The sequence below is a fragment of the Rhinatrema bivittatum genome, chromosome 2 (genome assembly GCF_901001135.1).
Source record: "Rhinatrema bivittatum chromosome 2, aRhiBiv1.1, whole genome shotgun sequence".
NCBI classification, from domain to species: Eukaryota; Metazoa; Chordata; class Amphibia; order Gymnophiona; family Rhinatrematidae; genus Rhinatrema; species Rhinatrema bivittatum.
Window position 1 is genome coordinate 495,249,864 of NC_042616.1, and position 144,179 is coordinate 495,394,042.

The window sequence follows — 144,179 nt, forward strand, 5'->3', positions numbered from 1 at the left end:
TCATTTGAGTCTTGAAGACATCAGGTGGGTTAATGAAGTTCAGAGAGCTTGTTAGCAAAACAGCTGCTAGAACAATACTCGTTTCATAGCCGATCTCAGGCTAGATACAAAGTTTTAACCAAGGACAAGTTTCACAGTTCTTGTCCAAGGTTCTCCTCTCATTTGGGAGATGATGACAACTCTGATATGGAAAAACAATCAGTTTCTTCTCTGTATGAATCACAGTCTCATATAAAATTGCCAAAATCATCAAGTGGCTGCAGACTCCATGTTTGTGTTGCTTAGTAGAGATGTGAATTGGAACCGGAACCAGTTCCGATTCACATCGTTAATTTTTTTTCGTGCGGCCCGATTGCGGTTTTGTTTATCGGCTGATCCCGAGCCGATAAACAAAAAAACCACCCCGACCCTTTAAAACTGATCCCTTAGCTTCCCCCACCCTCCCAAACACCCCCAAAACCTTTTACAAGTACCTGGTGGTCCAGTGGAAGTCCCTGGAGTGATCTCCCGCTCTCGGGCCGTCAGCTGCCACTAATAAAAATGGCGCCATTGGCCCTTTGCCCTTACCATGTGACGGGGTATCCGTGCCATTGGCCGGCCCCTGTCACTTGGTAGGAGCACTGGATGGCCTGCGCTTCTGCATATGATGCATCATGCCAAAATTTGTTAGATGTCCCATTTGCTTGCCTCTGCTAATAGCCCTGACACAGTAATTACACTGAGCAAAATGCGGGTCCTCCGTCACTTTAAAATGGCTCCAGATCACAGATTTCTTTCGTGAGTTAAAGTTGTGGGTGCACCCTGAGAAGCAATGCCAGGGGCATCAGTCACACTCTGTGCCTGCGCTGACTGCTCTTCCTCCTCCTCATCATCAGTTTCATCTCTCCCCTGCAGCACTGAAGTGGAGGCTAAGACAGAACTAACTAATTCTCCTAAATCTTCTTCAGCTATTACTTCTTCCATTTCTGATGATGAGAATCCCACACAAGATGATTCTTCATCGGAATCAGAAGCAAACAGTGTCTGTGCTACATTGTCAGTGCTAAGTAGAGTCTGCTGTCGCACTGCTGCTTTTGAGTCTCACCCTTTTGACTTATATGACTCCACCTCCCCTTCCTCACCTCAAAACAACAGGGTCAGAAACATGTATTGGTGGTGCATCATCTTTAAATTTCAGTTTTTTTCGGATGTAACTGCCTGCCTCTCCAGAGATTTTAGATTGGAACAGCTCCCTTTTTAACTTTAATGTGGGACTGGCACTGCCTTTTGAAGTGCCTACTCTGCCAGTCCCAATCACTCATCTACCTTTCCCTGACATCATGGATTTAATGTCATTGCCTACTAGGGATTTCAATTAAAATAATTAATTCTTTATTGGTGAATGAACACCTCCGTGGAAAACTATACACACATACACATAGACACATAGTGCAGTGCCTTGATGTACCCTACAACTGAGACTGCTGTATGTGGCCACAAAAAAAATGAAACTCCAGAAAAAAGACTGGAAGCCTGAGCAAGCACAATTCCTAGGATGCTTGCTTCTTGTTTGAAAATACCAACTCCCAGACAGCCAATATCAAGCTATGGATTTAAAAACTAGATTCACACATAAAGGATATTCGCGTTCCGTTATCAACAAAGCTTTCAAACGAGCATTATATGCTAATAGAGATCTATTACTTCAATATAAACAACCTTTGAAGACTCCAAGATGTGACATGTGTTTTAAAATTTTCTGCCCATTCTCATAATGTGGTTCAAATAATAAAATCCCACTGGCATTGTTTTAACACTACACCAAGTTTTTGATGCCTTGCCTAAATTTTGCGTTTTCTCGAGCCCAGAACATCAAAGACATGGTAGTTAAAATCTGCCTTTGATTGCTTCTCCACCCGTTTCCAAAGGGAGGAGGCCACCAAGCGTGTGGGAAATGTGATTTTGTAGTCAAACGCTTACGGGCCAACAATGGACATCTCCCACTTCAAAAACCCATCATAAAATTAACAGCTACGACCTCGTGTGAGTCTGAAGGAGTGATATATGTTCTACAATGTCCTTGTGACCTGGTATATGTGGGCCGAACAAAAAGAAAAATAAGAACGAGGCTCATAGAACATCGCATCTGCATTAAGAATTCTAAGATCACAGCTCCTGTGGTACAACATTGCATGACAGCCAAACATGATTTTATAGATCTTAAATGGTCTATCATTGAGCAACTTCATTTGGGCACAAGAGGGGGTGATATACAACAGCGCTTCAATCAACGGGAACAGTATTGGATCTTCACTCTGCAGACAATAGACCCAGGAGGATTGAATGAGAAAATTAATTGGTACACTTTAACCTGAAATTGGTGTTATAAAGGATAGCAGTGTAGTATTTTGTGGGTTTTTACGGTTGGTTTCAAGATGAGTCTGATTATAGAGAAAAATGAAAACAGATTATTTGATAGAGGTTTTGTACTTTGTCCTAACAATAAAATAAAAAACAAAATAATTTGAACGACTCTGATAGGAGACTTGAACTTGGAATATTGCAATACGCATAGGACGTCCCTTTAGAGGTAGGTTACCAGTGTCAACAGTTGGGATTTTTGACAGATCCGAGATGTGGTTCTTTATGGAGAAGTGTAAAGTTTAATTAAAGGACCAGATAAGGTATTTTGTCATTAAATGTGATTTGAACTACCGGATGGTAGATTTAACATTGAAGATCGCAACACGGAGCAGACGACCTGTTAGAGGACTTTCCATTTACCCGTAAGATTGATTGACATCTGAGTGACGTCATCTCCGCAGGAAATGTGTATATATACCCTGACAGTTCGCCATTTTAAATTAAGCGGGTTCGAAGACGGACCGCCAATGAAGATTTGAGATTTAACAACGCTAGTTTTTGCCGTTTCGGGAATAAGTTCCAGCAACCGTAAAGGATTATCAAGAATCGACCCCTGAAGCAGGACCCTGGGTGGTCCGAAACGTGATCACGTCGGGACTTCATCGTTGTTTCTCGGCTTGAAGATAAGTACTGCAATTTTTTGCTAATGATTGTTTTTTGAGACGAAAGCTTGTGTGACTTTGTTTGCATCTATGAGCACATTTTTCCCGTGGCAATAGAATTTTTGAAGAGTTTTTGAAAATTTTTTTGATATTAATAATAAAGTAAAGTGACCTCTCCTATGCTGGGTCTGATTGCTATACAGATCCCTTTGGTAGCGGTCCTACAAACTAAAACATTGACCTTAAGAATGTGTCCTTGATTTTTGGCATGTAAAAATTGAAAAAAATAGATCCAAAAACCACTCTTTATTGTTGTGTATGCGTACTCCCGGTTTTTGGAAGCTGGGCTTATTGTTTGTGCTGCTTTACAAATGTCAGTGATTGGCACTGAATGAAAATGTGCTACTGAGGTTGACATTGCTCTTACTGAATGTGCTTTTACTCGCCCTTGGAGAGGAAGGCCTGCTTTTTCATAGCAAAACTGTATGCAATCTGCTAACCAATTGGATAGAGTATGCTTTCCCACTGCTTTACCTGGTTTATTTGGATCATAAGATACAAAAAGCTGATTGGATTTTCTGAGGGATGTAGTGCGATTCAAATAAAAAGACAATGCACGTTTACAGTCCAAAGTGTGTAAAGCTCTTTCCCCTTGGTGAGAGTGAGGCCTTGGAAAGAATGTGGGTAGAACTATTGTTTGATTTAAGTGGAATTCCATAACTACCTTAGGAAGGAATTTAGGGTGAGTTCGGAGTACCACCCTGTCATGTAGGAACTTTGTATAAGGTTCATACGTGACAAGTGCTTGTAACTCACTAACTCTTCTAGCTGATGTAATGGCTATGAGGAAAATAGTTTTCCATGTGAGAAATTTAAGATCACAGGAATCTATGGGTTCAAAGGGAGAACGCATCAATGCTGTTAAAACCAAATTCAGGTCCCATTGTGTGACTGGGGGCCGAATTGGTGGTTTAAGGTGAGTTAGACCTCTCATGAATCTACTGACGAGAGGTTGTGCAGATATAGGTGCATCTCCTATCTTGCTATGATAAGCTGAGATTGCGCTCAAATGTACTCTGATTGATGATGTCTGAAGACCAGATTCTGAAAGATGGTACAAGTAGTCTAGAAGAGAAGTTGTGTGGCAAGTGAAGGGATCAATATCGTTTTGCTTGCACCAGAGAGTAAACCGTTTCCATTTGAAAGAATAATTCTTTCGCGTGGAAGGTTTGCATGAAGAAATATTAGTGGAAAGGTTAAGTGGTTGTAGGATTAAGCTTTCAACATCCATGCTGTCAGGGATAGGGATTGAAGGTTGGGATGTCGCAACCGACCCTGATCCTGAGTGATGAGAGTGGGATCTACTCCCAGACGTATAGGATCCCTGACTGAAAGGTCTAGTAGTGTGGGAAACCATACTTGTCGAGGCCAATACGGGGCTATGAGTATCATGGACCCCTTGTCCTGTTGTAGCTTCACCAACGTCTTGGTGATAAACGGTATTGGAGGATATGCATATAGTAGGCCTGAGTTCCAAGGGCGAGCAAAAGCGTCCTTGGCTGGTTGGTTCTTCTGTTTGTGTAGAGAACAGAAGTTGTCCACTTTGTGGTTCAGATGCGACGCAAAGAGGTCTGTTGTTGGTTGTCCCCAACGTTGAAATATCTTGGTCGCTACTGCGGGATTCAGGGACCACTCGTGTGGTTGGAACTGGCGACTGAGTCTGTCTGCTAGGACATTTTGAATCCCTGCTAGATAAGTGGCCTGTAGGAACATTGAGTGGTTCAAGGCCCAGTCCCAAATTTGCGCAGCTTCTTGACAAAGGAGATACGAACCCGTACCTCCCTGTTTGTTGATGTACCACATGGCTACTGTATTGTCTGTCTGGATTTTGCGAAAGGCAGTCCTTGAACGCATGCAGCGCATAACTTATAGCTCGAAGTTCCAGAAAATTGATTTGATATGTGGCTTCGAGTTCTGTCCAAGTTCCTTGAGTTTGAAGAGAGTTTATGTGAGCTCCCCACCCCAAGGTGGATGCATCTGTAGTTAATGTTATCTGAGGGACTGGTTTTTGGAAGGGTAGGCCCTTGCGTAAATTGTCCTCGATTGTCCACCATTGTAGCGAGGAGCGTAGTTGGTGGGTTACTTGGATTTGATAATGTAGTGGTTGAAAGGCCTGGATCCATTGTGATCATAGAGTCCATTGGGTTAGTCTCATGGCCAGTCTCGCCATAGGAGTGACATGAACCGTGGAAGCCATGTGGCCTAGTAAAATTAGAAACTGATGAGCGGTCGCTCGTTGTTGCATGGAAATTGAGTGTGCCAACCGGGACAGTGTGATTGCATGATCTTCTGGAAGAAAAGCCTGTGCAATGTCTGTGTTTAATTCTGCTCCTATAAATTGGAGTAGATGAGACGGGTTCAGGTGGGAATTTTGATAATTGATGAGAAATCCCAGTTTGTGAAGTAACTTTACCGTAGAATGTAGAGAAGTTATTGCTCCTTGTTGTGATTGACTTTTGATGAGCCAATCGTCGAGATAAGGAAAAACATGAACACCTTGTTTGTGTAAATGTCCCGCTATCACTGCCAGGCATTTTGTGAATACTCTGGGAGCTGAAGCCAGGCCGAATGGTAACACTCTGTATTGGAAATGCTGATTTCCTACTGTGAATCGCAGATATTTGCAATGAGGCGGGAATATAGGAATGTGTGTGTATGCATCTTGAAGATCCAGAGAACAAAGTCAATCTCCTTTTTGTATGAGTGGAAGCATGGTGCCTAGGGACACCATCCTGAATTTTTCTTTCCTTAAGAATTTGTTGAGATTCCTGAGATCTAGAATGGGACGTAGGCCTCCGGTCTTCTTTGGAATGAGGAAATACCGGGCATAGAATCCTCTTCCCTTCTGAGTGTGTGGTACGTGTTCCACAGCTTTTGCTTTCAGAAGGGCAGATAATTCTGTTTTTAATTGAGGAATATGTTTGAGATGGGAGTTTTGTGGTGGAAACTCCTGAGGGAGAGATGCTAAGTCTAGGCGGTAGCCTTGATGAATAATGGACAGGACCCAATGATCTGTTGTAATGTTTGTCCATTCTTTGTAAAATTGGGAAATTCTCCCTCCAACTGGCAATTCGGGATAAGGATTGGGTAGTTGGCTCTGCACTCTGGGATGACTTTCAAAAACCCGAGGTGGAACCTGTTTGAGGCGGTGGTTGTGGCCTTGCTGACCGTTGTTGTCTTTGTTGTGGACGTTGTTGAATCCTTGGAGGCCTTGACCTAGAGGGTTGAGGATAATATCTCCTTGGTCGGTACAAAGGACGTTTAGTGTCCCTACGTGGTGGCCTGCGAGTTGGATGAGTTGCAGTGTCATGTGATAAGGTGGATTGTTGCTTCAAGGCTTCAGAATGTTCCCGAAGCTGTGCAACGGCATCTTGCACCTTTGTGCCAAACAAATTATCTCCCTGACACGGTAGGTCCACTAATTTGTCTTGGACTTCAGGGCGTAAATCTGAGGCCTTTAGCCAGGCCCACCTTCGTGCGCTGATGCCGGATGCCGCAGTTCTTGATGAGGTTTCAAAAGCATCATAGGCTGCTCTTACCTCGTGCTTTCCAGCATCTAGGCCTTTTTGCACAATTTGTTGTGTTGCCTCTTGTTGTTGCTGAGGCAGTGATGGTAGAAACTCCTCTATTTGCTTCCAGAGATTTCTCTGGTGCTGCGTCATATAAAGCTGATATGCAGCAATCTTAGAGTTGAGCATGGCTCCCTGGTAGATCTTCCTTCCCATTAGATCTAAAAATCTGATGTCTTTCGCTGGAGGGATTGAAGCATGTGTTCTGGATCTGCGTGACTTTTTCTGAGCAAATTCAACAACTCGGGAGTTGTGAGGGAGTTGAGGCTTTTCAAACCCTGGTGCCGCTTGCACAAGATAAGTGGAGTCTACTCTCCTGTTTACTCCTGGGGTTGTGCAAGGGTGTTCCCATATTCTTTGCTGAAGTTGTAAAAGCACTTCATGCACTGGAATGGCCAAATTGTGTTTAGGAGGATCTACAAACTGTAATATTTCCAGCGTCTGTTGTCTCTCATCTTTTTCGGCTTGGAGTTGGAAGGGGATGGACTCAGACATTTCTTGAATAAAAGATGAAAATGAAAGGTCCTCTGGAGGTGACTGCTTCTTTGCTTGAGGTGGAGTATTCTCAGATAAAAAATCCTCTGAAGAATGCTCTGATTCTGTGTCTGACCATGTGTCTGACGTAGGTTGGTAATGATGAGGATCCAGCCTTTTAGATGGGGGAACTCCTGATGGTCCTTGTAAGGGATCTTGAGTCTCTGGTGAACCCTCTCTGTCCTCATCCTCTATTTCCTCTTCTTCCTGATCAGGTCCTATAGGCAAGGATTCTAAAAGGTCTTGATACCTTTTAGTGAGGATAGTATGAAGCCTTGCTTCCGAAGAAGAAGAAGCCTCTGGAGCTGGAATGGAAGTATGTTTATATTTTCCTGATGCCTTTCTTGTTGCAGTTGTCTTTTCTGGCACAGGTACTGTAGTTGGAGCTAGAGTGTACAGAGACCTCGATTGTGAAGTAATTGGAATCGATGAGGTATGGAATGTAAACATGGAGATGGGAACCATTGATGAAATGGGCCTAGAAGCCATCGTGGTCATCGAGGTTTGTGAAAAAATCGATGTCATCGATGGTTCTTGCAGTGCGAATGGTACTATCATCGATGAAGTCATCGTGGACCTCGGCGGTGCTGGGGGTGCCGGCATCGGCTGGCCAGCCGGTATTGCGATCGAAAAAATCGGCAATTCTGCTGGCATCGATATGGCTATTGGCATCGACACCGTAGACGGCATCGGCATCGACGTGGTTGTCGGCATTGACTCGACGGTCGGCATCGACTGGGCAGTCGGCATCGACACGGTGGTCGGCATCGGCGATGACGCCGGTATTTGTTCTTTCAGGGCATCGGTGACTATCTGTTTGATCAACGTAGTTAAGTCTGCAATCGATGTCGATGGTATCGATTCCTGTACGGAGGACGATAGAATTTTTTTGTTTTTTGGGGACCGGTTCCTCCGGCGGTGGTAACGGTGGAATGGAACGGTGCCGTCGGTGCTTATGTTTAGTACGCGTTTCAGACACCGACCTTGTCGATGACGCGGAGGACGTTGGAGAGGAGGCATCCCCGGAACCCTCCGGAATTCTTTTCTTTATCAAGATCTTTTTTGTAATGCCTATCGGTGACAATTTTGTTGAAGTCGTCGGCGATGGCGCTGTTTGGATCTGAAATATTTGAGCCATCTTTTCTTGGCGGAGTTTCCTGCCTTTCACCGTCATTTCCTGGCATTGTGAACAGGCCGCAATGTCATGATCTCCACCTAGGCAATGAACGCATTCGACATGCGGGTCTGTTATGGACATTGTTCGGTTGCAGGCCGGGCACTTTTTGAAGCCCGAAGTCTTTTCAGTCGACATCCGTCGATGAAATTGGTGTTTTCTTGGCGGAAAAACGTATAGGTTTTGTCACCAGCTGGTGACAAAACAAGTGAGACCCGTAAGGGTAAAAAGTAGTACAAAAAAAAAATTTTTAGTTGTGAGGTAACTCACAGGGCTCCTATGAACCGCGATGCAGTTAGCAGCGCGGAAAAAAGAAGACTGAAGTGAGACCCCTGTGGCAGGGAATATCATGGCATGCCGGGCATGCTCAGTAGCCTCGGGCAGCCAGTTAAAAGCTTCTAGAAACTTGCCAGAAGTTTTTCCCGCTTAAGGGCTCCGTGAGTGACGTCACCCATATGTGAGGACTAGCATCCTGCTTGTCCTGGGATAATCAAGGTTAGATAGGATGAGTAGTTGTAAGACTGATCTGAAATCGTCCGTGGATAGAAAAGGTTTGAGTCGTCTAAGTGTTAGTAGTTTGTGGTATCCATCCTTGATTTTATTTGTGATGTGGATCTTGAAGGATAGGTCATAGTCAATGATGACTCCTAGGATGGTGTGATTTTTGTCTTTTGGTTGTCAATTTTGAGGTAGTGGTGGAGAAGTGTTGTTTTTTCTATTCAGGATGATTATTTCTGTTTTGTCGATGTTTATTATGAGTTTCAGGTTGGTTAGTAGTAGTTTAATTTCATCGAGGTATATGGCTGTGTTTTTGTAGGTTTCTTCCAATGTGTTCTGTATTGAGATTAATATTTGGATGTCTTTTGCGTATAAGAAGTGGGTCAGATCGAGGCTTGTTAGCAGTTGACATATTGGGAGGAGGTAGATATTGAAGAGGGTTGCAGATAGAGCTGAACCTTGGGGGACTCCTGTGTTAAGATTTATTTTTGTTGAGAGGGTGTTGTTGAATGTTACCTGGTAGCTTCTGTGTGATAGGTATGATGAAAACCATTTTAAGGTTTTACCAGTGGCTCCTATTTCAGTTAGCTGGTCGATAAGGATTGTGTGATTTACTATATCGAATGCTGCGGATAAATCCAGGAGAATCAGTAGGTAGCTCTGGCCTCTATCAAAACCTCTGAGTATAGTGTCATGTAATGAGAGGAGTAAGGTTTCCGAGCTTAGGTGTTTCCTGAAACCAAATTGTGAAGGATATAGAATGTTATTCTTTTCTAGGTGGTATCCGATAGAAATGCTAAGGAATTTCTATTTAGCGTTTCTGAAGGCCTCTGAGGAGTTGGTTAATGAGATGATTAAAGTGTACTATTTACCAACTAGAAAAGGAGTTTCTTCAGTGGCTGGAGGTCATGATGTACTTCTTGGGATGGATCTTTCTGCATTCTTAGAGCACTCTAGGCCTGATGCTGAGACTGTGGAGATTTCTACCCTATTGGTAACTTTTTCTAAAGAAAGTGATAAGCAATGGACATGTGACTTTTCCCTCTTGAAAAATGTTTGCTTTATAGGATAGAATATTTCCTTATTTCCTGCTGTGATAAAAGGACAAGCTAGAAAGAGAATTTTCCTTTTAAATAAACCAAGGGTCTTAGCAGGAGGGGCTTCATTTATTCTAAGTTTCCCTTGTAAATGTATAATTAAACTCCAGGGAGTTAAATATGTTTTCTTGACCCTGTACAACTACAGGCTTTTTCTTTTTCAAAATAGATTGGCTCCATAAATGTTGGGAGTGCTGTGCCATTAAGTTAGGAAGGCCATTTGTTATTTCAGTAGTGATTTTCTTTTTAATAGCTCTCTGTTTTTCTCTCCATGATATGATCTTTTAGTGATGATTCACTATGTATACTTTTCTTTTTGCTATGTTCCAGTTTGAGTTTCAGTGAAATATCTGTATTTCTTTAATCAAGGTATTATTGAAATGATTATTTTTTACTTTTTCAAAAACAAAGTTAATAAAAAAAAAATGTTTTGGAAAAACCTGAAATAGATAGGATGCTGGGCCTCTATAGTAGGAGGCCTCTTCACTAAATTTAAGGTTTGGTATCATCCAAAAGACAGTGTTTCAGGAGGCATATGCTGCAACCTTCTTGCGAAAGGGAGGTCTCAATCTCCAGGGTTGAATAAAATCCTATTTGAATATAGCAGAATGCATGGTAAAAGGACCCACATCTTATGGAATGGACATGACAGAGATGTGAGAGTAAGGCCTGAGGAGTATTAACTCTATAAAATGCAGGACGCTCAAACCACGATCATATTATCATCGATTAGACTTTATATTGATAACAAATAGATTATTAAAAAACAAGGACATTAGCATTTATTCTTTGCAAGACCTCCCTATAAATAAAAGGATAAGTCACAACAGCCAGGATTAGCTTTATGCCTTAGTGGTATTAAAACATATACAGTCTACCACCATTGGCCCACTGAACAAAGGTTAGACTGCAAGTATGTCATCTTATCCTTAAGCACATAGATGAATACAAAGAACAGAGCACATTAAACTGAAGTGGCAACCCAATCGAAGAGAGCACTAGCTCCATAACTAGATAATGGAATGTGTCCATATAGCAATATAGCAAAGTACTATTGAGTCCTTCTATTAATAGTCAGAGGTGTGGAGCAGGCAGTCCATATAGTGAAATGCCCCAATACAGTCCAGACGTGCGGGGCAGGCAGCCAAGAGTGAAATATCCCAATACAGTTCAGAGGGGTGGGACAGGCAGCCTACTGCTGTTGGCTATGTAGGAAAATGTCTATGGGAAGTCAATTATAAATGGTGAGAGCCAATAAAGTGGTCAAAGCAGAAGACTGAAGACCATATGCAGGAGCCACAAGCCAAGAGATTGAAGACCAGATGTAGGAGTCAGGGGAATAAAGACTGGAGACCACATGGAATCATTTATTAGGTAATCTTATACCAAATTAGCTGAGGTGATTTTATGAGGAAAAGGAAGGGCAAGATATAATTTTACTGAACCACAGAAATGATGCAGATCGGACTGATGGGCTGTTGTGTGGTAACATAGCATGTAGTAACACAATGTGATAGTATCAGCACTGTTAAACTAACTGTCTGGAAGCCAAGATAAAGGAGAGTTATAGCTGTAATGTAAGTTCACAGATGCATACAAACTTTGCATTTGGTTTATCTCTAGGTTTCTTGGAACTGCTTTAGGTTTCATTAGCCGTAGTTTTAATTGATGCTGCAGGTGGAGAGGACCATCTTGACAGAAAGATATCTTGCTGGATATGTAGGGGAAGCATGTTCCAATGTGTAGCCATATAAGAAAATGTGAACCCCCTAGGTTTATGACTGGAGCAGCTGGGTCCGGATCCTCTATTGAACACCAGGGACTTCCTTTACAGAGAAGTATATAGGGTACCCCTTAGGAGATTATCTTGTAACAGGTATAGAGGTCAATATTCAGCAGGCTGGTGGGTGAGAAAAAAATGAAATATACCTGAATAAGTGTTACACTAAATATACATGGATAAAGTTACCCAGGTAACATTAGGACAGCTATTTTCCAACCAGACGTATCCAGCTAAAGTTTAGCCATGTCCCTGGAATGCCCGCAGTGTTGCCTCTTTTTATCTGGCTAAATTTTGTCTAGAAAATGGAGGAAAATATTTAAATCCCAGGTTTTGTCCAGATAAATTGAAAAATTATCCAGACAAACCCACTGAATATAAGCCTTATGGTTGGCAATTTTAAAACTGGAGTCTGCAGTTACTTCCAAAGTGGACAGTATAAGACTCAAATCTAAAGCTTCTGAATATGATATAAACATTCATGATCACTCCAAAAGAATATAAGGTCTTGAAGATCAACTATCCACACTGAGTACAGTTAATAATTTAAGTTGAATGCAATCCTTTAGAAAATGACTGAAAATCTGGAAAATTATGTGAAATTTAAAAACTTGAAATATCTTATTTCCAAAATTGAGGGGGTCTTTCTCCAGAAAAGTGTTTAAATAATATTCAACTATTAAAAGGTGTATATAAGATTCCACCAGTCAAATATCAAATACACAAAAAGGAATCCATAATTAATATACACAATCATAATACTAATATAAATATTTTATAATACCCATGTGCTTACACATAACAGTCCCTTATTACTTAAACCCCATATCTTTATAAAACTCAAATATCTTTTAAAAAATTGTATAAATCCACTTGTTCATGTTACATCAGTAATAATCCCCCATTTTCTATATAAAAAATCCATATATACATTCTTCTAATTCACTCACTCCATCCATATCTCAACCATACTATTCACACTTATCCCATCACACTAAAATCACTTTATTAGTACTACACCACGCCCACCCAATGCCGATTCAATTGGAATCCCCTATTTAACATATATGTCTATATAGCTCCCGTTCCGACATCAGGATCCCATATGTTTCACCATAATATGGCTTCCTATGGGGAAACACAAATGTGTAATTCAAGACTTAAACACTATAATTATATTCTGATTTTTACCATATAGGAATATTTAAAGTACATTTAAAGGGATGTCTGTGCTGTTTCATGCGCTGTCCACCGAAACAAGGTCTCCACTTTTCAGTCTAAATGATAGTGGGTTCACTGCCGATTTTCAAAATAATTATCATATTAATGTGCTTTCTTTACTGCTGCTAACTGAATAGTCCTAATAATACCACTCTCTTCTGATCCCCTTTGATACCAACGATTTCTGTTTACATCTAATCTCACAGCATCACTCATCAACCATACATGTTATCCAACACACTAGATATTCAAAAAATTCACAAAAATTGGGTAGGCACAACTGTCACACATCACATGATGGGTTTCGGAAAATCTCCTTAAACACTATCACTTCTAATAAAAGTCTTGACCACTCAATTGGATAAATAAAAATGCCACACCTGAGCCTTCTCTATCACTCCTATCAATAGGTCTTAACCTCTCTCCTGCTTCCGTTTGAGCTTTGGCCATACTGACTTCCTTCCTGCTTGTCTCAGCTTAAATAAAGGGCAGAATATCTAGTTATTTATTTGTTTTTTGTAATCCTTTGTACTTTTTGAATGCTAATCTTTTGGCCCTTACCTTTTCAGCCATTTCTTTGGAAAATCATACTGTTTTTTTCTTTTCTACTTACTTTTATTAACTTTCCTGACAAAGATTTGGCGCCCTTGCTATAGCTGTCCCAGCCCACCCCCCTGCCCCTTGCAGGAAGGCTGGCACGTATGTGCATTCCAGCCTTTACACGCGTGGCCGGGCCTTTTTGAAAATAGGCTCAGCGTGTGCAAGGCCTGGCCACACGCGTAAAGGCCAGATTTTACGCTCGCGGGGTATTTAAAATCTGGCCATATGTTTTTAGTAAATAATTTTTGTATTTATTTTTTACAATTCTACTAGTCTGATGATAGACCCTATCAAGAAACAGTATCTAAGGACAATCATTTATGTAATCACCCCTGATGCAAACATATTGTTGAAACATGGGCATGTCAGGTATATTGTTAATTTTACATTTGATTTTTTCCTTCAATGTATTTGTGTTTGTATTGATATTAAATTTGTAATATTTTAAACAATTGTAATATATGTATTTATTGTCTCTTTTTGTGTACCACTCCAATTGTTTTCATCTTTGTGTGGTTCACACACCTCTTTTTGTCTCCTTTGAAAATTCACTATTAAGAGTTCTAATTAATTCACTTATATGTCCATCAGAGCTCTGTATGGCTGTTTAAGAAAGGAAGACCCAGGACTGGGTGGGTGAGGGGTAGGAATCAAAGTCCCGATAGCTGAAACATGTGAAAACCAGCCCTGTTCCTCTCTCTCTCGAACACTCAGCTGCAGTCAGTGTTAAGCAGTAAATAGGCTATTTTGTTAAACCCCATTTTATATATCATAGAAGCCTTCTCTCACTCAAGTTCTTCACTGTACAGAACCCAAATTTCATATTTGATTTTATTGACATACAGTACCAAATGCTCAAGTAAATACATTTCAGTTTGCTCATTCTATTAAAAAAAAAAAAATCCCCAAACACATTTCATAAAATGTAGTTTTAATATATTTTAAATATGGTCTACAATATCTATTTCTATTATAATTCCTAATAAAGAAAAAAGTAGAAAAGAACTTTACAAGCATATAAATGTTAATTAGCTGTCTGCAGGGATTTTTAAAAAGAACCTATTAAAACCTCATGACTCTTAACAGACAGGCAGAAGTCCCTGCATGTTAAATTATGGAACACACAAACCTTGTCCATAAGCTATAGTATCCATTCAGCAGTGGGCAAATTATCATGTACAGACATTCCAGAAATCACCTTCCATCAGATAGGGGGTGCGTGTTTGTCATAGGGTCCCCTAACCTTTCCTATGTGGGAATTACTTTGGAGTCTGTATTTTTTCCATCCACACAAGAGAATTACAAAACTCCAGCATGTTTCTGTGTTGGTTGAGCTCTCTTTCTATGGCAGGTAGCTGCTGATGATTGATGAGGCTGTCAGACCTACAGTAGCGGACAGAAAAATTTGGCCAAGGTTTAGTGTTATTGAAAGAAATCTCAAATATTTACTCCGTCTCCTCCACTAACTTTAATCACATTTTCAACATGCTGCCAAGAATGGAGCTTTGACACCAAGCCATAATTTGACACAGGCAGCCATTGTTGGGTTGAGGCAGTTGCAACACAAACAATATGAAAGGGATTTATATTTTCTTACCATTCTGCTCTCATTGCATGTTTAAAATATTTCAAAAACTTGTTCCTATTACAGATTAACACTCAAAAATATCAAGTATCATTGTGTTATCATATTTAATTGTGCTTAATTTATTCAGGCAATAAAAAAAAACCTGTTAATACCCTTGTTTGATTATGGTACAAAATCACAGTGATGACTGCAGCTGTACATACTGTATTCCCATGCACCTTGAAGTGAGCACGCCACATGAACACCAGGGATCCCACTTCAAAACACTGCTGCTCTGTCAGGCTTATAACCACTCTTGTTCTAGCAGACTGAAAGCCCTTTAAGTGCTGCCTACTTCAGCAAACACATCCTTATAGGGAGACACCAAGTGCTATTAGAATATCCTTCTTATGCAGAGAAATGATTACTATATAGTCTGCATAAAAAAGAGTGGCAAGGAAATCCCTGCAGCCTATTCCCATTAACCACCTTGATATTAGTAACTAAGCTATGCTATGTAAGCTTACTGTAAATTGTCTTTTAATGAGAAATGATGCACATGTGCTGCATAGACTTAACACTGGGAACCCTTCTTCAGAACAGATCTAACATGGCACTCAAAATCAGGGGCTCCAACTTGCTCACTAACGGCACATGATTTTCAGCAGAGTAGCCTGAAAATCCTATGCCGATTCTCTGTTGGATGACATCAGAGGATGAAGACTGAAGAACCAATTTCCAGCCTTCTCTCACCCTACAACATTTTTAAATATAGATGTCTCCATCCTTCCTGCCTGGAAGCATAGAGATACATTTATATGAGGTAATATATGCACAGCCGTAATCTATTTTTCCTTCCGAAAGCAAACTGGTCACTGTAGTCGGATTTTATTTAACGAGCATCTTGAAACTACAGAGCCACCATACAGCATTATTTGTTTCATGCAATGGCAAGAGATGTAGCAAAACTTAGGAAGTTCTTAGAAAGAAACACTTTTACTCAGTTCCTTCTCCATTTCAGTGTATTGTTCCTTCAGATGCTCCATAGCTTTCCCATGTTCCTCATCAATTTCTGCTTGGCAACGTTCTTGTTCTTTCATAAAAATGTCCCTTTGGGCTCTATTCTTCATTTCACTAGTCTTAAACTTGCTACCTGAAAACTGAGAAAAACAAAAAGCAGGTTAAAAGCATTAATTTTCTCAGATATGGAAAGTACACGAGTAGTAATAGCAAGGAACCCCACTTTTCTCATTTCAAAAGGTGCAATAGGGATTATCTGTTTACAGAGCCCAGGCACAGTGCTGAACGAATAAGGATGACATAGCAAATGCTGACTGAAAGAAAAGCTAACTGTAGTGATATTTTAACCCTACTATCAAAAAAAGCAGAGCTCCACATCCACATTCAGTGCACAATACATCTGGTTATGTGTTAGAATTAGGATGTGTAACACAAAAGGTTATAGAAGCAACTCATCTTGCCAATTAAAAAAAAAAATAAAAAAAAATCCTAGTCCATTACTACTTAGGGTAAAAATATTTTACCTCATTAAGCAGCTATGACAGACACTGCTGTTATTATTGGTATTGATATGGATCTTACAGAATGAGCACTTTACTAAGGAGGAAGTACTGTTTCACTGATGTGTAGACAAGAGGCAGGTAACTCTCAAAGGACACTGGCTAGCTAGTCACATATTCCTTTTGAATAGCAGTGGTCCCCATCTCTACTGTAGGCATTGAATTTTGATCTCTTCTGGGCTACGGTGTCTGGAACCTCCAAGACCAAAAGCATTTTATGTACTTTTTTTTTTTTTTACACAATAGAATATTTAACCACAATAATCTGTTCTGGTATCAAGTCAGCCTGCACACACCATGCAACTTATTTGACACAATGGTTTTCTGGAGATGTAAACTTTGTGAGACTATCTGGTAAAACACAACCGGAATCTCTCTTTAACTGCAGTAAACATGTGGAGCTATGTTTTTTTTCAGTGAGAATGCTCCTGTTCAAGTGGGAGTTTAGACAGCACAACAAATCAGGGGGAAGAACTGTCACCCATCTATAAAATTCTTAAGTAGTCTAGTTTCAGAAAGTACAGTTTGTGGCAGAATATTGTTTTCATTGGAGAAACAGACAGTGGGTAACTGACAACCTTGACACAACCTGTTACACACCTTCTCTTTATTAAGCGAGTTTGGTGTCTGCAAAAGGACACATATCAAAGACTGCTCTCTCACCAAAAATCAGTGGTGGCCTAGAAGTACTTTGCACTACATTCAAATTTGCTGTTGGTTAGCTTAATGGAGACGGTAACTTTTAAACAGGTGCTCGGGCGCACACGTGCGCATGTTCGTTGGTTCACACCCAGGGACGCGGTCATTTTATAAGATATAGAAATGACGGCAGAAGAAGACCAAACGGCCCATCCAGTCTGCCCAGCAAGCTTCACACATTTTTTTCTCTCATACTTATTTTCTCTTAACTCTTGGTTCTATTTCCCTTCCACCCCCACCATTAATGTAGAGAGCAGTGATGGAGCTGCATCCAAGTGAAATACCTAGCTTGATTAGTTAGGGGTAGTAGGGGTAGTAACTGCTGCAATAAGCAAGCTACACCCATGTTTATTCCCTTTACCCAGACTATGTCATACAGCCCCTATTGGTTGTTTTTCTTCTCTCCTGCAGTTGAAGCGGAGAGCCATGCTGGTTATGCATTGAAAGTGAAGTATCAGGCCCTTTTGGTTTAGGGTAGTAACCGCCGTAACAAGCCAGCTACTCCCTGCTTTGTGAGTGCAAATCTTTTTTTTTTTTTTTCTTCTCCCCTGCAGTTGAAGCTATTCTGGATATGCGTGAAGCCTCAGCTTTTTTTATTCCCCTGCTGTTGAAGCAGAGAGCTATGCTGGAAATGCTTGATGTATCAGCCTCTCCCATGCCATGAAGCAGAGAGCCATGCTGGATATGCATCGAAAGCGAAGTATCAGGCACATTTGGTTTGGGGTAGTAACCGCCGTAATAAGCCAGCTACTCCCCGCTTTGTGAGAGCGAACCCTCTTTTCTTCTCCCCTGCCTTTGAAGCAGAGAACTATGCTGTATATGCTTGGAAAGTGAAGTATTAGGCTTATTTGGTTTGGGGTAGTAACCGCCGTAACAAGCCAGCTACTCCCCTCTTTGTGATAGCAAATCCTTTTTTCCACATTTCCTCTTGCCGTTGAAGCTTAGAGCGATGTTGGAGTCACAGTAAGCATCTGTATGTTTATTTAATATGCGTGCATAAGATACGCTCGCATATTATAAAATAGCCTGGACACATGTACATGTGCGCTCAATTTGAAATGGACATGCGCATGCCAATTCAGAGCCTGCCATATAAGTGGGGACATTTTTAGAAGGGACATTCACAGACTCCACTGCTACTTTTCCCAATTTGCTCCCAGTTCGCCCGGTTAAAGGATAGGACTTCCAAAACCCCCTAGTTTAATAGCCTCTCTTCCTCCCTGTTAGCCCCGACCCTTAAAACCCTGCTGACTTGCTTAGATTTTTTTGTTTATAACTTGCACGTCATCCATAGCAGAAGTAACGTTATGCAGCAGGGGATCCCAGCATGTGCCTGAGCATGCAAATACTTACGTGCTCATCTCTTGACCATGCCCCGACATGCCCGCCCCTTTTTCTAAACTTTTTGGGTGTGCAGTGGGAGATACATGTGTTCACGGGTGGCTTATAAAATCCTCTCGGCAGGAGCACAAGTCGGGCTGGCGCATATCTCCCGTTTTTGGCACATGCCTGGCTTTTAAAATTCACTTGTGAGTGAGCATGCACTAACACGTGTTTGAATAAGACATTTCTGGAATTCTACAATATGAAAATTTCAGTAATACAGAAATAGGAGAAAACGTTTTTCCTTCTCAAAACACTTCTTTACTCATAATTCTCTTCAACTTTAACTACAATGGGGCCAATGTAATGCTGTGTGCAGCGGCCAACGCACAGTTTAACACGCAATTAACTGGACGCGTGTCCATAACCTCTGATACAATTTGGGGATCAGCGCGTCCAAAATGCACATCCAAATCACTGCGTGGCTAATAGCGCTCATCACACGTAAATTCCATTCAGGGAAGCAACTGTGCTATCTGCAACAGGTGTTCTCCTAGGACAGCAGGATGTTAGTCCTTACAGATGGGTATCATCATCAGATGGAGCCCAGCATGGAAAACGTTTGTCAAAGATTCTAGAAGCTTTGACTGGCACACTAAGCATGCCCAGCCTGTCACTATCAAAACGTCCACGCGGGGTCCCTGTTCATTCTCATAACATAGAATACACGAGCAAAAAAATAAAATAACAAAAATGCATGAGAACCCAACTCTGTGGGGTGGTGAGCGGGTTTCCTGAGGACTAACATCGTGCTGTCCTAGGAGAACACTCGTTACAGGTAAGCACTTGTGCTTTCTCCTAGGACAAGAGGGATGTTAGTCCTCACAGATGGGTGAATGCCAAGCTACAGGTTGCTACCGGTAAGGCTATTGACCAGCAGGCACCAAACCAGATATCAACGGTAACAGAGGGAGGCAGCCTAAACCCTAACAGTGGGCCTTAGGCAGGAAGAGTTGGGTTTAAACCTGGAAGATGTTGTGAAGGACAGATTGGCTAAAACTACTATCCTGATGACCATTCTTGTCCAGACAGTAATGGGCGGCGAACGTGCATAGAGAACTCCAGATCGTTGCCCTGCAGATTTCGACGAGGACTACCTGTAAATGAGCCACTGACGCTGCCATAGCCCTCACAGAGTAATCTTTGACTTGGCCTCTCAGCTGAAGGCCCGCATGTGCGTAGCAGAAGGAAATAAAATCTGCTAGCCAGTTGGACAGAGTTTGTTTACCCATTGCAACTTCCAATCTATTCTTAGCGAAAGATATAAAGAGTTGAGTGGATTGTCTATGGCCTGCTGTGACTTCTAAGTGAAGACTACAGCCCTCTTACAATCCAACATGTGTAAAATCCACCTTGGAAAAAGGGTGGGCAGAATTATGGACTGACTGAGGTGAAAATCAGTCACAACCTTAGGTAGGAACTTGGGATGCATATGGAGCACCACCCTATCATGAAAGAATTTTGTGTAGGGCTAATATGTAACCAATGCCTGAAGCTCACTAACCTTGCGCACTGAAGTGATCGCCACCAGGAATGAAACTTTCCAGGTGAGGAACTTCAGATCGCAGGAGTGCATAGGCTCAAAGGGATGGTGCATGAGCCGCGCAACCACAAGGTTGAGGTCCCAGGACACAACAGGAGGCCAGAGGGGGGCTTCATTTGAAGTAAGCCCCACATTAAGCGACCTACTATGAGCTGAACAAAGATGGGTGTGCCTGCAATACCTTGATGGTAAGCATTAACCGCACTCAGGTGTACCCTGACCGAGGTGGTTTTAAGCCCAGCCTCGGAAAGGTGCCACAAATAGTAAAGAACTTGGAGTGCGGCAGGTGAATGGATCTAAGCCATGCCCCTTGCACCAGAAAGAGAATCGCCTCCACTTTAGTTGGAAAGAATTCCTGGTGGAAGGCTTCCTAGAAGCTACCAGCACCTGGGACAATTTGTCAGAGAGGTCCAGGGATTGCAAGACTAGGTGCTCAACATCTAGGCCGTCAAGGCTAATGCTCGGCAGTCTGGATGGTGCAGTCTGCCTTGATGTTGTGTTATCAGATCAGGTGAGGACCCTAGACGGATGGACTCCCTGACTGTTAGGTCCCGAAGGAGCAGAAACCAGACCTGCCTGGGCCAGTATGGGGCCATGAGAATCATGGTCCCCTGGTCCTGATAGAGCTTCAAGAGAGTCTTCATGTCCAGCAGAAGAGGAGGATATGCATACAGGAGACCTGTGCCCCAAAGTTGGACAAAGGCGTCAGAGGTTGGGAGTCCATCCGTCCTGAATAGGGAGCAGAAGTTGTGGGGGGAAGTAAAGAGATCCACATCCAAGTTCTCCACTGGTGGAATATCCAGGCTGCCACTGCTGGATTCAGGAACCACTCGTGTGGCTGAAAGGTACGGCTCAGGCGGTCCACCAGCACGTTCATTTCTCCAGCCAGGTACATCACTCTGATCCAGAGCCCAGGAACAATTCTTTACTGACTCCTGACAGAGGAGGAGGAACGAACCTGTGCCGCCCTGTTTGTTGATGTACCACATTGCTACCTGGTTGTCTGTCTGAATCAGGATTGATTTGTGAGACAGGCGGTCCCGAAATGCTCAAAGAGTGGAATGAATTTCCCGAAGCTCCAAGAAGTTTATCTGGCAGAGAGATTCCTGAGCCATCCACCAACCCTGCGTGTACAGATTGTCCACATGGGCCACCCAACTGTGGGGGGAGGCATTGGTAGTAAGTATTACCTTAGGCGGGCCAACCTGAAAAGGAGTCTCCTGCTCCAGATTGGACAGATTCTCTCACCAGGACAGGGAGACCTGAAGAGGTGCAGTGACAGAAACACATGCCTCGAGGTCCTAAGACGCTTGTAGCCATTGCGATCGTAATGTCCACTATGCTCTGCGCATGCAGAGGCGGGCCAACAGAGTGACAGAGGCAGCCATATGGCTCAAGAGACAAAGCAGCAGATGGGCGGAAACCTGATGACTGCTGCTCACTAAGCTGGCCAGGGATGAGAGGGCAAGAGCCTGATCTCGGGGCAGAATCGATTTGGCCTGAACCATGTCCAGTCTGGCTTCTATGAAGTCCAGATGGGCAGAGATGGGACTTGGGGTAATTGATAAACCCCATGGATTTCAGCACCTGGATAGTCAGATGTAGAGAGCGCAGTGCCCCCTGCTGGGAGGCACTTTTGATCAGCCAGTTGTCCAGGTAGGGGAACACATGCACCCCCAGATGCCGGAGGTTTGCCCCACCACTGCCAGGCACTTGGTGAAAACCCAAGGGGCTGAAGCCAGGCCGAACAGGAGTACTCTATACTGGTAGTGAGCCTCTCCTACCACAAAGCAAAGATACGTCCTGTGACTTGGGAAGATCGCAATGTGGGTGTAGGCATCTTTCAGGTTGAGAGAGCAGAGCCAGCCTCCTCTGCTAAGGAGAGGGATCAGGGTGCCCAGAAAAAACATTTTGAACTTTTCCCTTTGCAGGAATTTGTTCAGTGCACTGAGATTGAGAATGGGGCGTAGCCCCCCAGTTCTCTTTGGTTATCATGAAATAACTTGAATAGAAACCTTAGCTCTGTTGGCGGAGGGGAACGGGTTCTGCCGCTCCTGTCTTTATAAGGGCGGAGCGCTCCATAAAAAATATTTCCTGCTGGGTGGATGAACCCGACGGGCGTGGGGGAAAATCTTCCGGGATGTCCCTGAAATTCAGCTGATAACCCCAGCAGATGATCGTGAGAACCCACTGTTCAGACGTAACAAGGGGCCAGCAATGGGTGAAGTGAAGTAGCCTGTCCCCTTAGCGGGGCTCTGCTGGGGAGCTGGCTGAGGCTTTGGGGTCCACATTGGTGAGGGCGACCCCTGGAACCAGCATGGGGTGTATGTGCCTGGGAGGCAGGAGGGTAATATTTTCTTTGGTGGTAGAAGGATTTCCTCGAACTTTGCCAAGAGGACTTTCTGGCAGAGGATGGTGGGTCAGAAGCACTAGCCGATAGCTGTTGAAGGATCTCATGGTGAACCTTCAATTGGGCTACAGCATCCCCGACCTTGTCCCCAAAGAGATTCTCTCCCGTGCAGGGCAGATCAGCCAACTTCTCCTGGACCTCCAGGCAGAGGTCAGAGGCTTGGAGCCAGGCCTTCATTATAGGCGCCAAAGCCTCGCTGCCTCGAAGAAATCATAGGTAGATCTCACCTCATGTTTTCCCTCCTCTAGACCCTGTTGTATCACAGCAGAGAACACATCTTGTTGCTGCTGTGGCAGGAATTCTGAAAGTTCCTGGACCTGTTTCCACAGGTTCCAGTTATATTGGGTCATATACAATTGGTAGTAGGCAATGCAGGCGATGAGCATGGTGCCCTGAAACACCTTCCTACCTAGGGCATCCAGTTCCCTGTGATCCCGGCCCAGAGAGGCGGAGGCGTGGGTGCGGAAGCGCTTGGTTTTTTTGAGAGCGGACTCTACTACCTCTGATTGGTGAGGGAGATGGCGTCTCTCAAAACCCAAAGCCTGTTGGACCAAGTAGATGGCATATGCCTTCCTATTCACCTGAGGAACTGACACTGGATGTTCCCAGATCCTCAAGAGAAGCTCTTTAAAAATATCGTGTCCTGGGACAGCTGCTATCTCCTTTGGGGCATTGACAAACTTGAGAACTTCCAGCATCTTATGTTGAGCATCCTCCTCTGACAGGAGCTGGAAGGGGATGGCTTTGGCCATGATCCTGACAAAACCAGCAAAGGAGAGATCTTCTGGGAGAGATCTACGCCTTTCATCTGACGGCAAAGGTTCCAATAGGATATCCCCGGAATCCTCAGAGGAAGAGTCCGAGGTATCATCTCCCCAGGGGTTATATGGACCCTTGTCCTCGCTAAGGTACCTGGGCACCTGCTTGGGTGAGCCCTGTCCAATCGCTTGGTGTGGGTGCTGAGGGCATCGAGGGAAACCGGTGTACTGGTGGCTTCGAGGATAGCAAGAGAACCAATGGCATTGAGGCTCCTGATGGCCCGGGTAGAGGCTCAGGGAACTGAGGCTTCGGTACCAAAGGAGCCGATGATGCTTGTGGCCGCAGAAAATCTTCCTCCTTGGAGGACTCAACAATGGGAATCACTCTGGAGGGAGGCATCGGTGGCAGTTGGGGCATCGAGGAACCCCTTTGCACTGGAAGGACACAGAGAAGGACGCAGACACTCTAGCAGAGGCACCAACAGCGCTGATGCAGGTTCTGGCACCAGTATGGGAGCTGGTGCCGGGGTGGCTCAATGCCCCGTAGGGCTCGGAGCACCACACTCTGCAGTCCAACTCCTCCTGGAAGTCCGGTAAAGCTAGGACTGATGGAGGGGGACGAGGCATCACCGGAGCGTTCTCAGAGCCCTGAGGAGGCTCAGTGCCTGGCACTGATAGCAATGGGGAACGTCTGCAACTCCCGGGTCTGTCGGAGGATGAGGCCTCCTCACTATGGGGTTGCTTTGGGGCGGCACGGCAGCAGATGGTGCCACACCGGAACCGGAGCCGTGCGCCAACTGGTGACAGTGTTTGTGGGACTTTCCGCGATTCTTTGCCCGGTTTTTCATAGAAATGAATGCTGTGCCGAGTAAAACTGGAAACAAAGCACCTATAAAAATGAAGATAAAAAATAAATAATATGGTGATTATGATAGACACAACATAATGCAAAAGAATATAAAAACACAAATGTTCAGAAAACATGGATAATACTGCATAGACAGATACCTAAAAAAATGGAGACAATGGATGCAAAGTTAAGCATAAGGATAACTTGCAGTATCTATTTAAGAAAATTAAAACAATATGGTAAAAACACACTTTTTTTTTTAAACATTGTTTAGTCATGATCAAATTCAAAACAAACATTTAGGGGTTGATTTTCAAAGGAGTGTGTACACATGGACGCAGCTTTTTTTTTTTTTTTTAATATGACTATATCCGCGTGCACATGCACGGAGGATTTTAACTTCCGAGCGTGCATGTGCGAGCAGATGGCCTCCTCTGTGTGCAGGGGAGGGCGGGGGGGATTTTAAAAGCCCATGCTCAGCAATGCAAATCGGGCCTCCCCCAGTACCCTCCCAGACCTCTCCATTTAAGGAGTGGACTGGGAGGGAACTTTCCTATGCCTAACCCTATCCTTCCTATCCCTTCCCCTCTCCTCCCCAATCCCTACCCCCTACCTAACTCTTACATTTTTTTTTTTATTTTTTTTACCTTGTTGTGCCTCTGGAGCAGCAGTATATTCCGTGTGCCGGCATCTGTCGGCGCATGCTTTCCCGGGACAGCATTGATGGTGCTGTTTCGGCCTTCCCCGCCCAGACCCCGCCCTGCCCCTTCCTAGAGGCCTGGCACTTGTGTGTGTATTGGTGGTTAGGTGCGTGGCCGGGTCCTTTAGAAAATGTGTGTGGTGCGTGCAAGGCCCGGCCACATGCATAGCCGCCGGTATTTCTGCGCATGGACCTTTGAAAATTTACTTGTTAACCAGTAAAGTTCCTTTTAAAATTAGCCTTCGTATACTATTAATCACAGTCTGAGAATTAAAGAGTAACAGAGAATCTTACTCTAACTTTCCAGGGTTAAAAAAACCAAAACACCCTTTGTTAATAGGAAGAAGGGCATGTTCTAAGATAATTACATACAATGGAGGTAATTTTCAAAAGGTTGTGTGTGTGTGTAAATGGGCTTTTACAATTGTTACGATATATGCTATTTTTACGCAAATAAATCTTTTTGAAAATTACCTCCAATATCTTTAGCACTGCACTCTTCATGGGGAATTAATAAATCCAAGATTATTATATTTTTGACAATTTTCCAAATTTTCCTATTTACATCATAAACAATATTCTCTCTTATAATCACTTGATTTTATGTTTGTAAAGTTTGAATTTTATCTTCAGGCAATAAAAAACAATGGTCTTGTTAACAACATGGCATGCTGGGTCAAACCAAGGTTCATCTTTCTCTACAGTGGCCAGTCTTGGTCACAATTACTTGGCAGATCCCGTAAAGTAGATCTACTTCTTTGCCTCGGTTTCACAAAGAAGGCTTATAAATAACTGTGCACCCTTGGTTGATCCTACTGTGACTAATAGGGTTATAAACTAGCTGAGTAGGAGGTGACAGAAGGTAGTGGTAGACAGAGTTTTCTCTGAGGAGGGGGTTGATACTAGTGGGTGCCTCAGGCCCTTGGACTGGTTCTTTTCAAAAATATTTGTGAGCGACATTACAGAAAGGGTGCTGGAAAAAGGTTTGTCTTTTTGACGACGATACCAAAATCTGTAACAGCCAGGAAAGAGTGGATAATGAGTTGGGATCTAGCGAAGCTCGATGAATGGTCTAAGGTCTGGCAGCTAAGATTTAATGCTAAACAAAATGCAGAGTATTGCATTTAGGATGCAAAAACCCAAGAGAAAGATACAGTATTGGAGGTAAAATATTTCTAAGCACAAAGGAAGAGCGAGATCTGAGGGTAATTGTATCCGATATTAAAATGACCAAACAGGTGGATAAAGCGATAGTTAAAGCCAGAAAGATGCTTGGCTGCACAGGGAGAGACATGGTCAGCAGAAAAAGGGGAGGTGATATTGCCCCTGTATAGGACCCTAGTGAAACCTCACTTGTACTGTGTACAATTCTGGAGACCAAAGGATATAAACAGATTGGACTCAGTAAAGAGGGTGGCTACTAATATCCTCAGTGGTCTTCATTCTAAAGCATATGGGGTAGATTTTAAATATCTAAAAATATCTACCCCAGAAGAAAGGCGAGATACGGGATATATGATAGATATCTCAAAGGTTTCCATACACAGGAGGTGAGCCTTTTTCAATGGAAAGTAGGTTCTAGAACGAGGGGGGTCATGAGATGAGGTTGAAAGGGGGCAGACTCAGGAGTAACCTTAGGAAATATTTCTTTACAGAAAGGGTAGTGGATTTGTGGAATAGCTCCCAGTGGAAGTAGGGGAGCAAATGCAATATCTTTATTCAGGAATGCATGGGATAAATATATGGGATCTCTAAGGAAGTGATGAGAATTATAATGCAAAGTTAATTGGACAGCTAGGTAGACTGGATGAGCCATATGGTCTTTTTCTGCCATCATGTTTCTATGTTACTCACTCCATGGCATAGCAATAGCTTTCCTTAGTCTACCTGGATAATGCCTTATGGACCTTTCCTCCAGGAACTTGTCCAAACCTCATTTAAACCCAGCTATGCTAGTCGTTTTGCACAAGTCCTCTGGCAACAGATTCTATATAGTTTGTATGCTGATGGAGAAAATACTTATGATGACTGGTTTTAAATCTGCTAGTTAATTTCATGGAGTGACCCTGTGATAACATGGGGTAACCCTTGGTTTTGGACAGAACAATCAATATGGATTTCGATCTGTTCTCTCAAAAATACTGCTTTTCTGTATATAAATAATGAAAAATAACCTGCTTACCTCAGCAGTTTTTGTCTCAAAAGGGTAAGGTATTCAGACAGTCTTTAGAAACATAGAAATGAAACATAGAAATGACGGCAGAAGACGACCAAACGGCCCATCCAGTCTGCCCAGCAAGTTTCGCACTTTTTTTTCTCTCATACTTATCTGTTTCTCTTAGCTCTTTGGTTCTATTTCCCTTTCACCCACACCATTAATGCAGAGAGCAGTGATGGAGCTGCATCTAAGTGAAATATCTAGCTTAGTTAGGGGTAGAAACCGCTGCAATAAGCAAGCTACTCCCATGCTTATTTGTTTACCCAGACTATGTAATTCAGTCCTTGTTGGTTGTTCTTCATTCCCCCTGCCGTTGAAGCAGAGAGTTATGCTGGATATGCATTGAAAGTGAAGTAGGCTTATTTGGTTTGGGGTAGTACTCGCGATAACAAGCCAGCTACTCCCCTTTTTTTTTGTGAATGCAAATCCTTTTTTCCACATTTCCTCTTGCCGTTGAAGCTTAGAGCAATGTTGGAGTCTATTAACCGTGTACACGTTTATTGCATAAGGATATTATCTCCAGGCAGTAGCTGTCATTCCCGCGTATTTCTTCACGGAGAGGGTGGTGGATGTCTTTGTCTATTGTCTGGTGATTCTTCCCCCCCCCATCCTGTGCCTGGGTTTTTATTTTCCTCAACAGCAAAAAGCAAACGAGATGATACACAGAAATAACGTTTTTCTTGAACTTGGTATCAGAACTATTTAATATGCTCAGACTAATCCATTGTCTCCTGCCTGTAATGGGCTTCAGACATTTCTAGATAGTTTTATATAATTTTATGATTTATCAAAAACTAGAATGAAAATTATTTATCTTCTTATAGAAGAATCACTTCCAACAACAGTGCTCCTGTCCCTGAGAGCCCAACATGGCCAGTGTTTTGGCAGAACCCTTTGCCTTCCTCAGGGGTCAAATAACATGTCACTCTTGATAGAATAATCCTCCCCAAATAGCCTTAAAAAGTTGATACTAGTAGATGCAATGACTTAGGGTGGGGTGTGCATTCATTTTGAAAAGACATGAAAAACACAACTAAACACTTTGAGGTTGATATTCAGCAGCATCATGTTATAAATGATAAATAAGGACTTATCCAGCTAAGTGGTGGTGGCTGAATATCTGGTCGTGTTTAGTAACTGCCACTTATTTGGATAAGTACTTATCTGGTTAAGTGGTGGGCAGGAAATGGATGTTTTGGGAAGGAGCTACTTATCTGGCTAAGGCATAGCTTCATCAAATTGCAATGTGTTTTTGCAGGAGGCGTCCTACTATTGGGGGGGGGGGGGAGGTGCTGCGGCAATAGAGACCCCCACCCCCAAAAATCCCATCGCAGCTCAATGTCACAATGTTGGGTCGCAGCCAAATACCGCGACATAAAAATGTGGTGAGCGGGCCTTTAATGCGATGGCGGCCCCAATCTCATGGACTGCCATAGTCTTAAAGGGCTGCTGGCCACCCAAAAATTACCCGCTGCCAAATGGGGAGGTTAAGTGCGGGTCACTGTCTCTTATCTGGCTAAATTCTGTCTGAGTAATGAATTACCCAGACAAAAATTTAAACGAAGAACAAGGAGAAATTTTTTAAACCAAAAATTTGTCCGGATAACTCCTGAAGTTGCCCGGACAAATCTTTTGAAGATGGACCTCTGTAAGTTTGGCTAGGAGATGATATGGCTTGTTACTTCTACAGTGTTTCCAGCCCATTAGTCCAAGGAATAAGAGCTGGGATTGGTAATCAAACTTGAGTCTCCCATATGATGCTGCCAGTGGGCCAGTTAATTTCTCTTTTGACAAATGTGCAGATTTTTTTCTCTGAATATAAGTACTAATTCAATATTACAGGTTATCAACTTGTCTGTTTCCTTGCTCTATTGCTTCTTCACTTGGCACAGCAAGTGGTCCAACAACAGATGTTTTCTGTTCCATGTTCATCACTAACACCATTTTAAGCCAAGTACAAATAACTGTCAGCATTTCTGAATTGTAACCATAAAACAATGTCATATGGGGAGAATCATATCTAGCTCTGGGACATGAAACAAAAAACAACTATTTCAAAGACAATGCTGTTTTTACCATTTATTCTCTTCATGCTTACTCTGGCATAGACAGATAACAGAATTTTTTGGGTTCTTATACAAAGGACAGATTAAATGTAAGCTGAATTAAATTCAATACTGAATAACAAATTATTGAAGGAAGTGCATATTTTTGTATGCCTAATCAAAATTTTCATGGTAATGTTCATAACCGAGTAGCAGATAGGAGAGGAGGCAATGAGAACTTTTGAAGCACACATATATGGGAAATCCAGGAAAAGAGCCATGTTCCCCAACACGTACATGTTTCACAACATACTTCAAATCACATTTAAGATACGGCAGGTCCTTTCCACTTTTGCCCTTAGTGAAAACAGAAAACCACAGTATAACCAAAAAAAAAATGTATATATATATATATATATACACACACCCAAAAATGCTGTTCTAATATCACTATTTTTCAAAGTTATCTGTCTATGCCAGAGTAAGCTTGAAGAGAATAAATGGTAAAAACAGCATTGCCTTTGAAATAGTTTCTTTTTCATGTCCCAGAGCTAGATATGATTCTCCCCATATGACATTGTTTTTTAGTTACAATTCAGAAATGCTGATAGTTATTTGTACTTGGCTTAAAATATACACACACAAATAAATAAACACAGTGTCTTGCAAAGTCTTCACACCCATATACAATTTTCACATTGGGGTAGATTTTTAAAGAAACACACGGGAGTACATTGTGCACGCTACCCGGCGCGCACAAATGTACACCCGATTTTATAACATGTGCGCACTGCCGCGAGCATGTTATAAAATTCGGGGGTCGGCACGCGCAAGGGGGTGCACATTTGTGCACCTTGCGTGCGCCAAGCCCTAGGGGAGCCCCGATGGCTTTCCCCGTTCTCTCCGCTCCCCCCCACCTTCCCCTATCTAACCCACCCCCAGCCCTACCTAAATCCCGCCCCCACCTTTGTTTCAGCGCACTGGCCGGCTGCCGGTGCACCATCCCCCGGCACGGCCTCTGTGCTGGAGTCCTCTGTCCCGCCCCCGGACTGGTGCCACGCCCATGGCCCCGCCCCTTTTCAAAGCCCTGGGACATACTTGCATCCCGGGGATTGTGTACGCCGAGCCTATGCAAAATAGGGTTGGCACGCGCAGGAGGGTTTTTAAAGGGTTACGTCAGTATATTACGCACGTAACCCTTTGAAAATCTACCCCTTTCTGTTTAAAAGTACCAATCAAACGACATTAAAAGTAGTTTGTTTCACTAATTTATACTACATACTCTATGCTTTTATTGTGAACAAACCATTATTGAAATATTCCAAAAATAATTTAAAAATAAATAATCTAAGAAGGTAACTTACAAAGGGCCATGCGGGCATCCATGTGCACGTGGTTGCTGGTGCAGGCACATGGTCGCGCCAATTTTATAACATGCGCTTCGATGCGCACATTATAAAACTCTCTACCCATGCGCACAATTTTATATTGGCGCGCGCAAGTGGGGGAGATTTTACAACCTGTGTGTGGTGATGGAATAGGTCTTTTCATCAGTTCCCTCCCAGTCTGCTCCAATAAAGGAGCAGACTAGAAGGGAACTTCCTAAACCCCCTTCTTAACCTGTCTCCCTTTTCCCCTACTAACCACCCTACAATTTTTTGTTTTAAAACTTACTAGATTTTGGAGGCAGCAACAGGATATGTGGTCTGGTCGGATCCCGGTGGCGTGCTTCAGCGGGACACTGCTTAATGGGGCTGTCCTGGCCCACCCACACCCTGCCTCTTTTTAGTTCAGACCTTCCAATGCACATTTGGGCAGATACACGTGTGGCGTGCGCATGTCCCATCCACGTTTCTATCTGGCCATTTTGGTGCGTGTCATACTTTTAAAATTCAGCCTTAAGAGTCTTGATTGCATAAGTCATCACACCATTTGTCATAGCAAAAACAAATTAGATCTGGTTCAAAAAACTGCCTTAACAATGCCTGTAAGTTTGAGTCCATGTGTGTATAATCACAATATTGAGCTGATCTGAATGCTCCTGGATGAATAATTAAACTGTTTCTTTTGTATGAATTTAATCTGAAGTGAAAGTCAAAACATGCTGAAAAGGAGCTGCTGAAAGAATTCTGGGATAATGTTGTTATTCAAAAGCTACTGACTGGGGGAAAGCTGTAAGACAATTTCAATGGTGTGAATACCCCTTGGGGCACTGCCAGGTCTATTATTGTACAGGGGAAACAGTTTGGCACCAAGTCACTCCAGTGATCAGGGCATCCCTCTAAGTCAATAGCTGTGGGTTAAGCAATCTGCTTTGGAAGGTTACTGCGAGACCTAAGATTACTTTACAAGAACTGCTAAGGTCTCTGGCTGAGACTAGGGAAAATGTTTCTGGTCAACAACTTCAAAATTAGTCCACAAACATAGCCTGTATGGAAGAGGATATTTCCCCAAGGCCTACTGCCCAGGAGGGAAGGTTTGGTTGGCTGTCATAGTTGGTGATTCGATTATTAGGAATGTAGACAGCTGGGTGGCTGGAGGGCATGAGGATCACCTGGTAATATGCCTAACTGGTGCAAAGGTGGCGGACCTCACGCGTCACCTAGATAGGATTTTAGACCGTGCTGGGAGGAGCCGGCTGTCGTGGTACATGTGGGCACCAACGACATAGGAGAATGTGGGAGGGAGGTTCTGGAAGCCAAATTTAGGCTCTTAGGTAGAAAGCTTAAATCCAGATCCTCCAGGGTAGCATTCTCTGAAATGCTCCCTGTTCCACGTGCAGGTCACCAGAGACAGGCAGAGCTCCAGAGTCTCAATGCGTGGATGAGTCGATGGTGCAAGGAAGAGGGATTCAGTTTTGTAAGGAACTGGGGAACCTTTTGGGGAAGGGGGAGTCTCTTCTGAAGGGATGAGCTCCACCTTAACCAGGGTGGAACCATGCTGCTGGCGCTAACCTTTAAAAAGGAGATAGAGCAGTTTTTAAACTAGAACAAAGGGGAAAGCCGACAGTCGCTCAGCAGTGCATGGTTCGGAGAGAGGTATCTTCAAAGGATACTAATGATGCATTAGAATTAGAGCATCCCGACAGTGAGGTTCCAATAATAAGAAAAGTAGTCCAAGTGCCTGTAACTAAAAACTCACTTGAGCTAAAAATTTCTAACTTATCCCTATCAATTAAAAAGCAGAATGAAAATACAAACAAAAACAAACTTTGAAATGTTTGTATGCTAATGCCAGAAGTCTAAGTAGTAAGATGGGAGAATTAGAATGTATAGCAGTGAATGACGACAGACTTAATTGGCATCTCAGAGACATGGTGGAAGGAAAACAACCAATGGGACAGTGCTAAACCGGGGTACAAATTATATCGCAATGACAGAGAGGAGCACCCGGGAGGTGGTGTGGCGCTTTATGTCCGGGATGGCATAGAGTCCAACAGGACAAACATCCTGCATGAGACTAAATGCAAAATTGAATCTTTATGGGTAGAAATCCCTTGTGTGATAGGGGTATACTATCGTCCACCTAGTCAAGATGGTGAGACAGACAGTGAAATGCTAAGAGAAATTAGGGAAGCTAACCAAATTGGTAGTGCGGTAATAATGGGAGACTTCAATTACCAAAAGTCAACAGAGGCAAACCTTGCACATAAGCAAGTCCACTGAGCAACAAGTGCAAGCAGAAAGATAAAGTTCCATTCACAGTTCAGAAGTATTTTTATTGTATATTCTGGTAATCAAAATTCATTCAATCAGGCAACTCCTTTTCGTGAACAGAAGCAATTTTCTAAATATGCCCCCCGACACGGTCCGTGTTTCGTGTTAACTGCATCAGGAGGGACCACGGCATAGTATAATCTACAATAGAACAATATTTATCAGGAATGGAACAAGTAAGGCTGCAAATAAACAAATATAACATGGTAAGTACATACCTTAGTGATTCAATGCAGGAGCGCAAGCGCCCTCTAGCAGTGACAGCCATTTAAAAGGCAAAAAGGTGCGAAAGAACAACTCCTCTCGCGAGAAGCTGTAGACAGCAGGCACACATACAGCACCACACATGTAGAATTAATCATCAATTAATAGAATAGATACCATTCTATCTCCTTATTGAGACCATTGGGGAGAACCGTATCCAAAGTGAAAATCCACCATTGCTCCTTTCGACCTAGTATCCCGGCGAAATCTCCCCCCCGCCGGGTGCAGGTATAGGAGGCGTGTATTCCATAGATCTGATCCCAATTGTGTGCTCCTAATTTACTGTGGGATAGGCAGTTCAGTACTGATATAGTGTACTTCTGCGCAGGTACCAGTGAATGTTAACACCTGCAGTGGAGTTCTCAAGAAGCTTCTCTTCAGTAACTCTTCCTTTTGTTTGTCAAACCTAGATCTATGTATGTAAGAGTGGAAAATACCTTTTCCTTCTAAAATACATGCAAATACTTTTTCTACCTGTGATTTAGCACTGTGGGAACCCTGAGTTATACATCTGTGTTACATTATTAAAATAGCTGCATCTTATTCATGCTTGAATGGCAGTAGACTGAATCTGTTTTACACCAAATTGCACTAAAATATCTTGACAAACTGTTTTTACAATATACATCTATGTTTATTTATACTCAGCCAGTGCACACATCCTTCTTTGCTAGGATTGTACAACTCAGCTACAAGAAATACAAACACTGTGACAGAATAACTCAAAGTGCGCAGCAACCAGATGTTATTGTGTACTAGCAACTGGAAATGGCAATTCACACTTTTCCAAGCGGTCCTAGGCAAATGCGAGTTTACATACTATCTACAAGTGCCAGTGAAGTCTGGAAGTCTGTATACAACCCCCCACCACCCCCAAGTGTATATTTGCGGTGAAAACAGTGGAAATATCATCTCAGCCATGGAAACAAGCACCAAAAATGCAAAAAAATATTAAGGCCACTGCTAGCTCCTGATTTACCAGGGTCATTCAGTTTATTCATTATTGTAACAATACACAGCAATATTTTGATGCTGTCATGGCTGTTGCTATGCGCTAGCACACTTAATACTAATGCTGTGAGCACATTCATGAAAGGGGTCCTCCCGTTCTGTACCCACGAAAATAGCCAACATAATTTTGTATTCATAAAGTATCTTTCATAAAAACAGGCTCTTAACATCCTTGACAACTTAGCACTTCAGAACCCAAAAGCTGCTGCCTGTGAAGTGATTAGCTTTCTAGTTGCTCACCTCATAAAAATGTTGCAAGCAGTAATTTTATTATGGGTTTGACAGTTGCTTGGTTTGGACTGTAAATATTACTAACAAAACAAAAAAAATCTCGTCATCCAGTTGTATATTTTTTTTACTTTTTTAAAAATGTACATCTGCAAATTTTTATCCTGCCAGAAAGTTTCTTTGTAGGACCCTCTACAGTACAGTTTATATCACCCACAAACCACATTCCCTCCCTAGATTTGCTTTTTCTAGGGGCCGGAACATCCGTGATAGAGTTGTACATGCAACTTTGAGGACTGACTCTAATAAACAATTCGTACACCGAGAGAAAAGGTAACTTTCCTTGTGGCACAGGTGAGATGTGGGCTCTGGCCATGGTGGGTCTGACATGGCAACATCCCGGATCGAGTCACACCAGCTTTTTAAATGGTTGCACTAACTGTAATTCTGAGCAAGTAATTCAGGTACTCCAATGCCAAAGTGGTTTAATTTACGTGGGTCACACTAAAAGGAAAATCCGGACACGTTTGGCTAAACACAAAATCTGTATACAAACAATAAAAATGACAGCTTTTTTAGTGGCCCACTGCGTGGATAAAGCTCATCATTTTCAGGATTTCAAATGGACTATATTGGAGAATCCTCATTTCCTGATTCGGGGGGGGGGGGGGGGGGGGGGGGGGAGATCTTCAATCGTTCTTAAATAGAGGGGAACATTTCTGGATTTTTGAGTTGCGGTCAGTCCAGCCTGGTGGCCTTAATGAGGTTATTAATTGGTATTCTCTTACATAATGATTTCCCAAACAAACATATATAAATAGATCCAGTTTTCGATGAAGGATCACGAAGGAATTCATATGGTCTGTGAAAGCTGGGAAGTATTTTTTATAGGAGCGTTATCGAATGGAAGTGGAAAGAAAGGTTAACAACATATTTGGATGCCCCCGAAGCAGATTTACATCGAAACGTGGATCCATGTTGGGGCTAGGGCAGGCGTTAATTTCTGAGAGTAAAATATGCGGCTTGGCTGCACATTTTACTTTCTGTATCGAGCGGGACTAACTAATAGGCTCATCAACACGCATTTGCATGTTGAGCGTGCTATTAGTTTCGGGGGGGGTTTGGACGCGCGTTTTCCACGCACTATTACCCCATACTGTATAAGGGGTAATAATAGCGTGTGGAAAACGCACATCCAAACAGGTGCTAATGGTGCGCTAGGCTTGAGCGCACCGTACTGAATCGGCCTGTATGCGATTTGATCAAACTGCCTCCATTTTAACTGTTTTGTTTTTGGTTTTTTTTTTTTTTTTTTAATAAGAACATAAGAAGTTTCCAACAATGGCCAATCCAGATTACAAGGACCTGGCAAATACCCAAACATTAAATAGATTCCATGCTACTAATGCCAGTAATAGCAATGGCTATTTCCCCAAGTCAACTTGATTAATAGTAGTTTATGGGACTTCTCCTCCACGAACTTATCCAAACCTTTTTTAAGCCCAGCTACACTAACTTCCCTAACCACATCCTCCAGCATCGAATTCTAGAGCTTAACAGTGCATTGAGTGAAAAAGAATTTTCTCCAATTTGTTTTAAATGTGCTACTTGCTAACTTCATGGAGCATCCCCTAGTCCTTCTATTATCTGAGAGTAAATAACTAATTCACATTTAGCTGTCTAGTCCTCTGATTTTATAGACTTCTATCATATTCCCCCTCAGCCGTCTCTTCTTCAAGCTGAACAGCCCTAATAGCAAGTTTTATTCCTTTTGATTGTTTAAGCTCTCAATAGCTAAATCCCTTCTCCCAGTTATAATCAGTGAGTTCTATGGATTCTGCACAGTTACAGACTGGACTCTGCAAAGGTGCAAACAGGAACAAAAAGAGCTAACAGGTAGGAAGAAAGAATAAAAACTTCCAAGAAAAAAATGTTTCTTTTCTGTGTTTTTATTCAAAACTTCACATTAAAATGTGTACAGCACCTACTTGCACATATAAGATAAGTGCTTGCACTTATATGTGCAAGCACTACCCTATGATTATATTAAGAGTGCTTGCACATGTAAGTGCTTAAGAGATTTTGAAACACCTTTTTGGGTGCATATGTATAGTCACTCATTTATGAGGGTAAACCCGTCCTATTAATAGTCACGTTGCTGTATGTGATTCCTTTTTGATACAAAGCCTAATCCAGTACTGATGTTTTGAGTTGTATTTTCTTTTTAGAAGACAGTTAGGTACTCTGTACTCTGAGTTGAAATGAGTTACAGTAGTCTGAGAAGATGAGGGTCTGCAGGACCGTGCGGAAGTCTACATGACTCAGCAATAGTTTGTCTATATAGTAAGCACAGTTTAGTATAGCCTGATTTTATGAATTTATGTGTTTTTCCATAGTTAGTTTCTCGTCAATCTGTATTCCTAAGCCCCATACTTGGTCTGAGAGTGTAATATTGAAATTACCTAGGTCAAGTGTTGGCAGAGTTGCTATAGGTAGATTTCTTCTTAACAGAATGATTTCAGTTTTTTTAGTGATTAGAGTTAGTTTAAGTTTGGACAGTTTATGTTGTATAGCCTTCATGTGTGTCACAAGAGTCAGTCTTGCATTTTCAATGGATTTAGTGCATGGTATATAGAACTGAATATTGTTGGCATATAAGTAGAAGGTGATTACTAGATCAGATAGTAATTTGCATATAGGAAGCATATAGATGTTGAATAGAGTTGCCGAGAGAGCTGAATCCTGTGGAATACCTGCATCAATCGGGAAGGTGCGTAGTTTGTCTTGGAATGTCCTTTTTAATAGGAAGGAGGTGAACTATTTAATTACACAGCGGTCAATTCCGATTTTTCTCAGCTGATGGCATAGTAGGCTATGTTAGGAATTATTAGGAACGGAATGGCTAATAAAACAGAAAATGTCATAATGCCTCTGTATTGCTCCATGGTGAGACTGCACCTTGAATACTGTGTACAATTCTGGTCGCCGCATCTAAAAAAAAAAAAAAAAAAAAAAAAAAAAATGATAATTGCGATGAAGAAGGTACAGAGAAGGGCAACCAAAATGATAAAGGGGATAGAACAGCTCCCCTATGAGGAAAGGCTGAAGAGGTTAGGACTGTTCAGCCTGGAAAAGAGAGACAGCTAAGGGCGATATGATAGAGGTCTTTAAGATCATGAGAAGTCTTGAACGAGTAGATGTGAATCGGTTATTTACACTTTCAGATAATAAAAGGACTAGGGGGCATTCCATGAAGTTAGCAAGTAGCACATTTAAGACTAATTGGAGAAAATTCTTTCACTCAATGCATAATTAAGCTCTGGAATTTGTTGCCAGAAGATGTGGTTAGTGCAGTTAGTGTAGCTGGGTTTAAAAAAGGTTTGGATAAGTTCTTGGAGGAGACGTCCATTAACGGCTATTAATCAAGTTTACTTAGGGAATAGCCACTGCTATTAATTGCATCAATAGCAGGGAATCTTCTTGGTGTTTCGATACTTGTCAGGTTCTTGTGGCCTGGTTTAGCCTCTGTTGGAAACAGGATGCTGGGCTTGATGGACCCTTGGTCTGACTCAGCATGGCAATTTCTTATGTCAATGGTGTCAAAGGCTGCCGTTAGGTCAATTAGTACCAGAATATAGGATTCATCATTGTTAAATTCCCGTACTATGGGGTCCATTAAGGATATGAGTAAAGATTCGGTTGAGTGATTTTTCCTGAACCCGAATTGGTTTGGATGTAGAATATGATGGTCATCTAGATGGTCTTTTAGTCATGATAATACTGATTTTTTCAAGAATTTTTGAGAGAAAGAGCAGGTTGGATATTGATCTATAATTTTCCCAACTTTCAAAGCTGCTGGTATTATTTTTTAGTATAGGTTTTATCACTGCTTGTTTCGCCCTATGTGGGACTAAACCTTCTGGGAGTGATTGATTGATTAAGGATGTGATTGTTGGAGTGATAATGCTATGTATTAGTTTTAAGGAGCTAGCTGGAATGGGGTCAAGTGGATGATTTGCAGGTTTTATTTTAGTAACTATTTGAGTGATTTGTAGTTTAGATACTCTGCCAAAAGCAGTGCATTTAGCTGGTTTGTGTCCTACAATGGTCTTGGCTCTCACACTAAAGGTTTTTGTTTTTTTTGCTAAAAGTGGCCACTTCTTGAAAAACAGTGAATATAGCTGTACTATGCAAAGCACAGTGTTGTGCAGGTAATATGATGCCGTAGCTACAGCACACTGATGTTTTGACTCAGCTCCAGCCACCATGTGACTGAGCATGACACTTTCTGTGAGATCCATCATGTATATCAGGTACACACAGAGTCAAATACTATGTCAATAAAAAAATAAAAAAAAAAAAAGGAATGAACAAATACAATGCTGATACAAATTTCACCACAAACTAACTTATACAATAAACTATTCATTTATGATAAGATTCTGAAACTAGAAAAGGTCTAAGAGAGCTTAACAATTTTTCAATGTTGTCAAAGTATGAACTAAATGTAAATATTGTATTTAACTTAGAGTAGCAATCTTCTTAAGGCTTTGTTTGCGTTAAAGAGCTAGGCTTTGCTTCAGACAGTACACTAAACAGTTTTGATCAAATTGTATTTGCTATAACGGTATATAAGACGTTTTAAATAAATAAACAAACATTAACTGCCAACAAATGCTAATATTGAGATATTTTCTTAATTAATGGGGGTGCATGTAATTTTATTCTGGAAATAAATCCTGAAAGACTCATGTTCAATCTATGTGGCAGACATGACTACCAGATACAGAAATCATATCTGAACATACTTCTGCAGAGTCAATATACTTGCCTGACAATGGCTGTATACAATTCCACCTCAAAAGTATGTATGGTGCATTTAGTTTAATTATATACATTTGCTAAACCTAACAAACCTTTAGTCAAGAAATTCCCTACTGCTTTTCATGATGAACTTTAATATATGTCAAGACAGGAGGCTGCAATAGGACATGCAAATGCTGAGAACAAAACCCAACTATTTCTGATCCAGGCATGAGGTAAGTAAATGTGCTTTGTTATACTCAATTTAGATTTTAAAAAGATGACGACTAAATTATGAATGTAAGTGAAAGATATGTGGATGGACAGTAGCCAGGGTCGAAGCCTTGCTTATTGCCACTATTGCTCATTAATTTCAAACTTGTGCTAATTCAAACCCTTTATGTGTTTGTGAATCTAATAGATCCTCAGGAAACCACCTGAAATGGAACGTATCTTATTTAATCTGTTCCTGCTGTAGTTTAACATAAATATGTAACTGGAGACCTGACCAGCTTAGATGATGGCAGGGCTTAGCTGGAGTCAAGGCTCTGCACTGGTGGACATCTAGGAAAGAGGAATTTGCTGAATGTGGCACTGAGCTATTAAGGGTTTAAAAATGTGCTTGAGCTTTTGAATCAAGAACAGGCCTGTGGAAGAACCAAGTGCCAAGGGGCTTTTTTTGAAAGGGAAAAGTCTTAAATGAAGTAAGTAAATGTACTATTTAGTGCTTCAGTGTGGGTAGCAATGATGTGGTAGGATGGATTTAGAAAAAGGCAAGTGTGGGATCTGAGTCATAAGTGTTACACAAACCAGTTATTTCCTGCTGCTCAAATATTTTCATGCTGTTACATGGATATGTATTACTGGGTAATAAACAGGGTGAAAAAGAAAATACTGCTGCTTGTTAGTTTTTTTGACATCACAGTACTTAATGTTAAGATTAATAGCTATGGTCAAGAAGTAAATAATAGACTTTTCTTTGTAATAGTTGTGGTTCTGAACTATTGCTAGCTTTCCACCACATGCAAGGAGATTTCAAGTCTCAAAAGTTTCCTTTTTAAAAGAACTCTACTGTCTTCAGATGCTCAGAAGAGCTGGGTTACAGTAAACATTCGTTTTCAAAACCAAAACATTGTACTAACATTTATAAAAGAGCCTCTATGTGACCTTTCCTCTTGTTCCCTGGTCAGGGTTGCAGAGCCAAGTACAAAGCAGAGCTAGTATTTCTGAGTCTAGTCTTGTCCCAATGGGCTTGTAGCTGTGGGCTGCAATGAAGGGCTTTGGAACAGTGAGAACATTCTGTGAGAGAGCACACACATTTTTAAGGTTTCACTTCAAAGACTGGCTGTGCATTACCTATGAATAATTTGGTGAGCTGTTCAATCACAGTTCATACCTTCCGGATTACAGAGGCATAGTACAAAGCGCCTGATATACCAATGTGGTGGGCAGCCATTCCAGATCATTGATGGGGTCTTCCCAACAAGAGAAAAACAATGAAAGAAACCCCAGGGCTTAAAAAAAGAAATAAAAAAAAAAATAGCTTTACAGGTACTACTTTTTCAAGGATACTGAACCCCCCCTCCCCCCACTTACTGGAAGGAGGAGGCACGAGGTAAAGCAGAATTGCTTACCTGTAACAGGTGTTATCCCAGGACAGGAGGATGTAGTCCTCACACATAGGTGATGTCATTGGACAGAGCCCTATCACGGAAAACTCTGTCAAAGTTTCTAGAAACTTTTGATTGGCACAGTGAGCCCACTGAGCATGCCATTATCCCTCGAGCCATAGGGGTCGCCCTTTAGACTCATTTGTAGCAATAAGTGCGAGCGAAAAATAAAATAAAACATTTTGGACCCAACTCCGCGGGATGGTGGGTGAGTTTCATGAGACATCCTGCTGTCCTGGGATAACAACCTGTTACAGGTAAGCAACTCTGCTTTATCCCAGGACAAGCAAGATGGTAGTCCTCACATGTGGGTGATTAGCAAGCTACAAGCCGAGTCATTTTTGTATTGGATCAACAGCGTACAACTTGTGCAACAGGCACAACAACTGGTGTACTGTTGGGAAAAATGAGGCAGCCTGAAATCACAGGAGGTTGGATGTGGAAGGAGTTGGGATTATACTGGAAATAAGTTCTTTAAGACAGATTGTCCGAAGGCCGAATCTTGTCGTCCTTCCTTGTCCAAGCAGTAATGGGCTGCAAAGGTATGAAGAGAGCTCCATGTTGCAGCCTTACAAATCTCAGCAATCAGTACTGAACGATAGTGCGCTACTGAGGTTGACATTGCTCTTACTGAGTGTGCCCTTTACTCGTCCCTGGAGAGGAAGGCCTGCTTTCTCATAGCAGAACTCTATGCAATTTCCTAGCCAGCTGGAGAGAGTTTGTTTGCCCACTGCAACTCCTGGTTTGTTTTTGTCAAAAGAAACAAAAAGAGTTGGGTGGATTTCCTATGGACTGCAGTGTGGTCTAGGTAAAATGCAAGTGCACGTTTACAGTCTAAGGTGTGTAAAACACTTTCACCTTGGTGAGAGCGAGGTCTTGGGAAGAATGTGGGCAAAACTATAGACTGATTCAAGTAGCTTCATTAGAGTTTTGGCTATCAGCAGTATTGGGGGATACACGTATAGGAGGCCTGAGTTCCAGGGACGAGCAAACGCATCCTTGGCTAACTGGTTCCTCTGCTTGTGCAGGGAGCAGAATCTGTTCACTTTGTGATTCAATTGGAATGCAAAGAGGTCTACTGTTGGTTGACCCAAACGTTAGAAGATTCTGGTCGTTACCACAGGATCCAGGGACCACTCGTGGGGATGGAATTGATGACTGAGGAAATCTGCGACTATGTTGTGTATGTCTGCTAGATAAGTGGCCCTTGAAACATAGAAAGTGTTAGGGCCCAGTCCTAAATCTGCGCGGCTTCTTGGCAGAGAAGATAAGAGCCTGTGCCTCCTTGTTTGTTCAGATACCACATGGCAACTGTGTTGTCTGTTTGTATTAGAACAGTCTTGTGTGAAAGGCAGTCCTTGAACGCATGTAGAGCATTAACGTATAGCTCGAAGTTCCAGGAAGTTGATCTGAAATGTTGCTTCCAGTTGCGTCCAAGTACCCCAAGTCTGAAGATTGTCCATATGTGCTCCCCAACCCAAGGTGGATGCATCTGTGGTTAAGGTGACTTGTGAAACTGGTTGTTGGAAGGGCAGTCCTGTTAGCAAGTTGTTTTTGTTCGTCCACCAGAGGAGAGACAAGCGTAACTGGTGGGTTATTTGAATTGGAGATGACAGTGGAAGCCATGTGGCCCAGTAGTGTTAGGAATTGATGGACTGAGGCCGTTTCTTTTGTGCGCAGAGATGTAGCTAGTCTGGAGAGCGTCTCTGCGCAGTCGTTTGGCAATAAGGCCTTTGATACAGTGGTATCAAACTCTACTCCGATGAAAAGTAGGAGGCGAGATGGAGTCAGGTGGGATTTTTGGTAGTTGATGAGAAATCCCAATGAGTGAAGCAGATTGATAGTGAGTTTGAGAGCGTCAACAGCTCCTTGTTCGGATTGGCTCTTGATGAGCCAGTTGTCTAGATAGGGAAACACGTACGCCTTTCCTTCATAGATGGGCTGCAGCCACTGCTAGGCACTTTGTAAATACACGGGGTGCCGAGGCAAGTCCGAAAGGCAGAACCCAATATTGAAAATGTTGATTTCCTACGATGAAACGCAGGTACTTGCGATGAGGAGGGAATATTGGAATATGAGCGTAAGCATCTTGAAGGTCCAGAGAACAGAGCCAATCTCCTTTTTGAAGAAGGGGAAGCATGGTGCCTAAGGACACCATCCTGAATTTTTCTTTTTGTAGAAATTTGTTGAGATTTTGGAGGTCTAAGATGGGGCGGAGGCCTCCTGTTTTCTTTGGAATGAGAAAATAGCGGGAGTAGAATCCTCTGACCTGCTAAGGTCGGGGAACTGGTTTCAAGGCCCTGGCTCTCAGGAGGGTGGATAATTCTGTTTCTAGAAAAGTGGTATGATCTTTGCATATCCACAGTAAGTTTGAAGGGGAATCTCTGGGTACCATGAGAAAGTTTAGACTGTAACCTTTTGTTATAATAGACAGGATCCATTGATCTGTGGTGATGCTTGTCCAATTGGGTAGAAAATAATAAACCTGGCCTCCAACTGGTAAAATTTGATTTGGGTTTCTAGAGAGGCTGCTGTTCTCTGGGAGTTTTTCAAAACCCAGATGCTTGGCCTGTTTGTGGGGGAGGCTGAGGTTTGGATGTTTTTAGTTGCCTGGGATATCCTCTTTGAGATGGCCCAGTTGTTCTCCCACGAGAAGCTGGTGGATAATACCTGCGTGGTCGATAGAATGGCTTTCTGGTGTCTTTTCTAGATGGGTGTCTTGCAGAAGAAGGGGTTTCTGCCGTGATTATGGACAGTTGGCACAGTATCTTGCACTTTTTCTCCAAATAAGTTTTCACCAGTGCAAGGTAAGTCAGCCAATTTATCTTGGACCTCAGGCCTGAGGTCAGATGCCTTTAACCATGCCCATCTTCTGGCACTGATGCCAGTTGCTGCCATCCTAGAGGTTGTCTCGAACGAGTCGTAGGCCGCACGTACTTTGTGCTTCCCAGTCTCAAGGTCTTTATGTATGATGGTATCCTGATGTTGTGGAAGAGTTTCTGATAGTTCTTGAACTTGCTTCCACAGGTTTCTCTGGTATTGTTTCATGTAAAGTTGGTATGAGGCAATTCTTGATAAGAACATGGAGCCTTGGAACATTTTATGTCCTAAATTGTCCAAAAACCTTTGCTCTTTTCCAGGATGTGTAGATGAATATGGACGAATCCTCTGATCTCTTTTGTGCTATCACAACAGATTGATGTGGGAGTTGAGGTTTTTGGAAACCAGGTATATGCTGCACCAAATATGTAGCATCTGTTCTTCTATTCTTCTGTTTACTGGTGGAACTGTGCACGGATGTTCCCAAAGTCAATGTTGGAGGTAAACTAGTACTTCGTGTACTGGTATAGCCACTATCTCCTTGGGGGCATCCACAAATTGGAGGACTTCCAATGTCCTGTGTCTTGTATCTTCTTCTGTTAATAATTGAAAAGGGATTATGTCTGACATTTCCCTTATGAAATTTGAGAAGGAGAGGTCTTCAAGTGGTGACTTTCTCCTTTCCTCTGGTGGGGATGGGTCTGACAAGATATCTTCTGTAGAAGAATCAGCATCTACATCTCCCATATATGATAAGGTGTGTGGTTGAGAACTGGAAGGAGGAATGAAGAATGGCATCGAAGGATGTAAAGTCAGTCATCGATGGATCCTTCAATGGTTTTGGTTGATGCTTCGGTGGCATCATTGGTAACTGATGTGGAATCGATGGCATTGAGGGAAGACTCTGATGTCTCAGTCCCAAGAGTCCTGATGGTCCCGGCATCGGCAGAGGCATCGGTGACTGTGGATCAAAGTCAGTACCTTTCTTCATCTGAAGATCCTGGAATCGGTATCAGGTCTTTCGGACGTTTGATCGGTTCCTTCGGCATCGATGGCCCAGGTTGCGTTGGAAGAGCACTGATCAATGTATTGAGCTTGGTGAGTAATGGTGTGAGAATCGATGGCTCCGGCATCGGTGTGGGAACCGGCACCGGTGGATGTAGTTCTCGGAGAGCATCTATGACTGCCTGGCGGATAACTCCGTCCAGTTCCTCCTGTGTAGCTGATGAAGACAGAGCAGCTATAGGGGGTGGCAAAGTAGGCGGAACCGGCTCCTCCACAGGTCCCTGTGGGGGCACAGTACCCGGCACCTATATCATTGGGGATCGCCTTGGACTGTGTGGTGTCGAGGGCATAGATGGCTCCTCTAACCTAGTCCTCTTCAGGGGCGGCTCGATAGCTAAACCCGCTCCAGGATCAGGGCCGGCACCGGTTGTGGATTCCCGATGCCGGTGTCTATGTTTTTCCTCGGTGCTCGGTTCTTTTTTTCTCTAGTACAGAGGTAGATTTGGTCGATGACTTTGATGGAGATGGAGTTGGAGACGGGTGGTCACCACTACCTTCATGGACCCGGCGGGTCTTTATTACTACTTTTTTGGATACCCGTGCTGGTGAAGATTGAGTCGATGGAAGTAACTATTTTAAACAGATTCTACATTTTTTTCCCCAGACGGGCCCGCCTACCTTTACGGTCATTTTGGCGCATTAAGGACAAGAATAAACATTATGTCCCACGCCAAGGCAGAGGATGCACTCGTTATTTATTTATTTATTTAAAGGCTTTTATATACCGGAGTTCATGTACTAGTACATACCACTTCGGTTTACACAGAACCAATATTGGAAAATTACATCAAACAAGTGTGTATAAAACAACAAGGCTAACTTTGTAGGAACTTAGAACTTGAGGTAAAGGAGAGAACAGGACCAAGTGGTAACAGATCAATGTAAATAGCTAAATGATAAATACAAATGCTTACAGATTACAGTCTTCAAAATCTAAGTTTACATCTTCAGAATAATGTTTAAATCTACAAGAACTAACGGTTACATCTTCAAGGTTTGTAGACTTCAAAGCTGAGGTTACATTAGGTCGCGCTCCTTCGGGCGTGCGACGCCCCGGGGAGAGTCTGTAATTTAAGGGGCTGAAAACAGTGCTGGGATAGACCGGCTGGGTTGGGTGTGGGAGCAGTATCACTCACCACGTGGTCCTGCTGCTTCTCTTTATTTTTCAGGTTTCTGAGCCCTCTTCTCCCTTTTTTTCTCTTAATTTCCCGGTTCACTGTTCACTGCTGGCTCACAGAAGGGAGGGGTGAGCGGGCTCTTGCCCCGACTGGGCTGTGCCGACCGCACAAGCCCCTGCAGTGGAGGAGGAGAGAGATTGAGAAAGGATTGCGGCAGAAAGAGGGACGCCCAGGGAAGCGTCTGTAGTTTAAACGCCTGAAAACAGTGCTGGGCTAGACCGGCTGGGTTGGGGGTGGGAGCAGTATCACTCACCACGTGGTCCTGCTGCTTCTCTTTATTTTTCAGGTTTCTGAGTTATGGGGGTTGGTTACCGACATAGTACGAGGGCAATTTTTAAACCCCGTTGCCATGATGACAAAAGTTGAGGCCGGACAGCCGATGACCTGCGGGCACTGAGGGAAGGTGAGAACTGTATGCAAATCCACGGCTCTCGTGCTAAACTTTCAAAAGGAAAACTTTGATAAAATGAGAAAAACTGTTAGAAAAAACTGAAAGGAGCAGCTACGAAAGTAAAAAGTGTGCAAGAGGCGTGGTCATTGTTAAAAAATACCATTCTAGAAGCACAGTCCAGATGTATTCCACACATTAAGAAAGGTGGAAAGAAGGCAAAACGATTACTGGCATGGTTAAAAGGGGAGGTGAAAGAAACTATTTTAGCCAAAAGATCTTCATTCAAAAATTGGAAGAAGGATCCAACAGAAGAAAATAGGATAATGCATAAATGTTGGCAAGTTAAATGTAAGATATTGATAAGACAGGCTAGGAGAGAATTTGAAAACAAGTTGGCCGTAGAGGCAAAAGCTCACAGTAAAAACTTTTAAAAATATATCCAAAGCAGAAAGCCTGTGAGGGAGTCAGTTGACCGTTAGATGATCGAGGGGTTAAAGGGGCACTTAGAGAAGATAAGGCCATCGCAGAAAGATTAAATTATTTCTTTGCTTCGGTGTTTACTGAAGAGGATGTTGGGGAGGTACCCGTACTGGAGAAGGTTTTCATGGGTAATGATTCAGATGGACTGAATCAAATCACGGTGAACCTAGAAGATGTGGTAGACCTGATTGACAAACTGAAGAGTAGTAAATCACTGGACCAGATGGTATACACTCAATTACATAGAATAACCAGTTATGTAATGTGATGTTTGCTACCAAAAGTAATCGTGAAATCTAAATGTGATGTACCATTAAAATGAATTTTTCTTTATTAATCTCTTTAAATTTTTTTTTTTTTAGAAATTTTTAACAACAATCTCGACCAATTCGGTCTGGAGGCACGATAGTGTGGTTAAAGAAAAATTCAAAGTAAAGGTGGTTAACCACAAGTAAAGATAAGCACCCTGCCATTTTTTCAAAGTATCGGGATTGTTGTTAAAATGGAACATTTGATGCAGGACATGTTAAGCCATGTTTTGTTTTGATAGCGGAACGGTGTGAAATTACCCGTTTGAAGATTGAAAAAAAAAGAAAGGCCGAAATACAATTGCAAAATTTACGTTGATGATTTTCTACAGAGGAAGTTAAGAAACGGCGCCACAAGAATTCTTGTGAAATATAAAAGGATAGCGATTCGATCACAGTTCAAAAATTCAGAAAGACAGTTGTTAACAAGACAAGATAAAGTGACATTGTTACAGGGACATTGTTACATAAACATCGTTACAAGGATATTATTGCAAGGACATTACATTGTTCCAAAGACATTGTTCCAAAGACTGCTATTCCTCCAATAGGAATTAACTGAGAAGAAATAAGCGGTGTGTTAAAAAAAGAAAAATTATTTTCTCTTTAAGTGGGTTTGAGCTGGTAAAAAAAACAAACCACAAGATAAAAATCTAGAAGTGATCGAAAATTAATAATGAAAGTGATGGAAAAATTATAATTGCAAAATCAGATCAGATAGCGCCGTCATAAGAATTATTTTTATATACACAATAACATCCGTGATAAGATATCATTCCAGGACATTTAATAATTTTATTAAAAATAAAAAATAGGAGCGTATAAGACCGGTGACTGCAACAATTGGCTTATAAGAAGTTTTGAAATTTCAGATCTCTTGCCAATAGCGAGGTCTTCTCTGTAATAACAAAAAATGTATTGTTAAAAATCTGTAAAAAAAAATTTAAAGAGATTAATAAAGAAAAATTCATTTTAATGGTATATCACATTTACATTTCACGATTACTTTTGGTAGCAAACATCATATTACATAACTGGTTATTCTATATAATTGATTGTATACTAGTTATTCCCCAATGGTATACACTCCACAGTTCTGAAGGAACTAAAAAATGAAATTTCAGACCTATTAGTAAAAATTTGTAACCTATCATTAAAATCATCCATTGTACCTGACGACTGGAGTATAGCTAATATTTAAAAAGGGCTCCAGGGGCGACGAGAGAGCGCGAGAGACCATAATAGCATGTCCTGTAGCTAGGTATTTGTATCCCTAGAATAGGCCCACCTAGTAACTCGAGGTGGGGATGAGGAAGAGTGTAGGGGGTTAGGGGCCGCTTTCACATTGTACATGAGACGTACGAACAGAACAGTGGTATCTTGTGAAGATTAGCTGGCCTTCGGAGTGAGGAAACTCACTCCAAGATGAGATTTGGGCAAGGGTCTCTCAACCTAGCTTGATGGACTCTCTACCTGGGTAACATCAAGCTAGGTTGAGAGACCCTTGCCCAAATAGTACGTCATGTACAATGTGAAAGCGGCCCCTAACATTGACGATAAACATTTGTGCTAAAAATTCTGGAAACCAGTCTTCTTTGTGGCTCTCAAATACTGGATTTTCCCATCCCTAGGTTATGAGACTAGTGTTTTCTATGAGAACCATCATGTCTTCATTCTCTGTGTTGCTTAGCAATCTTTAACTTTCTCACATGGTGTCGGTAATGGCTAACAGCATTAATGCTCTTATCAAGCAATCTTGAACAAATGTTAACTGAGAGAATGGGTAGTTAACTAATAATCCACACTATACAACAGCTATGTTAGGAAACATGGCCAAAACCAAAAATTGCCTTCAGAGCAAACATGGAGCTTCATTCTGGCCTCTGCTTTCCCTAAGAGCTATGCATGTTTCCTTAAAACAGTTGACCAATGGTACAATAAGATATAGAGGTATAAAACAATTCCTAATACATATAATATCCCAATAGACAGAAAGTAATTAACTTTTAATGTAATAAGTAATATAACAAACATTTTATTATACTTTGAACAATTGTACAAAGTTAAACTATAAACATAACAAAATAAAATACAAATATTTTACAAAAACAAATGAATTTAATTCCTGTCTATGGGGTTAAAACAGTTGACGACATACTTGTTTATTATTTGCTTTACAAGACTGAGGAAATAATACTCAGCTGCTAATTTATTTTCTTTGGTTTCTCTGCCAAATCATGTCTATATCTGATGGACATTGCCAGGAATACAGAAAAAAACTTCACTTTGACAGTTACAACTTGGAAAAAGCAGACAGTAAGTATCAACAGAAAACTATTTCATCTATAATCCTGTAAAATCTGAGTTTGTGCAAGATGTCTAAATCAAACAATCAAAACTAAGCCAAGACAACAAGCGAGTCACATGCTCCTATAGCATGTCTTTCATTAAAGACTCTCCACAAGTATAAAAATCTGAGAGTAAGGTTTGCCTAACAGAGAAATGTGATGGCAGAAAAAAAGACCATCGGCCTGATTTACTAAGGATTTTCTGTTATTCTGTGTCTATGGGAAAAATGCTTAGTAAATGAGGCCCCATATTGCCTATCTATGCTTTCCATGTATACCAACCACTCAGCTTTACAATCCCTACCAAACCTCACAGATCCCCTGTGCTTATTCTACCCTTTCTTGAATTCATATACTGTCCTTGACTCCATTACCTCCACCGACAGGCTGTTCCATGCATCCACCATCCTCTCTGAAAATAAATATTTCCTTACATTACTCCGGAGTCTACCCCTTTCACCCTCATTCTAAGCACATAGCCCATTGTACTAAGCCCTAGGCTAAGAACCAAGGAAGCCAGGGTTCAGATCCTGCTACTCCCACTAATGCTCCTTTTGACCTTGGGCAAACTTAGGGTTCTGTTTACTAAGCTACAGAGTATCACAGGTTTGTGAATATCACAGTATTTTCCCCAGCAACTAAATACTGCAGCTTAGCTGACACAATGAAAAACTGTATGATGGCAGGCCCATATCATGAGGCTACCATCTTAAGAGACTGGTACAGCCCCCAAAGTCCACCCTCCCCCAATTTCCAGTGCAGTGTAAATACCTCTTGGGGGGGGGGGGGTGTCATGAGACTTCCTCTTCTACCCTACCCCTATCACCACCAGAAGCAGCCAAAGTTGTGAAAACTGGAAAAAAAAAAAAAAAAGTGTTGCGGTGGCACCCCACCTGCTCCCTAATGTATTAAAAGTTTACCACCCCTCAAGTCACCTACTTTAAGATCCCTGAGATCTAGTGGTATTAGGAATGACCCCTAGGCAACCATCTCCATCTGCAGCACTGGTAAAATGGCATCAGTCGGCCTCAGGCTGACTTTTGCCCCATTACATAGAAACATGGAAATATGATAGGCCGGGTGCTGTTTTTTCCCTGCTAGCTCGTGTATGCACCTACAAATAGTAAGCATCCCTATGCTCCTGAAGTTAGCTACACCTCTTTTAGCTAACTTTCAATCAAATAATGCAGCTTGTGAATTTAGAGGAAAAGCAAAAATGTTGCTTACCTATAACAGGTGTTCTCACAGGACAGCAGGATGCTAGTCCTCACATATGGGTGACATCACAGGATGGAGCCCAATCACGGAACACTTTTGTCAAAGTTTCTAGAACTTTGACTGGCACCTACTGGGCATGCCCAGGATGGCACTAACCCTGCAACCAGCAGGGGTCCCTCTTCTGTCTTGTTTAAAAGCTAAAGTACGTGCCAAAAATAAAAATAAGAAAACGTAACGAACCCAACACCACGGGGTGGCGGGCGGGTTTCATGAGAACACCTGTTACAGGTAAGCAACGTTTTGCTTTCTCACAGGTCAAGCAGGATGGTAGTCCTCACATATGGGTGAGTACCGAGCGGAGGATGTCCTAACATACACCAAATGTACCCAAAGACGTGCAACAGGCACAACAACTGGGGTGGAATTTGGTAGAGGGCATCCTGAACCCTAACTGGCAGGTGGAAGGGTGTTGGTACATCAAGTTGCAAAAAGATTGTGCAAGACAGATTGGCCAAAGATGGAATCTAGTCTTCCAGCCTCGTCTGGACAATAATGGGCTGTAAAGGTATGGAGAGAACTCCAGGTAGCAGCCCTACAAATATCAGGAAGCGGCACTGAGCGAAGGTGCGCTACAGAAGTTGCCATGGCCCTCACAGAGTGTGCTTTAACACGGTCCTGAATTGGAATGCCTGCTTGCTGATAGCAAAAAGAAATGCAGTCCGCTAGCCAGGAGGAGAGAGTCTGCTTACCCACAGGTTGACCCAATCTGATGGAAGCAAAGGAAACAAACAATTGAGTTCTTTGCCTGTGGGCAGCTATACGGTGTAGGTAGAATGCTAGAGTCCGTTTGCAGTCGAGGGTATGCAGAGCCTACTCTCCTGGATTGGAATGGGGCCTGGGAAAGAAGGTAGGTAGTATAATGGATTGATGTGAAAATCCGATACTACCTTAGGCAAGAACTTCGGGTAAGTGTGGAGTACTGCCCGGTCCTGCAGGTGGACAGGGCCTGTAACTCACTAATTGCGGGCAGATGTGATTGCCAGAAGAAAAATCACTTTCCATGTGAGAAAGTGAAGATCACAGGATTGGAGAGGCTCGAATGGTGGTTTCATGAGCCAACCTAAAACCAGATTAAGGTCCCAAGAAGGGGGCCGGAGGGCACAGTGGAGGCTTGAGGTGAAGCAAGCCCTTCAGAAAACATGTTACAAGGGGTTGTACTGAAATAGGAACATCCCTGACATCTTTATGGAAGGCGACCACCACACTGACATGCATTCTGATGGAGGAGGTTTTTAGGTCTGATTCTGACAAGTGCCAGAGATAGTCTAGAAACTTCGTGGTGGAACAGGTAAAGGGATCAAGGGACTGAGAAGAACACCATGATTTAAACCTGTTCCATTTGTAAAGATAAGACTTTCTCGTGGAAGGCTTCCGTGAAGCAATCAGGACACGGGAAACTGGCTCCGAAAGGTTGAGAGGCTGCAGAAGGCTCTCATCTTGCACAGCTTCCACAACCTACTTGCCAGAACGGTGGGACCTGGTACCAGCTCTGCCTTCCTCCTGCAGAGACTGACCCCTCCCCCGCTGTGACATCATCGGGGGCACAGGAGGAAGAGCCCGGGAACGACACTGGAGGTGCCGTGCGCTGGTGAGCGTGTGCCGAAAGGGCGCGCTAAAGGGGCATGCTTTTGATTTAAAATGGATATGTTCGCTATTCCTACCATCATGTACCAGGGTAAATACACAACAAAACAGAATATTTGCATATAATTTAAACATCGAGCTGAGAGAAAGGTTAAACCCTCTAATAATGTTAAACGTTTGCCTAATCCTTGTTTGCGTAAAGTTCCTTTACTTCCTCTCAATTTATCAGCTACTTGTTTAACCTTATTTATCTTGCTAGCCAATGCACAATCTATTACCAAAAAAATTCCGATAGTGAATGATTTACTTGGAGCGTTTTCCCCTGCCTTTATCATGATCACTGAATCATGGTTAAAAAAGTGTGCACAGAATTCTTGAATAGTTTTGAAGCCAGCATATACGATGTTTTCTCCATTCCTAGATTAAAATCGTAAGGGCGGTGGCATATTGCTCATTACTAAAAAGAACCTTGGTTTAAAATGTTCCAATTAGTATAGCTTCTCCCTTCGAAGTTTCTTTATTTAAATCGAAGAAACTGCAGGTTTGCATTTTCTATTTTCCTCCAGGGCTATTGGAACATAATTGTTCTCCTCCAATTGAATTTATCATGAATAATGTAACCCTGACACACCGGCTATAATTCTAGGAGATTTTAACATCCATGTAGATGTTATTCCACTTGATGTAAACTGAATCATTTCTTGACGCCCTAGCTGCAATGGGCTGGACTCAAATAGTTAAAGGACCTACCCATAAAGCGGGACTCATCTTAGATTTGATCTTCATTAATGAGAAATTAGTAAAAAAATATAGATATTAAAAGTAATCCAGTCCCGTGGTCTTTAACTGTCCCACTCACGTCAAATACATCTTTTTCTTATCGTAAAGCCTTTAGATGGGAAGATCTGATCTATTTACTACCATCAGAAATAGAAAATCTCTCTTTTGAAAACGCTGAAAGTGCTGTGTCTACTTGGGGTAATGTTGTACACTCTTTAGCTGATAAAATAAGTCCTATACAAACTCTGACAAGAAACATTCTAAACCTTGGTACACTTTAGAACTATCTGAACTAAAAAAAAAAAGTCTTAGAAAAAGAGAGAGAGATATTGGAGAAAACACCGAAATAATGAGTCACTTACATCCTATAGAATTTTGTTAACTAAATATAGAGCGGAAATCGATCGGGCAAAAAGAGCATATTACACAAAAAAAAGATCATGACATTAAGTATAATCCCCTAGCTCTTTTTGCCATTGTTTAAAGCTTAGTCACCCCTTTAGCAAATAATACAGGATTAAACTCTGACACATCTCAAGCTAAATGTGAGGATTTGGCAAAATTCTTTAAAGATAAAATAGTTAGTTTCCTCTTTCTTAAATAATCAAACTAAAAAAATTACTCTCCCGATTGATGAAGAGAGATCCTGGTCCTCCTTTGAAGCAATTTTGATCGTGCTTGCAGTTTCAATCATCAAAAAGTTAAAACCTGCAAATCATCCCTGGGATACAATCTTATTGAAATATTTTAAACTTTGTGAAGATGTCATAGCACCAGTATTGACAAAAATAGTAAACCTTTCTTTAAACGAAGGGGTGGTGCCTGCACCCCTAAAATGTGCAATTATTAAACCAATTTTAAAGCAGAATAGCACAGATTCCTTAGATTTTAATAATCTCAGACCTATTTCTAACCGCTCTTTTTAGCTAAAATACATGCAAATGTTGCTCAAAAACAATTAACGGAGCATCTAGAAAAATATAATGTTTTATATCCAACACAATTTGGTTTTAGAAAGAATTTTAGCACAGAATCCTTGCTTTTAGCATTGTCCGATACGGTATTGTGAGGTTTTGATAATGGTGATTCGTTTATCCTTGTGCTCTTAGACCTAAAAGCTGCTTTTGATACAGTTGATTTTCAAATTTTACTTCACAGACTGGAAGAAATTGGTAAAAATGGAAGTGTATATGAATGGTTTAAATCGTTTTTATCTGAGAGATCTTACCAAGTTCAATTACAAAATTATTTTTGGAAAACACTTTTTTTTTAAAAATCGAATCCGGGTGTTCAAGAGTCTGCATTATTGGCCACCCTTTTTAACATTTACCTTTTACCACTCTGTAAATTGTCAGGATTAGGGAATATTTATTACATCTACGCAGGAGGAGATAGATCTTTAAAACATAAGCGATCGTGTACTTTTTTTGGCGCACCAGGCGCAAACAAACGTACGCTGGATTTTATAAGATACGCGTGTAGCCGCGTGTATCCTATAAAATCCGGGATCGGCGCGCACAAGGCTGCCGATTTTGGGCAGCCTGCGCGCGCCGAGCCGCACAGCCTGCCTCCGTTCCCTCCGAGGCCGCTCCGAAAATTGGAGCGGCCTCGGAGGGAACTTTCTTTTCGCCTTCCCTCCCCTTCCCCTGCCTAACCCACCCCCCCGGCCCTATCTAAACCCACCCCTACCTTTATTTCGTGATTTACGCCTGCCCAAAGCAGACGTAAATCAACGCGCTCCAGCAGACTGCTGGCGCGCCATCATCCGACCCAGGGGCTGGTCCGGAGGCCTCGACCACGCCCCCGGGCCCGCCCCCCAAACGCCACGTCATGCCCCCGAAACTGCGCATCATTTTAGACGCGCCCCCGCCACGCCCATTTTCGAAATCCCCGGGACTTACGCGAGTCCCGGGGCTCTGCGTGCGCCGGCGGCCTATGCAAAATAGACGCGCGCAGGGGTTTTAAAATCCGCCCCGCAATGTGTATCTTAATTCCCACAAAAATGACCCTAGAGGATACTTTAAAAGAACTTGAATTATACTTAAATGCCATCAGGCAACTTCTACTACATATGAAATTAATCTTAACAATATTAGTTCTATTTTTTGATTGTTTAAGTAGAAAATCCATTTTTAATAAAACCTTCCATCTTAATACCAATTTTATGCAGATTGAATCCTCAAGCCAAGTAAGGGATCTTGGTTTTTTAGTTGACTGATTTTAAATTGAAGGCTGACAAAGAAAAAAAAAAACTAGAAATGGTTATTTTAAGTTGCAAATTTTAAAGCGGCTCAAACCTCTGCTAGAGTTTAATGATTTTAGAACGGTGTTACAATCTTTGCTTTTTTCCACACTCGACTATTGTAATGCATTATTTTTAGGAATTCCTGGGTCTTATCTTAGACCACTACAATTGCTCCAAAATGCAGCTGCTAGAGTTTTATGTGGGAGAAAGAAATCTGATCATATCACCCCAACCCTTATCAAACTACATCGGTTACCAATTCAGCAAAGAATTGAGTATAAATAGTTGTGCATCTTATTTAAATCTATAAATAACAAACTGAATGGCTGAACACTATACTATACCTGCATACCTCACAAAGAAACCTTCGTTCTGCAAATAAAATGTTTATTATCTGTACCATCAATTAAAACTGCGCATTTATCAGATGTCAGAGAGCGAGCCATCTCGGTAGCAGGCCCCAAATTGTGGAACTCATTACCCGAAGAACTTAAACTGCAAAAGGACTTAAATATCTTAAAAGCGTTTTTAATTGTTTTTTAATTTAGAAATGCATATGATTTGGAAGCTGGGTAAACAATCAATGTGTCTGTGCAATCCTTTTTACTGGTTATTTCTTATTGTTTTAAAGCTGTAACATCTTGCTTTATTTTATTTTGATTGTTTTTATTATGTTGGTTTTTATTTTATTTAATCTTAATTTTATCATACATAATTAATATTGTTTTAAGTTTGGTATAGTTCATTGATTTTATTATGTTGTAAAAGCTTGGGGCTGGATTTTAAAGGAGTTATGCGCATATGTTATGCGGGTAACCCTCTTAAAAAGCCCCTGCGCGCACCGAGCTATTTTGCATAGACTCGGCGGCGCGCGCAAGCCCAGAGATGCGCATAAGTCCCGGGGCTTTGCAAAGGGGGCGTGTCGGGGGTGTGACGCCAGCCCAGGGGCGTGGTCGAGGCCTCTGGACCAGCCCCCGGGTTGGGTGATGGCGCGCCAGCAACCTGCCAAAGGTTGGGGGGGGGGGGGGGAAGGTGAGGGGAGGTGGAAGGAAAGTTCCCTCTGAGGCCGCTCCAATTTTGGAGCGGCCTTGGAGGGAACAGGCAGCGCACGCCGGGCTCGGCGCACGCAGGTTGCACAAATGTGCACCCCCTTGCGCGCGCCGACCCCGGATTTTATAAGATACGTGTGGCTACTTGCGTATCTTATAAAATCCAGCGTACTTTTGTTCGCGTCTGGTGCGCGGACAAAAGTACACGCGCGCGTACATTTATAAAATCTACCCCTTGGTGTCATGAAATAGATTATTTTATTAATGCTTTTATGTTTTGTTTTTTTATTGTATTATTGAATTTTATTGTGTTCTTATATAGTGTTTACTATATAATAGAGTGTACACCATTGAGATCGTTCCAGATTGACGGTATCTAAAAAATAAATAAAATAAGCATCCAAAAATTGGACGCATAGCTAGCCTCACACGCTGAACTGACAACCCTGTAGAAAGCAGCCTTAGAAAGTGTGCGGAATGCCGTTGTGGCCTACCTAGAGGCAGTGAAAGCTCCTCAGAGTGGGGCCTAGCCTACAGAAGCTGCTCAACCCACCAGGCTGCCCACGTCCCTCGACCTCCCAGAGTGGGACGAACCGAGAAAAGAGGAGGAAGCCCTACGCTACAAAAGCCTCCTTTTACCTGGCTGAGTATAGAGACTGTCTCTGGCTGCAAAGGGGAGAGAGCATATGAAGTCACCGCCACTCTCTGCTTCCTGCACTCTCTGCCTTTCAGCCGCTTAAGCAGTTAATTCCACATCAGCTGAAAAACCAGCTACCGGACCAAGGCACTCATCTGAGGGACCACAGAAATCACCTCAGGAATTCTCAACTGTGAGAAGGACCTTTTGGTATCACCGCAGGAGAGTGGGGCAAATATAATATCTTTAATTCTCCTTTTCCAAAATGAAGCAATCCCCAGTAGAGATATGCACATCCACATCTGCTGGAGATGGAGATTACTGGCAGGCTGATGTCACTGCAGGGGTTTGTGTACTGTGAAATCAGTTTGCTCCATCTCCATCTGCTGATAGAGGTGCATAACCCATTTGTTCTGGATTAATCTGAATGGATGCTAAGAAAATAGTTTTTTTTCTCTTATTTTGCAAATTCTATTGCCTCTTTCCCCATCACGTGCTGGTGAATTCTCACGTATTCCTTCCACTTGCTGAAACAATTGCCTGAGCTTAAGGACAGAGAAAGATTTTGGCAGTTTACTTTTGAAATTTTAGCACTTTTTGAGTATTAAGATCTATAGATGCTGTTAAGTATGTTCCAAGTTCGAAGGCCTATAACAGTTCTATATGTATAATCTATTTTTATAAAGCCCATACTGCCTTCCATTCTCAGAATGTATAATCTTAGCATACATTGATTCTTACAGATTACCTGATGTGCATGAAAGTTTTATTGTTTTTACATCCAACTACTTAAGATCTTTATCAGACCAGACTACTATTCCAAAGCTATAGGACATTGCAGGAACTGAACGTTTATTGATAACTTGTATCTTATTTTATGTTAAAGCTTTTTTCAAAATCAATTTCAATCTCCTATGGTATTCTTTACTAGTCTTTTCTCTGAGTAACTTGTGCACGTTCATCTACCCCCAGATATCTGCATACTTCTTCCTGTTCAAGTTCTTTTATCTACAGCCTTATGTGCTAAATTTGGTGACTTCCCATCCCTTTCTTTTTTGAAGATTATTGTATCTAGACTGTGATCCTTTGTATATTATTTACAACATTCCATGTATTAAAAAATAGATAAAGAAGAAAGGCAGAGTCATAATTAATTTCATTCAGCCTCTATCAATTAAGATTGCCCCTTCCTCAATTAATGCCACTTATAACCAACTGGTTTAGTTCTTCCCAATCATGGCCTCACTGTTTTAACTTCAAGCCTCATCTCGTCTGTTTTAAACAAGACCATAAGCTCCAAGGAGTAGGAACCATCTATTATGTGTCTCTATAAAAAGCTGTGTACATCTAGTATGTGCTATACAAATGAAAATAACAGTCATAAGATATACATAAAGTTATTTTAAAATTGCCTATGTAGCAAATCTAGGTCCTCACTTTTAGTTTAGTTTTGTTTTTCTGAAATTTGAGTTTTTCAAAGGACAGTTTTCCAAAATTCTTTTTTTATAAATGTTTTTGGGGCAAATAATTATGCTACAGAGGCAATCTTAAAAAAATAAAAAGTATGCCTTATAAATATGAATCCCCCTTTCCTCTTTTTATTATAATATTCATCAATTTGGCTGCTCTTTTTTCATGAGATTTACAGTGAATCACTTTTTTGGATTTATCTGGGAATAGCTCCATTTCTCCATGAAAATCCTGTGTGTACATGCTATCACATGTCAACAGCCCGAATGAGGGCAGCCAGATAGATCAGTGGAAGTGCTATTTGTTGCACTTCAAGAAACCTGGCTACAGATCCTGGGGAAGGAGAGAGCTAGAAATGCTGTAGAGATACAATTCACAGCCTGCAGGAGGGAGAGAGTCCCAGTTATCCTTCAAGAATGACACCTACTAGCTGGATTAAGAATACATTTGCATTCCGTTTCAAAGGGTACCCCACTCTCTGCCTTTTAGCCAGAGAACAGTCACTGCAATGGCTGAACTGCATGGCAAGTAAGATGGAATAAATATGGGGAAATGTGACCGAAGGCTCATGGCACCATCGCCGCACCATGGGTTGGGTTGAAATAGAGCTGGAAAATCAAATAAGCACGAGGCAGCAGCCAGGCTAAAAAAAAAAATACCCCTACAACCTTACTAAATCAACTCTGTGGCTTTTGTCTGAAGGTAGTGCACAACTTTGCTTATGAAAGTACAAACGTAACAGTACAGTGTTTGTTAGAATACAGCAGATTCCCAAAATAGGTTCAAGTTGACCTAAACTGCAAGCAGTTCTGGTAGAAGTCAGAGAGTGGCTACAGCAAACTGTAGTTATGTAATAGAGCACTCTATATAAAATGTTATCTTTTCTTTTACCTCTGTTTCTTTCTGCTCCCTCTGTTGAAGTCTGCGGACTGTGTGGTTGGCAGTTTCCACTGAAAAAGATGGATTGCAGGCAATTAATCCCATGTGCTAACTCCAAGGAAAAGCTTGTCTGCAGCACGCAAGAACATCAGCACAAGAACATTGTGAGGTAAAATTTCTGGTACACCAAGATTGCTGTCCCCCCCCCCCCCCCTTTATTGCCTACTGGGTAAGTTGTTTTAGGAGGGCATAAGCAATCCCTATGGCTTGCAGAAGTGCTGTGGCAACACATGAGAAAGTTGCATGCTTGTGCTTTCCAGAAGCACAGGAAAGGTAGCCAGCAACTCTACTACCCAAGTTACTGACAGGGTGCAGCACACGTCTCAGCACCTTGCAGAATAAATAAATGCCTTACAGATACACTACTAGAAGCAGATGGGAGAAAGATTCAAATATTTTTTGTATTTTTAAGTGAATACTTTTGCAAATGTTTAGTGCATAAAGTCACTTTTATATCCTAAGACATTTTGATTGGATTTCATTTAAATGTTTTGACAAAAATGAGAGATGCGAAAAGTCTCTCAAAGTTCACTGCAGTGATTGTAGTAATACTACACACCCTTTTTAAAAACAAGTCAGGGCACAATGACAAAAGCACATTTACATTTCAGGCCAGAATTAAACACCCCACTTTGAGCAGCTTTTATTTGAGAGCTGAGGAAGCAGTTAAATGATTTAAAAAAAAAAAAAAAAAAAAAAAGATAAAAGCAAAGAAACAAACCAGACAAATTTATGGCATGCCAATTTGCTTGTATAATTCCAATTTCCAACAACTTCTGAAAAGGGAAAACAAATTCCACAAAATATATGTGAAAATAAAAACTTGTGCAAAAAGCACTAGTCTACTTTTGCCCAGCCCTTAAAATTAGCCCTTACTAATAAAAGTCTAGCAGTTCTTTTTTGGACCAGTTTCTTCTTGCACAATTTCCCCCCTCCTACAAAGTGCAGGAAATTAAATCCATGGAAAAAGATGCACTATTCCAGGGGTGTATAATGGATGAGGCAGATTTGCATGCACTATCTCCACGGTATGCAAATATATCTCATGTATATTCATTGTGGATATTCTGAAAACCACCTGTTAGTGGTTCTTAAAGACCGGAGTTAGCCACCCCTGTACCGTTCCAACATTGTGTAAGTAAATGGGCTTGCAGATTCTTTGCACTGATCTGGCCTGTGGTACATTATCCTTTTTTCTTGGCCCCTTGGTGCCTTTTGTCCGAGCCATAATCCTTCATATTAATGTCTGTTGCATCCCAGCCCTTCCATACTCTGGTCTGCTATGAAACGTAAATCTTTATGTACCATGCTTTTTATTTGATTTCTCTGCACTGTAAATGCTGATGACCAATGGTGTGTAAATCTGTGTAAATATAAAAAATAACTAAAATGTTGCCCTGACAGGATTAGTGCACTCCAGTCCTGCTAGTGCCCTTTCAAGCTAAGAGCAGTTGTCTGGAAAGCAGACTCTTACTACTCTCTTTGCTAAAGAAAGGTTTAGTGTACCATCACACACCCAAGAAGCAGAGAGACCCAGTATATTATCAGACCATGCCAGATGGTAGAGCTATGCTGCTTTCAAGAGCCTGGTTCCACCTTTGCGGACAGAACAATTTTTTTTTTACTTATTAGCAACTCTACCTGCAGAGGGCTGGTGATCACCAAGGTGGCAAACAGAAAAAAGTTTGCTTATTGTAAACGGTGTTTCCATAGATAGCAGGATGCATTAGCCATGCTGTCATGGGAAGGTCCTCCGGACTCGCGAGGCAGAGTTTCCCAAAGCTGTTACAGAGCTTGGCTCTGTGTGGCTGCGCATGCCTTCCTGCACAGAAAGGCGCCCTCTCCTCACTCTGTGGCCTAGCAGAAGAGAGAACATCAGTATGCGCTAGCGTGGCTGTTCATGGAGGCAGGAAAGGACACATGGCTAATTCATCCTGCTATCTACGGAAACATCATTTATGGTAAGCAAACTTGAGTTTTCCCGTCGATAGCAGGGCTCAATTAGCCATGCTGTCATGGGAGTCCCTAGCTCCCGGGTTCGCAAACAGGGAGGGCGGCACCTTGTGTCTAGCCCTTGACACACTCGAGCGCAACCAGTCTTACAGTGGACAGCCAGCATGGACTCCTCAGTTTGTGAAGTGTTGTAATACTGCCCTTCCCAGTTTGGCATCCTCAGACGTCTGCTGGTCCAGACAGTAATGGGATGTAAAGATGTGCAGAGATGACTATGTGGCTACTCTGCAGACGTCTAGGGGAGGGGGCGGCACCTGCCATAAGTGGGCAATGGTCCGAGAAAGTGGGCAACCGTAAGTGAGCAACGACCACTCGCAGCTGATGAGCATTCGGCTTACCCGGTAGCTGAGCATTTCTCTTAGTGTAGCAGAATTGGATGCACTGTGAAATCCATCTGGAGATAGTCCGTTTCACTACTGGGAGGCCAGGGGCGTTCAGGTTAAATGTGACAAACAATTGAAATGCCCTAGTGTCAGAGTGAGTCCTTCTTTTATAGTAGGTTAATGTTCTTTTACAGTCCAGCATATGCAGGAGTCGTTCCCTGTCATTCTGGTGAGGTTTTGGAAAAAAATGTTGGCAGTTCAATGGCCTGATTAAGATGGAAGGCTGAAACCACCTTCGGTAGAAAGGAAGCGCGAGTCTGGAGCGACACCTTGTTATGGTGAAATTGCAGGAATGGAGCATAATGTACTAGCGCCTGCAGTTCATTTACTTGCCTGGCTGACATAATGGCTACAAGAAAGGTTACCTTCTACGTGAGGTATTTCATGTGTAAGGAATCCATAGGTTCAAATGGTGGTAGCTCCAAAACGAGATTGAGATCCCAGGCCACCGGGGGCTTAGACGTCGGGGGTCTAAGATGCCACAGGCACTGACAAATTGAGTGACTAATGGGTGCTTGGAGATTGGGTGGCCTTAGTGCAGTCGGTGATTGGCTGCTATGACACTGATGTGAACTCTTACCAAACCCATCGCCAGGCCCAACCTACTACACAGCGTGTGTAGGTACTCAAGTAGGCTCTCTGGCGAGCAGGCGAATGGATTCAGGCAGTATTGCACACACCAGGCCGAATATCGCTTCCACTTTAAATAATTTCATCTGGTAGAGGGTTTCCTAGCAGCAACTAGGTCATCCTGAGCCTCTTGGGAGATTCCCTGCTCCGTTCAATCTCCACCCTATCAGATGCAGTGAACTCTGCATGGGGTGCAGGAGGGAGCCTTCTTCCTGGGACAGGAGGTTGATCTGGTGGCCCAGCAGGATTGGCTGTTTGATTGACAAACGGAGTAGATAAGCATACCAGGGTCATGCTCGAGCAATCAGGATTAGGTTCGCCACATCTTGTTTGCACTTCTGAATTGTGCAAGTAAGTAGCGGAATTGGAGAAAAGGCATACAGCAGTCCTCTTGACCAAGGAAGCAGAAAAGCATCCCGCTTCATGTGGAGCGGGCTGGGGAAGACCAAGCAGAATCAGGGCACCTTCCTGTTTTGCTCCGTGGCGACGAGGTCTATGACCGGAGTCCCCCACTGGGCGAAGATGCTGTCGGCCACTTGTTGGTGTAGGGTCCACTTATGAGGGTGGAATATTAGACTCAAAATCTGTCCGCTTGATTGTTGTCGACACCTGGCAGGTATGTAGCCTGTAGGATTGAATGACGGGCCGCCCAGTCCAGAATGAGGATAATTTCCTTGCAGAGGCTCTATGAACAGGATTCTCCTTGTTTGTTGATGTAGAACATAGCTACTTGGTTGTCTGAATACACCATGACTCTTTTCCCTTGCAAATGAGTGACAAATGTCCAAAGGGCATTCCTGATAGCCCACAACTCTAGGAGGTTGATTTGGTAGGTGGTCCAGGTGGGCACCCTACCCCTTGCGGGATGTGTCCGTGGTGAGAACCGCATTGTAGGGAGGCGGGTTTCAGCCACTAGTCCAAATCCTTCCTCATGTCCTGAGTTAATGAGACTGTTCTGGATAGCGGGTGGCGTAACTGTGACACTGTCTCTTGACCCCATTGCAGCTGGTGTGCCGACATATGACCTAGGATAGTGAGTATCTGGCGGGCAGAGGGTTTCTGGGTGAGATGAAGCTCTTTGGCTAGCCTGTGGAGCTCTAGCCTCCAGTCCCGGGGAAGGAAGGCCCTACCCTGGGAGGTGCTGAGTTGTCCACCAATGAAGTCGCGAGGGTTGCAGGTTGGATTTCTCGTAGTTGACTACCAGTCCCAGCTCTTGAGGCAAGTGATGGTTTGCAGGAGGAGGCACGGTAGAGTTTCCAGGTCAGAGGCTACTAAGAGCCAGTCGTCAAGGTAAGGGAATAGTTGGATTTCTTGTTTTCTGAGGTGGACCACCACCACTGCCAAGCACGTGGTAAAGACTCTGGGGGCAGCTGACAGACCAAAAGGGGAGAATCTTGAATTGATAATGCTGGCCATTGAATTGGATGCACAGGTATCACCATGACGATGGATGCATTGGGATGTGCGAGTAGGAATATTTGGAGGTCCAGGGAGCACATCCAATCATTGGACTGCAGAAGAGGAAGAATCGTTTTGAGAGAAAACCATCTTGAACTTCTCTCGGACAAGGAATTTGTTTAACACTCGTGGATCCAGGATCGGCTAAAGACCTCTGGATTTCTTGGGAATCAGGAAATAGGAGGAATAGAGCCCCATATTCCAGAGAGGCTTGGGCACAGGCTGGATCGCGTTCTGTGCTTGAAGAGTCGAGATTTCGTTCACCAGTTGGAGGAGGTTGTCCCAAACCTTTGCAATGGTCAGGCGGCTGGGTAGGAGGGAAGGGACTTCAACCGTAGTTGATAACCCTGGTGGACGATCTCTAACGCTCAACGATCGGCTGTGATTCTCGATCAGGCTTGCTAGAAAGACGATATTTTGCCTCCCACTGCAGTTGGTGGTGGGGGCCCCTCTACGATCAAAAACGTCATTGGGGCCTGCCCCTTCACTGTTGCGACTGTTTGTGCTGTTATAGGAAGGCAGGAAGATGGTATAGAGGGTATGGCCCATATAGCCGTCTCAGATATGCTTGCCTATGGTATGGTGAAAAGAACCTGTGGGTTAATGTGGCCTGCTCCGCCAGGGTGGTTAGGGACTGTACTGCTACACTTTGTTCCTTCAACTGAGACACAGTTTCCTTTAGCTGGCTGCCAAATAAGTTGTCCTCTTTGCAAAAAAGGCTGACTAGCTTTTCATGAACATCTTCATGGACTGCGTTAGCCCGTAGCCATGCCAAACGCCTCACAGTGATAGCGGATGCGGATGCCCTGGACGATGTCTCAAACACCTCAGACTGTGTGCAGCAGATGGCGTATACCTTCCTCCATGTGGATGGGCTGCGGTGGGGCAACTGTGAGACAGGAATCCGGAATGAGGCCCTTTAATCAACTGAAGGCATTCATACAGGTATTGTGCATTGGGTGCTGATGGATCCTAGCACCCAACATTGCACATTGGAAAGACCTCCTTGCGAACTCATTTAGATAACGATGGTTCTTCCATGGCGGCATGCTGGAGTGCAATCGTGTCTTTTTTGCGCACTTCATGGCCGACTCAACCACAATGGACGCATGCAGTAGTTGTGGGAGAGTATAGAGGGGTGACTGCCACATACGGAACTTCAAGTTGGTCTTTCTAAAATCTGGCGTCATGGCGAAAGGTGTCTCTCAAGATCTTTCCAGGACTGCATCAAGTAGCTGGTGTGATGGAAGGGCTGTCTGTTCCACGGGCAGTTCGAAAATTTTTAGGATGCCCAATGTTTGTTCTTGGGTCCAGGAGCTTGCGCATTTCAATGTGTAGTGTGGAACCCACTTTCCTGATGAATATAGGATAGGACAAGTCCTCGGGGGGAGAGGGGGGGGGGGGGAGATAGGGCTCCTGGAGTTCTTCCGCAGGGTTGGAAGGAATCTCTGTGGACAACCCCGGCGAATCTGGCTGTGAAGATGACTGTGGTGAAAACTGGAGCGAGAGAGATTCACCACCGTCCCCTGGGGGTTCCCTTGGCATAAGCGAGTCTCGCACCGGAGAGGCAGAGTGCCCGCGTATTGGTGTCAGAGAGATGCGGGCTCGGCAGACTCTTATGTATAGATACAGCTTGACTGGAGAGAAGAAAAGAATCCAGTAGGAGCAGCTGATATCTGGGAAATGACCTGTTCTGCGATGTCTGGTACAGGGGGAGGCAGAGCAGGTAGTTGACCTTCCTTATGCCACCAGAAGAATTTTGGAATCTGGTGCCGGTGGACACTGCAGATGAGGATGTTCGTTGCCCAGTACCTTGACCATCATATAGAGGTTCTACTAACTGCATGGAGGTGAGTCACCTCTGGGAGGTGGAAGAAAGGTCTGAGAAGACCTGGAGGGATGAAGAAGAGTCCTGAGAGTCAGAGTGGGAGGGCACTTCTATGAACCCCATGCCCATCCTCTCTTCATTCAACAAGCTTCGCTGATGTGATCTCCGGTCCTTATGCGGTCTAGGATGGGGGGACCACACAGATCTCAGGGGGGCCTCAGCCCCGATATGGGGGTGCTGCCAGTCTCCACTCCAGGCATCGGAGTATTGTACCGGCTCCTGTTAGTGATTGACATGGGGCTGTCTTCCGCGCATGTGCAGAAGACTGTGTCGATGGCTTGTGCACCGATTTGCACGCTGAAGCAGTTTGCGCAGAGGACCGCATCGAGGAGATCTGCATCGACGAGCACGTTGAGTGCATATGTGTGGTAGTGCTCGCTTCGCTGCGGGTCAGCGCTGTTGACTTTGGGGTCGGCGCAGATCCGTCGGGCGTCTGACTTCCTGTCCCTGGTCGCGGTCTTTGGGCTGGGATGGATCTCAGTGACCGTGCTTGGGCCTCGATGGTTTGGCCTTCTGTTTGGCTGAACTCTGGGGCCCAAGAGACGATGCCCATTTTTCCTTGTCGGCCTGTTTTGGGGCTGGTCCCAGCAAGGAGTTGGCCTCCGAGGGGGGGCATACATTCCCTTGGCAGCGAGCCTTAGACTCTCTATTTTCTGGGGCCTTTGGCGCTGGGCCCTAGGCAACATGCGTCCACAGTGTTTGTATGTTGCTTGGTCGTGATCGGGGCCCAGGCACAAATAACATGCTGAATGTCCATCGGTGGTGGACAATCTTTCCATGCATGCAAGGTTTGAAACCTGAATGTAGAGGCATACCTGTGTGGTATCTAGGCTATGGAAGCCTTCCTTTTCTTTATATTTTCCTTTTTTTTTGCAAAATCTCTGACGAGAGAGCAGCTCCGTGTGCGTTCTCGCTCGCGGATGAAACAGACGGAGGAGAGGGCGCCCTTCTGTGCAGGAAGACTTGCGCAGCCGCATAGAGCCAAGCTCTGTAACAGCTTTGGGAAGCTCCACCTCGTGACGTCCAGAGGACATTCCTTTTTTTTTTTGTTTTAACAGTTTTATTGATGCACATAAAAATCGTACATTACAGCAACAAGAATGAAGTATACATATCAGAAATTATGGCATCACAGTTTTTTCTTCCCTAGAAACCTCCCTCCCTTCCCTCCCTCATATCTTCCCGTGGCTGACCACAAGACAACATATGTTACAAAATACAAAATGCGAAACACATGTGATCACCCCTAACACGCATAATGGGTACTCGTCAGAGCAACGATTCAGACATAGCTGCAGAAGTGGTTATGTGACATACAGAAGATTGCATGCCGAAAGTGAGCAGGAGCCAGCACCTGACCCCTTGAGAACAGAAGTCCAGTCCGCACAATAACAAAGAAAAAGATAGAATCGTGTCACTGGTATAATGTCCCTGAGACCAAAAAGTCCCCCTATGCTTGGGATTGCGTTGTCCATGTTGCTCTCCACTGCAGATAAGGAGTCCAGATACCATAGAAAGCTTTTAACCGTTTGTGCTTTTCCGCTGTAAGTTTGTTCAAGGAGCAAACCTGATCCGTCCTATGTTGCACGGCAGCCAAAGTTGTTCCAGAATTATGCTTCCAAAGCCTCGCAATCTCCAGCCTGGTTGCTATGCAGACTTGAAGGCACAAGCCCACCGCCTGCACAGTCTCCCCGTGTGCAAAATCGTTCAACAAAGCTCCTGCTATGGAAAGGCAAACAGGTTGTTCCAGCATCTCAGATAGCCAACCTTCCACTTTCTCCCATAGAGGTTTGATACAATCCCCAGCCCACCACATGTGTAAGAATGTACCTGTCGTGTGGCAACCTCTCCAACATCTCCCATCACAGGTAGGAACCATTTTCCCCAGTCTCTCCGGTGTGACATACCATCTATATAAAAGCTTATAGCTGTTTTCTACAAGAAGCGAAGACACAGATGCCTTGCTAACGCCTACAAAGATTCTATCCCAATCATGCTCAGTAATATCCTCATTAAGATCAGCACTCCACGCCAGAGCATATCGGGGAGTAACCAGCAATCTGGTATTCAGCAATTGGTAGATTTTTGATAATAATCCCCTCATGCCATGTGTGACAGAGCAAAACCCTTCAAACAGAGTTTTCCCTCGAGAGAGGTCCGCCTGTACTCCACTAGTAGAACAAAAATGTGCAATTTGTTTATACGCCAAAAATTCTGTAGCTGGCAAGCCCACTGTGTTCTGTAGAAAATCAAAGGGGAGCAACTTATCACCCCCCCAGATGTGCTCCAAACGTGTGAGAGACCGGGACTTCCAGGCGTGGAATGCTGACGCCGGAATGCCCGGCTGAAAGGCTATATTATGATATAAACTGGTAAGATAGAAATAATTCCCGGATCCCACGAGCTTCGATTTCCATTGAAGCCACATAGATAATATATGCCTTGTCGTGGGTAGTAACCCTTGAGTATCTTTCCACGTATGTCTGGGCTGCCATGGCATGGCTGCGAGTTTCATCCCCGGTACCCGGTCTTGCTCAATAATAACCCAGTGCTTCCCAGCCCGCACCCCATGCCATTCAATAATAGGTCGAACCTGGCCCGCAACCAGATACCAGTGAAGATTAGGCACACTGAGTCCACCCTCCAGTTTTCTTCGGTACAGAACTTGCCTACTGATTCGGGGCGGGCGCCTCTTCCAAATGAAACTAAAAAGTCGCCTCTGCCAGAACTTGATGGCTACATTGGGAATAGGAATGGGCAGGGACTGAAATAAGTATAACAATTTAGGCAAGATATTCATTTTCACTGTGGCTATGTGGCCCAGCCAAGATATAGGTAATCTATGCCATTTATCCAAGTCAAAGAAGATTTTTTTTATAAGTGGCGGGTAATTGCTTCCGTAAAGATCCTTCGGGTGACTAGTTAGGTAGATGCCCAAATATTTAAGTTTTTGTGACGCCCAACGGAAGGGATGTAGGGGCCTTAAAAAGGTCACTGTATCAGCCGTACACGTGACGTTTAGTATCTCTGACTTCTCCCAGTTTACGTTGTAACCAGAAGCTTCACTAAAACATTTTATTTCCGATTCAATTTCTAAGAGGGAAACATGTGGTTTCCTAACTGTAAATATGATGACATCAGCAAAGAGACACAGTTTGAACACCTGACCCCCCGCTCCTATACCGTGTATTCGCAGATTCTGCCTGATGGTAATGGCTAGAGGTTCTAAAAAGATGGCAAACAGGATGGGCAAGAGAGGACAACCTTGCTGTGTACCACTCCCCACTTCAAAGCAATCAGAGTACCCCCCATTAATCTTAAGACAAGCTTTCGGTCGCTCATACAACTTAAGCAGCCATTCACAAAAATACGGACCAAATCCCATTTTCCGCAATACTCCAAATAAGAAAGGCCAATGGACCATATCAAACGCTTTTTCCGCATCCATAGAGAGAAAAAGCGCTTCTTCTTGGCGTTCATGAGCGATCCACAACAGATCAACCAGTTTCCTAATATTATCACCAGCCATTCTCCCCTGTATAAAACAGGCTTGATCTTGGTGGATGAGAGTAGTGATATAATTACTCAAGCGGCCTGCTAGTATTTTTGCCAATATCTTAAGGTCCAAATTTATCAAGGAAATGGGGCGATAGGAGCCACAGACCGTGGGATCACGGCCCGGTTTGGGGAGCACTGTGATGCCTGCCATATTCGCCTGTGGTCCCAGGGAGGCACCTTGTCTAAGGGAGTTATAGACCTTTTGGAGCTGAGCTACTATGAGAGGCCCAAATTGCTTATAAAATTTTGCCGTCAGGCCATCAGGCCCCGGCGACTTTCCCACTTTTAAGTCTTGTATGCTATCTAAAATCTCAGCTACCGTGATTTCAGCATCCAGTGCAGATTGTGCATCAGGTGTAAGGCATGGCAACGTCATACCCCCCAAATAATCGTCCACGTTTTTCTGCGAGATGCTTGCATTAGGTGCATATAATTGGGAATAGAATTCCAGAAATCGTGTACGAATGTCTGTGTTCTTAGTGAGCATGCGGTCCCTGTCTGTCTTAATCTTCGCAATGTTGTTCTGGAACTGCATATGTTTCAGCTTGGTGGCTAACTGCTTCCCCGCCTTATTGCCGCCTTCAAAAAAGGCCTGTTTTGCCAGAAACAACTGGTGCGTAACGTATTTGGTTTCTAACCGATTTAAGTCTTCTCTAGCTTTTGTGAGTTGTAGCCACACCCTCCCATTCCCTGTGGCCTGGTGCCGTCTAGACAATAGCTGTATGCTGTCCTGCAATTCCTGGGCAACTTTCGAGTCTCGCTTTTTAATATACGTGCCTCTCGCAATCAGCAGCCCCCTGAGATAGGCCTTGAAGGCATCCCACACGACGGGATCTGATACTTCCCCCCCTGCATTCTGTTGAAAGTAATTTTTAATGTGGTCACTAAGGTTTTTAGTAAAATCTTCCTCCTGCAATAAAGATTCGTTGAGGCGCCAGAATCTCACCCCAGCATCATAGCCCTGTAAGGTCACCTCCATGACTACAGCTGCGTGATCTGACCACACAACCGGGTGAATATCTGGCTTTTGGACATGATTAAACAATCCCTTGTCCGTTAGGAGGTAATCTATCCTGGTGTATGCCCGATGTGCCGCTGAATAAAAAGTATACACCCTGGATGTAGGATAGTGGCCCCTCCACACATCCACAAGCTGCCAGGCATCCATTAAGGCTTGCAATTTGGCCCTATGTGTGCGGGGAGTAGAAACACAACCCTTGGAGGCATCGATCTGGGGTGAACGTACCACATTAAAATCGCCACCTAGGATCAAATATCCCCGACTGTGTGACTGAAGCAGAGATCCAAGTTGTTCAAAAAATAAACCCTGGGCCTTATTAGGTGCATATATATTTACAAGAGTGTAATCCACCCCATCTATGGATATAATTAGTATCAGATATCTACCCATGGGGTCTCTGATACAACGCTGGCAGTCAAATACCACATGGGGGCCGAGTAATATTCCCACGCCTGCGTACTTAGCCTGCTTAGAGCTTGCAGCATAAAGTTGGTGTGGATAAGCAGAAGATTTCATCAGCTTTTCATAGCGAGCCTGAAGATGGGTCTCCTGAATAAAAGCGACATCTGTTTTCAAGTATCCCAGTTCCCTAAACAGTAGGCGCCTCTTATAAGAAGTGTTTAGCCCCTTCACATTGACAGAGGAAATACGTATACTAGTCATGGTATCCTATCCTTCTCTCCTGTCCCAGCTGCCCCGGAAAAGCATGTCTCCACCCCACCCACCCTCAGCCACAATGCTATCACACTACCGGGCCGACTGTCACTCAGGTAAAAGTCATGAACCACCGATAATGAGAGTAACCCCCAGCTACAACTGAACCATGCCCCCCTCCCCCTTCCCCCCTCCCTCTCCCTTGAAGTGATCTACTCACACCTCCCAGTAGATCAGATTGATATTATACCAGTAGAGGAAGAAATTAACAAACTTTACTCCCTCTTCCCTTGGAAAAATCCAAAAAAGCAGTAACAAACAGCAATATCAAAACTTTAGCATTAAACGAATGAAGCGAACTGTGGTGAACATCCATGGCTTACGAGGTCACAGATGCCATAGCTCCAGACAGAACTGAAGTAGAACATTGCAAGAACCAACTGCCCGGGGCAGAGGCTCACTTCTCAGGTATTGCCTGCCGCCTGCTTGGCGGTATCCGATTGCCTCTTCAGCCGGCTATTCCTGGAGGTAGCGCGCTGCCATTTTGGAGGCTGCCCTGGGAATGCAGGTTTCCGGATAGATACGTTAGCAGTGGTGGTAGGGGAAAATCCCTTATCTTTCAAAAGTCCAGTTGCTTCTGCCACCGTGTAGGCCTGCGATGTCTTCCCCTCACAAGTGAAAGTGAGACCAAAGGGATGCATCCAGCGATATTTGATATTCTCTTGGCGAAGAAATTGTGTGATTTCCTTGAACTCAAATCTGCTCTGCAGCGTAGCTTGTGAGAGGTCAGCAAACACCAAAATTTCCTGGCCCTCCCAGGACCATTTAATCTGTTTACGCGCTGCAGCAGCAGCAATCCTCTCTTTTTGAGAATAATTGTGGAAACAGACTATTATGTCCCGCGGGGTATTTGTTCTGGGCGGGCGCAGTGCTCTATGAGCCCTGTCCAATTTTATTTCTTCAGCCCCTTGAGAAGTAGCCTGGCCATCCAATGATAACAGGTGGGAGCAAAAGCGAACAATCAGCGGTTCACAATGGTTGTTGGCAGTACTTTCTGTGAACCCGCGAAACCGGAGGTTCCCACGCCGAGCTCTATTTTCCAAGTCGGCCATCTTGGCCCTCATGGCCACGTTTTCCCCTTGCAGTTCCGTGCAGATTTCTTGGAGCTGTTTAGCCGTTTCTGCTTGCGCTTCAAGTCTACCTTCCTGGTCATCGACCCTCCGGCCCATAGCGCTCATTTCTTCCCGAAAGTCGTCCATCATTTCTGTGATTTCTTTTTTATAGCTTTTCAAGTCCTGGCGTATGCTACAAAACCAGTCCCGAAAGTCGGATCTGGTGGGCGCTTCGTCAGATGCAACATTAAATTCATCCCCTTCTTCTTCCACGCGCTCTGGCATCGCCGCCATGCCCGCGGTCTGCGCCGGGCCCGCCGCCTCCGCTCCCCCCGCCTTCTGGTACGAGTAACACTGGAAATCTACAGATTTCCTCTTCGCTGCCATCACGATCGTTAACCACCAGTAAATGCTCTCGGTAGATATCTTTAATCCACTGTTTGCCCCGCTTAATGGAGCTTTCGTAAGCTTTTTATCCGGGAAGGAACAGGAGCTCGAGAGTTAAGCAGCCATTGCTTCGGCTGACGTCACTTCCTCCCCCAGAGGACATTCCTATGACAGCACGGCTAATTCAGCCCTGCTATCGACGGTAAAAAAATTGTTTGGCAATTACATTGGATTCCACAAGGCTTTGAGAAATTTGATTGTATCTGAAATAGCTGCCTTTACAGGCGTATACAAAAACCTTGTGTTGCACCCCTGTCAGGTTAAAGCAAAAACAAAGCAACAAAAGTTTATGCACTATGCTCTTCAGCAGTACAATGACTTCAGAAATCCCTACAGGGAGTAGACGTTTCAGGTTATTTCACAAACTTTTCTCAAATCCCTACCAATAATGAAGGCAATTTACAAAAAGTGCACCAGGCTACATAATTTGTAGTACAAAGTTCTTTGTCATTTCTCTTTGAGAACTGCCTGAAAGTTCCACAGGTAAAAAGTGCCCTCAGATTTATTCTTTGGGTAAAAATTTGCTGAAAAGCACAAGTAGATCTGGAAAGTATATCAATGCATTTTGCTGTCCAGTTCTGCCCTAAACACCTCCCCGCAAGGGAAGGTCCAATGAAACAAACCGGAAGGTGGTCCCACGTAGCCAAAGCGAAAAAACAAAGGGGACTACCTTACACCGTGGAAAGACTTTTATTAGAAAAGCCCGACTCAAAATACAAGTTGAGTTTCGCCAAAGGGCTGCATCAGGGGCTAAAACAATCAAGAACAATAAATATTACCACAAACATGCTCTATAAAAATTATTAAACAATCTGCTAAAAAGTATTAAACAACCTACTAAAAAATAGAAAATTACTTATCTCTATGTAACACTGCCATAATGGTCTATAATCATAGTGTTCATATATAACATACATATTTAAAACATTGTTGTGCAACGTGACCCATTCACTCTATTTAAAACTGCTATTATTTAAAACAAACATCATTTTTCTAAAAAAATTGTTTTAAAAAATATTTGAAAAAACTGAAATCATTACCTTTATGCTGTAATCGTATACTCACAGCTACATATATCAGTATATCAATCTGAACATTAGCTGTTGCAGTAAAGCTAAAAAATAAAGCTGTTAATAAAAATGATCATTAGAAAACATAAAATGAAAAAAAAATGAAAAAAAGTCACATATACACAAATATATCAATAAATAGTATTAAGAAAGACCTTATGCATATCAAATCTCACATACGGACTATAAATAATATTCATTTGAAAGAGACACACATCTAAAGCTAAAAATTATGAAAACAGCAATCAATCTATTACAGTAAATTCAATATCTGTGCACTCATAGCTTCTTCTATCTAAATGACAACATAGCAGACATAAATGGCCATAAAGATCAATAATTAAAACTACCCGGCAAAAAAAGCAATATTGTATTGACAAATCGCACTAAACAGATTTAAGCGCAAAAACCATTAGCATAAAACATAAATAGAGTCTTAAGCTCTTACTTAGTAATCCCTAAGTTGTTGTGATAAATATAACTAATACTCTACGAGCAACTCTACAAAGAGAAAATTTTTGAAAGTAGTCTCAGGGCTATCTACTTTACCTTTGTCAGTCAGTAGAACATCTCGCAAAACTGGCACTGCAACTAAGAAGAGTCCTCTGCTGTTTTGTCATTTATATAGCATTCTTCAAAAGGAAACCGCGCCAAAAGACTATGACATCATTTCCTGTGAAATGTGTCAATCATGTAGTCAAGGAGACAAAATTCTAGAGAACCAATTTCGATATTAATCAAAAGCATGGCTATTTTAACTGCATCAAAATAAACATTCCATCATTTCCTAGGAAAACCACATTCATTTACTGCATGGTTTTTGTATATTTATGAAAGACTGACACTTAAACAAAAAACTGTGTTATATATATCTAGATATACCATGATCACTACTGTGTCTATATGAAACCAGAGAAAGAAAAAAAAAAAAAAATTTTTTTGTCAAGATCGCTACAGAGTAGCGCTTTAAGTAAAAATGTGTCTATATCAAACCGGAGTCATTATGTAACATGCTTTTGATTAATATCGAAATTGGTTCTCTAGAATTTTGTCTCCTTGACTACATGATTGACACATTTCACAGGAAATGATGTCATAGTCTTTTGGCGCGGTTTCCTTTTGAAGAATGCTATATAAATGACAAAACAGCAGAGGACTCTTCTTAGTTGCAGTGCCAGTTTTGCGAGATGTTCTACTGACTGACAAAGGTAAAGTAGATAGCCCTGAGACTACTTTCAAAAATTTTCTCTTTGTAGAGTTGCTCGTAGAGTATTAGTTATATTTATCACAACAACTTAGGGATTACTAAGTAAGAGCTTAAGACTCTATTTATGTTTTATGCTAATGGTTTTTGCGCTAAAATCTGTTTAGTGTGGTTTGTCAATACAATATTGCTTTAGTTGCCGGGTAGTTTTAATTATTTATTTCTATGGCCTTTTATGTCTGTAATGTTTTAATTTAGATAGAAGAAGCTATGAGAGCACTGATATTTAACTTATTGTTAATAGTTTGATTGCCATTTTCATAATTTTCAGTTTTAGATGTGTCTTTAAATGAATATTATTTATAGTCCGAATGTGAGGTTTGTTTTGAAGAACGCTATACAAATGACAACATATCAGAGGACTCTTCTTAGTTGCAGTGTCAGTTTCTACGAGATGTAAAGTAGATAGCCCTAAGACTACTTTCAAAAACTTTCTCTTTGTAGAGTTGCTCGTATCATAACAACTTAGGGATTACTAAAGTAACAGTCTAAGACTTTATTTATGTGTTAAATGGTTTTAGCGCTTAAATCTGTTTAGTGCGATTTGTCAATATAATATTGCTTTTTTTGCCGGGTAGTTTTAATTATTGATCTTTATGGCCATTTATGTCTGCTATGTTGTCATTTAGATAGAAGAAGCTATGAGTGCACAGATATTGAATTTACTGTAATAGATTGATTGCTGTTTTCATAATTTTTAGCTTTAGATGTGTGTCTCTTTCAAATGAATATTATTTATAGTCCGTATGTGAGATTTGATATGCATAAGGTCTTTCTTAATACTATTTATTGATATATTTGTGTATATGTGACTTTTTTTCATTTTTTTTTCATTTTATGTTTTCTAATGATCATTTTTATTAACAGCTTTATTTTTTAGCTTTACTGCAACAGCTAATGTTCAGATTGATATACTGATATATGTAGCTGTGAGTATACGATTACAGCATAAAGGTAATGATTTCATTTTTTCAAATATTTTTTAAAACAATTTTTTTAGAAAAATGATGTTTGTTTTAAATAATAGCAGTTTTAAATAGAGTGAATGGGTCACGTTGCACAACAATGTTTTAAATATGTATGTTATATATGAACACTATGATTATAGACCATTATGGCAGAGTTACATAGAGATAAGTAATTTTCTATTTTTTAGTAGGTTGTTCAATACTTTTTAGCAGATTGTTTAATAATTTTTATAGAGCATGTTTGTGGTAATATTTATTGTTCTTGATTGTTTTAGCCCCTGATGCAGCCCTTTGGCGAAACTCAACTTGTATTTTGAGTCGGGCTTTTCTAATAAAAGTCTTTCCACGGTGTAAGGTAGTCCCCTTTGTTTTTTCGTCTAAACACCTCCCCTCCATCAAAGCTAAAAGTGTGCATGACGGGAAACCCCAGGGATACTTTTAGCTACTGCAAGACAGGCAATTTTCATACCACACAATCTATTTTTTATTTATTTAGGTTCTTTTAATATACCGATGCTCAAGACCAAGTCTTATCGTACCGGTTTACAATGGAACAAGGGGAAACCATTTAACAACTGTATAGAAGATAAAGTTACATTAAACAGGGAGCAAAAAACATGGGCTTGGAAGACAGGAAAGATATTAAAATATTGTAACTGTAGAGAACTGAAAGTAGTCATCAACAAAAACAGTTAAGTAGCGAGCCAGATAAAGGTTAACAAGGGTTAAAGAATTCGGCTGGTGATTTATCATAGGTACTTATTAGGAAAAAATTTCCTGTGGAAGGGAGTAACAGGGGAGGGAGAGGTGGCAGGAAGGAGATATGGAATGGGTAGAAGGTGAAAGACAATATTGGTTGATAGAGGCTCTATCAACCATAAGCTTGGACGAACAGCCAGGTTTTCAGATTCTTTCTGAAAGATAGATGGCAATCTACCCAGGTAAATACCTCTGAAATTGTCCTTCATCAAAATAAATCAGACTTCTTATACAAAGTAAGAAGTATACCTCCATGGAAATGCCTTTTTTTTTTTTTATATGGCAGCTGCTGGCTTACATGTCTGGAGAGCTCGGCACAGGCTATCATGCATGGCCTCTTGACAGCTTGGCACAGTTTGATGGTTTGTCTCAGAAACCAGACTCTCTAACTTCTCAAGGACTTTTAGTTCTCGATGTCTGCGCTTCTCCTGTTGGGAAAAGACAATCAAAATTTACAAAGATAAGAAAAAATTGGTTTTGATTTACTCAAGGAGGTTGCCTTTCATTTATCTCTATATTAAAAGTCCTTAGTATTTCAGGATCTTTCTGTCTATCATACCGTGTTACACATACTTTTGTAAATGCGCTGTTGCTTATAGTTACAGACAGTAAACTCTGCTGAGATTGCAAAATCTAATTATGATACTGTTCCCATAGAATACAACCGAAGTATTTTAATAAAGATGTTCACACATGTCTTTTGGTCTTGTCACTTAACACAATGCTGTCTAAGGTGAATTACTGCAATTTTAAAAGCAACCAAATTAACAATTGCTGGACAATAAGAACATAAGATATATGTCATGCTCAGTCTAACCAAAGGTCCATCAAGCCCAGCATCTTATCTCCAAAAGAGGCCAATCCCAAACAGTAGATCCATTTTTTGCTGCTCACTCCCAGGGATAAGTGGTGGCTTTCCCAAACCTATCTGGCTAATAATGGTTTATGTACTTTTCCTCCATTAACTTGTCAACCCCTTTTAAACCTAGGATGCACGAGGTAAGTCACATTAAATCTTCTTCCTGAATTACTCAGGAGTAAGAAAAGATGACATGTGAAAGCCAATGCACAGAAAGGTTGTAGCGAAAAACAAAATCAAATTTGACAAAAACTAAGTAAACAATTTCAAAATGAAAGACTTAGGGGGCAATTTTTGAAAGAATTTATGCGCATACAAATAGCATATATCATAGCAATTTTCAAAAATGCAATTAATAAGTAAATCCTTTTGAAAATTACCCCCAATGCCTGTAAAGCCACCAAGATAGAAGCAAAGTGCATTCCATTTCAATCCAAGATTGAGAATGCTCAGAGCTGCCCTATTGCTATCAACTGGTTTGCTTACCCAACACTCAGGGATACCAATCTGCTGTGGGCACTGAAGACAGTCCCGCCCAACATCCATGACATCATCCAGTGTCACCAGGAGCTTAGATAAAAGGCCCAGCTCTTTGTAGAGCCCTTCATGGGACAGTGAGTGGCACTGTGCATGGGACAGTGAATATAATTATGAGGTTTGGTGGGGTCTTCAGATTTATAGGGCATTTATTTCTAATTTGTATTTTGTCTGTGCCCGGATGTTGGAACATAAGATTTAAATTTGATGGATTTAAAGTGACGTGACTGATGGGAGTTGCCATGTGTGGATCACCTATTGCTGTTATAGATTGGGGAAGATATGGTTTGTTGGGTGTCCCAGAGATTTTAATTGTGGTAGTTAGTTGATATACCCCCAGTGAATAAAGAAGGGTGTGGTTAAAAGGAAAAAGTTATTTATAGGATATTTAAATGTTCAATCTGTAAGGGAAAAAAGTGGAGATTTTGAAGTTAATACTAGTACATAGGTTAGAGGCTTTGTTTGTTACAAAGCATTGCATACTTCTGCAGTTCTTATACTTAAAAACCTATGCTCAGCTGGCTGTACATATGTGGGGGTGTCACATATAAGCTATCGTGAGGGAGAGGTTTTACTAGTTTACCATGAAAATTTTCAAATGGAACAGTTACTGTTCGCTGGTACGATGGTTTTTGCTTACTATATACTGTCTATCTCCAAGGCAATCTGCTTCTGTTAGAAGTTCTGGGTTGGTGATATCTGTACTTGAGATACAGTAATCTAATTGTAGTAGGGACTTCAGTTTACATTATGGTAACGATCATGCTCCACTGGTTAATACTTTAAGAATGCACTATATGTTATGGGTCTGCAGCAGTTGGTAAACTCGGCAATACACTAATCTAGTCATATTTTGGATTTAGTTTTAGTTGCAGATCGGGTTGTGGGACAGAATATATCAGTTATTGATAATATTTATCTTTTATGCTTTGAACATTTTTTTAAAGTTTAAATTACAATGTGATGAAGTCTTAATAAAGTATGTTAAGGTAATTAGGGAGGAACCAAATTATGACCTATTTGATAAGTTATAGGACAGAGTGAAAGTTGATTATGTTTACAATCCTCAGATGATGCCGTGAAGTGGTGGAATGATACTTTTAACCAAGGAGTTGATTATACTGAGGTGAAATTTGTGTAAAACAGATAGGAGATGGCATAAGACAATGTCAGAGAAAAATATGATTTCAAATCACCGTTAATATTTTATAGATCATCTCTGTATGAAGCCCAAAAAAGATTGTTACTATTTTAAATAAATCTTTAAATAAGCCTTTATAGTTGAAACCTCTAGATAAAAAAAGAAACAAAAAAACGGTTAAACAGCCGGGTTGTGTGAAATTAGCTCAATTTTTTCAAAGTAAGGTAAAGCAATTACAAAATCAACTTCTATTAAAATGTTGCTTCTATGACCCAGAAACCGAATGATAACTTTGTAAACTGTTGTGATCTTTTTTGGAACAACGGTATATAAAAACACCTAAATAAATAAAATCCTACCTCCTGGCCTGTTGTGGTTGCTAATGGGGCAAAATAATCCCATTTATATGCTGTTAGGTTAAAGGAAGTTATTTTGCTGATTAGAAAAACTGTCTTTGGATGCACAGAAATTAAATAGAGGAGTATATAGTAGAGATTATAAATGTTTCTCTGAGTACTGGTGGTGTTCCTGTGTTACTGAAGCAAGCCACTATGTCCCATTCAAGAGGATTCATTGGTTCTTCTGTATCATTAGCAAAATTATTGCCCAATTTCAAATTTATGTTCTATGAATAAAATATTAGAAAAGTGTGTTCTTAAACAATTTGATGAATTGTTTTAACAAAGAATGTTTTATATAAAGAACAATTTGGTTATATTGTACTCTAGATGGGATCCTCATGTAGAGAGAGACTCAGGAACATAGTGTTGGAGGCACAGTTCTTCAATAGTTTCGGTCTGAATTTTTAACAGGTCACATCCAATTTATGCTATAGAAAAGCGAAAAAATAGTCTAGCCCTCTGAACTGTGAAGCACCAAAGGAGTAATTTTATCCCTCATGTTATTTAATATCTGCCTTTGCTCTGTTCTAGTTATGATAAGATCTTTTGGCCTCCAACTGCATTGTTACGCTAACAATTTGCAAATCTATTGCCCTCTTGGGAGTAACTATGCTGACTGTCCAAAGATTTAACGCCTATCTTGCATAAGTGTCAATCTGGATGAAAGAATGCTGCCAAAACATATCTGATTGGCAAAGCAGGGGTTCACAGGGATGATTTGTGGATTAACCTGGATAGGATTACCCTCTCTGTAAAACTACAGGCAAAAGGTTTGGGTATAATGTTCAATTAGATTTCAACATGGAGTATCAGATTTAAGAGGTTTGTAGAAAGCTTGGTATTAGCTCTGGCTGGCTTATATTCTAAAGCCTTATTTATCTGGTAGCAATTGCAAATAGTTGTTCGTCACTGGTGCTCTCTCTAATAGGCTACTGAATTCTGTTTTTGCTGGACTCCCACTCAAGACTTTCCATGGTATGCAAATAATACAGCATGTTGTAGCCATATCACACCTGTTTTGCTTCACTTTCATTGGCTTCTGGTGTTTTCCAGGGTTCATTTTAAGAGACAGTCTGCCTCACTTTCGAGATTATTCATGTTTTGGCTCTGGATTATTTGTCAGTAAAGCTTTCTAAATATTCTACAGACCATCTTCTTATATAGTCAGGGAATGATTGCCTATTTTCCATTCCATTGTTTAAAATAACAAAATTAGGTCTTGAGCCTTTTCATGTATGGCTCCAGCAATGTGGAACTCTCAATCAAAAGAACTGAAATTAGAGAATAACTATCTAAGATTAAGGCAACTCTTAAACTCAACTGTTTTAGAAACTTTTTTTTAAACTACACTGTTTTGTAGTGAGTTTATTTAAACAATTATGTTCTGAGTGCTGGTTTCAGGTTTTTAAGGAACTGGGCTTGGTAGCCAGTTTGACTGTCATGAGCTTTAGTGTTGGCCCTGTTCACTTGTTGTTTTGGTTTAATCTTATATTTTATTAGTACAATTTTCATGCTAATTTTATTGTATAATTATGGGTGTTATGTTTAGTTATTGTTTTTTTTTTTTTTTTTTTTTTTAAATGTGTTGTACATCACCTAGGCCCTAAAATGGGCAGCTGGGCGATCTTGGCGGCACGTTGACGCTGGGCCTGGGGGAACAGGCGGCCGCAGTCCCTGCATGTCGCCTGGTCATGGTCTTGGCTGAGGCATATTAAACAGTAATCATGCCCGTTTGTTGGGGGCATAATCTAACCACACTGACAGAATTTGATGCCAGGCAGTCTTGGAGGCATTTTCCTTTTTTTTTTTTTTTTTTTTAACAGAACGGTGCTGAGGAGAGAAAGAAAACTCCATGTGCAGCCTGCAGCGTGGAAAGAACAGACCGAGGAGAAAACAGAGTTGCGAGGGAAAGGATGCGCAGTCGTATACAGGGCAAAGCTCTGTCAATCTTGAGAAGCTCCGCCTAGCCGCCCTGGAGGGATGTCCCCAGACAGCATGGCAAATTCATCCTGTTTATCTGCGGGAAAATAAAAAGTAACAGTGAGAGACAACAACCTTGTCTAGTGCTTCTTGGCGACCAAATCAGATCAGAAATGAAACTATTAACAAAAAGCCTAGCCATAGGGGAGGCACATAAATTTGGCCATATTAAATTTAGGATCAAACCCAAACCAATTCCAAACAAAAAATAAATAATCCCATTCCACCCTGTCGAAAGCCTTTTCTGCATCCAGTGACAAGGCCAGAACATTAAGATGGTCTGCAAAGGAAATGTAGCAAAAAAAAAAAAAAAAAAAAGTCTAGCATTATCAGACGTGCAAACCCAGGCATAAAACCACTTTGATCTTAATGTACCACACTGTACCACAGAGCCATTGATCTTTAGAAGTCTCATAGCTAGAATCTTTGCAAATATTTTGCAATCCACATTAATGAGGAAGACAAGATGATAGTTTTGTACATATAAAGAATCTTTACTTGGCTTTTCTAACTCATTCTATGTTCACCGAAAGAGTCATTCGCAGCATCCTTCTGAAAAAAAACCCCAAACATTACATACAACCTGAAGCTTAGAAATCAAAGGCCAAAAAGAATTCTACCAAAAGTCTGTCAGGGCAGGAGATTTATTAAAGGGCAGAGATTTAATAGCTTCAACAATAACATCCATAGGTAATATCCCTATCCAAAAGGCTCCGATCCCCTTCAGAAAGGCAAGGGTGTTCCAAAGGGTTAAGAATAGATTCAATTGATCAAGAGATGTAACATTTTTAGATGAGAATAATTGAAAATAATAGTTCTTAAACTGAAGTAATCTCTCTTGATCTTTGGACAAAACAGAAATCTCTGAAGATATAGTACTGATCCTTTGTTTATGCTTCTTAGCTTTTAGATATTTAGTTAGTTGACATCCAGATTTATTATTTTCAGCATAAAATCATGACTTCCAAAAGGACAACAATGCCCCCACCCACCGACTTAAAATAATATTATATTTAATCTTTAATTTCTGAGACTGCAAAAGTAACTCATATTGCATGGATTGTAAATACCTTGATGCCACAGCTCTGATGTCATTTTCCAATGAGACTAATTATCTATTCTGCTCCTTAGATTTCCCTGCTGCATAATTAATAAACAACCCTCTGATGATAGCTATAAAGGCATCCCACCAGATGTCTATACAGTAAGAGTCACTTAGACTATGGGCAAAATAATCCTCACAGGAATCCTCAATAAGCTTTAAGAAATCATTTGCAAGCAAACCCGCATTAAATCTCGAGGAAGCCTTCATTGCAGGGAAGTTCCCTAGAAATATATGAAGGAATCCGCTGTGCGATTAGAAACCAACATATTCTATTAGTATGAAGTACCATAGGGTACCAAGGAATTTGAAGCCAAATGTATGACTAATGAGGAAGAGAGTAATAAACTCATGATCCAAAAGATGCTGCAGATGCCATGGGTCAGACAAACCAATTTCAGAAATCAGAGTGCACCACAGACAAAGACCTAGTTTTCCTTACCCAAAACTTAGATTTCTTATCAAAACTAAGGTCTAAGAGAATATTAAAAACACCCCCCAGAATAGATGGCAAATCCCCTTTGTCTGCCACAGCAGAAGCCAGATGTTTAAAAAAAAAAAAAAAAAAAAGTCAGGAGCATCTGCAGCAGGGATAAACATTAATACATAACTAGTTTAAAGCCAGCCAAATCCACTAAAAACTTTCACCCATTTTCTAGCATTATTGAATTCTTGTGCAAGAAATATACCATCTAGAGATTTCTTAAAGAGTATTACACCACCGTTTTTTTCCCTGTTGGTGGGGAAAATGCAATAACTTCAAAACCCAAAATAGTTTCAATGTTTCCTTACACTCCAAGTGAGATTCCTGGAGAAAGATAGCCTACAAACATTTGAGAAATCTACAAAACGTTTTTCCTCTTGAAGGAGTTAATATCCTCCATATTCATAGAAACAAACTTCAAATTGGTTACCATAGCATCCTAGGGAACCCAAGCGATAATATAAGTAGCATAATAAAAATAGATAGATATGGGAACCCACCACTCATCCATAATAAAGAAAAAAGTAAACATTTCCATTCATGATCCACAAATATCTGTCTTGTCTTGAAAGTTTAACAGAAAAACACCCCCAAAATCTTTATAACACCCAAATACAAAAAGTATACAGTCTTAGTAAATATCCACAACAGCATAGGGAAATAATATTCTGTGACCTCCCAATGACAGGGAATCTCCAGATAGTAAAATGATCTGGCACAACAGTAGAAGCAGAGCAGAGAAAACAAACACTAACAGATCGATACTCTAAGACCGCGGTAGAAAGAGTGCGGCATTGCCAGGCGCACCCTTCCTCCCCGCACGCACAGTTCTCTTCACTTAGCGCTCGATACTCTCTTCTAATTGCATGCAAATGCATGCCGCGGCTGCGAAGCCTTAGGCAAGCGTTAGGCTCGCGCAACCCATTTTACTGTATAGAGCGCCTATACAGTATCCTGGGTTCGCGGGCCTAACGCTTCACGGTCGCGCTGGTATCTGTTATTTCAAATGTCATTTCAAATGACATTTGAAATGACAGGTACCAGGAAGTGGACAGTTATGTTCCCCGATGCTCAGCAAACTTTCCCCCAGCCCCCGCTTACCTGCCCTGGCCCCGTCCGGTCTCCGGTCCAGCCCGTCTGGTCTCCGGTGCAGCCCCAGTCCGGTCCCCTCCTCCCGAAGCAAAAAAAAACCAAAAAAAAAACCCGAAAAAGTAGCAAGGCTCGGGCCTGCTACGGTAGTCCCTTCTCCCTTCTCCTCTCCTCCCGATTTCGGCGCTCAAGGCGGCCGGGTGGGCGTGCATTCATCCAGGCAGAGGGAGCCGGCGGCGAAAGCGGCCTCGGCTCCCTCTGCCTGGATGAATGCACGGCCCCCGCCGGCAGTGAATGAATGCCCGTGCGATTTCAGCGCTCAAGGTAGTCACATGCCGTGACGTCACAGGCATTTATTCATTCACTGCCGGCGGGGGCCGTGCATTCATCCAGGCAGAGGGAGCCGGAGGCCGTTTTCGCCGCCGGCTCCCTCTGCCTGGATGAATGCACGGCCCCCGCCGGCAGTGAATGAACGCCCATGCCCGTGCATTCATTTCAGCGCTCAAGGCAGTCACATGCCGTGCATTCATTTCAGCACATATGATCAAATTTGAATTAATGACTGGAAGGGGGACAGTAAGCAAATCCACGGCTCTCGTGTTTTTTATTTTATTTATTTAATTTTTTTTTTTTATATACAGACATTCATCCAGGATATCATATCAGTTTACAGTGTAACACAAACAAACGCCAGGCATGGCTCTTTACATTGAACAAATAAAACAAGTTAACAAATGAATAAATGAGGGTGTGAATAACAAGGGGAAATTTGCATTAAATAATCAACGAGGTTTGTAAATATATACATATGTACAAAAGGAAGACACTAAGAAATAAGCAATTTAGGAGTGCTAAGAGGAGAGGGGGGAGTGGCGAGCAGAGGGAAGGGAACGAGGTGAGGGGGGGAGAAAAAGGTATGAGGTGAGGGGGGAGAAAAAGGTAGGAGAAGGGCGAAGTGAGGAAGGGTGGGCTATTTTTGTGATGATAAATTAAATTAAAATAAATTAAATTAAATTAAACCTTCAAAAGGGAAACTTTGATAAAATGAGAAAAATAGTTTAAATTAAAAAAAACAAACCCCAAAACCCCCAAAAACCTGAAAGGTGCAGCTATTTAACAATGCAACTTATTTAACAATGCATCTGTCTTGGAAGGAGGGGGAAAGAGGGGAGAGCCAAGCAATGTTTCAACTTCTTAGGTGTTTGTTTCAAGAGATCAAGTAATCAAACAGCACCATCTACTGGAGGAAACCTGCTTTCACTAGATGCAAAACACTCGGCAGGTCTCAAGTTTTTATTTAAAAAGTAAAAAACCCCAGTTTATCATCACAAAAATAGTCTCACCTTCTGTGTCACACATAAACCAAAGACTTTCTGCCTTTTTATCTTGTAGGAAGCATGTAAGAGTTTTATGTTCATGTACTGCTTTTGCACAAAATCTCCCCCATCTAAATGGCAACCTTCTTTTTACTTTGTTTTTAGATTCAGATTTAACAACTATTAGTTCCATAATGTGTTTTCCTCATAGGAACCTAATTGTCAAATGAGATGACATGAAAACAGTGGGAGCTGGACAAGGCTGCAAAATTTTCTCAGTTAATAGCCCCTCTACAGCAGCATCAGATGTCACATCAACAAACTCTGCTCAACCTATTTCAGACATGCAGTCTCTGGATTTTTAAGACTAAGACCAGTTAAATTCCAAATCAAATGAACTTTTTACTGTTTGTAATTATTCACCAGGTGTATCCCAAAGAAAGGCTAAGTCCTTCATGTCTTTTGAGTCTATGTCTAACTGAATATGTACTTACTGCAGGCTATTTTTTTGATGGGGGACCCTCTTTCTTGCTTATAAAATGGATAACCATGTCCTTAACCTTGGTTCCAACAATGAATAATTTTACCTTCAATTAAAAAGAGCAAGAGATTATAGATCTGGGGTGGGCAAATCTAGTCCTTGACTGCTGCAAGCCAGTTGTGTTTTCAGGATATCTATACTGAATATTCAAGAGATGCCTCTGCATACAATGGAGGCAGTGCATGCAAATACATCTCATGAATATTCAATATGGATATCTTGAAAACCCAACCAGCTTGTGACACTCAAGGACCGGTATTGCCTATTCCTGTTACAGATTTTAATATACTGGCTGACTCTTCAAATTTGAGGCTTGACAGAATACAGTGTGGTTAACTTCGGTTTGCAAACCCAGAAGTTGTGGTGCTCTCAGTAAAACTGTATTGTTGCCACAGATTTGGTGAATGTGTCTCTTAACTAAAACACAGTGGTTACAATCAAAAGGTGTAGTAACCATTATTTTAAAAGCCTACAGGAGCAGAAATACTCTTATGGTGAAAGAGCATAGAGAGGCCAATTCAGTTAAAGCGGAATAAAGAAGGTACCACTATATTTAGAATGAAATATGATTGCAAGGAACAGTCATCAGGACTGGGACCTATAGCAGAGGCTGTACAAGAAAAAATAAAATAAACAGAGCTTAAACACTGACAGTAGCTCATTTACATATACAGAGACAGTAGCTGGCATGATATATAAAACAATGGGTTCACATTGTATCGGATTTTCCAGTGACACTTAAAGTATGCCCTCTTCTGAATTCAGTATTTGCAAGTAACCTGATCCATGGGGATCCCCAAATCAGTTGAGTTTTTAGTGTATATATATATATATATAATATGAATATGTATGAGACATATTTGCATACAACAGAGGCAGTGTATGCAAATAAATCTCATGCATGTTCATTGCAGATATCTTGAAAACTAGACTGGCAGGGGAATTTCCAAGGAATCGGTTGAGATCCACTATCCTACAGGACAGAATCATGCCTAAAAGATACTGCTCTGGAATACACATTTTATTGAAAAAATGTAAAAGCCACAAGGTCCAAAGCGGTTTACAATTAAAAAAAAAAAAAAGAAGTCATTTATAAAAAACATCTTACAAAAAAAAATAAATCACGACAAAACAGCTGCATACAAACCAGCAATAATTTATAACTGCTTATATGCACTCAGCATGCCTAAATTTGAAAACTGATATTATTGCCTACTATCCGGGAGATATCGACCTATTGAATAGAATAATATGCTTGTTTAAATAAATGGGCCTTTAGCTGCTTTTGACATTGCACATATCCATTATTGTAAAAAAGCAAGGGTGTATTTCCATAATGATAGCCAAGAGAACTTTTCAGAAGCTGACATACATTTATTTTGAAAATTTGTATTCCGCTAATCCACAGATCTCAGCGGAAAGCAAACTCTTGCATAATAGAGTACAACAATAATTTGAAAACAAAATAAAATATTGTACAGATACAATACAATAACACCAATCAGTACATTAAAACTTAATACATCAGGAAAAGAAGACAACATAAACGTGAAAATAGTGGAACAAACCCACTGGGTCATGTTCTATCTGGGAATGCCTGATTAAAGAAATGAGTTTTTAGCAATTTATGGAAATGGAGCCAATCATTCTCTGATCTAATGAACGCAGGTAGTTCGTTCCATAGAATGGACCCAGCAACGCTAAAGATCAGATGACGAGAAGTCACCAGAAGCACTTGTGTTAATGAAGGAATTTCTAGCATATGTTGAGTGGATGATCGCAAATTACAGAAAGGGCGAAATAAGCGAATTAACGATATAATACATGCTGGAGCACTTCCACGAATGGTCTTCCATACCAAAGATAGAAGCCTTAAACTTCAATATCCAGATAATAGGTAGCTAATGTAGATCAGCTAGAATTGTGGGAAATGGGTTCGCACAGTCATGACCCAGTAATCAATCTAGCTGCTGAATTTTGGATTAATTGCAAAGCTTGAAGATGGGATTTTGGCAAACCTAGCAAAAAGAATTTACAATAATCCAAAGAGGACAAAACCAGAGATTGTGTCACTGTCCGGAAATTGCAGGTCAAAAGAAGAGGCTTCAATGAGCGCAAAAGATGGAGCTTGTAGTAAGCAGATTGTACTACTGACTAAATGTGAGACTGCATTAATAAAGTAAAATTGGTTCTTACCTGCTAATTTTCGTTCCTGTAATACACAGATCAGTCCAGACAAGCCCAAAAACTGATAGTGCTGTTCCCAGAACCATGAATCTGAGAAACTTCTGGTGCTCCTGACAGATGGGGATATGCAGATAAGCTTCGGTGAGATCCAGAGACGCCAAAAACTCTCCTCCCCCTACCGCCACAATTACGGTGCACAATGTCTCCAACCAAAAACGTGGTACTTTCAAACTCTGCTTGACTTTCTTCAGGTCTAGGATAGGTTGGAACGTGCCTTCCTTCTTGGGCACCACAAAATAGATGGAATATCTGCCTTGTCCCTGTTCGGACACTGGCACCGGTATAACTGCCTCCAGACTTAACAACCGCTGAAGCGTTCCCTGGACTCCTGCCCGCTTGCTTCGGGAAAGACCGACCACAGTGGGTGAGAAAGTTTAAAAGGCGCAGCCATTTCTCACCACGCTCAACACCCACCGGTCGAAGTGATCTTGGTCCACTTCCCTGACGAAAACATCTGGACCTGAAAGCGAGGCTGAGAAGAGAAAGGTTTCCGGCCAGACTTTCGATCCTCTGGCAGTCTATTGCCCTTTGTCTCTCACAGCGACTTCAGACGATCGAGGTCTTCACCAAACAGCAGTTTCCCCTGGAAGGGCAGATTACAGAGCTGCGATTTTGATGACAGATCTGCTGACCAGTTGCATAGCCCCGTCTGGACACCACCACAGACACCATAGCGCGGGCCGTGGTTCTCACCAGGTCATACAAGGCATCCATGCCATAGGTAACCCCTGCCTCCAGGCAGGCCGCCTGGACTGGGGAATTAGTCCCGAAGGCCGACTGCTCCTGCGGCTTCTGGATCCAACACAAACAGGCCCGCTGCATCAGACTTGCACATACTGCCGCCCAAAGCTGAGCCCCAGGACCTCAAAAGCTCACTTGAGATGCACTTCCAACTTCTGATCCTGAACATCCTTCAGAACGGAAGCTCCAGTCACCAGAATAGTGGTCTTCTTAGTGACTGCTGAAACTGCTGCATTCACCTTCGGGACCTTGAGAACATCCAGATAGTGCTGCAGAAGCGGATAAAGCTTGGACATCACTCTGCCAACTCGCAGACCCAAGTTGGGGGAATCCCACTCTCGGTTGATCAATTTCTGGATTTTCTTCGGAATTGAGAAAGCACTGGGGGGGGGGTCTCCGTAGGCCATCCAGAACCGGATTAACCCCTTCAGCATCTGAATCCTCCAGGGTTAGCTTAATCCCCAGCTCCTCCAACACCTGTGGTATAAGCGGGCGAAGCTCCTCTCTCTTGAAAAGCTGCGGGCTGAAGCTGGCCAGGGGCATCCAACCCCCCGTTCGCCCGGCTCAACCTAAGGGACGACCCTTCTGCAGGAGCCAGTCATCTCGGGGAGCAATTTTCCTTAAAATATCCAGTCAGTCCTGCAGGGTTAGCACCTCTACCATTTGCTGGAGGTAGAGAAATACTGAGGGACTGCAGGTGGCAGTGCCCAAAGTTTTGTTCTCTACCTCCATCTGCTGGTAGGGATGAATAAAACCTGCTTGTCTGGACTGATCTGGATATGTTCAGGAATGAGGAGTCAACTACCACCTCCAGGTTACAGGAGCTTAATTGGATAGCAATAGAATGCACCTCAAACAGAAAACTGGTAGGGGATTCTCCCAGGGGCGAGTGGGATAAGATCAGGATCTCAGGGTTTTTTTACGTTAAGAGATAAGTCTGTTCAAAATTAATGAATGGATGAGGGAAAACAATCAGGAAGACAACGTCCTGAAAGCTTGATTAATAGTTGAAGTAAAAGTGACCCCTAACCCAGAAAGAACAGAGAGGGATCAAGTAAATATTAAACAGAGTAGGGGAGAGCAAAGAACCCTGAGGAACACCCATTGGTAAAGGGACTAGATTAAAGGAATAGTGACCCATTCTGACCTGGTAATAGTGGTCAGAGGAAAGAAGAAAACCAAGATTAGACCGTAGGGGAGATCCCTAAACTTTGCAGATGGCCAGGTAACAGATTGTGGTTAACCGTGTCAAAGGCTGAGGATATATCAAGCAGCACCAGGAGGCATTGTATCCCCGAGTCAAAACCTTGACGAATGGAATCAAAACTAGAAAGCAAAAGACATTTAGTATTGTGACGTGGGCGAAAGCCAAATTGTGAACTGTCTAAAAGATTGTTATCCATTAAGTACTCCTGTAACTGGGATTGAACAATTTTTTCAATAACCTTAGCTAATAGAGGTAATGAAGAAATGGGACGAAAATTGGCACGATCTGTGGGGTCCAGACTAGCCTCTTTTAGGAGCGGCCTAATCACAGCAGTCCCTCAGATAAAGATGCATCAGACAACAAGCTAGCCCTGAAAGAAACTCTGGCTCTCTAACTACCTCTTCTTGTGTAACAGCAGAATATATAAAAAAGTTAATTTGTACTTCTAATTAGATATTCCAAAGTCACAGGGCAGGCAAATCACAAGGACTGAAATGTCTCATTTTTGTAAAGAAATTATTTTATTATGGAAGGGTTTATATTCAAATAGACAACTTGGCTCTTTCATCTAATCAGTATGCATGCGATTCCCTATCCCATCTCCACATATATGGTAAAAGTCACTCATAATCCATTAATCTTTACTAGGAAAATTTAGTATAAATAACTGCACTTGGAATTTGTTGCATGTCATAAAGAAACTTTATATTTAACAAAGGGAAAAAACAAACATACAACTGACGAAAAAGACTTACTTCAAATTCTTTAATGAAGTATCGTGCTTCTCCTTGAATAAATGGTCTGTGATCTAGCAGCCTGGAATGAATTTCTCCAAGATCTGTAGGGACAAAATCAGCAAAAAAAGACTTCAGTTTTTGTAGTAACAGAAAACATAAGACTCAGTGACTGAAAATTACTAACAGCAACAGATTTTGAAATAATAGGCTACAAGGGATAAACCAGCTTATGTGCTTGCTACCACAGGGCTTTCAGCGACTCTACCTGTAGTTTCTACAAAGCTTCCTACTTCCAATTTGAGACCAGTAAAAGGATGAAAAGGAAGGGAGGGTGGTTGGACCTAAAGTGAGTCCTGAAATGTAGAGCACTTGTCAACCAAATCTGTTTTTCTTTGTGTGACATGATGATGAATTTACTCCATTTGCTGTAATACTGATAGCAGGCATCTCAAATGTATACTTATCAACAAAGAATACAATATCAATGTGCCAACAATTGTCTTTTAATGTACTGATTCTACACATGAATCTCCCCTAGTGACAAATCTCTAATAACAGTGATCATATAGCATCATGTGACAAGCCAATCCTGGTTTTAGCACATTGCATGCAGGGAGTTGTGGTTCTGTTTTTCTTAGAGAACTCTGAACTATATCATATCTCCATGCATTCTGTTGGGAAAAGTCGGCATTAGCTCAACTCGCCCCTTTTGACGTATGGCTGTAGGGTCACTCCGTTTCCAAGACAAATAGTGAGCTAACTAGTTGCTTAGCTGTACTCCTTCCTCTTTTTACCCTGTTCTTTGAGTGAATAGTATTAGAATAATTAATAGATGAACATCTGAACTGTCCAAAGATGCAGCCTGGGAATATAGGAAAATAAATGCATGCTTAGACATGACTTGTAAAGCAATATGCAATGCAACTAAGTTCATGTCTGGTATACTTAAAATCTATGATATACATGGCAGGCCAGGCAATCTTAATTGGAAATTGTCACATGTCAGTTAAGTAGCAATCTGTAAGGTTAAGAAGATAGGTAAAAGTATGTTTGTTTACCGTAAACAGTGTTTTCGGTACATAGCAGGATGAATTAGCCATGCTGTCTTGGACGTCCCGCAGCAGCCCGAAGCGGGAACTTCTCCCCAAACATACAGAGCTGGCAGAAAAGATTAGAGACCGTCTAGGGAGGAGGGTGGGAATGCATGGCTAATTCATCCTATCTACGGAAAATACCATTTACGGTAAGAAAATTTGCTTTTTTCCCCCATCGATAAGCAGGCTGAATTAGCCATACTGTCTGGGAGTCCCAAGCTAGGGAAGATGAGGCACACTGTTTGGTATGGCACTAGGTGACAGTCCTTCTTGTGGTTATTCAGTCGATCCCTGTGAATGGTGGACAGTCCTAAGAGCCAATAGTGTAATGCAGTATTTCCTGTCCCATAGATGCATCTGACCTGGCTTGTTGCTGGAGACAATAAGGAGATGTGAAGGTGTGCAGTGAGGACCAAGTTGCTGCTTTACATATGTCTTAAAGGACCACTTTGCAGATGTCGAGCGGAGTGTGCTCTGAGCCCTTCTAGTACTCTTTTCCCCTCAAGAATATAGGCTGATATCTTAGGTTTCATTGTAAAATACAAATATTTACTCCACAAGAAGGATGCAGACTTCATACAAGGGACACTGACATACAAGATGGGGAATTTTTGACCAGAACAATACATTATCTGATTCCCTTGTTTAACTTAGAACTATAACCTCTTCCCATTAAACATGAGCTAAGACTTCCCAGGACAGAGACAGGTCACAAAAGGCAAAAACGACAAATCTGCTCAAAGATGAAAGACAGTCTATCAGACAGGAAAGCACTGACATGGCAGAGTAGTGCTGGTCAAGAGGTGACAGGACCAAGACAAGACCCTCATCCAAGGGCACCATGCAACAGGAGCATGGTGCTCCCCCTTCCTCAATAGAGCAGGGGGGGGGGCTAGTGTTCTGAAATGAAGAAACAACCCTGTTCGTCCTGCTGCTTATGCATGAGCTGTTTACATATGCATGTCTGGGCTATTAAAAGCAGGGAGAGAGGGTTAGAGGGGGCGACCAGCAGAAGACGATGCCAGAGGCATCATCCCATCCCTCTCTGCTACAAAGCAGAAGAGTTACAGAAGTCTACACGTAAGAGAGTCCTGCCTGTTATCTGGCTACCCATATTGAAACTGACTTCACTTCTCCAGGGCTGAGACAAGCCCCTTAGCCCAGTAAATGACAGGAACCAAGGCCACAAGCTGTCTTCAGCAAAGACTGTCTCTGAGACCTCCTGCCAGAGACTACTTTCGTTTCACCCTGGAGCAATCTCCTAAAGTTGTGGGGCTAGTTAGCTAACTACATTTATTAATATACCTAAAGCAGGTTGAAATCTCTAATATGTTTATGTTTACTAATGATGCAGAGCGTTATTCAGTATAAACCTTTGCTGTGTTAAGGATGTTAGAGACATGCATTTATCTTACTCTTAACTGCTAAGCCTGAAATGTCTGAAAATAAAGCAGTCTGATTCTGAGACAAACAGGTGTCCTTTCTTAGACTTTCTGGATTGCATATAAAAGTAATAAGTAGGGATGTGAATCATTTTTGAACAATTAAAATTATCGTTAGATAATTTTAAAATCGTCCAAAATCGTTAGAGTGCACGATACAATACAAATGCCCCCGATTTATCGTCAGGGACATTTGTGTTGTATCGTTAAATAGGGCACGGGAATTATTTGGGGGAGGGCGGGAAAACCGGCACACCAAAACAACCCTAAAACCCACCCCGAACCTTTAAAACAAATCCCCCACCCTCCCGACCCCCCCCCAAAGTGTTTTAAATTACCTGGGGTCCAGTGGGGAGGGGGGGTCCCGGCGCGATCTCCCGCTCTGGCCACGGCTTCGTTAAGAGAAATGGCGCCGGTGGCCCTTTGCCCTTATGTGACAGGGCAAAGGTAGCGCCGGCGCCATTTTGGTTCCTGGCTCCCGACGTCACACGTGCAGGAGGTCGCTCCCGGACCCCCGCTGGACTTTTGGCAAGTCTTGTGGGGTTCAGGAGGCCCCCCCCCCAAGCTGGCCAAAAGTCCCTGGGGGTCCAGCGGGGGTCTGGGAGCGATCTCCTGCACTCGTGACGTCGGGAGCCAGGAACCAAAATGGCGCCGGCGCTACCTTTGCCCTGTCACATAAGGGCAAAGGGCCACCGGCACCATTTCTCTTAACGAAGCCGTGGCCAGAGAGCGGGAAACGGCAGAACTGTTATAAAATTGTTTGGAGATTGACATTTCCTTTTTTCGTATTGGATTTAATGTTGATGGAAATTGTCTGAGTTCTTTTTTGAGTCGCCCTAAGGAAGAGGACCATGAGTATAGAGCTTAGCCACTACTGCTGCTTCTGGTGTGTGCTACAGCCTGCATGGAAGAGGAGTAGAAGAGCTGCTGGAGGGGGTAAGTAAAGGTAGCTTTTTAAGTTTATTTTTCTTGATTGACTGCCATTTTAATTATTTAATATTATGTGATGTGTCTGCTTTTTTTGAAATATTTTATTGGTGTTTGGAGAATTTTTAATAGTTTTTATGAGTTTTTAATTGTTGGATGTTATTCTGTTCATAGTTGTTGTGAAACATTTATTCTGCTTATTAGTATAGTTTTACAATTATTTCTGTGTGGGGATCTATAGCTGCTTGCTAGTTCTGTTTTCCTAATAAGAGGTGTACTGGTTTTTAGGGCCTGATTTAATATTTGTAGTGTTGCCTTTTCATAGATAGGGTTGCTCCTGTCTGAGTGTATTCCATAATACAGGTGTAACTGTGTGCTGATTAGTTTATGTGCATTACTACAGATCCTGGGAGTATGTTAGGTCGGTTCTGTGTCTGTTACAGAGATATTTTACTAGCATGTAAGTGTTTTATCAGTCTTGTTTGTTGTGTTTTCTCAAGAGGACATGCATTGGTGGTAAACTGCTGTCTTTTCATAAGTAGGGCTGTTGAGCCTGAAAGTAGAAGGAGTTTGAGTTGCTGTTACTGAGATGACACCAGAACATCTTTTTTGTAGGGTGAGTTGTATGGGGAATGTCATAATTCTGCTTTACATCCATTATTGTGGATCAGGGGCGTTCCCGTGGATGCAAACTGTACTTTTACATCTAGCCCTGTGACGATCATGGGTCAGTGTGTCACGCATGTGAGAACCATCTGTCAGGTGTGTCCCGGCAGAAAAAAGGTTGAGAACCACTGCCCTAGATAGCCACACTGACTATGTATGGAGATGTATGTGCATGTACTACCTCCACTGCATGCAAATGCATCTCATGCATATATTCACTGTGGATAGCATAAAAACCCCACTGACTAGAAACACTCAAGGACTGGACTTGCTTATTCCTATGTTAGAAGTTTTCTTTTTACTTATTTGGTAATATGGCGGGCTATACATTTTTGCAAATAAATAAATAAGTAAATGTGGTGGCTGCCTTAAAGTCAGTACTGGTGGAGCAGAGAATATTTATTTCAATGTGTCACTCTTCAGGAGAAGTGGTTGGAGGTCTTATGATTTTTCTTCATTTTTCCAGCTCTTGTAACTACAAGAGGTACTCGGTCTGTGGTTTTCCTTTCTTTGTACTGGAGTAGATTTATTCTGGGTGTTTTAAGTGAACAAGCAATCTTCCTGGAGATTTTTGGGAGTTGTAGACTTTTTGGTTGAAGGATTCAGAGCATATAGGCAATACCATTTGGCTTCACTGTGTATAATGGACTTTTCTGCATGTGGAGGGTAGAAGCTGGAACTATGAACGAAACTGAATCTGTCAGTTGGTTTCTTTTATACAGATGTTGGTAAATAGCTATTGTTGATGGAAACTGTGGTATCCTAAAAATCTGACTGGCATGTGGCACTCTGAGACTGGAGTATACGTTCTGCAGTTATTTGCCTCTCTCTCGAGGAGCAAGCAGGAACGTGCCACCAGTGCGCAGCAGGAAGCAATCTGCAGTGATATTGCTGTTGCGTTGAAGGCCTGCTTAAGGATGGACTCCAATCTTCTGTCCTGAGTGTCCTTCAATGCAGCCCCTCCTTCAACGGGAATGGTTGTTCGCTTTGAGACAGTACAGACCACGGCGTCCACTTTTGGAAAGCGCAGGCACTCCTTGGCCACTGGTTCCAGAGGGATTAAGGCTTCCAAGGCCAGACCTCCTTTAAAGCTGGTGTCCGGGGCAACCCACTACAGGTCAATCAGTTCCTGGATGGCTTCCATCATCGGGAAGTAGCATAAGGCTTTACGATGGGACACCAAGATGGGGTTCTTCTTTCATCATCATCTGAGGTGTCCAGGTCCCTGTCCAGGAGATTCTTAGTTAGGCGAGGCATTTGAGTAAGGCCAGGAGGATTTTGTGCTTCAGGCAGGGGTTGAGCCTGTGTTGCAGCCGGGGCTGATTGTGCCTGTACAAAAGGCTTGCTTGCAGCCCTTGGAAAAATCTAACCAGGAGAAGGTCCCTGGGTCCATGTAATCCCAGGGGGAGTCAGAATAGGGGCCCCTGAGGTGCCCTCCTGTGGAGAAGTCATCTCTGAGTTGCATAGGTCCGGGGAGCTATCGTATGTAGTGGCTCCAGACCCGTCCTCAAACAGTGAAGGACCAGGTTTTGGTCCCCCTCGGCTTCTTCACAATGCTGACACACACAGGACTCCAGTTCAGTGGACTCCAGTGGCAGGCTGTGCGAAGAGTGCCTTCTGGCCTTCTTGGACGCCGGTGCCATTGAATCTATGTCTAGGCACACAAGTAATTAGCTTTAATGTGCACATGTATTTGTGCGCGACCGTGATTATGCACACGGAATGCGCTCAGTTGAGCGCGCAGTTCAGAGTTGTGCGCACAGGTATGCGCGCGACTTTATGGGATGTGCATAAGTTATGCGCATCGGCCACTGGATTGCCCTGCGCATACTGCCGACGAGAAGGGTAGATGGCACAGACGACCCCCGTGTGTATGATGGCGCCCCCCCGAGGGTCTCCACACATGTGGACCCTTGCACCGGATCAGGGCCTAGCCCAACCAAGTCTGCTCAACCTGATCGGTGCTCCCCTTTAACTCGCCAGAAGAAGAGTCTGTACAGCAATCCAAGCTCTGGAGACCAGAGACCTGAATTTAAAAGTTTCCTTCTTACCTGGTCTCGGCACTTACCGCTTGTGTGTCGGACGGTCTCCAGCTGCGGGGGGGGGGGGGGGGGGGGGGGGGGGGGGGGGGGGGGGGGGAAGAGGCCTTTCAGCCACTATGGGGGCTAAGTCCACGCCGGGAACTGGCTACCGGACCAAGGCACACCTCTGAAGGATATCGGAGATCACCTCAGGAATTCTCGACTGGGGGAGGAACCCTTAGGTATCACAGCAGGAGAGTGGGGCTCGATCTTCTTAAGGTAAATTTATCTTCTTTTGTAATTTTCCTAACACTGTGCTAGTGTGTGGGATAGTGTCCGCATCTGCTAGGAGACAGAGATACTGAGGAATTGATGTCAGTTCAGGGGTATATCTAGGGTGACGTCAGCTTTGAAATCTGAATCTGTCTCCCATCTACTAGCACAGGAGCACATAACCCACTGGTCCTGAGCCCATCTGGCTACACGCTAGGAAAATATTTTTTTAATCATAAAAATTTAAATCTTTGCTTACTGCATTGATGAGAAATCTGGGACTGATCTGCATATACAGCACACAGTTTTTCGATACAATCTCTCATGAACTTCACCGTCAACCTCAGAAAGTTCTGACCTTTTCTGGAGTTTATACAGAGCAGAGTTTGGAAATTTCCCCTTTCAACTCATCATACAAAAAATATATTCAAATTCTGTTATCCCCTCAGTAATAGTACTTCAAAATCCCTTCCCTGCCAGATGCTTTGTGAAATAACATGAAAACCTGCTAAAAAGACATTTAGAAATTATATAGCATACCAGCCATACCATAAGAGCACTAACACCCACAACCTTACCTATGAAAAAACAAGACTGCAAATATAGAACACAGAACACTTAGTGTCAGAAAAACAAAGAAAGCCAGATTGCTCTAGATAACTACACAGAATCTACATCCTAGTTAGCAGAATCCCTCACCTCTGTCAAACATGCAGAATGCAGACGGACCCTTATCTAATACAGAATATAAGACCATAAATTAAAAACAAAGCTACAGAGAAAAACTAACTCCAAGAAGCAGGGAAGGGGGGGGGGGGGGGGGAAGAAACAGCATTCCTGCAACATTTCTGGCTTGGAGTGGTGGTGGTAGTGATTGCTAGGGTTGAGGAAAAAGCACCAACAAGGAGCAGTGATGAGGAATTTTAAGCACCTTACTCTGCAGTCTCCTCAAGCAGCAAGCACATGTGGCTATTATAGAAAGCATAGGCTTGCTATGTCAAATTTTTGGTGACACACTGGATTAAATGATTTTTTTTCCCCCAAGTTTTATATACCATCATTAAGATATAATCCATCACAACGGTTTATACAATGTTCAAAAAATCAAAAAAATAAAACACAGAAAATAAAATTATAAATACATAACAATATTACTTCATAAAGGAAAGTATAAGCGAGGAAGAAATATAAAATAATCACATGCATTAATTAAATCTAAAATACTAATTAAACTATGGTGCAAGGAAGAGGGATTCAGTTTTGTAAGGAATGGGAGAACCTTTTGGGGAAGGGGGGAATCTTTTCCAAAGGAATGGGCTCCACCTTAACCAGGATGGAACTAGACTGCTGGCGCTAACCTTTAAAAAGGAGATAGAGCAGCTTTTGAACTAAATCAATGGGGAAAGCAGACAGTCACTTAGCAGTGCATGGTTCGGAGGGAGGTATCTTCAAAAGATACTAATGAAGCATTAGAGTTAAGGCATCCCAAAAAGAGAGGTTCCAATAATAAGAAAAGTAGTCCAAGTGTCTATAATTAAAGACACACCGGAGCTAAAAGATTCCAATTTATCCCTGTCAATTGAAAAGCAGAATGTTAATACAAACAAAAAACACACTTTGAAATGTTTGTATGCTAATGCCAGAAGTCTAAGTAAGATGGGAGAATTAGAGTGTATAGCAGTGAATGATGACAAACTTAATTGGCATCTCAGAGACATGGTGGAAAGAGGATAACCAATAGGATAGAGTTATACCAGGGTACAAATTATATCGCAATGATAGAGAAGAGCAACTTGGTGGCAGGGTGGCGCTTTATGTCCGGGATGGCATAGAGTCCAACAGGATAAAGATCCAGCAAGAGACTAAATGCACAATTGAATCTTTATGGGTAGAAATCTCTTGTGTGTTGGGCAAAAGCATAGCGACAGGAGTATACTACTGTCCACCTGGCCAAAAATGATGAGAGAGACAGTGAAATGCTAAGAGAAATTTGGGATATTTCAATCCCCCCCCAATGTTGACTGGGTGAGTGAAACATCAGGACATGCTAGAGAGATAAAGCTCCTGGATGGAATAAATGACAGTTTTATGGAGCCATTGGTTTAGGAAACTATGAGAGAGGGAGATATTTTAGATCTAACTCTCAGTGAAGCACAGGATTTGGTGAAAGAGGTAATGGTGGTGGGGCCACTTGGCAATAATGTGCATAGCATAATCACATTTGAATTAATGATTGGAAGGGGGACAATAAGTAAATCCACAGCTCTAGCACTAAACTTTGATAAAATGAGAAAAATAGTTTAAAAAAAATAAACAAACCTGAAAGGTGCAGCTACAAAAGTTAAGAGTGTGAAACAGCCGTGGACATTGTTAAAAAATACCATCTTAGAAGCATTGTTCAGATATATTATCAGCGTGTGGAAACCCACAATTGATTCTGAGAGCGAAAGCCTTCCCCTTTCATAAGACAGTAAAGAATTTAGTGATCCAGGAGTGAGACAGAAAGTGGGTAGAGCAATGTCTAATCCCTTCATAATCTGACTCCAACCATGTAGAAGCTAAAATAGCAGCTGCCAGGAAGTATGGAAAATGCTGCATAGATTCTTGGCTGTTTAAAATGATGGTGCTAAATGGAAGGGTAAGGCTCTGAGAAGCTTGACCAGGCCCAGAATGGCATGTCCACAGTCTGTTAAAGGATTTCTTCAGACAGAGAATAGCCTTGAAGCTCAGTCTACAGGTAAGCACTATCAGCCTCTATAGCATTTCCAGCAGCATTGTCCTCAGGCCTGCTAGCCCTTCCGCGAGCAGCTTAAGCCAGGACAACTTGCTCCTCTCGGGCCCTCCTCTCTTCCTCAGCAAGAAACCAACTTCTCTCAGCCTGTTCCCTCTGCGACCTCTCTTTTCTGCCATGCTGTAAGGCTTCTGCTGCTGCTATTCTTCACCTCCAGACAGGCACTTTAACTTTTCTTCCCTGACCCAGACACTAAAAAACCCGCACAATCCAATCTCCTTGTTATTATAGCTTCCTGCACTGCCTGTTAATATAGATAATTTCCTCCTTTACAACTGTTTACATATAGTCAAGCTAAACCTGCCACGGGTTTGTTCATGAGATTTTTCCACACTAATCTTCAGTGTATGTAATAATGCATTTAGCACAAAAAACACCCATGCAGAAACCCGTGGCGAGTTTGCTGTGGGTTGTTGCAATGGTCCTTTAGCATGGAAAGCAAAGACCCTTCTCTTCCTGACCATACCAAGAAAAAAGGAAACAAAATACATGAAATCTGAAGTACTCATGAGCAGCAATGAGCACAGCCGTCCAAGCTGATGCCATCTTAGGTTTCTACCTATTGGGAGTATTTTAAAAGATGCGAATTGATGTTTATATTCTGATTATATCTGTATTGTATTATTATTGTATGATGTCGATCAAGTTGTTTTATATTTTACCCTGTGATGTTTCTTCTTCTTACGTTATGCATTCCTGCAAAATAAAAATTAAACCCAAAACCCCCCTCCTTCCCCAAGTTTATCATCATGTTGTCTATGCAAGAGCCATCTTTTGCATGTTATCCCTGCATGGGCTTGGAGCAGAGTCAGCACAACAGCTTCTGACCGCTTTACCGAGAAATGGCTAAGCAGGAAGTCTAAAACATTTCCAACCTTAATATGTCTTCAGAAGTTCAATCAAACTCTAAAGTAATTTTTTAAAAAAATCGTCAAATATATCCTTTATGGGAGCCTCATAACGGCTACTTGCAATATCACTGCTGATAAGTTTTGGCTCATGGGAACTTCTCTCCGCCCAGGATCAGATATAATAAGGGCTTCCTTCTATTTTGTGTCTGAAGAGGAAGTGGTTAATACCCGGGGCCCTCTGCCTCTTCTTGCAGTCTTCTCGGCCAAATCTGCACGCAGTGCTGGTCTGAAATAGTTACACACGCCCACCCACATGAAGTCATAAAACGAAAGTTTCTACCAAATAAATCAGCTTCCCCCAACTCCTGGAGCGCCGCGCAGCAGCAGCACCTCCCAGCCTTACCCTTTATAATGAGCTGAGCCGAGGTGGCAGCCGGGGCCGGAGTGTCCCGCCTCCGCAGGCTGTGCAGCGGGGAGCCCGCAGCCCTGGCTGAAACGACGCCGCCGCCGCCGCTCATCGTTCGCCGGGACCAGAGGACACGGCCACGGCGGGTAAATATTTTGAGAGGCGGGAGAGACGTCACCGCGGCAACAACAACAGACAGACAGCCCTGCGACCGCCGCCGCGCACACTTCCGGGAGGGCGGGGGATGTAAAGCAGCTCGTGATTGGTCACTGAACGCTCTCCTCTGATTGGCGGATGAATGTCCGTGGGTGGAGCTGTGTGACAAGGTTTCTCCCCCCCCCCCCCCCCTGCTCCCCAACACTTTCCCGTAACAAAGAAAATAACTATCCGGGCACTTTTAGCTCCCACGCCCCGCTCCCCTCCCTTCTTCTCCCCACTCCTGCACCTGTCCTGCAAACTCCCTTCCTCTCTGTATACCCCTAGCCTGCTGTCATCCTCCCGCGGCACTCACCTGCCTTTCCTCCTGTCCCTTCCTTCCTCCCTATCTCTACTCCTGTCCCTGCCCCTTTTCCTCTTCTTCCTACCACTCCTGCCCACTTCCTCCCTCCTCCTTTCCTTCCTCCTTCCCCTCCTCATGCCTTTTCTTTCCTTTCTCCCCATGCCTCTCACTCTCAATCCAGTTCCCCACCACCACCACCACCACCACACAAAAAGACAGACAAACTTGACAAACTAACAAAAATTTTCACTCCAGCAAAGAACATAAAAGACAAAGGTACAGGGAAACAGATGAGAAACACTAAACAGAAGACACAGCACTCAGAACTCACTAAATATCTTCCATCACCTCCAACCACAAACTCTACTCACCTTCTCTCCTCTCTCCAATGCCTGACACACTCTCAAAGAAGCAGCTGCAAGAAGCCTATATATATAAACCAAAAAACTTGATGTGCGATGCTTAAAATGACGTGCCCTTCCTTGCCTCGGCAACAGGTCAACTCCTCTGGAGAAGTACTTTGCCTGTTCCTGGTTCCTGATTTCCGCTGTGTATCGTTCCTGTGTCCTGTTCTTGGTTCCTAGGCAGTCGGGTTGGCTCCTGGGTTCATGTCTTCATGGTCAGTCTTTCCTTCTGTCTTCTGCATCTCATCTTGCCCCAGTCATCCCTCATTCTCCCTTCTCCTCCTTGTTCCTGGTCTCTTTGGATTGGACTTCTGGCTTGACTTCAGACCATTGATTTGGATTGGAACTCTGGCTTGACATTGGATTGGACCTCGACTCTATTTGACCTCTGCCTGCCCCTAAACACTGCCTGCTTCCACTTCTGACTGAATGCCGCCTGTCCAGACCACTGCCTGAATTACGTCTCTGCAAGAACACTGCCTGCCTTGACTACAGCCTGACCCTGTTGACTGCTGCCTGTCCTGACTACTGTTTTCCTGATGCTACTTCCTTCTCCGAGGTGGCCTGCAACAACTTCATCTGGATGGATCTTCACCTCCACAGAGGCCTGCACCTAAGACCAGCCAGCCCCAGCACCTGAGGGCTCAACCTGAGAGTAATGTGGACTCGTATTGACAACGCTCCAGTTGGGCCTCTGTTTCTGCCAGCTCCGCCTGCTAACGGTGGGGACCTGTAGGGCTCCTCCCTACAGGCAGCGCCAACTCCCCCTCAGTCTAAGGTTCCACATCCACAACAGATTACCGAGGCCATGGACCTTGCGGAGGCCACTGCCCTTCAGGCCTCGCTGGAGTTAATCTACAAGGTCCAGGAACAACCATGCTTTCTTAAGGTTTTGACAGCATCCATGGAACATCTCAATCCCCAGCTAGAATCCCCAGCCATTCCAGCTGCATTGACACTGCCCATGGTGGTTCCACCCACTCTAATGGCTACGAATTGCCCCTCTGTTCCTTTGCCTGCAACTCCCCAGTACGCCGGGAATTTGAAGCAATGTCAGGGGTTTATTATCCAGTGCTACGTACATTTTTCTCTCTAACCAGCACTATTCCCATAGGACTCTATCAAGAACTTACGGTAAGAAGAAAGGGGATTAGTTTCAAAGTGTATGTCTGGACTCTGACTCATGGTGAACACTTGGTTCTTCTCCTTCTTCTTATCTGTCTTTTGCTCCTTAGGGGCAGACTTTCCTTTATGACAAATGACATATAGCTTTTCTACTTCCTCGACGAGGAAACTTAAGGGCGCCTCCCCGTGGAGATAAAGGGAGTTTGCAGAATGGGGGAAGAGACTCAAAAAAGAGGTATTGGATAGAGATGTGAATCGGAACCAGAATCGGTTCGGATTTCAGTTCCGATTCACATCTCTATAGATGTGAATCGGAACCAGAATCGGTTCGGATTTCAGTTCCGATTCACATCTCTAGTATTGGAGAGTGATCCTATCTACTTCGGTGGCACAGGGCTCACCATGAAAGAAAGTCTACTTTAAGTGGTAGCTAAAAGCCCTGGGACTTTCCACCGGGCCACATCTTAGATTGCAGGCAGCCTGCTTTGCCAAAATGCCGCTAGCATAGGTCCCAAAGTGCTCTTTGATGGTGAACTCAAATGTGTTTAAGGTCTCTTTTACCTCAGCTGGGATGCTAGCTATGTATTCAGGGCCTGTGCAAGGGGATTTGGCACCCTAGGCGAGCCTTCTCCCTTCCCCCCCCCCCCCGGGTCGTGCCGCCACCCCCCGGTCTCGGCCCTGACTCCTACCTCATTCTCGATCACGCTCGCCGACTATGTGGTTTTCTGGGTCACGAGCAGGTCGAGCACTGCTCGCGGCCTGCCAAATCTCCACTCCTTTTTGCCACCGCTTGCGGCCCCATATGGCTCGCACCCAGTGGCGCACCAAGGGTCTCCGGCGCCCGGGGGCCAATGCATTTGTGTGCCTCTCTAGCATCCCCCCCTTAATCCTTCTTGTACTAATGCTTAAGGTCACAGAAATCAGTGGCGTCTCTAGACAGAAGAATTGTTGGTGGGGGGGGGAGCCAAAATGACATTTCTTCATCACACCCACATCTATAGCATGGATCCTGCTTTAAAATTGGTTATAAAAATAAAAAGTGTTAATAAAAAAGTCCAAAGGGTCTTCTGCGTAATTTTAAAAAGCTGGCCAATTTCACACTATAAAATTATTTGATGGCCTCATTCAACTAATTCTATCTGGCTATGAGAGTGAAGTCAGGAATATATAGGAAGGGACAGAATGTCAATACAAATCCTGCACCTCCAGTTCTGTAACTCTGTGCATCCTCTGAAATTCCCCCAAACAATGGAGCTTGGATGTTTCCCTTACAGCTCATCATACTAAAAGATATTTTCAAATTCTGGTGTCACCTCACAGTAACAGCAGCACAAACACCTTCCACTGCCAGGCACATTGTGAACTAACACAACACCCCGCAAAAAAGACACTCAAAATCTATACTGCAATCCCATCATAACATAACAGTAATAACACCAAGGACTCAAACAACAATAACCCTACCTGTGAAAAAGCAAGGGTAAATATTACACTGGGTCCTAGAATACCAATATACCACCTACTGAGGAAACAAAACAAACCCGATTGCTATAGATCCCTATACAGACATTATATGCTAGCAGAATCTCTCATCAAGGTCACACACACAGAGCAGAGACAGACCCTCACCAAATACAGAATAAAGTCACATAAAGTATAAATAGAAATATGCAGACAAAAACTGAACTGTAAAACGCATCATGCCAGACTCTATACAGTGTAACAATGGAAAAATAAAAATTTCACCATTCCTCGTGAAACAAATCAATAAAATCAAGATATATAAATCATTAATCATAATTATAAAACCATACAAATAAAATAATTTCAAAAGAGCTGATGAATAGAATATCCAATAATTAAAGACTCATGCAAATTTTGAAAGCTTTACCAAACACCAATAAAATATTTCAAACAGCAGACACATCACATACTACCCAATAATTAAAATGGTAGTCAATCAAGAAAAATGAACTTAAAAAGCCACCTTTACTTACCCTCTCCAGCAGTTCTCCTACTCCTTTCCCTTGCAGGCCACACCAGAAGCAGCAGTAGCTGCTGAAGCTGTCCTCACAGTCCTCTTCCTTAGGGATGACAACCAGTCTCTTCTCTCTCTCACACACAGACACACAGACACACACACACACACACCAGTCACACCCTCAGGACCAGTTTCTGTCTCTCACACACCAATCATCTCCCCAACCAGTCTCTCTCTCTCTGTCTCTCTCTCACACACAAGTACACACATACCAGTCGTCTCCCTGATCAGTCTCTCTCACACATACACATGTCACCTCTCTGGCCAGTCTCTCTCAATCACACAATGCTCTCGCTCTCTCTTACTTACACACAGGCTTTGAATCACACACATGCTCTCTCTATTTCCCTTACACATAAGCTCTCAATCAAACACATGTTCTATCTCACTTACAAACAGGCTCGATCACACACACATGCCCTCTCTCACAGCCAGAAGCCAGCCAAAAATATGCTCCATCTCTCTCGCACACACACATTGACATACACAAGCACCCTCCCTGACTCACATATACACCACACACATACAGAAGCACCTTCCCTGTCCCACATACACAAAGCAGCCTCCCCGTCTCACATACACATTACACTCTCACAGAAGCACCTAGCTTTCAGACTTGCAGCATTTCAGACTTGCAGACTTGCAGCATCAGGCTTAAAAGTGAAAGTGATGCTCCCAACCGTTAAATAAGAAAACCACATTCCTATCAGAAGGCGACATGACACCCTTCCTTCAGGTTCTGTCCTCCCAAGGGACAGCCACCTACACCGTACAGCTTCTCTTGTTTTACGCTTTCAGGCAATAAAGCAAGTGTCTTTCTTCAAACTATCAGTCGTATGATTATTCATGTGGGAGATATGGAACAGAAAGACATCCTTATTCAACTTTCCTTTTACATGGGAAGATTCCAGTCTTAGTCATTTAAAAATATACATTTTCTAAAGGCTTAAAAAAAAAAAAAAAAAAAAAGCAAAACTGTTTCAAATTGGAACTATTCTAGGCTTCATGCTTAAATTGTGCTTTAAAAAAATAATAATAAAAAAACCCCACCTGGCATCAGTATCTTAAATTTGTGATTTTGCTGAGATGAACATTTTAAATACTTTAATTTTTTTTTTTGCTTTAGTATTTGTCTCTACCCACTTTGTTAAATTTTATTTTCCAGAAGAGGGGTGCTTAAAATTCAGTAATTTCATCTTTCATCCAACTTTTCAAAAGTTGCGCTACCAGCACAAAAGTTGAGGTATATGTATTATTACATTTCATTTTTTTTTAAACTGGCAGATTCCTTTCTCACATACATATCGCATACACACACACACACACACACACACACACAGAAGCACCATTCCTTTCGTACATGCATATCACATACACACACACACACACACAGAAGGACCATTCCTTTCGTACATGCATATCACATACACACACACACACACACAGAAGGACCATTTCTTTCTCACATACATCTCACATACACACACACAGAAGCTCCATTCCTTTCTCACACACACACAGAAGCATCATTCCTTTCTCACATACATATCGCATACACACACACACACACACACACACACACAGAAGCACCATTCCTTTCGTACATGCATATCACATACACACACACACACACACAGAAGGACCATTTCTTTCTCACATACATCTCACATACACACACACAGAAGCTCCATTCCTTTCTCACACACACACAGAAGCATCATTCCTTTCTCACATACATATCGCATACACACACACACACACACACACAGAAGCACCATTCCTTTCGTACATGCATATCACATACACACACACACACACACAGAAGGACCATTTCTTTCTCACATACATCTCACATACACACACACAGAAGCTCCATTCCTTTCTCACACACACACAGAAGCATCATTCCTTTCTCACATACATATCGCATACACACACACACACACACACACACACACAGAAGCACCATTCCTTTCGTACATGCATATCACATACACACACACACACACACAGAAGGACCATTTCTTTCTCACATACATCTCACATACACACACACACACACACACAGAAGGACCATTCCTTTCGTACATGCATATCACATACACACACACACACACACACAGAAGGACCATTTCTTTCTCACATACATCTCACATACACACACACAGAAGCTCCATTCCTTTCTCACACACACACAGAAGCATCATTCCTTTCTCACATACATATCGCATACACACACACACACACACAGAAGGACCATTCCTTTCGTAAATGCATATCACATACACACACACACACACACAGAAGGACCATTCCTTTCGTACATGCATATCGCATACACACACACACACACACAGAAGCACCATTCCTTTCGTACATGCATATCGCATTCACACACACACACACAGAAGCACCATTCCTTTCGTACATGCATATCACACACACACACACACACACACACAGAAGGACCATTTCTTTCTCACATACATCTCACATACACACACACACACACACACAGAAGGACCATTCCTTTCGTACATGCATATCACATACACACACACACACACACAGAAGGACCATTTCTTTCTCACATACATCTCACATACACACACACAGAAGCTCCATTCCTTTCTCACACACACACAGAAGCATCATTCCTTTCTCACATACATATCGCATACACACACACACACACACACACACACACACACACACACACACAGAAGCACCATTCCTTTCGTACATGCATATCACATACACACACACACACACACACACAGAAGGACCATTTCTTTCTCACACACACACAGAAGCATCATTCCTTTCTCACATACATATCGCATACACACACACACACACAGAAGCACCATTCCTTTCGTACATGCATATCACATACACACACACACACACACAGAAGGACCATTTCTTTCTCACATACATCTCACATACACACACACAGAAGCTCCATTCCTTTCTCACACACACACAGAAGCATCATTCCTTTCTCACATACATATCGCATACACACACACACACACACACACACACACACAGAAGCACCATTCCTTTCGTACATGCATATCACATACACACACACACACACACAGAAGGACCATTTCTTTCTCACATACATCTCACATACACACACACACACACACAGAGAAGGACCATTCCTTTCGTACATGCATATCACATACACACACACACACACACAGAAGGACCATTTCTTTCTCACATACATCTCACATACACACACACAGAAGCTCCATTCCTTTCTCACACACACACAGAAGCATCATTCCTTTCTCACATACATATCGCATACACACACACACACACACAGAAGGACCATTCCTTTCGTACATGCATATCACATACACACACACACACACACACAGAAGGACCATTCCTTTCGTACATGCATATCGCATACACACACACACACACACAGAAGCACCATTCCTTTCGTACATGCATATCGCATACACACACACACACACACAGAAGCACCATTCCTTTCGTACATGCATATCACATACACACACACACACAGAAGGACCATTTCTTTCTCACATACATCTCACATACACACACACACACACACAGAAGGACCATTCCTTTCGTACATGCATATCACATACACACACACACACACACAGAAGGACCATTTCTTTCTCACATACATCTCACATACACACACACAGAAGCTCCATTCCTTTCTCACACACACACAGAAGCATCATTCCTTTCTCACATACATATCGCATACACACACACACACACACACACACACACACACACAGAAGCACCATTCCTTTCGTACATGCATATCACATACACACACACACACACACAGAAGGACCATTTCTTTCTCACACACACACAGAAACATCATTCCTTTCTCACATACACACAAACACAGAAAGAAAATCGGCGCAGCCGGTCTAGCTGATCACGTGGCCGAAGAAAGGAAGATCGGTGCAGCCAGAGACCAGACGCCGAGACTTAGGGGGCGCCGCAACAGGCAGCCAGCCCCCGACTCGCCCTGATCCCCCCCCCCCCCCCAGTGCCACCCTCCCGACACCCCCGTGGTGGTCCAGCGGAGGGCCCGGGAGCAATCTGCCACTCCCGGGGCCTCGGCTGCCACTAACCAAAATGGCACCAGTGACCTTTAGCCCCTACCATGTGACAGGGGCTACCGGTGCCATTGGTTGGTCCCTGTCACATGGTAGGGGCTAAAGGTCTCTGGCGCCATTTTGCTTAGTGGCAGCCAAGGGAGCAGGAGATCACTCCCGGGCCCTCCGCTGGACCACCGGGGGGGGGGGGGGGGCGTCGGGAGGGTGGCACTTTGGAGGGAGGTAGGGTGCGTCGGGGGCTGGCAGAATTTTGAAAAGGCACTTTTTGCCCTTTCAAAATTCTGCTGTCTGCCACGGCGCCCCCTAAGTCTCGGCGCCCTAGGCACAGGCCTAGCTCGCCTAGTGGTTCCTCCAGCCCTGTATGTATTGTCTAGCTTCGTCACTGAAACTCCATGAGAGTAGGGCCACCCAGTCTTTTTCAGAAGGAGCACCTACTACCTAAAAAATTTCATGCAACCTTGTTAAGTGCCGCATAATATCTGAGCCAGAATTTTCCTAAAAGAGAGTGATTAGTGTTTGAAAGAGCTTAATTTGTTTGAGAGGTTTGAAGCTCCCCCTAGTGTCGGTTGGTGGTAAGCCGGTCAGGATGTTGGCTTCTGATCCCAGCCCTGTTTCTGGGAGGATGGAAGGGGCAGCTCCCTCTCCCCGTCCCAGGCTAAATGCGGGTGGGCAGGTGTGTGTGTCTCTTGCCTTTGAACTGGTGAGAGATTTCGGCTGTATATAGAAGCTAACCCTCTGCTTTATCCCATATCTTAAGCCTTTCTCGTAATTCTGGTAATTTCTCCCAGTCTTGGGAAAAAGGCTGTCTGTGGCTCTGTGTTGTGCATTCTTCTTTCCACCCCTACTGATCCTTAGGGAAGTGTGGGGCCAGGGGCACTTGGGTGGTATTGGGATATGCTTGTTTCGCCCGTCAGTCGCACATGGCTGCGACCGATGTTGCTCACCTCCTTCTTTGCAGCTTTGACTCCGTTGGGAAGGCTTGCGGCCTCCGCCAGCTATTACCGGCCTGCCTACCATTCCCAGGCCTCCCTGGACGCTGCGGATGCTACCAACCGCCATCTTGCCCTCGGAATCCCCTAGGGCCAGTCTTAAGCACGTCATGGTGGGAACCTCATTGGTGTACCCCGCTCTGCGGACCACTACCATGTCTTCTCCTCTGAGGACCCTTCACTGGTGTGCCCTGCTCCATGGATCACTACCATATCATCTCTACTGAGGAGCCTCATCGGTGTACCCCGCTCTGCAGACCATTGCCATATCTTCACTACAGAGATATTCCCCTTGGGTATACCCCACCACACAGACTCTGTGATTTTCTCCTGCACTCCCCGCTTCACGGGCAGTGCCTTTCTCATTCTCTAATATAGACTCTATTCCACAGCTGTGTCTGACGTCCGCTGATACCTCACCTCCCGACAGTGAGGCTCACAGGGCTCCTCCCTGTGGGCGGTACCACCTCTCATCTGGGCCCAGGGTCCACATACCTACAAATCCTAACAGATTGCCTAGTCCATGGACCCGGCACAGGTCTCAGCGATTCAGGTAATCTCTGGACTGGCCCAGCGAATTACAGAGCAGGAAAAGGTATTAGAGACTTTGGCTACCTCCATAAAGCAACTGAGAAATCGGTTGGACTCTGTCCCAACGCCTGTCAAGCCAAGCCTTGTTTCACATGCATCACTGTTCTGGCCTCCAGTGCCCTTGCTGGCACCTCCTCATTTCTGTTGCATCCATCAGTCTTCGACGGCTTCTCCCCGCCTACCTCTCTCTACTTTCGGCTCCTCCCGCTCACCTTGGGCTGATGGCCGCCACGGCGTCTGCTTGCCGATCTCTCCAGCGTCCCCGGACCGGCTTTGGTGCTGCCTCTCGCCATTCTCCTTCAAGGTACCTCTAGGGCGCGCACGCCGCCCTTATCTATAACTCTACGTTGGCACGAACCTCAGGGGTGGCCCCCTGTTCTGACGCCATGACTTCCAGGTTTATCTGCCTACAGTATTTGCTAGCTCATTGAGTTAGCAACAGAAATTCTTACGGATGGGATTTGCTCTCCGTTCCTAAGCTACTCTGCCACTCCAATGGTGTCTGGAACTCTTACTACCCTTCGGGGTCTCTAACGGAGTACCCGCTCCTCGGGGGCCTCTTTGCTTCTTTCAGATGCTATCAGGAAACCGGTACTTGCTCCTCGAGGGCCCATGTTCCCTGTGTCGCTGCCTGCAACCTCTACCCTTCTACTTGGAAGAACTACCTTACAGTTACCATCAGTGAGTACAGAAACCATCTCTTTCCACAGTACTGCTTCACTGGAACCAGGTACTCGCTCCTCGAGGGCCTGCTCTCTGCTCCGGTGCCAGACCTCTCGTCTAGTGGAATCTCTGTTACTGCTAAGTGAGTACAACGCTACTGAGTCTCTCTGCTCTAAGGGATCAGGTACTCGCTCCTCGAGGACCTGCTCTCCCTGCCTCTGAGCTTCTCCTATTTCTACATTGAGACTCTGAATGTTAATCTTATTATGTGCTCATAACTCTCAGTCTCTTTCCACTACAGCACTGCCTTGCAGAGGATCCGCTGTTCCAGCATTCTGTATGAGAAGTGCCCAGCTGGGCTCTACACCACTACTCACTACCACCACCTCTGGTGGTCAATCAAACTGTTTAACAGATTCAAATCTGTGTTTGTGTGTCCAGAGTCTAGCCTGACACCGTGGTCCCTCACGGGACTGCCCTCCTTGGGTGTGGTCAGCTGCTACAGTGTCCAAGGATCCACCCAAACACCATTAACCATAACAGTTTCGCAGGTGATCCCTTGTTGTGTAGGGGCTTCTTGAACCAGTGCAGCATGCACTTTTCCTTACATCCTCCATACTTCCCCGATGTAGTTTCCAAAACTGTACATTTTGTCCCTCCTGGATGGAAAAGCCTTGGCCTGGGCGTCACCCCTTTGGGAGTGAACGGATCCGATCCTTAACGACTTGCAGGGCTTCCTCACCCTATTTTGCTCCATATTTGATGACCCTGGCTGCAAGACCATCGCCGGATCTATGCTCCTGCATCTGCAACAAGGTGCCAGGTCGCTGACCGATTATGTCATTGAGTTTAGGACACTCTCCTTGGAATTACACTGGGACCTGGGCTGCCTGCATGCCTTATTCCTAGAAGGTTTAAGCTCAGGCATCCAGGACGAATTAGCAGCACGAGAACTCCCTGAGGCATAGGATTCTCTCATTGACCTCGCCAGTCGCATTGATCGCCGTCTGCGTGAGCGATCACATGAGGCTAGGGGATCCAAGAGGATGTCTTCAGGTGTTCCACGCATTCGCCCAATACTATCCATCCAGACCATTCCTACACCAAGCACCGAGGAAGAGGAAGAGATGCAGATGGGTCTCAGCCATCTATCCGCAAAGGAGAAGCGTTGTCAGCAAAGATCAGGTCTTTGCATATATTGTGGCCAACCGGGTCATGCGGTACCCTCCTGTCCACTCTGTCTGAGAAACTCTCAGGCCTAGGATCTGTCGGAGGACTCCTCAGGCCTGACTGCACCCTTTCCTCCGCTGATACTGCCTGTCTCAATTAACTCGGACGTTCTGGAATTTCACACCCTGGCACTGGTGGACTCTGGGGCCGGTGGAAATTTTATACTCAGCAACTCGTGGAAAACCTTTGGATCCCCACCATCTGGACACCTACACCATTGCTACTTTCTTCTATTCATGGTGAACTGTTACCAGGCGAAGTTACCTTCTCCATGGTCCCCATTCAACTTTGCACTGGGTCACTGCACACGGAGACCATTTCCTTCTTGATAGTGGACAAGGCTATACATCCTGTGGTTCTTGGACTGCCATGGTTACAACTGCACATGCCACAATTTGACTGGAGCACTTTACAATTGTCCCACTGGGGCAACTCCTGCCATGGGAAGTGCTTGGAGGTCGTTTCCCCAATGCTTTGCCTAGCTACTGCAACATCCATTCCGGGTCTTCCACTGCAGTACTCCTCCTTTAAAGACATGTTCTCCAAGAAAACCACAGACACTTTACCATGGACAATTTACCTCTGGCCCTTTTACTGCTCATTTGATTGCGCTATAAACTTATTACCCAAAACTGAGCCTCCCCAAGGAAGGGTCTACCCACTTTCTCTGACTGAGACAAAGGCCATGTATGAAGATATACAAGAGAATTTGGCGAAAGGCTTCATTCAGCCTTCTAAGTCACCCGCTGGAGCTGGGTTCTTTTTTGTGGGAAAAAAAGACAGCTCCCTCCGGCCGTGCATAGATTACCGCGGCTTAAATGAGATTACCCAAAAGGATCCATCTGGAACAAAATAAAGATAAAGAATGTTAAAAATACAACTAAAAGATTAAAAAAAGAAGAAAAAATAAAAATTATAAAAATTAAAAAATTAATAATATATAAAAACTTAAAAAAAAATCAGTAATGGAAAAATTGAATTTACCTGATTTGATATATCAGAATGACTTTTAAAACATATCTTGGTCAGTTGTCCCGTTAAATAGGTAATAGGGTTAGTTATGGGCTATAAATTTATAAAATCCTTGATTTTAAAATGTAAATAGGAATAAAAAATAAAAAATTAAAGACAATGCAAATATATGCTATATGGATTTACTCAGACCTAAATCTTGAGCTTATATGTTAAAAAGAATCTTAAATGCAATTAGTCACAATGTATCACCTCAAGGAGTCTTGGAGTCCACGAGTGAGGATGTTGTATTATGTTCGTTGGAATGGCGCCTTTCAATGGGGAGAACTCTCTGATAAATATGCATAAGCTCATACTTAATCATGAAGTGAATGAAGGGGGTTTTGTCTCATTGCAGGTCTTTTTCCCCCTCCCCTCTTCTTTTCGGAGGGGGGGGGGGGGGTCTTGCCATGTCAGAACTGAGGCTGGATGCCAGAGTCAGGGTTTTTTCTGTTTCAGAATGCTTCCCCTTCATCCAAGGGTGGGGGTCCCTCTGACCTCTGGACTTCCCTTGGCTGGTCTGTGACTTCTGCTTATGAGCTGAAGTTGCTGCATTGTCCCTCTGCTTTGGTTTTATTTACACAGGAGCTTGCAAACAGGCAGATCTTGATGAGTATCCTTCAGGTCTGGTTTCAAGTTTCTTTAGCTGTGGAGTGTTTTGGCCTGTCAGTATACTTGTCTGCATCCCTCTTTGGCTATTATGATTCATATTGGGTGCTTTCAGTGGTTAAAAATGGGATATCTCCCTATAGGGAGGGGGGGGACTTCAGGCTGCTCATGCCCTTTAGCTCACTAGAATTAATACAGCTTGCAATTTTTCAGGCAAGCTGCATTATTTATTTACATGAAATTATCAAGTAATGAGCTGCTTTGCATATATTTATATGTAAAGCAGCTCATTATCACATTTGAATTATTGAGGGGGAAATAATGTATGGTATTGAAAATAACATACGTTATCAATATGTCAAGACATTTACTGTGTGTTAAATACTTATTGCATCTTAGTAAATGATGCCCTAAGCTTAACCATGAGCCAATGGAGGCCCAAGGTCACAAGGAGTATCTTAAATTTGTTTTAAAGTTGCTACTTGCTTGTTTCAGTGAGTGTCCCCCAGTTTTAGTACTATTTGATAGTGTAAATAACCATTCTCTATTATGTATTCCATACCACACAAAATTTTATAAACCCCTATCATATCCCCTTTAAACTGTCTCTTCTCCACACTGAAGAACCCTAACCTGTTTAACTTTTCTTTATAAGGAAGTCAGTCCATCTCCATAATCATTTTTGTTGCCCTTCTCTGTAACTCCTTTACCAGAAAATACTACTCCCAATCCCTTTCTACTCCTCCTCAAATCCAACTGCAACAATATCTTGCATTCATACACAATGGATCTAGACTTTCCCTAGATCCCTTAATCCACTCCAATATGTTTAAAATATACTCACTCCTCGCATCAAGATACATCTTCCCCAGTTATCCAGGAACTCTTATCTCTGGGTTCTTTCCAAACTCCAGACTTTCCTTCCAAGTGATGACAAAGGGCTTCCCCCCGAGTCCCCAGCTCATCCCACTTATGAGGAGTTCCAGTTGTTTGGAGATGTAGTCTTTTTTATTGTTTGTTGAATGGCTGCTTTATATTGTGGCTAAGGCGAGGTCAGGTCGGTGCTATTTTAAATAATAGCACCAATGAGGCCCAGGGCTACAGGGTGCTCTGGGCCTTTCGCTGGTAGCTTTTCCAGGATTTTAGGTAATGGGGCGTGGGAGGGGCATTGAGGAGGATTTGGAGATTCCCCACTAGACCGCAACAATTGATGTATGAACCTGCAGAGTCTAGTGGGGAAGGGGTGCCACTATAACCAGCAAGGATCTTTTTAGTTTGAGGGTTGGATGGGTGGGGGAAGGGGAATGGGGGTTGTGAAATACCTGGCTAATTTTTAATGGAAAGGAGAGTGGACACCCTGTCCCTTTTATTGAGTCTATGTTGACTGGGTTGGGGGGGGGGGGGTTTCCATTCTCGTGTGTTGTTGAGGCTGCCTTGATTGGAGGCTCCAAGGTGAGGAGGGAGGTCATTGTTGATCCCCGTACACGTTTTACTATTTTTGTCGTATGCTGTTTTATTCCTGGGCCCTTTCAATCTAATGCGGGAACATGTTAGGGTCTCAATGCTCCTGTGTTAAATTAACGCTTTTCCAAAAGGTGTAGCTAAAGTACATGGCTGATAACTTTCAAAGTCAGCTACATTATTTTTACATGCAATTACCTATGCATGAGCTGCTTTACAAAATTCATGCATGCAAATCTCATGCAAAACAGCTCATTTAAATAGGGGAGGGAATCTAGCCCAAAATATGCAAATTATTGTGAATATTGCACAGTAGGGCTATATTGTGTGATCTATGCTGTTTAACATGTGTTATAGCCCTACCATGGCTTGATGAATTTCCCTGTAAGTTTGTACCTGAGGAAATGGAGGCTGAAGTAATTTACCCAAGGTCACAAAGAGTGGCAGTGGGATTTGAACCCTAGTTTGTAGCCCGCTGCTCTAACCACTAAGCTACTCCTCCATTCTAGTTAGAGTAGCTTGTGGCATATTTTGGGGCAGATTTTTAAAAAATACGCGAGCGCGTACTTTTGTTCGCCGCGCGTATCTTATAAAATCCGGGGTCGGCGCACGCAAGGGGGTGCACATTTGTGCAACCTGCGCGCGCCAAGCCCAGCGCGAGCTGCATGTTCCCTGCGAGGCCGCTCCGATTTCGGAGCAGCCTCAGAGGGAACTTTTCTTCGCCCCTCCCCCCACCTTCCCCTCCCTTCCCCTACCTAACCCACCCCCCCGGCCTTATCTAAACCCCCCCTTACCTTTGTCGGCAAAGTTACGCCTGCTGCAAGCAGGCGTATCTTTGCGCGCATTGCCGGCAGCCCCGCTCCGTCCTCCGGTCCCGGGGGCGTGGTCCGGAGGCCTCGACCACGCCCCCGGGCCGGCGTCACACCCCGGGCCCGCCCCCGAAACGCCGGGGCCCGCCCCCGAAACGCAGCGTCGTTTCGGGGACGCCCCGGACACACCCCCTCCCGCCCCTTTTCGAAAGCCCCGGGACTTACGCGCGTCCTGGGGCTTTACGCGCGCCGGCGGCCTATGCAAAATAGGCGCGCCGGCGCGGGCCTTTTAAAATCCGCCCCTTTGTGTTTGGCGGTCTGTGGGCCTGCCCTGTGGACTGTCACACTTACCTTCAGCTCCGAGCCCAGTGGGGAAAATGCTGACGCTAGGGAAGGCCCCCCAAAGGAATGTGCAGTGGACTGTCGCGTTCCATCTGCCTCCAGTGATGACATTCCTTGTGTACTGTGCCATTGCTAGGCACGCGCATATGACTCTCTGCCTCATTTAAAGGGACCGTGGCGGGAAGCTTCCACGGCCCCTAATGATGATGTCATCGATGCCACCCTAGATAAGGGCTGTTCTCTTTCATCAAGACACCTTGGCAATAAGTTCACTACTGAGAAGTAGAGTGCGTTACCTCAGCATTCCTGCTTGTGTTCCTGGTTTTCATCTCATCTGTTCCCGATCATTGTCTCCTTGGTTCCTGGTCTCCTTTGTTTCTTGTTCCCATGATCTTCCTCAGTGGTTAGTCTTCAGTTCTTCGTGTGATCTTCGTTTGTGTTCCGTCTTCAGTTCTTCAGTGTTCTACATGTCTACATGCCCTTCTGTGCTGTTCCTCACCTTCCTGCCTGCTTATCTGTCCCTTTCTTCCCTTTCACGGATCTCTGGTTCTGACTTCAGCCTGCTTTTGGACTATGCCTGCCTCTGATCACTGCCTGTCTCCTGACCACGTGTAAACTCTACCTGCCTTTGACCCTCACCTACTCTCCGACTACATCTGAACAGCCAGCCCCAGACCCTTCTCCATGGATCTCCAGCTCATCAGCCGAGGCTCTGCCTAAGACCTGCCAGGCCCGGCACCCAAGAGCTCAACCTAAGGGGAATGAGAGCTGGTATAGGTGAAGCTTCAGTTGGGCCTCTATCTCAGCCAGCTCCAACAGCCGATGGTGGAGACCTGCAGGTTGCGCCAACTCCATCTCAGTCCAAGGGTCCACGTCTGCAACAGCTTAGTATCTTGTCTGCAGATTTTGGAGAATTCTATGACTTGCTTGTGAATCTTAGAGCAAGCCATGATACTTTTGAGAAAGTAATATCTACTATACCAGGTCATTAAATGAAAATATAGCGTACATAGCAAGGTACAGAAATCAATCCATGGAGTTCTTCCTTTCTTCAAAAGAAAAAAAAAAAGGAAAGGTTAAAAGAATTGATGTCTGCCAGGCTCAAACTTAGTACCTCGGAGTCAAAGTTGGTATTCTATCTTTAACCTTTTATATATATGTGAGATTCACTACAAAATTTAATGGAAAATCCATATCCCCTATCCTAGAATTTATATATTGGCAGTTGTGTGAGATGGTGAGAATTTCTGTGCTTCCCCATCTTAAACTGAAGATGTCAGTGTGATAGTTAACTTTGTCAGCAGAGATACTTTTCAAAGGCACTTCTTCAATTAAAATAGTGCTTTATGTGCAGAAAAAGGTTTGTTCTACGAGACAGTAATTTTAAAATGAGAGCAGGTGTTCTCATACACACGCGTATTGGCATGTGAGCAAAGATACAATGGAACTTTTAATCATGCGCACACTTGTGCAAGCATGTTTTAAAATACACCAACTGCACATAAGTATGCTACTAACTTTCAGGCCAATTCAGTAAAGTCCGCGGGAGAGCGGGCGAATGCCCGCTCTCTCGGCGCACGCACAGGCCACTCGCCTGTGCGTGCAATTCTGTATTTAAATGAGGCCCGGCAGTAGAAACGGGCAAAAGGAGGCACTAGGGACACTAGTGCGACCCTAGCGCCTCCTTTTTGACAGGAGCGGCGGCTGTCAGCGGGTTTGACAGCCGACACTCAATTTTGCCGGCGTCGGTTCTCGAGCCCTCTGACAGCCACGGGCTCGGAAACCGGACGCCAGCAATATTGAGTGTCCAGTTTTCAACCCGACAACCGCTGGCCGACTTCAAATATTTTTTTCTCTTTTTTTTAAACTTTTTTTACTCTTCGGGACCTCCGACTTAATATCGCCATGATATTAAGTCGGAGGGTGCACGAAGAAATTGCATGTTGAGGGTGCTATTAGGTTCGGCGGGTTGGACGCGCGTTTTCCGCCCCTTACTGAATAAGGGGTAAGGGAAAACGCGCGTCCAATGACAGGTTAACAGTGCGCTCCGACTGTATCGGCCTGTTTAAGAGCTTACTTGAGCACAGTTAGTGCATGTGTCTTCCACAGGATTTTGTTGTTTTTTACACGCATGTTTAAATGTATTTTAAAACATGCTTGCGCAAGCTACTTTTCCAGTTTTCCAATTAGTCCACATGTTTGTCCAGTTAATATCGAGGTTTTTTCATACCCCTCTGGTTCTTCATCCTGCACGTTGTCCAGTTGACCCGGACTCATCACCCTTCCCTAAAAGCCCTAAAACGTGAGATCTATTGACCTGCTCCTCATCAGGATCAGAAGTAAGGTTATGCAGATCTCTCACATACACGTGTTGCAGTTTTTGGTTTTAAAATACGGGGTTACATGCATAAGTGTTGGCCCCACCCCTTTCCCGCCCCCCTTATTCCTCACGTGCACATGGGTACATAAGCGTGTAATTTGGCTTTTTAAAATCCGTGTTGCTCGCATATGTGGGCATTTTTGCGAGAGCAGTGCTTTTAAAACTGATCTTTAAGGGGGTAATTATGTAACAGCCTGCATAAAATATAAGGCAATTGCATTCATAAGTTACACCAGTTTTCAAATGGAACGTATGCACTTGCACACATATGCGCATGCATTTATGCGTACTTCGTCTTTTAAAAATGATCTCACTGAAGCTATCCATACACAATTTCTGTTACGCTTGGGGAGTGATCCGGTGCAGTGATCACCACCTTCAAGAGTGACTCCAGGTGGAGAGAGACAGGGATAACTGGAAGGTCTCTCATGATGGCTGGGAGAGAAGTGTTGAGGCAGGAGTGTATGGGGCTGGGTGATAGCTGGTAAATGGAGCAGAGTACTTGCTGGGAATAAAGTCCAAGTGCAGGCTGGGTCTAGGCAGGCGGTAGGCAAACAGCGTCAAGGTCCAGGCTGGGTCGGGGCTGGCGGCAGGCAAACAGTGTCAAAGTCCAGGCTGGGTCAGGGCAGGCAAACAGCGTCAAAGTCCTGGCTGGGTCAGGGCAGGCGGCAAGCAAACAGCGTCAAAGTCCAGGCTGGGTCAGGGCAGGCGGCAGGCAAACAGTGTCAAAGTCCAGGCTGGGTCAGGGCAGGCGGCAGGCAAACAGTGTCAAAGTCCAGGCTGGGTCAGGGCAGGCGCAGGCAAACAGCATCAAAGTCCTGGCTGGGTCAGGGCAGGCGGCAAGCAAACAGCGTCAAAGTCCAGGCTGGGTCAGGGCAGGCGGCAGGCAAGCAGAGTCAGAGTCCAGGCAGGGTCAAGGCACCTAGTAGCAAGGCAGAGAGCCCAAAGGCCACACACACACACACGGCTGGGTAGGGGGCCCGAAGGCCACACACACACGGCAAGGCACAGACAAGGCCGAAAGGTCCGAAGGCCACACGCACAGCAAGGCAAGGCAGGGCAGGGCAGAAGGCCCGAAGGCCACACGCACAGCAAGGCAAGGCAGGGCAGAAGGCCCAAAGGCCACATGCACAGCAAGGCAAGGCTGAAAGCCACACACAGCAAGGCTAGGGCAGGAAGCCCAAGAGAGCTCGATGCCGAAGCACTCGACTTTAGGGTAGGCAGGGCTATAAGGAACCTCCAGGACAAAGAGCAGGTGGACTGGGCCAGCCAGGAAAGCCTGCTCTAGAAGGACCCCTGGTGGTGAGGTGGATGCATAGCAGCCATAGCCGTAACAATTTCACCTGCTAAATTCTGCACAGAAATTTTTCAGGAGATTTGATGCACATACTTTTGAAAATTAAAAAGCATGTGCAGAAGTGCAAACCCTTCCACAGCTCTATCCCTGAGAATCCCTCTTCTCAATTTGGGTAAACTTATGTGCAAACATGGCGCCATGCTTAATAGAGATGAGCTTCATTTTTTTGTGTCGGGTCCAGTTTCGGTTCGGGCGCTTCGTGGGAAAAATTTGTTTTCCCGCGGGTCGTTTTTCGGTGAAACGGATCGGAAAAAATGAACTGGGAAAAACGAATGGAAAAAAACCGAATCGAAAAAAAACCACCCTAACCCTTCAAATTTACTTTATTACAACACCCCCCCCCCCCACCACCACCACCATCCTGATCCCTCCCCAAGACTTACTAAAAGCCCTGGTAGTCCAGCGGGGTCCCACGAGCGATGTCTCCCTCTTGGGCCGTCGGGCTTGCCAGGAATCAAAATGGTGCCCGTGGCCCTTTGCCCTTACCATGTGACAGGGGCTACCGGTGCCATTGGTCGGTACCTGTCACATGGAAGGAGCAATGGATGGCCCGCGCCATTTTCTAAGACGGCCCGAAAGGGAGAGATCGCTCGCGGGACCCTGCTGGACCACCAGGGCTTTTAGTAAGTCTTGGGGAGGGATCGGGATGGTGGGGGGGGGGGGTTGTAATAAAGTAAATTTGAAGGGTTGGGGTGGTTTGTTTATTTGTTTTTTTTTTTTAATAAATGTGCCTCTCCCCCCCATTTTTGGCGCCATTGATAACTTGGGTTTAAAATTTTTTTACCCGGTCTTAAGAGCTGTTTTGCGGTCTTTATAAGGGTATGGAGATACAAAGGGGTCGTGGCGATGTGGTAATAACTGTATAAAGAGAAAATCCCCTGATGAAGGCTATTTGTAGCCGAAACATGGTCCATGTTGGGAGCAACTTGTGACTTATGATACAGTAATTGAATAGTGAAGATATCGAGAAGCCTATGATCGAGCTAAGTATCTTGACATTGACTCCTATATATTGTTTAATTTTACAATTTTTATGAACAAATAAAATTGGATAAAGAGAAATTAGATCAGGAAGTAATTAAACAAAAATAGAGTATAAAAATAAAGTAAAAAAGATATACGCATAAGAGATTGGGTATGTGATTATAATTAATGGTGCTATAAGAGCTGATACCGTTTGTGGCCCTTTGGGGGGTGAGATGGTGGATTGACATTCTAGGCAACATATATATGATACCTGTCTCTCTTTTTTCACATAAATTTAATCATTTTGTGTATTAATTTTTAATGTATTTGGGAATATATTTTCCCTCTCCATATTGTATTGCTTCTATATTGGGAGAGGAGGTTTGGCTTCTGAATAGTGATTAGTATAGCAACTGAACAGACATTCAAATCTACAATAGACGCACTTGACAGGGCTGCCAAGTGGAACTGCCAGGTCATGACCTGGAATCTTTTTGAACTATGGCGTTATTTCTCAATCTGCTGTCAGGGCCGCCAGCACTAAACCTGGCCCCAATGCACTACTTTTTTTTATCTTTTCTACAGAAAATCACCACTGGGAACCTGGGTACTGCAGATAATAAACAGACAAGATGTTCTGTCTTGAACAGACCGATCAAGGTCCAAATTTACTATAATATCCCATTATTCAGGAATATTTCTAAAGTATCTGTTGCCATTTTTATCTTAAACCAACATAAAAGTATTCTAATAAACAAATGAGTTGTGAGTATGATTGAAAGAAAAAAATAATGAGGTTTATTTATTAAAGGCTTTCTCCTATTTTGTGTCAATGGGAAAAATGCTTAGTATTTAGGGTCCTAAGGCCTAGATTTACCTATGTCGCAGGGCTCCCTGAATCCTGCGGTAACAGGGGGCAGGGGGGCAAAACGGGGGGCAGTCCTGCGATAGCCGGCAGCGATCGCAGCTCTGTTGTGTGATTGCTGCCGGCGTCGCACCAAATAACTACGGCATAAAAGGTGTAGTTATTTGGGCAGCGAAAAGGATGAGCACCTTTTGCTGTCTGAGAAGTCTCGCAGAGTCGGTCCCGGTGCTGCCCCGACTCCTCCTCTTCTGGGGCCGACTCCGCCCTGAGCTAGCTATCGCATGCATGCGCTAGCTATCTAGCTACCGCACGCGTGCGCTAGCTTTAGAAAATAACCCCCTAAGTTTGTAAATCTTACAAAAAGATTTCACCCTTCCATCATTCTGTCAGCCCTAACAGACTATTTTGGCAACCAATGCTATTTGCCTTTGATTCCTTTGACCTTTCTGCAGCCTTTGATACAGTAAACCACTCCATCATGATTGAGCGTCTATCTGAAATTGGAGCTAAAGAAACAACCCTACAATGGTTCTCCTCTTACCTATCACAAAGATCCTACCAAGTGCTACTCAATGATTCCCTCTCAAAGAAAATCAATCTAAACACTGGAGTTCCCCAGGCATCCGTTCTATCAGCAACCCTCTTTAACATCTATCTGCTTCCATTATGCCACTTCCTATCAAATCTCAATCTGACACATTTCATCTATGCTGATGATATTCAAATATTAATCCCAATAAAAAAATCACTGGAAGAAACATACAAATTAATAACAACTTACCTAAACAATATAAAGGAAATACTAACCAACTTAAAACTCATCCTCAACTTCGACAAGACTGAAATGATTTTATTAGACAGAAAGAACAACTCTCCTCAAATACCACCACTCAACCTAATGAACCAAAATACGGTTATATCTCCAATCAATCACGCCCGCAACTTCGGAGTAATAATTGACAGAGAACTTTCTTTTAAAAACTATATCACAACAAAAATCAAAGACGGATATCATAAACTACTTACTCTTCATCATTTAAAACCTTTTCTTTCCAATAATAACTTCAAATCAGTCCTTCAATTACTAATTTTCTCCAACATAGATTACTGTAACTCACTCCTTTTCAACTTACCTCTAAACACTATTCACCCACTACAGATTCTACAGAACGCAGCTGCAAGAATCCTCACTGGATCTCTGTCACTATTCAAGGAAGTTGAGGATATTGTATTTCAGCCAGAAAACCATCTATCAGGAAAGCATACAGTTTTAAAAGGAAGCGGTTTTTTTATCCGTGCAGGCAGGCTCTCTGATCCTGTTTGCCTGCACTCCAAAGGACCTACTTCAGTATTTATTCTCCCTCTCTTCGTCGGGCCTCAGTATATTGTTGGTCAAGATGCATCTCAGTGCCATTGCCGCTTACCACACAAAAGTGGATGTTAAATTGATTTCTCTAATCCTATGGTTTTGAAGTTCATGAAAGGCTTGTGACATACAAGACCTCCAGTTGCCAAGCTACCTGTGCCTTGGGATCTCAATGTCATCTTGGCAAAACTGGTGAAACCATTCTATAAACCATTGGAGTCAGCTTCCTTAAAGTTCATTACCTTGGAAGTGGTGTTTCTAGTTGCCATCACTTCAGTTTTTCCACAACAGAGTGGTATTCTGCACTCACCCCAAGATTCTGCCAAAAGTAGTTTTGGCTTTTCATAAGAATCAAGCCATTGTTTTGCCCATTGTTTTATCTTTTCAAATATGTATACACATAAAGGGGAAAAGGCTCTCCATTCGCTAGACTGCAAAAGGACCTTTGCATATTATCTGAAGAGAACTCAACCACATCATCAGGCTTCTCAACTTTTCATCTCTTAGAACAGACTGGGAACAGACAATGCCAAACACACATCGTCCAATTGGCTGGCAGATTCTTTTGCATTTTGTTATGCTCTGGCTGACTTCCATATCTCAGACTCTGTCGAGGCTCAACAATAAGAGCCATGACCATTGAAAACATCTGCAAAGCTGCAACTTCATCATCTGTTCACACCTTCATATCCCATTACTGTCTAGGCAATTTCTCCAGAAGCAACAGTAACTTTGGGCAAGGAGTTTTGTACAGCCTGTTCATCCAGTAGTCTACTATCCATGGGGTCCAGGTTGCTTTTTCAGTAAGTTCTCTGTCACACAGCCCTCAGCTTGGACTTTCCATGTTACATGTCATGGCTAATTCAGCCCTGTTTGTTGATTGAGAAAGCAAGTTTGCTTGCCATAAATGCAATTCTCTGTACACAGCAAGATGAATTAATAATGCTTAATACCCACCCACCTCCCTGGAAAGTCAACTACAGAGCTAAAGCTGAGCTCTGCAATTGACTGAGGGGCTCACAAGGCAGCACACATGTGGGAACTCCCTTGTATGCTTAGTAGTAAAACTTTACAGGTATGAACATTGTTTAAAAATACAATCCTTGCATGCAGTCCAGATGTATTCCATGCATTAAGAAAGGTGGAAGGAAGGCAAAACGTGTTGTGTTTGTAGCGAATTGGACCCTTGGTCGTATTGGAGATGACTCCTCCCATGGGGAGGGGCCACATGGGGAACCAATATGATAGGCTGGACTCGAATAGTAGACACAGAAGGAATGGAAGGCTTTTATTGTACTGCTGTGGTAGATGATACGAAGCAGGAAGGCAGGGCACTGAGGTCTGCGAGGTGCCCATACATTCAACAGTCTCCAATGTAGAATCTCACCCAGATGTTCTAGATAGGTGGGAGCCTGTGGTGCGGGTAACGCCAAGCCTGGTGGGTGGAGTTAGAGCTCTGGATCGTAGAGGTACTCATCGGAGTGTAAGAGTCTTCCTGGCAATGAGATAGTGGGACTGAAGGTCTGTTGTAGAGGATACATAAACTGATAGGCCCTCGAGGAGCAAGTACCTGATAGTCCATAGATCCTGAAAAAGAAATAAGAGAGAGAGACCCTGAGGAGCGGTTGACTCAGTTAGTAGAGATCTGAAGGGTGATGGAAGCGAGAGACCCCCGAGGAGCGGGTGTCTAGAACTTCTAAAGGAGCGAGGCCATTGGAGTATAGAGCGGCATCTAAGCATGCAGCTTAGAGTGGTCAGAGTAGCTTAAACTGAAGTCCTTGCTAACTCAACCACCAATGGTGAGTTGAGTGTTTAAATACCCTAAAAGGGGTAGAGTCCTTTCTGGGTGCTGCCCAGGGTTTCCTGCGCTGTCCCCTAGGAGGTGTCGGGGGATGGGACTTCAGCTGCGGTGCTGTTCCTGCCTCCGAAAGAAGCCGCCTGATGCTGGAGTCAGCCCCAGAGGGAGCGGCCCGCTGCCGGTGGAGGTAAGCTCATGACCGACTGGCGCAACAGTACCCTCTCTTCAAGGGTCCCCTCTGAGGGGCTGTCGTCATCTGTTGCCCACAGAGGCCATGGCCGACCGGCGCAACAAAACGATTACCAGCATGTTTAAAAGGTGAGGTGAAAGAGGCTATTTTAGACAAAAAAAATCCTTCAAACTTTGGAAGAAGGATCCATCTGAAGAAAATAGGAAAAAGCATAAGCATTGTTAAGTTAAGTGTAAAACATTTATAAGACAAGCGAAGAGAGAATTTGAAATGAAGTTGGCCGTGGAGGCAAAAACTCATAATAAAAACTTAAAAAAATATATGCAAAGCAAGAAACCTGTGAGGGAGTCAGTTGGACCATTAGATGACCGAGGGGTTAAAGGGGCTCTTAGGGAAGATAAGGCCATTGCAGAAAGACTAAATGAATTCTTTGCTTCTGTGTTTACTAATGAGGATGTTGGGGAGATACCAGTTCCAGAGATGGTTTTCAAAGGTGATGAGTCAGATGAACTGAACCAAATCACTGTGAACCTGGAAGATGTATTTGGCCAGATTGACAAACTAAAGAGTAGCAAATCACCTGGACCAGATGGTATGCATACTAGGGTTTTGAAGGAACTAAAAAATGAAATTTTAGATCTGTTAGTTAAAATTTGTAACCTATCATTAAAATCATCCATTGTACCTGAAGAATGGAGGGTGGCCGATGTAACACCAATATTTAAAAAGGGTTCCAGGGGTGATCCGGGAAACTATAGACCAGTGAGCCTGACTTCAGTGCCAGGAAAAATAGTGTAAACTATTCTAAAGAACAAAATAACAAAGCATATAGAAAAAACGCTAAATTTAATGGAACACAATCAACATGGATTTACCCAAGGGAAGTCTTACCTCACAAATCTGCTTCATTTTTTTGAAGGGGTTAATAAACATGTGGATAAAGGTGAACCGGTAGATGTAGTGTATTTGGATTTTCTAGCTGCCCAAAGTTAGCGTTGATTCCAGTGTCTTACATAAATGTTCTTTCTTAAGGAAGGTTCAAATGACTAGAAGGGCGCGGAGCTCAACATTTTTGGTTTGTTGTTGTCTTGGGGCCTTATTAAAAAGAGCAAGACAACAACATATCAAAAATTTTGAGCTCCGCACCCTTCTAGTCATTTGAACCTTCCTTAAGAAAGAACATTTACGTAAGGTGCCGGAATCAACGTTAACTTTGGGCAGCTAGAAATAATGATTGGATAACGTCATACAGAATACAACAATTGATTCAGCCAGAAGGCGAGTTTGAACCCGGCGTTTTTCTCTGTTTCACCCCATGTTGTCAAGATACAGTCATAATTGAGATTGTGGAGCTATGTGTGAAGCTGATAGTTTCATTTGAAAAATAGACGTTCCCCTGAAGAAGCCGCATAGGTGGAAAAGGGCCTTGTTGGGATATATGATTACACCATCACAACGACACAACGTGAAAGGGATGCACGATTTTACTATCAAAGTGACATCGTGGGAAATTAACAGCTATTGAAATATTTCAACTTGGGATAACAACTATTATTGATTTGTAAAATATTGTAATGATGCTGTATGTAGGAATTAAGGTATCTGCATTGTAACTATTTTTATGTAGTAACAAATGAAAATAAGTTATACATTTAAGTGTATTGCAATAAATTCAGATACACCGTGTTGACATATAGAGGTTGGTCAAACCAGGACAAGTGTGAGACCAGCTATAGTTTAGGGTTGAAGAATAGGTTTTATGTAAATGAGGGATTGTGAATTTCATATATTAAGCAAATGTAAGAGTCTTATGGATGTTATATAAATTACATTTTATAAAAACATTTTTCAATAAATAATGAATTTTTACGTAGAAAGGAAAAATTTGGAGTAATTAATATTATAGGATGATTGATGTGCTTTTATCCTCCCCTTTTCGTTGGGGTTCTTTGTGGTTTATACTAAGCACTAGCTAGGTATACATTGCTGAATTTTTGGTCTCTGGCTATTTGGGTCTATGTGGCTGGTCCCTCTTGGATTTATTTTTCTTGTATCTACTACCTATTACTACTGGATAACAGTTTTACTGTGGAACAGCAATAATAAATCTGGGCAAAATAAATGTACTGTAGGAGGAAACCAGTCATGACAGATAAGCTCAATTCACAGAATGCTCTAATTTTATTTAAATTCTCTGAGTGATGTTGAAGTAGTGTATTTTGCTAATAGTAATACTTTTAGAGACAATAATCAATGCAAAACTCTGCAGGTAGTTTTTACCCGTAGGGTATGCAGGAATAAATAAAGCAAAACTACATGGATAGCTTTGCTGCCCCCAGGAAAAAGCACCTGCAGAGAGTTGCACCTGCTTTCTCTGTGGGTACTTTTTCTGGCCAAAATATGCATTGTTTTGAAAACTGAAACTGGATCAACTTGTCAGGGTTGACCTGAATCAGTTGGTAAGCCTATATAGCAATCTTCCTTCTTAAACACATTGTTTTTGTAAAATTCCACTAATTCACTTCTCTGCATAAACTGTAGCGCTTAACAATAATCAGGGTTTGATACAGCTTTGTTTCCTATCTTATGACTATATATTTTTCCACAAAAGAGAGGTACCTCAAAACTGACAACTTGTCAGAAATAGGTAGCAGTTTCCAGAACTACCATCTTGAGTTTTTGTTTTTTTTTAAATATTTTTAAACATCATTTCTCACACCTTTGGTTTTTTTAGCTACATGGTTTGTTAACCTACTCATCTTGAACTTATTATCAAGCCATATTCATGAATTTTTATTTTTAACAGGGCTATGAGAAAAACAATATTGGTAGTCTCATAGCTGTCTGTTGATAAGAAGGTTTCACTATGCCAAAAGACATGGAAACATTTCTAGCTTAGGACATGAAAATCAACATATGTAGTCATCAAGCTTTGTTTTGGTTTTTTTGGAAGATTGACTAAACCCAACTGTCGATTCAGCCTTGCAATGAATTTTTTTTTCTTTTTTCTAAATCATCACACTATTTGCCACAAATGTTAATGGCATTCTGGATTAAGGGATCTTCAGATTAGTGTGCCAGATTCTGTCATTTTCCCCCATGATAATCTGTTAGAGGACTGCTTCATGCAAGGGGTGGAATCCAAGTCAAATACAGAGAACAGTTGGAGGAATCTAAACTTGTTGGGACAGACCTCTTCTGACATAGAAGAAATTGGAGTGATAGCTCTTAGGAGAAGGGATTAATATGTTTGAGCAAAATAAGTCCATGGCCTACATCTTCGATGAAAGAATAAGGCTGCTATAAATTTATAGGCGGAGATGCTTATTTTGATTTAAACAGGCTTACACCTGCCATGTTTGCAAGTAGTATCTTATCAGATTATCCATATGACATGACTACTGCATTTAATGCTCAACTGAGAGAGACAGGCCTGGCAGGCCTGAAACTGCTCAATCAGAAGATGTTAGGAGGGCAAAATGTATCCCGTGTGAGACTTGAACACAGATGATACCCAGCAGGAAGAGAGCCAAATCTGCAGATTCCACAATGCAGTGGGATAGCCCTAGGATATCTACTTTTCTGAAGCAGAGTAGACAACATTGATGAGTTGTCAAATTAGCTCAGAGGGTGGTAAGTGTAAAAAATTAAAAAACATTTTTTTCTTTACAGAAAGGGAAATGTAATTGATACAGAGCTTTTCAGATGTCTATTGTAAAGAGGCTAGGAAAAAATGGGAATCTTTGATCCACACAATGTAACTTTCTCCCCATCTTTCACAAAAAGAAGATACATTTATGTGCATATGTACATAGGGATATGTGTGTGTATCTATATAAATATCTATGTGGGGCCTCTGGAAGCTGGGGCTGCGGCTTTCAAAGCCTGAATTGCTCACTGTGACCTCTGGAGTCCTCTCCCGGGGGATGCTGGGAACAGTATGCAGATGAGCCTTCCAGTCTTCTTCTACTACAAAGGGTGTGGGGCCTCTGGAAGCTGGGGCTGTGGAGTTCGGAGCCTGAATTGCTCACTGTGACCTCTGGAGTCCTCTCTTGGGGGATGCTGGGAACAGTATGCAGATGAGCCTTCTGGTCCTCTTCTACAGTCACCCTGCGATTGTTGTGGATTAGTGGGGTAAGGAGGGGAGGTGGGAGAAAGGGCACATACACATATACTGTATATACCTATGCTCTCATACATACACACATGTGTTACGCGTGCCAGCCGCAGCAGACCCGCGGCATGGCCCCCTCACCTCTTTCAAAGTAATCCAGCATCTGGTCCCTCATCTCTGGCGGCTGTGGACTGCTGGCTCTGTCCTCAGGCCACCTCTGGTGCTTCCGGCTCTGCTGCGGCTCCTGATGCTCCGCGTCGGGCATCTTCGCATGGCCCATGGAGAGACGCCTTCCCGACCAGCGTCATGCCCCTCCTAGGCGTGCGCGCATGCGCACAGCTAATCTTTAAATAGGGCCCGTGGCAGGAACCTGGCCGCGGCCTCGGATGATGACGTCAACAGAGCTCCAATATATAAGCCCGGGCTCCACTTTCTCAAATTGACTTTGCAACAGGTCCCCTCGCTAGTCGAGTACTCGTTGCCTCTTCAGTTCCTAGTTCCCGATCCTGTTTGCCTTCGTTCCTGTTTCCTTGTCCCTGTGTTCCTGTTCCTTCTTCTCTCCTTCGGATTGCTAACCTGGTTTAACCTCTGCATTGCCTGACTACTCCGTTGCCGCTCTCCAGCCCCGGATCTCTGCATTGCCTGATTACTCTGTTGCCTCTCTCCAACCCCGGACCTCTGCATTGCCTGACTACTCTGTTGCCTCTCTCCAGCCCTGGACATCTGCTTCGTCTGATCATCCTTGACTCTCTCCTCATCTAGACCTCAGCCTTGCTTGCCACCTCTTCCTGATTGCTGCCAGCCCTGATCCTAGCTTGCTTAAAGATGTCTCTTCAGCTTTTGTCCTGGATGTGGTTCATTCAGGCTTCGGCCTGCTCTTGCTCGGGCGCCCTCTGTCAGACTGTGTTCCTACTAGTGCCCGGGTCTCCAGGACTCCGCCTTGTCCAGTACAGACTGATACCTACACTAGTTGCTGTCTCTGGGCTGACCTCGATCCACCCATCAATGACCACTGACGGAGGCCACCTAAGTCCAGCCGGCCCCGGCACCCAAAGGCTCAACCCGTGGGGAACGAGGGCTGGTATTGGTGAAGTGCCAGCCGGCCTCCGTCCATCAGCCCTATCTGTCTGCAGACGGTGGGGACCCATAAGATCCCTCCTATGGGTAGTGTCAACTCCATCTCAGCCCAAGGGTCCACCTCCGGTGCAACAACATGCACACACACACTCCCTTGCTCTCTCCATCTCTCACACACATACATATTCATGTTCTCTCAAATACACACACCGAAGCTACCTCTCACAATACACATATCCATGCACTCTCTCACACATACCCAACCTCCCATGTTCTCTCTCACACACACATCCATGCTCTCTTTCTCAACATACACACATACACACACACACACACATGCTCTCTCATATACACACACCCATGCTCTTTTACACACCCATACATGCACACACATCCAGGCTCTCTCTCTCTCTCACACACACATACACACATATATGCACATACCCAAGCTCTCTCACACACATATACATGCACATCCAGGCTCTCTCTCTCACACAAATAGATATACACAGGTTCTCACCCTCTCACACACACAAACACACATCCTCTCTCACACACAAATGTATACATACACACAGGCTCTCACTCCTACACATATATATTCTTTCTCACACACACACACACACACACACACACACACATACACACAGGCTCTCACTCTCTCTCTCTCTCACACACACACACACACACATAGTATCTCTCTCACACACACATATATGTGCATATGGGCTCTCACATTTTCTCTCACATGCACATACACAAGCACCCAGGCTCTCTCTTTCTCATACAAGAATACAATTTCTCATTCTATCTCACACACACATACATGTACATACACATGGGCTTTCACTCTCTTTCTCATATACACACACGTGCACACAGACTCTCACTTGTCATACACACTCAAACTCTCTTGATCTTTCCATGACTTTGGGCTGTGTCGGGATGTGGTCTTCTGTGGCTTGCTGGGCTTCTCTTCAGACTGTGGTGGGATGGGGTCCACTGCAACCCCACTGGGCCTCTCTTTTTTTTTTGGCAATTGACAGGCAGGGGCTTGCACTAATGATTTTGCCACTCCTGCTTCTGGCAGCCAAATGCGTGAGAGGAGGGGGTCATAGCATGAATGCATGATACCCACTGCTAATGTGTGAATCTCATGCTTAATGCATTAGACTTAGTATGACTGGAATATGGCTGCCATTTCAGACTCACCATAACTCACAGGCATCTTCTACCTTACATATACCCAAACCCTGGAAAACAAATTCAGTCCACACTTTGTATTGGTGGTTCCAATAATGCCAAATTTATTAAACACAAAACAGGACTATCCAAGTAGTTCCACAGTAGAGAATTCAAATTGTTAAAAGCAAAATAAAACTGCCTTAGTAGCATAACAACTCTTCAGGATAGGGGCTTTATTTCTTGCACAAATTCATCACAGTTCATCTGAGATAATCAGTTAGTTCTGAAGCTGAAATAAACAATGAGGGTGATATTCAGTGCAACTTAGCTGGATAAGTCTCTGTTGGGTACTAAGTATCTCAAAGGTTTTAGTCAGAATTTCAAAGCACACGTATGTGCATAAATCTTCTTTGAAAATTCCAGGGTTGTGCTGGTACATGCGTGAACAGAAGCGCAGCATGTCACATCTATTCCCAAGTGGATATTAACTGTTTGTGTGTACATTTAAATGCCTATTTTGAAAATTTAAAGTATGTGTATAAATGTTTTCTCTGCCTCAACTCTGCCCTCACACCTGGAGCACCTACTATGAGTGTGGGGAAAAGTCTGCACAAAATCATATTCTCTGTGCGTATTTTTCCCTACACAACACCTCAACTGATTTTCAGAAGGCAATTTATGAGCATAAATTGGGATTCATGCATGTAAATCCTTTTGAAAATGACCCCCCAAAACAACAATTTTCAAAGCTAGTTACCTTAGTAAATAGCACTTTACCTGGGTAAATTGGCTTGACTGAAAATTGTCTTCCTCTACCCAGTTAAAAGTACACACTAGCATATACAATGGGGCGGATTTTCAGCGCCCTGCTCGCCTAAATCCGCCCAAAACCGGGCGGATTTAGGCGAGCAGGGCCCTGCGCGCCGGTAAGCCTATTTTACATAGGCCTACCGGCGCGCGCAGACCCCGGGACTCGCGTACGTCCCAGGGTTTTCGGAGGGGGGTGTGTCGGGGGGCGGGCCCGGTCGACGCGGCGTTTCGGGGGCGTGTCGGCCGCGTTTTGGGGGCGGGTATGGGGCGTGGCTACGGCCCGGGGGCGTGGCCGCGCCCTCCGTACCCACCCCCAGGTCGCGGCCCGGCGCGCAGCAGGCCCGCTGGCGCGCGGGGATTTACGTCTCCCTCCGGGAGGCGTAAATCCCCCGACAACGCTAAGGGGGGGGTGTAGACAGGGCCGGGTGGGTGGGTTAGGTAGGGGAAGGGAGGGTAAGGTGAGGGGAGGGCAAAGGAAAGTTCCCTCCGAGGCCGCTCCGATTTCGGAGCGGCCTTGGAGGGAACGGGGGGAGGCAGTGCGGCTCGGCGCGCGCAGGCTATACAAAATCGATAGCCTTGCGCGCGCCGATCCAGGATTTTAGTGGATAACGCGTATCTACTAAAATCCAGCGTACTTTTGCTTGAGTCTGATGCGCAAGCAAAAGTAGGCTGTTCGCGCGCCTCTTAAAATCTACCCCAATGTGTTTACTTTTAGCTAGATAGAGGGAAGGCATTCCCAGAGGTGGGGAGAGGGCAGGTTAGGGAAATGGTATAAATAGATTTGAATTTCAAATCTGCATGTTATTTTTTTAACACAATTTTTGACTGCACAAGTTACAGATACAAAGTCCATGGACCTTATAAGCAATTTTTAAAGGGGAACTTCCTTTATAGGTTCCCTTTGAAAATTGCCTGTGAGATCCATGGGTTCAAAGCAGCTTCAGACTTAGCATATGCAGTTTGTGTGGATAAAAATTTGCTCGAAAACATGTACAGATTTGAAAACCTATGAGCGCCGTTTCCCTAACCTGCCCTCTTCTCACCCCTGGGACGTCTCCCCTCAGTCCAGTTAACTGTAACTGCACTTTGCAGCTACACAGGCTATTGGAGAATTTCCCTGATAATACCATCTGTGACCTTTCTCTTTTCATTATATAGTAACATAGTAGATGACAGCAGATAAATACTAATTGGTCTAACTAGTCTGCCCACTTCTTCCAATCCACACTGTCAAACATATATCCCAGCTGCCAGCCATAGATTATTAGAGATGTGAATCGTGTCCTCGATCGTCTTAACGATCAATTTCGGCTGGGAGGGGGAGGGAATCGTATTGTTGCCGTTTGAGTGTGTAAACTATCGTGAAAAATCGTTAAAATCGTGAGCCGGCACACTAAACCCCCCTAAAACCCACCCCGACCCTTTAAATTAAATCCCCCACCCTCCCAAACCCCCCCCCCCAATGCTTTAAATTACCTGGGGATCCGGCGGTGGTCCAGAACGGCGGCGGTCCGGAACGGTCCCCTCAATAGAATCGTGTTGTCTTCAGCCGGCGCCATTTTTCAAAATGGCCGCCGCAAAATGGCGGCGGCCATAGACAAAAACGATTCGACGGAGGAGGTCGTTCCGGACCCCCGCTGGACTTTTGGCAAGTCTTGTGGGGGTCAGGAGGCCCCCCCAAGCTGGCCAAAAGTTTCCTGGGAGTCCAGCGGGGTTCCGGGAGCGATTTCTTGCCGCGAATCGTTTTCGTACGGAAAATGGCGCCGGCAGGAGATCGACTGCAGGAGGTCGTTCAGCGGGGGTTCCGGACCGCCGCTGAACGACCTCCTGCACTCGATCTCCTGCCGGCGCCATTTTCGTACGAAAACGATTCGCGGCAAGAAATCGCTCCCGGAACCCCGCTGGACTCCCAGGAAACTTTTGGCCAGCTTGGGGGGCCTCCTGACCCCCACAAGACTTGCCAAAAGTCCAGCGGGGGTCCAGAACGACCTCCTCCGTCGAATCGTTTTTGTCTATGGTCGCCGCCATTTTGCGGCGGCCATTTTGAAAAATGGCGCCGGCTGAAGACAACACGATTCTATTGAGAGGGCCGTTCCGGACCGCCGCCGTTCTGGACCACCGCCGGATCCCCAGGTAATTTAAAGCATTGGGGGGGGGGGGGGGTTCGGGAGGGTGGGGGGTTTAATTTAAAGGGTCGGGGGTGGGTTTTAGGGGGTTTTAGTGTGCCGGTTTTCCTGCCCTCCCCCTTCCCCCGATTTACGATTTTTTAACAATAAATCGGGGGAATTGGTATTGTATCGTGGCCCTAACGATTTTTTGACGATTTAAAATATATCGGACGATATTTTAAATCGTCAAAAAACGATTCACATCCCTATAGATTATTGATCCTTTGTAGGATATCACTCAGTTTTTCTTGTCTTCCTAACTAGTTCTCTATGATTCTATATAGGTGAGCATACATGCCCCCATATATAATTAATTATGCTGCTTCACCTTGTTTTACCCACAAGTTAGTGAGGCTATTGCCCAAAAACTGGTAATATTCTTATCTGAACAGCTGGTTACTTGGGTTCCTGATGGTACCTGGCCACCACAAATTTGCTTCCATTGATCTGACTGGTTTCTGATGTAGGGGTGTGCATTTGGATGATATGAATGTGAAATTTGATATGAATAAGTTGTTTTTCAGTTTGATTCAGGTCATCGGAATCAAATGAGTGCTGTCCCTGAAAAAATCCTAATTCTTTTCTGCTCTTTTGGTTTGGTCCCATTAAAGTTGATGGGGGAAGCAAAGTTAGACAGAGCAGAGCCAGTTGAGAATGGGTCAAAAAAGGATCAGGATCAATCATATTTCAGCTTTTTTTCAATCAGCCTATTCCACTTGGAAGCTGCATGGATTGACTTCAAAATTTTCTTTGGTGAAAGTAAAATTAAGAGCACTTTGAACAGCCAGTGGCCATTTTATTCGCCATCCTTCCTTTGTCGGATTTTAGAAAAGCACACAGATTTTGAAGCTCTTTACTTCAAAGTTCAAAAGAGAAAGAAAATAGAAAAAAAAGCTTTAGATTTAGAGGAGAAAGCAAAGTGTGTTCTTACAGTCACTGTCACTGTGTCCCAGCTGTGGCTTTAGTAGCAAGAGAAATTATATGTAATCTCCCTTTCAGAGGGTAACAGTGTAATTGTCTATCAGCAGGGTAGGAATGCACTTCTCTTCTACATCAGGCAGGCAGTATGTGTCAGAGTTTGTAAGAAACATACAGAGAGAGATATTGATTTTCTCATGCAATGGGTACAGCATGGCCAGTGACCGAATGTGACAGGGGGCAGTTTGTTTTCTTTGTGTAAAAGAGTCAGCAACACTGTACTAATTCTTCTATGTGTGCTTCCCGTAGTAAGTTCTTGGTGTTCATAGTCACTCAGCAAGTATGCCGTGAAATGTTGATGCCACTGTGCTTGCTGCTTTATCCCTTACTCTGTGCCTTGAGTGTTGCACTCGGGGCTGGACCCTTGGCCTGTGGCAGTGTGGGAACTGACCACAGGGGCCGGAGCACAAGAGGAGGCAGAGGCAGTGTTGATCTTCATCACTGGAAGCCTGCGGTCCCCCTGGGAGGAGCCCGTAGGGACCCGGGCCACTGGGACTTAGGTGCGCCTCGCACCTAAGTCCCAGTGGCCCGGTGGGAGTGTCAGAGTCTGGCGTGCCCACAGGAGTAGGAAGAGTGCTATCGGGTTCGAGGCTGGGAACAGGTTGTAGATAGGCGAACCAGAAGAGCATTGTTGATAACAAGTCTAGGGACAGAGCCAGAATCAAGGTCGTCGAATGAACCCCTTTTGCGGATTGTCTTGAATATATTCAGTCATAGCTTGGGTCTGTGTAGCTCCAGGAACCAGATTAATGGTGCAATCAAATTCTCGATGTGGAGGTAAATTATCAGCGGCTTTTTTTGAGAAGACGTCAGCAAACTGACTGTACTGGGGCGGCAAGCCCTCAAGAAGAGAGGTGTAGATATAACTACAGGAAGGAGTAGTTCCCTGAAGGCAGGTCTCCTGGCATGCTGGACCCCATTGCATAAGTCTTAAAGATGTCCAGTCGAACTGAGGATTGTGACGTTGCAACCAAGGAATCCCAAGAACAACTGGATGAATGGCTCTCTGGATGACATAGAATGATATTCGTTCAGAGTGGTTACTGGTTAGGTGCAATGTGGCAAACCAGAGGAACCGTCTGATGAGTTATTCTCCCCGGCAGGGGATCCCCATGGATGGAGGATATAATCAATGGCTTTGGGCATGGACGAAGAGGAATGCATAGTTGTTCCACTACATCTTGCAGGATGAAGCTTCCTCCGGCCCCAGAATCTACTAAAGCCAGTGTAGAAAATTGGTGACCTCCGAGAAGCAGCGAGACATTTAGGGTAAGTGGGGGAGCTGGAGAAGTGATGCCTAGGAGTTTCCCGGACACGTAGAACAATGAGCAATGAGATGGCCTGATCCTCCACAATATAAGCAGAGACCTGCCTTATGACATCTTTGCAGTTCCTCTGGAGAGAGCGGACCTCGACCTAACTGCATCGGTTCTTCGACGGTCCCTTCTGTGGCAGAAGAAGTTCGAGAGACAGGAGAAAATGGACATGAAGGGGTAGAGCTCGCCAAGCGCTTTCTTGTGCTCGAGCCTTCACGAGCCTTTCCTGTAGGTAATAGGGATGTGAATCGTTTTAGGACGATTAAAATTATCGTCCGATAATTTTAATATCGTCTTAAACCGTTATGGAACACAATACAATACAGATTCTAACGATTTATCGTTATAAATCGTTAGAATCGTGAGCCAGCACACTAAAACCCCCTAAAACCCACCCCCGACCCTTTAAATTAAATCCCCCACCCTCCCGAACCCCCCCCAAATAACTTAAATAACCTGCGGGTCCAGCGGCGGTCCGGAACGGCAGCGGTCCGGAACGGGCTCCTGCTCCTGCATCTTGTCGTCTTCGGCCGGCGCCATTTTCCAAAATGGCGCCGAAAAATGGCGGCGGCCATAGACGAAAAAGATTGGACGGCAGGAGGTCCTTCCGGACCCCCGCTGGACTTTTGGCAAGTCTCGTGGGGGTCAGGAGGCCCCCCACAAGCTGGCCAAAAGTTCCTGGAGGTCCAGCGGGGGTCAGGGAGCGATTTCCCGCCGCGAATCGTTTTCGTACGGAAAATGGCGCCGGCAGGAGATCGACTGCAGGAGGTCGTTCAGCGAGGGTTCCGGCGCCTCGCTGAACGACCTCCTGCAGTCGATCTCCTGCAGGCGCCATTTTCCGTACGAAAACGATTCGCGGCGGGAAATCGCTCCCTGACCCCCGCTGGACCTCCAGGAACTTTTGGCCAGCTTGTGGGGGGCCTCCTGACCCCCACGAGACTTGCCAAAAGTCCAGCGGGGGTCCGGAAGGACCTCCTGCCGTCCAATCTTTTTCGTCTATGGCCGCCGCCATTTTTCGGCGCCATTTTGGAAAATGGCGCCGGCCGAAGACGACAAGATGCAGGAGCAGGAGCCCGTTCCGGACCGCTGCCGTTCCGGACCGCCGCTGGACCCGCAGGTTATTTAAGTTATTTGGGGGTGGGGGATTTAATTTAAAGGGTCGGGGGTGGGTTTTAGGGGGTTTTAATGTGCCGGTTTTTCGATTTTTCGATTTTTCGATTTTTTAACGATTTTTCACGATTTTTCACGATATTTTACCCCCCCAAACGGCAACAATACGATTCCCTCCCCCTCCCAGCCGAAATCGATCGTTAAGACGATCGAGGACACGATTCACATCCCTAGTAGGTAACAGTCTATCCTGGTTATGAGCTCAATAAGGGAATCCAATGAGTGTGGTAGTTCCCAGGTCTCCATTTCATCCTGAATTCTGGCTGACAATCCTTCCAAATATATGGTCCGGAGACAGCTCTCCTCCCAGTGGAGTTCTGAGGCTAGAGTTCTGAATTCAATAGTGTACTCCGCAAGCACACGTCCTCCTTGGCGAAGTTGCAGAAGGCTGGAATCCGCAACTACTTGTTTCCCTGGATCATCAAATACTGTTTGAAACAGTTCCAAGAAGTTGGGGAAGTTTTGCAGCACTGGATCTGACCATCTCCAATAGGGAAAAGCCCAAGCCAGGGCCTTTATTTATTTATTTATTTGTTTATTTATTTATTTAAATGTTTTTATATATCGTCATTAAGTTATTTACCATCATAATGGTTTACAATAGGGCACATATATCAAAGAAAATATAGATCATACTTTACATAGAGGGTGCCATTATCATTCAGTAACAAAACAACATTAAGTATAATATGATTTATGACGTGGAATTTACATTAATGAAATTCACATGGGGGATTGTATGTTTTATAGAGATGTGAATTGGAACCAGAATCTGATCGGTTCCGGTTCCGATCCAAATCTTAAACTTTTTATCGCCCAGCCCGATTTGAGTTCTGATTATCAGTTGCGCCCGATCCAATAATCAAAACACCCTCCCGAACCCCCAAAAAAGGTTTTAAAATTACTTGGTGGTCCAGCGGGAGCGCGGGGAGCGATCAACGGCTCTCAGGCCATTGGCTGTGTTAATAAAAATGGGGCCGATGGCCCTTTGCCCTTACCCTGTGACAGGACAAAGGTAGCGCCGGCGCCATTTTGAAAATGGGCAATACGGCCTGAGTGCAGGAGATCGCTCCCGGACCCCCGCTGGACCCCCAGGGACTTTTGGCCAGCTTGGGGGGGCCTCCTGACCCCCACAAGACTTGCTAAAAGCCCAGCGGGGGTCCGGGAGCGACCTCCTGCACTCGGGCCGTATTGCCAGTATTCAAAATGGCGCCGGTGCTACCTTTGCCCTCACTATGTCACAGGGGCCGATGGTCGGCCGACGGTCTCAGGCCATCGGCGCCATTTATATTAGTGGCAGCCAAAATGGCACCGATAGCCCAAGAGCGGGAGATCGCGCAGGGACCCCCCCACTGGACCAACAGGTAATTTAAAACATTATGGGGGGGTTCGGGAGGGTGGGGGATTTGTTTTAAAGGGTCAGGGTGGGTTTAGGGGTTGTTTTGGTGTGCCGGTTTTCCCGCCCTCCCCCTCCCCCGATTTACGATTTTTCACGATAAATCGGGGGAATTTCTATTGTATCGCGACTCTAATGATTTTTGACGATTTAAAAAATATCTGATGATTTTTTTAAATCGTCAAAAAACGATTCACATCCCTAATGTTTTATTGCTATTCAATCTGTCGGTTTGATTACAATTATCAGAGGGATACAATTATTTCCAGGTAGTATCTGGAAATTGTGCACTGGTTGCTCTATGTCCGCTTATCCTTATTTATTTGCTTGCGTCGTTCTCTTTCTTGAAGGCTTGTTTGAAAAGCCAGGTTTTGAGGTATGTTTTGAAAAGTTTATGATTTCTCTGAAGTCTTAGAATAAGGGGCATGGTGTTCCATAATATGGGACCGGCCAGGGACAGTGCACGTTCCCTAACCTGGGTTAGCCTTGCTGTTTTCACAGATAGAATGGTTAAAAGAGCTTTGTTTGCTGATCTTAAATTTCTATTTGGGACGTGTACTCGAAGTGCTGTGTAGAGATGTGAATCAGAACCGGAATCTGATCGGTTCCGGTTCTGATACAAATCTTAAAATTTTTATCGCCCGGCCCGATTGGATTTTTGATTATAGGCTGCGCCCGATCAGATAATCAAAAAGCCCTCCCCCACCCTCCCGAAACCCCAAAAAAGGTTTTTAAATTACCTGGTGGTCCAGGTAACTCCCGTTAGTGAGCACTAATCGGAAAAAACTATTTTTTTACTAAAAAATTGTGCCAAACACGATTTTCTTCTCCTGCCAGACGATGTTGATCGTTAAGACGATCGGGCACACGATTCACATCCCTATTAATAAACATGTGGATAAAGGTGAACCTGAAGATGTAGTGTATTTGGATTTTCAGAAGGCGTTTGACAAAGTCCCTCATGAGAGGCTTCTACGAAAACTAAAAAGTCATGGGATAGGAGGCGATGTCCTTTCGTGGATTACAAACTGGTTAAAAGACAGGAAACAGAGAGTAGGATTAAATGGTCAATTTTCTCAGTGGAAAAGGGTAAACAGTGGAGTGTCTCAGGGATCTGTACTTGGACCGGTGCTTTTCAATATATATATATAAATGATCTGGAAAGGAATATCAAATTTGTGGATGATACAAAATTATTCAGAGTAGTTAAATCACAAGCAGACTGTGATACATTACAGGAGGAACTTGCAAGACTGGAAGATTGGGCATCCAAATGGCAGATGAAATTTAATGTGGACAAGTGCAAGGTGTTGCATATAAGGAAAAATAACCCTTGATGTAGTTACACGATGTTAGGTTCCATATTAGGAACTACCACCCAGGAAAAAGATCTAGGCATCATAGTGGATAATACTTTAAAATCATCGGCTCAGTGTGCTGCAGCAGTCAAAAAAGCAAATAGAATGTTAAGAATTATTAGGAAGGGAATGGTTAATAGAACGGAAAATGTCATAATGCCTCTGTATCGCCCCATGGTGAGACCGCACCTTGAATACTGTACAATTCTGGTCGCCACATTTCAAAAAAGATACAGTTGCGATGTAGAAGGTACAGAGAAGTCAAGCAAAATGATAAAGGGGATGGAACAGCTCCCCTATGATTAAAGGCTGAAGAGGTTAGGGCTGCTCAGCTTGGAGAAGAGACGGCTGAGGGGGGATATGATAGAGGTCTTTAAGATCATGAGAGGTCTTGAACGAGTAGATGTGACTCGGTTATTTACACTTTCGAATAGTAGAAGGACTGGTGGGCATTCCATGAAGTTAGCAAGTAACACATTTAAGACTAATCGGAGAAAATTCTTTTTCACTCAACACACAATGAAGCTCTGGAATTTGTTGCCAGAGGATGTGGTTAGTGCAGTTAGTGTAGCTGGGTTCAAAAATGGTTTGGATAAGTTCTTGGAGGAGAAGACCATTAATGGCTATTAATCAATTTTACTTAGGGAATAGCCACTGCTATTAATTGCATCAGTAGCATGGGATCTTCTTAGTGTTTGGGTAATTGCCAGGTTCTTGTGGCCTGGTGTTGGCCTCTGTTGGAAACAGGATGCTGGGCTTGATGGACCCTTGGTCTGACCCAGCATGGAAATTTCTTATGTTCTTATGTTCTTAATCACCTCAACTAGACAGTATGCATCCTAGGGTTCTGAAGGAACGACAAATGAAATTTCTGATCTATTAGTTAAAATTTGTAACCTATCATTAAAATCATCCATTGTACCTGAAGATGGAGGGTGGCCAGTGTAACACCAATATTTAAAAAGGGCTCCAGGGGTGATCCAGGAAACTATAGACCAATGAGCCTGACTTCAGTGCTGGGAAAAATAGTGGAAACTATTCAAAAGATCATGGATTTACCCAAGGGATTCACCCAAGGGAAGTCTTGCCACAAATCTGCTTCATTTTTTGAAGGGGTAAATAAAGATGTGGATAAAGGTGAATCAGTAGATGTAGTGTATTTGGATTTTCATTAGGCATTTGACAAAGTCCCTCATGAGAGGCTTCTAAGAAAACTAACAAGTCATGGGATAGGTTAAAAGACAGGAAACAGAGAACAGGATTAAATGGTCAATTTTCTCAGTGGAAAAGGGTAAACAGTGAAGTGCCTCAGGGAACTGTATTTGGATCGGTGCTTTTCAATATATTTATAAATGATCTGGAAAGGAATACTACAAGTGAGGTTATCAAATTTGCAGATGATACAAAATTATTCATAGTAGTTAAATCACAAGCAGATTGTGATGCATTGAAGGAGGTCCTTGTGAGTCTGGAAGATTGGGCATCCAAATAGCAGATGAAATTTAATGTGGACAAGTGCAAGGTGTTATATATAGGGAAAAATAACCCATGCTGTAGTTACACAATGTTAGGTTCCATATTAGGAGCTACCACCCAGGAAAAAGATCTGGGCATCATAGTAGATAATAACTGAAATCATCGGCTTAGTGTGCTGCAGCAATCAGAAAAGCAAAGAGAATGTTAGGAATTATTAGGAAGGGAAAGGTTAACAAAATGGAAAATGTTATAATGCCTCTGTATTGCTCCATGGTGAGACTGCACCATGAATACTGTGTACAGTTCTGGTCACCACATCTCAAAACATTTATAGTTGTAATGGAGAAAGTACAGAGAAAGGCAACCAAAATGATAAAGCGGATGGAACAGCTCCCCTATGAGGAAAGGTTGAAGAGGTTAGGGCTGTTCAGATTGGAGAAGAGATGCTGAGGGGGGATATGATAGAGGTCTTTAAAATCATGAGAGGCCTTGAATGAGTAATGTAAATCAGTTATTTACACTTTTGGATAATAGAAGGACTAGGGGGCACTTCATGAAGTTAGCAAGTAGCACATTTAAGACTAATTGTAGAAAATTCTTTTTCACTCAACGCACAATTAAGCTCTGGAATTTGTTGCCAGAGGATGTGGTTAGTGCAGTTAGTGT

The 144,179-nt window shown here is 43.4% G+C and overlaps 1 protein-coding gene across 2 annotated transcripts; it reads right to left on the reverse strand.

The window, feature by feature from the left end:
* Nucleotides 1-14,448: 14,448 nt before the first annotated feature.
* Nucleotides 14,449-101,882, reverse strand: BLOC1S5 (biogenesis of lysosomal organelles complex 1 subunit 5). Of its 2 annotated transcripts, XM_029590630.1 has the most exons (6): nt 101,631-101,882; nt 91,181-91,263; nt 77,079-77,208; nt 59,508-59,566; nt 16,106-16,265; nt 14,449-14,921 (listed from the first exon to the last, which is right to left on the reverse strand). In XM_029590630.1, exons 1-6 carry the CDS (start codon nt 101,743-101,745, stop codon nt 14,881-14,883), a joined length of 588 nt encoding a protein of 195 aa, XP_029446490.1. In that variant the 5' UTR covers nt 101,746-101,882; the 3' UTR covers nt 14,449-14,880. The 2 variants fall into 2 exon arrangements, with proteins under 2 accessions (XP_029446490.1, XP_029446491.1); XM_029590631.1 differs by having other exon boundaries at nt 14,449-16,265; nt 101,631-101,880.
* Between the last annotated feature and the right edge of the window lie 42,297 nt (nt 101,883-144,179).

What these genes read in the sequence shown, in the direction of transcription:
- BLOC1S5 (XM_029590630.1), bottom strand. Translation starts at nt 101,745, where the DNA reads ATGAGCGGCGGCGGCGGCGTCGTTTCAGCCAGGGCTGCGGGCTCCCCG. An exon ending in GGCTCAGCTCATTATAAAGG is followed by an intron (nt 91,264 to 101,630) that starts GTAAGGCTGGGA and finishes TTGTCCCTACAG; the next exon opens with ATCTTGGAGAAATTCATTCC. An exon ending in GGGAGCAGAAAGAAACAGAG is followed by an intron (nt 16,266 to 59,507) that starts GTAAAAGAAAAG and finishes TGTTTTTCTCAG; the next exon opens with TTTTCAGGTAGCAAGTTTAA.